This window comes from Amblyraja radiata, chromosome 29 (assembly GCF_010909765.2).
Source record: "Amblyraja radiata isolate CabotCenter1 chromosome 29, sAmbRad1.1.pri, whole genome shotgun sequence".
Lineage (NCBI taxonomy): Eukaryota > Metazoa > Chordata > Chondrichthyes > Rajiformes > Rajidae > Amblyraja > Amblyraja radiata.
The window spans coordinates 19,595,056-19,736,247 of NC_045984.1; the positions used below are offsets into that span (position 1 = coordinate 19,595,056).

At 49.5% G+C, this 141,192-nt stretch overlaps 7 protein-coding genes across 13 annotated transcripts; 4 read left to right on the forward strand and 3 right to left on the reverse strand.

The window, feature by feature from the left end:
* The first annotated feature begins 13,525 nt into the window (after window positions 1-13,525).
* On the forward strand, window positions 13,526-19,530 carry LOC116989419 (nuclear receptor 2C2 associated protein). Its single transcript, XM_033046783.1, has 5 exons — window positions 13,526-13,590; window positions 14,498-14,588; window positions 15,622-15,727; window positions 16,834-16,901; window positions 19,179-19,530. Exons 1-5 carry the CDS (start codon window positions 13,553-13,555, stop codon window positions 19,356-19,358), a joined length of 483 nt encoding a protein of 160 aa, XP_032902674.1. The 5' UTR covers window positions 13,526-13,552; the 3' UTR covers window positions 19,359-19,530.
* A 1,416-nt stretch (window positions 19,531-20,946) lies between these two features.
* Window positions 20,947-34,411, reverse strand: rfxank (regulatory factor X associated ankyrin containing protein). Of its 2 annotated transcripts, none has more exons than XM_033046787.1 (9): window positions 33,882-34,411; window positions 31,656-31,985; window positions 30,596-30,718; window positions 29,724-29,789; window positions 27,351-27,451; window positions 25,088-25,213; window positions 23,822-23,888; window positions 22,790-22,870; window positions 20,947-21,316 (listed from the first exon to the last, which is right to left on the reverse strand). In XM_033046787.1, the coding sequence occupies exons 2-9, from the start codon at window positions 31,960-31,962 to the stop codon at window positions 21,261-21,263; spliced, it is 927 nt and encodes a 308-aa protein (XP_032902678.1). In that variant the 5' UTR covers window positions 31,963-31,985; window positions 33,882-34,411; the 3' UTR covers window positions 20,947-21,260. The 2 variants fall into 2 exon arrangements, with proteins under 2 accessions (XP_032902678.1, XP_032902677.1); XM_033046786.1 differs by having other exon boundaries at window positions 31,656-31,977; window positions 33,874-34,410.
* An 82-nt stretch (window positions 34,412-34,493) lies between these two features.
* On the forward strand, window positions 34,494-50,198 carry ankle1 (ankyrin repeat and LEM domain containing 1). 2 transcript variants are annotated; one of them, XM_033046785.1, is made up of 10 exons: window positions 34,495-34,851; window positions 36,748-36,897; window positions 37,780-37,885; window positions 39,152-39,278; window positions 40,596-41,678; window positions 41,733-44,060; window positions 44,996-45,158; window positions 46,597-46,756; window positions 48,898-49,027; window positions 49,553-50,198. In XM_033046785.1, exons 1-10 carry the CDS (start codon window positions 34,793-34,795, stop codon window positions 49,711-49,713), a joined length of 4,467 nt encoding a protein of 1,488 aa, XP_032902676.1. In that variant the 5' UTR covers window positions 34,495-34,792; the 3' UTR covers window positions 49,714-50,198. The 2 variants fall into 2 exon arrangements, with proteins under 2 accessions (XP_032902675.1, XP_032902676.1); XM_033046784.1 differs by having other exon boundaries at window positions 34,494-34,851; window positions 40,596-44,060.
* Window positions 50,199-51,678: 1,480 nt separating this feature from the next.
* On the reverse strand, window positions 51,679-62,181 carry abhd8 (abhydrolase domain containing 8). Its single transcript, XM_033046788.1, has 5 exons — window positions 61,864-62,181; window positions 57,334-58,248; window positions 56,587-56,757; window positions 54,151-54,367; window positions 51,679-53,134 (listed from the first exon to the last, which is right to left on the reverse strand). Exons 1-5 carry the CDS (start codon window positions 61,866-61,868, stop codon window positions 52,967-52,969), a joined length of 1,476 nt encoding a protein of 491 aa, XP_032902679.1. The 5' UTR covers window positions 61,869-62,181; the 3' UTR covers window positions 51,679-52,966.
* Window positions 62,182-63,740: 1,559 nt separating this feature from the next.
* On the forward strand, window positions 63,741-66,599 carry mrpl34 (mitochondrial ribosomal protein L34). The gene is made up of 2 exons (XM_033046789.1): window positions 63,741-63,839; window positions 66,209-66,599. The coding sequence occupies exons 1-2, from the start codon at window positions 63,805-63,807 to the stop codon at window positions 66,528-66,530; spliced, it is 357 nt and encodes a 118-aa protein (XP_032902680.1). The 5' UTR covers window positions 63,741-63,804; the 3' UTR covers window positions 66,531-66,599.
* Window positions 66,600-76,916: 10,317 nt separating this feature from the next.
* On the forward strand, window positions 76,917-91,104 carry borcs8 (BLOC-1 related complex subunit 8). Of its 5 annotated transcripts, XR_004416240.1 has the most exons (7): window positions 76,917-77,061; window positions 77,917-78,029; window positions 79,347-79,411; window positions 80,510-80,617; window positions 82,518-82,545; window positions 84,369-84,445; window positions 90,484-91,104. XR_004416240.1 is itself a non-coding variant. In XM_033046792.1 (6 exons), the coding sequence occupies exons 1-5, from the start codon at window positions 76,971-76,973 to the stop codon at window positions 82,509-82,511; spliced, it is 429 nt and encodes a 142-aa protein (XP_032902683.1). In that variant the 5' UTR covers window positions 76,917-76,970; the 3' UTR covers window positions 82,512-82,545; window positions 90,484-91,104. The 5 variants fall into 5 exon arrangements, 4 of the variants coding, with proteins under 4 accessions (XP_032902683.1, XP_032902682.1, XP_032902684.1 ...); XM_033046792.1 differs by lacking the exon at window positions 84,369-84,445 and having other exon boundaries at window positions 82,460-82,545; XM_033046791.1 differs by lacking the exon at window positions 84,369-84,445.
* Window positions 85,661-96,110, reverse strand: tmem221 (transmembrane protein 221). Its single transcript, XM_033046790.1, has 3 exons — window positions 95,665-96,110; window positions 92,145-92,230; window positions 85,661-86,565 (listed from the first exon to the last, which is right to left on the reverse strand). Exons 1-3 carry the CDS (start codon window positions 95,961-95,963, stop codon window positions 86,081-86,083), a joined length of 870 nt encoding a protein of 289 aa, XP_032902681.1. The 5' UTR covers window positions 95,964-96,110; the 3' UTR covers window positions 85,661-86,080.
* Between the last annotated feature and the right edge of the window lie 45,082 nt (window positions 96,111-141,192).

Consider the following 141,192-nt stretch of genomic DNA (forward strand, 5'->3'; position numbering starts at 1 on the left):
TTGAAGACCGTTTCTCTCGCACATTTCAGTGAAGGTGTCAAAGGTGCATTTGAGTTCCCCTCCAAAGAGGCATAGTGGCGAAGTTGGTAGCGCTGCAGCCTTAGCGCAAGAGACCCAGGTACGATCCCGACCTTGGGTGCTGCCTGCGTGGAGTTTGCACGTTTTCATGTGATTGCGTGCGTTTCTACCAGGTGATCCGGTGTCCGCCCACATCCCAAAGTTGCGCGGGTTTGTGAGTTAATTGGCCTCTGCAAATTGCCGCGGGTGTGTAGGGAGTGTATGAGAACGTGGGATAACACAGAATCAGTGTGAATGGGTGATCGATCGATCATTGGCATAGTGGGCTGAAGAGCCTGGCCCCATGCTGTATCTCTAAACTAAGGCTAGGATTTAGGTCATCTTGGTTCTGGAGAGGCGATGAAGGTTGAACAGTTTCCAGTTCAGTCCGACAACACACAGCACTGTCAAAAATTCAATTGTAATCTCTTCTCACCAACTTGTGAGCCTGGAATTGTTTTCACAAAGTGTAAATTAAAAGATGAAACATAATTAGTGTTGCGTCGCCAATATTGAAGAAGTGTTCAGTGTAATGAATGAGCTTCTCGTGAAAGGGCAGCGCCGTTTCCCAGATCAATTTGATATGCTCAAATCTAGTTTAAAATCAGTGGTTTTAAATCAAGCCTTGGTTTGCTGTGGCCCGTGGCTGTTTGATTTACATTTCCTTCCTCGCTCATTCAGCTCAGTAACATTAATCAGATCAGAGGAAGAGATGAGAATACAAACTCACTCCCCTGAATATCTAACACGCCAGGATTTAGTGAGGGGAAATCAACTTGCTTATTGCTCTGCACGGCAGAAGCTCCCGCCGGGCTGCTGCCATAAGCTGGCGGCAGCCCCGGCTCACCCGCCGTGGAACGGGAGCTGCCTGAAGAGGGAAGTCACCGAATCCAGCCCTTGCTCGTCGTTGAGGGCCGGAAAACCGGAGAGGAGGATGGAGATAGTCATCGATGGCGGCGTACACTAGCACAAAGGGCCGGTATAAAAGAAGAACCTTCCGTGCCCCCACAAGATCGGCTGCAGGAGGCACCCGCAAGGCACGAAGTTGGCTGGGCGAGGAGTGGGACTACGGTTCGGTGGATGATCCGGATGGAGGGGGTGGTTGCAATGGGCTTTTATGGTGAAAACAGTGCCGAAACCAGGTTACTCTTGCATATGGACTCAGTGGGCTGTTTCCATACATCCCGTACTTAATTTGGGATTGTAATTACGCATGTGGTAATAATGTGACTGAACTGCATGCAAAATAAGTATTACACTGTGTATACTGTACATGTGCTAATAAAGAACTATTGAACCATTGAAATGGCAGGTACCCAGGCAAGACTACAGGGGGACAATGGTCAGAGACATGTGCGTGGAGGTAGAGGGGTGAAGGCACAGCTCTATCCGACCATCCACTGACACACAACCAGGTTCCTGTTGGGGAGAATAAATTGTCTGCTCCCAGACTTGATCTCGGCAGTCCTGGCTGCAGATTTGGCTGCAGAACCACCCAGGCCTGGTCATTGGGGAGCACTGCAATTGTCCCCATGCTGGAAGGTGACCCGTGTCAAGACTGGTGTGTTCACCGCCACGGATGCTGCCCTTGTGGTAAAACATTCGCTTTTAATCAAAACCAATCTAGAACAAGGTCTCGAACTGAAACACCACCTATTCCTTTTTCCAGAGATGCTGAGTTACTCCAGTTTTTTTGCATTTATTTAAATTAGAACGACGCAGACAATACTGGAAACCCTCAGGAGGTCAGGCCACATCTGCGGAAAGGGAGACAGTCAACGTTCCAGTTCCTCAAGAGTCAAGTCAAGCGTGTTTAATTGTCATATGTACCTGCAACGGAACAATGACAGTCTTACTTGCTGCAGCTTAAAAGGCCCAGAAACCCAATAACACACATATAAATATATAATAATCAACAAGATAATACATTAATAATCAGTAATACTGGGTGACCAGAGAAAATAGGCAAGACCAAAGTCTGTGGTGCAACGAAAGACACAATGCACGGAGGGTCATGGTCGCTGAAGTAGTGCTGAGGGCAAGAGCTGGCATGATGGGTGGATCCAGGTGGAGCGACTAATTGGCAGCAGAGTGGGGGGGAGGGGGGGGGGGGGGGAGGAGGAGGGGGAGGAGGGGGGGGGAGTGAAGACAGTTATCAGAGGGTGGGATGGTGGGTAGAAGGGAACCACAGGGGGGTGGATTGGGGGACAAGGAGAAATGGGGGATCCGGAGTAGGGTGGTTGTATTGTATTGTATTGTATTCAAATTTATTGTCATTGTCTCAGTTAGAGACAACGAAATGAATTTCCCTTACAGGCAGTATCATAAAAATAAAAATAAATAAATAATAATAAATAATAAAACATATTAAAAATAAAATAGAATTTTTTTTTTTTAAAGCACAAACACTGAAAGTCCACGACATAACATAACACAGTGGCACCAAGGTGAGGAAGGCACCATAGTCCAGCCAGCCTCTCCTCTGTTCTTCCCAGATGCTCACTCGTGGTCGAGGCCTTCCTAGCACCCGCAGTCGCCGCCCCGGGTGGATGGAGAAGGTGGAAGAGGGAAAAGGGATTGAATTCTGACGTGGTCATTGAAAGAGGAGTGTGCTTGGGTTGCGGGGCGGGAGGGGGAGGTTTACTGCGTTTGGAGAATTCATCGTTCATACGAACCCCAGGATAGAGAGGTCAGTGTGGGAATGGGAAGAGGAGTTGGAATGGTCCACAACCGGGAGATTCAGTAGGCCTTGGCAGATGAGTGCAAGTGTTCATTGAAACAATCGCTGAGTCTATGTGTAATCTCGCTGATGAGGAGGCCACTTCGGGAGCATCAAATCCATTGGTCCCTTCCCTCCACAGAGAATGGGGTTAAGAGCGGAAAATAGATCATCCATGATGAATCGCAGAGCAGACTCAATAGACTGAATAGCCTACTTGTGCTCCTATGTCTTATGGCGTTATGTGTCTTGTTCCTAGGGCTCAGCGATGGACTATGCAGAGCTGCCATCTGCTGGTCAGCTCCATATCCGCGGCTCCAGTTGGGTCAGGAGCGGCCAGCACCCCCACAATCATGTTCCAGCGATACCCTGCACTCTTGCACCACCTGCCCCTCTGCCACAGTGAATAGAGCGGTCACACCACCTCCTCTACCTGCCTGTCCTCTCTCACCCCCTCTCTCCCTGGACTGAACAAGGATGGGGTTCCAGATGTTAAACATAGAAACATAGAAAATAGGTGCAGGAGTTGGTCATTTGGCCTATGGAGCCAGCACCGCCATTGAATATGATCATGGCTGATCATCCAAAATCAGTACCCCGTTCCCCCGTATCCCTTGATTCCTACCCCCCTAAGAGCTAAAACTAACTCTCTCTTGAAAACATTCCGTGAATTGGCCTCCATTGCCTTCTGTGGTAGAGAATTCCACAGGTTCACAACTTTTTGGGTGGAAAGGTTTTTCCTCATCTCTGACGTAAATGGCCTATCCTTTATCTTAAACTGTGACCCGTGGTTCTGGACTCCCCCAACATCGGGAACATTTTTCCTGCATCTAGCCTGTCCAATCCTTTAAGAATTTTATATGTTTCTATAAGATCTCCTCTCATCCTTCAATTCCAGTGAATACAAGCCCAGTCGACCCATTCTTTCATCATATGTCAGTCTTCCCATCCTGGGAATTAACCTGGTGCACCTTTGTTGCACTTCCTCAATATCCATAATGCACTTCCTCAAATTAGGAGACCAAAATTGCACAATATACTCCAGGTGTGATCTCACCAGGGCTCTGTACAACTGCAGTAGGACCTCCTTGCTCCTAAACTCAAACCCTCTCTCAATGAAGGCCAACATGCCATTAGCTTTCTTCACTGCCTGGTGTACCTGCATGCTTACTTTCAGTGACTGATGTACAAGCACACCAAGGTCTCATTGCACCTCCCCTTCTCCTAATCTGACACAATTCAGATAATAATCTGCCTTCCTGTTCTTGCCACCAAAGTGGATAACCTCACATGTATCCACATTATACTGCATTTGCCATGCATCTGCCCACTCACCCAACCTATCTAAGTCACCCTGCAGCCTCATAGCATCCTCCTCGCAGTTCACACTGCCACCCAGCGTTGTCTCATCCGCAAACTTGGAAATGTTACATTTAATTCCCTCATCTAAATCGTTAACATATATTGTAAATAATTGGGGTACCTGCACTGAGTCTTGCGGCACTCTATTAGTCACTGCTAGTTGCAAACATTCCAACTCCTCTTCCCATTCCCAAACTGACCTCTCTATCCTGGGCTTAGTATGAACGACGAATTCACCAGTTACTCCAGCACTTTGTCCTTCAGTGTATTGCGTTCACAGTGCGACTCCTGAACACTGAGGAACTAAACTCAGATCAGCAGATCGCTTGTCGACCACGCTCAGCCCACCAGTCAGACCCTGAGCTTCCTGTTACGGTCATTTTAATTCCCCACCCACCCCCACTCCATCCTCACTGTCTGTGGTTCCCGGCACACTGTGGAGTTTGCATGTCTCCCTGTGACTGCATGGGTTCCTCCGGGTGCTCAGGTTTCCTCCCACATCCCAAAAGATGTGTTGGTTTGTAGGTTAATTGGTCTGTAAATTGCCCTTAGTGTGTAGGAAGTGGATGCAGAAGTGGGAGAACAGAACCGTTGTGAATGGGTGCTCAATGGTCAGTGTGGACTTGTTGGGCCGAAAGGTCTGTTTCCATGATGTATCTCTTAACTAAAGCGAGAGAGAAAGTAAGGGGATAATGTACAGTTAATGGCAAGACCCTTAATAACATTAAGAGGATAGCAGAGGATTCATTGAGTTCAAGCTCATAGCTTATTGATGGTGGCTGCACAAATACATAGGGTAGTAAAGAAGGAATATGCTTGCCTTCATTGCTGGGGGAATTGATTATAAGAGACAGGAACTCATCTGGCAGTTCTATAGGTCTTTGGTTGTGCTGCATTTGGAGTATGGCGAGCAGTTCATGCCCAGAGTAGGTGAATCGAGGGCCAGAGGACATATGTTTAATGTGAAGAGGGAAATATTTATTAGGAATCTAAGGGGTATCTTTTTCACACAAAGGGTGGTGGGTGTATGGAACAAGCTGCCAGAGGAGGTAGTTGAGGCAGGAAACATCCCAACGTTTAAGAAACAGTTAGACAGGTACATGGATAGGACAGGTTTGGAGGGATATGGGCCAAACGCGGGCAGGTGGGACTAGTGTAGCTGGGGCATGTTGGTTGGTGTGGGCAAGTTGGGCCGAATGGCCTGATTCCATGCTGTATCACTCTATGATTCTATTCATGGTTGCCTTATTACAGGAAAGATGTGGAGACTGAGCAGAGAGTGCAGAGGTGATTTCCCAGAATGCTGCCTGGATTAGAGGGTTTCAGCTACAGGTATACGTTGGATAGACTTGGATTGTTTTCCCCACAACGTCGGAGATTGAGTGGAGACTTGAAAGAAAGAAATAAAATTCATAGATAGGGTAGACAGTCAGAACCTTTTTCCCCAAAGTAGCAATGTCCAACACTAAAGGGAATAACTATAAAGTGATAGGGGGGAGTTTTTTACACAGAGTGGTGGGGACCTGGTACGCATTGCTAGGGGTGGTGGTGGAGGCAGATATGATAGTGCCGTTTAAGAAGCTTTTAAATATGCACGTGGAAGTGCAGGGAATGGAAGGATATGGATCATGTAGGATTGTAGTGGAATCAAGAACCAGAGGACATAGGTTTAAGGTGAGGGGGGGGAAGATTTGGTAGGAAGCTGAGGGGCAACCTTTTTATACAAAGGATGGTGGGTATATGGAACTAGCTGCCAGAGGAGGTAGTTGAGGCACTATCACAATGTTTAAAAAACATTTGGACAGGTCCATGGATAGGATAGATTTAGAAGAGTATGGGCCAAATGCAGGCTGGTGGTAGTAGTGCAGGTGGGGCATGCTGGTTGACATGGACAAGTTGGGCCGAGGGGCCTATTTCCACGCTGTATGACTTCCTGAGGAGGCGCTGTCCTGTACGGCTGCCTGTCCTGCAGCTGTCCGTTTTTTTCACTTCTTTTTTATTATTTTTAGTACGTTAAAGTGTGTAGTCAGGGGGTCTAATCTTTTTATGTGTGGGGGGTGGTGGGGGGGAAGGGGGAAACTGCTTTTTCAAGTCCCTACCTGGTCGGAGAGGCTGCTTTCCTCCGAGCAGCACCTTCGACCTGTCCTCGTGGCCTACCAGCGGGTCCTGGAGCGACGTTTCCTGAGGGGACCTGGCCAGAACCTCGGCTTTGGCGGCGGCACAGCGCTGGAGCGCTATTGCGGAGCGGGCGATGCCTTTCCTGGGTCGCCGTGCTGGAACTCCAGTATGCTGGGACCGCCGATGAAAACATTGTGGAGCCGCGGTTCTGTGGAGCGGCCACCTGCGGCGCTGAACTTTACATCCCGGAGCCTGGGATCTCTCGCCGAGATCGCCAGTGTGTGGAGCTCCGTCAAACGCGGTCTGTTGGCTTGGAAGCCGCGGTCTCCGGTAAGAAGGCGGCCGTTCCTGGCACCCCAAGCCGCTGAGGGTTCTCCCGACGCCGGAGCACCATCACCCGGCGAGAACATCGTGCGCCGTGGCGGCGACTGTGGAGGCCTCAATAGGCCCGACTCTGGGTGGACAAGAGGATGCGGACTGGACTTTGTGCCTTCCCCCACAGTGGTTCCCACTGTGGGGGGATGTTTTTGTGTTTTGGTGTTGGACTTCTTGAATGCTATGTTGTATTTTTATTAGTGTGCTGCAAGGACATCTGAATTTCCCCTGAATAAGGGGATTAATAAAGTAAATCTAATCTGTGTACAGGCAGATGAGATCAAGTTAACTTGGTGTCATGTTCGGCACAGATAATGTGGACCAAATGTCTGTTCCTGTGCTGTACTGTTTTATGTTCTATGTTTTTACTAAAGGTTAATCTATGGAGCCGTTAGCAGAGAGAGTGTTTTGAAGGATGGCAGAATAATGCTGACTGAGCGACGTGAGAAGATGAAACAGCTCAAACATCCAGACTGAGGATTTCTTTCCACAGACTTTGCCATCCTTAAAATCCAATCACTTAGCTCTGGGAAAGGTGAGCTGTGATCACAGCTCGTGAAACGACGAGCGAGAGAGATGGATTGGGACATGTTCTGAAGAGGACGTATTGATCGGCAGGGGCAAGGTGACTCTAAGTCAGAACTCCTACAAGAGCACAAGATTCTGCAAGGCTGTTATAAATTTAATTTTTTTTTCATATGTCCTTGCGTTTTTTGGAACACTCCTTTATTGATCTGCAGATTCAGCTATTAACTGGACTATATTGGCAGTTCGTCACTGTCACCTAGTGTGATCCCTGGGGCTCCCTCTCCAGCAACAGGAGTGTGCAGCAGTTCAGGACGATGGTTCGCTCGCACCTTCACAAGGGCAATAAGCTGTGGCAATAAATGCTGCCCTTGGCATTAATGTCCGGATCATAAATTCTGAATAAAGAAGGAAAGGTGAAGCGATTCAGTACTCGCCGGCAGAGAGACATTAACAAGAGTTCTGACGCAGTCAGTGAAAAAGTTTGAGGACCATGTCTGGTGGCTTAAGAGAGAGATACAGCATGGAAACAGGCCCTTCCGCCCATCGAGTCCATGCCAACCAGCAATCACCTGTACGCTGGTTCTAACCTACACACTAGGGACAATTTACAGAAGCCAATTAACCTACAAACCTGAGAAAGCCCACTTGGTCAGGTGGAGAACGTGCCAACTCCATACAGACAGCACCTGTAGTGGGCCGTAGGGCCCGTTCCTGTGCTGCACTATTCTATGTTCACCTTACTCTCTCTTCTCGCCATATCTGAACAGAAACCCTCATCCCATGGAGAAGATGTATAACAATTAGCCTAAACCCCACCCCCACTAGCGCAAAGGTACAGCATTAGCCACCCTCCTGTCTTCCGATACCTCAGCAGTGGCTACGAAAATTGAAAAATCTTTGAAAAATCTCTGCCCCAGCAATCATCCCCTTAGCTTTCCACAACATCATAAGGCACCAGGTCAGTCACTGAGGATTTATCCACATCTATAAATTGGATGACTCCCAACACCTTCTCCATTGTAATGTTGACATGCTCCAGGATATCCGTGATCCCTCCTCTCAACTCACTGGTTTCCATGCCCTACTCTGAAATCTCTACAGGGCTGCCCAGGAAGTGTAAGGTGCCACTTAATGGCCAAATCCCGACCGGATGCGGCTAATTACTCCGGCCACTCCGAGCTGACTGGTCTTCCCATCTGCATGTTACCAGGGAACGGGTTGATGCGAAACACTTGCATTGCCTAGAATTGATTTTTTTTCTTTGCTGATTGTGTTTTGTTGCATTTCTATTGATTTCACCTCTGTTAAAAAAGCCAGGTTGAAATAAATCTATTTAAAAAAAAATCACTTGTCATTTATGATAAAGCTTTTCAAAGTGTATCTTATAGTTAACACAAAACATTTATATAGTGCCTCCCATTACCTTGTACATTATAATGTCCCTCACAGTCACTCAAAGCATTTAGTGAACTGTAGCTACTGGTACAGTGCAGCCATTGGCACATAGCACCATCGCCCACCCTCCTCTGAGCAGAAGCAGCTCATGGCTCTGAGTTGTCACCTGACCATGTGTACATCAGTGCAGAGCGATGGAGAGAGGTGGGACTGGAAGCTCCAGTACATGGGCCATTGGCACTGGGGCTGATGCAGGGAGGAGCTGAACGGATGGAACCACCAGAGGCCAGCATCCATGCCAAGCACTCAGGTCATTCAATGGGAGGGGAGAGGAGAGAAAATTAAACCACAAATAAACAGAATGCAACATAGAAAGAACATAAAGAATCAGCATGTTTAGTTTAGTTTAGTTTATTATTGTTATGTGTAACAGGATACATGGAAAAGCTTTTTGTTGAGTGGTGGTGGATTACATTTAAAGTTCGGAACTGTGATTTAGTTTAGTTTGTCATGTGCACCGAGGTACAGTGAAAAACCTTTGTTACGTGCTAACCAGTCAGCGGAAAAACTACACATGATTACGATTATGCCATCCACAGTGTGCAGATACAGGGTAAAGGGAATAATGTTTACTGAAAGGTAAAGTCCAATTAACCTGTTCAATGCCACCCCCGAGTGTACTCGGGTCATGGCCAATAGTGGGGGAAAAAAACTTGGCAGTGAGCAGGTTAAAGGCGGTCCAAGGGTCTCCAGTGAGGTAGATAGTGGACAAGGGGAGTGAGAAGAGGCTAAATAAAGCAGAGGGTTAAAGGGTACCAGAACGCAGGGCTGTGTGTGCATGTTGTTGAAAGTGGTCAAAAAGCAAACCTGGGTTGTAGAGACAAGGAACTAGGTACAAAATCAATAGGTGACACTGAACATTTGTAAAACAATCGCTGGCCACGGTTGCTGCACTGTGTCCAGGTCTGGCAGTCACACATTTGAAAGCCCTTTAGAGAAGGAAGTTCTCTGGGCAGACTGTAGACAGGGCTGCCAACTCTCACGCTTTGAGCGTGAGAATCACGCCCTCAAGCAAACTCTCACGCCCTCACGCTGATCAGAAATTTCTCACGCTTTGCGGTGAGAAATTTTGTGATCAACAAAAAATTCAAAACTCGGATAAACTGCATGGTCCGCGGGTGTTGGAGAGCCGGGGCTGAGGGAGGGATGGAAGCAGCGGGCGGATACAGATGCGGGGAGCCGGGACCGGTGAGTTTGCGAGGCTGATGAGTATTTGCGCGGCTAGCGAGTCGCTCGCTGCAGCTTCGGCCATGGAGCACTCCGGACAGTGCGAGTGTCCTGGGCCGGTGGAAGCGTCGGAAGCGCCGCTGCCGCGAGAGTCTCTGTGCCGAAGGGACAGACTCTCAAAGGGAGGTGGAGAGAGAGAGGGGGGAGGGAGACAGTGGTGAGAGAGAGAGGGGGCTGAGAGGAGAGAGAGGGGAGACAGAGGGGGGGGGGGTGGGGTGAATGGAGAGAGAGAAGAGGGAGAGGGGGAAAGAGGTAGGGGAGAGAGAGGGGGGAGAGTGAGGTAGGAGAGGGGGGGAAGAGAGAGAGAGAGGCGAGAGGGAAGAAATAGGGAAGAGAGAGAGGGTATGAAGAGGGATGAGAGGGTAGGAGAGAATGGGAGAGATGGGGGGAAGAGAGAGGGGTGGTAAAAGAGAGAGGGGGAGGAGGGGGAGAGGGGAAAGAGAGAAACGGGGAAAGAGAGAGAGATGGGGGCAAAGAGAAAGAGGAGAGAGACAGAGGAGAAAGAGAGAGGGGAGAGAGAGCAAGGGGGAGTGAGGTGGGAGGGAGATATGGGGGAGAGAGGGAGAGAGAGGAGGAGAGAGGAGGAAAGGGAGATGAGAGAGAGAGAGGGGGAAGAGAGAGAGGTGAGAGGAGAGACAGAGAGAGAGGGGAGAGAGAGAGGGGAGAGTGTGTGGAGAGGGAGAGGGGGAGATAGAGAGGGAGGGAGAAAGAGAGAGAGAGGGGGAAGCGAGGGGGAGAGAGAGGAGGGGAGGGAGAGACGGGGTGGAGAGAGAGAAGATAGAGAGGGGTGAAAGAGAAGGGAGAGAGAGTTAGGGGAAAGAGAGGGGAGAGAGAGTTGGGGAAAGAGAGGGGAGAGAGAGGGAGAGTGGGGAGGGGGGGAGAGAAAGGAGAGAGGGGACGGGAGAGAGGGGGGAGAGTGAGGTGGGACGGAGAGGGGGGAGAGAGAGGGGAAGAGATGAGAGAGAGGGGGGGGGAGAGGGGGAGAGAGAAGAGAGAGGGAAGGGGAGAGAGTGAGAGGGGGAGACAGGGGAGAGAGAGGGGTGAGAGGAGAGACAGAGAGGAAGAGAGAGAGAGAGACAGGGAAAGAGAGATGAAGGGGAGAGATAGAGGGGGAGAGAGAGAGGAAGGTTGAGAGGAGAGAGGGTGCATCCTGGAGGACAACCAGTGGCTGCTGGAAGTAAGTACCAAGCACTGGGTAGAAACGGTGGAAGATAGTGGACTTCAAATGGGGGTGGTTGGAGAAAGCATCCTGCTTGCCTGCTAGATTTTCACTTACTGTAACTGCAGGAAAAATGTTCCCGATGTTGGGGGCGTTCAGAACCATGGGTCATAGTTTTAGAATAAAGGGGGGGCCAATAAGGACTGAGATGGAGGACAAACTTTCTTCACGCAGAGAGTTGTGAATCTGTGGAATTCTCTGCCACAGAAGGCAGTGCAGGCCAATTCACTGGATGTTTTCAAGAGAGAGAGATTTAGTTCTTGGGGCTATCAAGGGATATGGGGAAAAAACAGGAAAGGTACTGATTTTAGATGAATAGCCATGATCATATTGAATGGCAGCCACCCACCACCCCCCCCCCCCCCCCCCCCCCCCCCCCCCCGGTCGCTATGCTCCCTCGAGCTTGGTCTCTTGCAATTTCTCACTCCCAACTCTCACCCAATGTTGGCAGCCCTGCTGTAGAGGTTTGAATGTTCTCAATGATTCGATGGTACTTTATCGTCACATGTACCAAGTTACAGTGAAATTATCTTTGTGCACACGATTCAGTACAAGTAAGTTTATTGGCCAAGTATTCACATACAAAGAATTTGCCTTGGTGCTCCGCCCACAAGTAACAACATGACATACAGTGAGTTACGAACGACTCAGAAAACACTAAACCTTAATAATAATAAAACATTAATGATAAAACACCATTGATCAAGGGGGGAGCTGGAAGGGAGACACCGCGGGTTGTTCGGCTCAGTGACGCAATGTAGGGCGTTGTGCCGGAGGCAGGTCTCACCCTACCCTGAATACGTATCGGAAAGGTAACATTTTGCAGAGTTTAAAGCGAGGGAGGGAGAGTGGAACAAGCTGGGCTGCTCTCATGTAGATGGGCGGAATGGCCTTGCACTTCGCTGTAACCATTCCATGATTCTGGAAAGCATCAAAGTGCAGATTCCCCGCATTTCTGCGAGGGGGCGATGCCGGCGCTCCTCGCAATCAACAACCCGCACCGCAGCCATGGTTTTGGAAGACGAGTAGCCCCATCTTGTGGCGTGCTCTGTAATGGACGGTCACCGCGACAGCTGCATGTCGCAGTTTGTGAGTGAGATGCTGCAGTAAACTAACTCCAGGTGTGCAAAGTGTGTGCATGCCTCATGATCATCTCCGCTCTCCAGGTTTCCATCGCTCGCATCCACAGACGCTGCCCGACCCGCTGAGTTCTTCCAGCACCTTTTGAGTTTTGTTTTGCTCCAGATTTCTGAAGTTCTGGTATTCTCTCACTAAACCCCTCCACGCTGCTCACTCCTTTGAAATGTAATTACGACTTTAATTATTGTGTCGAAAGGAACTGCAGATGCTGGTCATAATTAAACTAGTGAATAGACACAGAGTGTTGGATTAACTCAGCGGGTTAGGCTCCAGCTCCGGAGAAAAAGGATGGGTGGTAATAAACTTTTCCTATCTCCAGTTCCATCCCCGCTACTTCCACTGTGAAGAAGGGTCAAGACCTGAAAGGTCGCCCACCCTTTTTTCTCCAGAGATGCTGCCTGACCCGCTTAGTTACTCCAGCACTCTGTGCCTATTCACTATTTTAATTATGACGGAGACACGAGGAACTACAGATGCTGGAATCTTGAGCAAAAGTCAAAGTACTGGAGGAACTAAGCGGGTCAGACAACATATGTGGAGGGAATAGACAGACGATGTTTCGGATCAGGGCCCTTTTTCAGACTGGGTTAGGCCGGGGTAATGGTGCCGGGTGTTCTGAGCGGTAGGAGTCGCTTTGTCTGTTTGGATAAGTTTGCCCAGTGAACGCCACCGAGCTGGTTACATTGATGGAGCGCCGGGCGGTTCTGCCCCCGCCGTCTCCTCTTGCCTCTCAACCAACACCACTTCAAACATGAACCTCCTTTATTGGGCTTGTGGCTGGCTGCAAAGCGGTTAACATTTTCCACAATTGCAAACAAAAAAGCGTTAGGATATCCAGGGATGCCATTCTACTTGCAAGCAATTTATCTTGAGGTAACTTCACAGCTCTTAACCGCTGAAGAACAAAATGTTATAAACGAAAAATATACATGCAAGAAATTGAACCTGGTACAGACAAATGCAAATATATTTCTGAGATTGCAGACTCCAGCATTTTGTGTCTATCTTCGGTGTAAACCAGCATCTGTAGTCTGAAGAAGGGTCTCGACCCGAAACGTCACCTCGTTCCTTCTCTCTAGAGACGCTGCCTGTCCCGCTGAGTTACTCCAGCTTTTTGTGTCTATTTTCGGTTTAAACCAGCATCTGCAGTTCCTTCTTACACACCTGTAGTTGCTGTTGCTACACAGAGACACTGCCTGAGCCGCTGACTTACTCCAGCATTTTGTGACTGTTGCAGTGATTGACAGCTTCCCGGGAGCGACAATCTGCTTTGCGGCGGTTGCCAGATGTGTCGCGAAACGGAGGCCCCAGTTGTCGCAAAGCGGAGGGCGGTCGGTGTTTACGGCTGCGGGATGGCAGCGTCGGTGCTGTGTCAGGCGACGGGGAGCAGGTCAGATGGCGCGCTCCCGCGGGTAGAGAATGGAGCGCGCTCCCGCGGGTAGAGAATGGAGCGCGCTCCCGCGGGTAGAGAATGGGGCGCGCTCCCGCGGGTAGAGAATGGGGCGCGCTCCCGCGGGTAGAGAATGGAGCGCGCTCCCGCGGGTAGAGAATGGAGCGCGCTCCCGCGGGTAGAGAATGGGGCGCGCTCCCGCGGGTAGAGAATGGGGCGCGCTCCCGCGGGTAGAGAATGGAGCGCGCTCCCGCGGGTAGAGAATGGGGCGCGCTCCCGCGGGTAGAGAATGGAGCGCGCTCCCGCGGGTAGAGAATGGAGCGCGCTCCCGCGGGTAGAGAATGGAGCGCGCTCCCGCGGGTAGAGAATGGAGCGCGCGCCCGCGGGCAGGGGGAGGATTGGGGCGCGCTCCCGAGGGCAGGGTGGTGAGGCAGTGTGTTCCTTATGGGGTGATGGGTGGGCACATTCTCACCCGTATGGAGAGGGGTTGGGGTGGGTGAGAAGGGTGCACTCCTGTGGGTGGGTAAAAGGTGGGGTGAGCACACTGCCGGGGTGGGGAAGGGTGTGGAGGGAGTGGATGTGAGGTGCAGGCATTGAGAGTTGGCAGTGGGTGGCAATTTGCAGTGGATGTCTCTCCCTGTACAGAATCTGGAAGGAACCTGGTGACTATACTGGGGAAAGTCCTTCCTCGGACCTGCTGTATGTGGGGATATCCTGAGGTCGGACAGATACTCCAGAAATATAGACACAAAGTACTGGAGTAACCCCGCAAGACAGGCAGCATCTCTAGAGAGAAGGAATAGGTGAAGTTTTGGCTCGAGACCCTTCTACAAACTCCAGAAATAAGATCTTTATCAAACATTTTCGCATTGTTCTCAAACCACCCACATTCTGATTTGGTCCACAGAGTGAGTTCTGTCCTTAACCGTGATGTGAAGCAGTTTGGAAAAAAATTCTTGTTTGACCGAAATGAGGAAACCTGTTGGAATTCCGACCAGGTGAGTGGGTTGGATCCTTGACACCTTGCTTGCTGATCCCTGCAGGAGAAAGCGTGGTTTGTAGTCAATGGTGCTTTATTGACACATGTACAAACACGCAGTGACATTTCTTTTTTGCATACAGTTCAGTAAAGTAATGCCATACTTAAGCAATGGGTATGGCAATACTTTACTGAATTAGCAAAGTGGAAAGAAATAGACCATGAGACTGGGTACTTGAATGAACAGGTCCTAGAGGGGTGTGGTGCAGTATGGATAGATACAATGGGCGGCATGGACACAGTGGCCGAAGGGCCTGTTTCTATGGTGTACAACTTTGTGATCCAAATAAAAGATAGCATTCATGAATAAATAACAGAAGGGCTCTCCCTCGTGTTTCTCCCCGTGCACCAATCTATCATTGAACCAAAATAGACCCAGTCACATTGTTGCTGTGTGATGCTGCCGTGCAGACTGACAGCTGCATTTCCAACATTATTTAATGAATATGATTTGATTCATTGACGGAACATGATGGCCCTGTGGCACCGTTGGCCAGTCAAAAGTGTCCACACTTTAGAAAATTAATTGGTGTGAAGTTTTAGTATTTTAGCTTGAGACACAGCATGGAAACAGGCCTTTTGGCCCACCGAGTCTGCGCCAACCAGCGATCACCCACACACTAGTTCGCTCAAACATACTAGGGGCAATTTACAGAAGCCAATTAACCTACAAACCTGCACGTCTTTGGAATGTGGGAGGAAACCGGAGCACCTGGAGAAAACCGAGAGAGACTGTACAAACTCTACACAGATATACTACCCGTAGTCAGGATCGAACCCAGGTCCCTGGCGCTGTAAGGCAGCAACTGTACCACTGTGGTACTGTGGTTTTGGATTTCCCAAGGCAATGACGAGCGCTGAGGAATGGTGTTTCTGATTTGCTTTCTATCACTTCTGAACCATAGTAACTTGTTCTTTAGCACCTGCTGTGCGTTTTGAAATGTGATTGCCCGTTTTTCTCTGCATTGACTGTGATCCTTCCTGCTTGCCAGGGCCCTGCCCAGTGGGTGTTGCTCGAGTTCCCTCAGTCCGTGAAGGTGACTGAATTGCAGCTACAGTTCCAAGGCGGGTTCACTGGCAGAACGTGCAGGCTCCAAGGTAAACAGACATCGTGATGCCGGTTAGTGGCCAGACGGCATGAACAGGAGTGCCGGAATGTATGAAACCTACCCACCTGACACAGTGATGAAAGGAACCATATCTGGGTGCTGGCCACACCAGTGTTTGATGCCCATCCCTAATTGCCTGGAGAATGGACCATTGACGACAGATTAGGACAGATGGGTCAACTACATTGTTGCAGGTTTAGAAACTGGGTAAAGACAGCAGCGTTCTTGTCCAAGGAGATGCTGAATCCGATCTGACTGTATAGAGTCTGTAGTTCCATGGATCCTTCCTGATGCCAACATTTAACTCCAGATTCATTAAATGAATTCAGCTTAAAATTCCCAGCTTCCCATGTGGGATGTGAAATGTGGTCCCAGGACCATTAGTCCAGTAATGTGTATTACTGTATATACTATATAACCCCAGCCATTGTTTGTTTATTGTGCATCATGATGTCTCGCTGCATCTCGGGTCTAAGCCCTGCCATGATGATACTGCATGAATAGCTGTTCATTTGGAAGATGTGAGCTGGCTAGACTCTGGGCCAGAGGAATTGGTCTTAGTTGACCGTATGTGGGCTGAAAATGCACACATCTTGCCTTTTCTAGATTTTTAGTTTTAGAGATACAGCATGGATATTGGCCCTTCGGCCCACTGAGTCCTCGCCCACTCGTTCCCACCAGTTCTATGTTATCCCATTCTCATCCACTCCCTACACACTAGGGACAATTTACAGAGGCCAATTAACCTAGAAACCCGCACGTCTTTGGGATGAAGGAGGAAACCGGAGCACTCTGACAGTCACAGGGAGAACGTGCACAGAACTCCACACATTCAGCTTCCGAGGTCAAGATTGAAACTGGGTCTTTGGCGCTAGCTCCACCTGCTGCACCACTGTGCTACCCTCAGTAAAATGGAACTCAGCAGTTACAAATAACTGAGATTAATATAAGATGAATGGGGATGGGTTTTGATGGTTCGTTGAGACGTGATGGTCTATTTCCCTGCTGTATCTCTGACTCTGATTATTGTGTTTTTATCGCCTTACTCATTTTCAAACCAGCAACCTGATTAAAGTTATTTATCTTGTCTTGTAGGTAGCAGAGGAGGAGCCAATTTCATGAAAATAACCAATTTCTATCCCGAAGACACCAACTGCCTACAAATATCCTACAATGTTTGACTTGGCCATGCGTGGCTTTGTGGTTTTACTAAAGCTTTGAATCGGTGTGTGAGCTGCCGGAACAGCACAGGCAGTGAGTGAGCTCACCCTCTCTCCATGCAGCCACACAGTGGGGAGCACTGTGGAACCCACTCTGGAGCAGACACGTGCAACTTCATCTTCCTCCTACCGTACCGCACCAGTGGGGAAACATCTGCCCCTCACAGTCTGCAGCAGCTTCTAGTTGGGAAGGCAGGGTGTGGGTCTGAGCCCATGGTGCAGATGCCAGTCGTGAACTGAAGTTAAACCTGGAAACGTAATGCTTTAAAGGTTGTGGATTTTTAAAACGGGGAAGCAAAATTGTGCAGTGCAAATTGTGCAGTGCAAGATGTGCGATTAGTAATAGAACAGTATAGCACAAGAATGGGCTCTTCAGGCCACAGTATCTGTGCCGAACATGATGCCAGGTTAAACTGATCTCATCTGCCTGTACATGATCCATATCCCTCTATTTCCTGCACTTCCACGTGCCTATCTAAAAGCATCTTAAATCTCATCTCCCTCCACCCACCACCGTGGTAATGCATTGCAGGCCCCCACTGCTCTCTATGTGTTTTTAAAAAAATGTCGCGCATATCTCCATTAAACTCTCCTCCAATGACCTTATAACAATGGCCTCTAGTGTTGGACATTTCCACCCTGGGGGGGGGGAAAGGTTCTGACTAAATCTTTTACTATAAACTGTGATTAGAAGATCCAGCCTTGATTTTAACAGAAGGAACAGAGGGAGGTAGACACTGGAATTGGTAGTCTATAGCACCTTTTTACAACTCAACAACTTACTAAAGTACTTTAAAAGGTGGAAGTATTTTCCAAATAGAGTCACTATTGCAATGTAGGAAAGTTGGCAGTCACTTTGTTCACAGTAAGCTCACAGATAGCAAAGTGACCAAAGTGACCAAATCAATTATTTCCATTGCGCCGGCTGAAGGAAACATTTTGTCTCAAGGTACTTACCATAGAGAATCCTCTAATTTTCCAAACGGCCAAGAGGCCAGAAAGGATCTCATTTCAACTTCCCATCTGAGAGGTGCGATATAAGGCTGTGGAAGCCATCAATGGATATTTTTAAGGCAGAGATAGATAGATTCTTGATTAGTACAGGCATCAGGGGGTTTATGGGGGAGAATGGGGTTGGTAGGGAGAGCTAGATCAGCCATGATTGAATGGTGGAGTAGACTTGATGGGCCAAATGACCTAATTCTGCTCCTATCACTTATGAACTTATGGCACCTCCAATGCCCTCTGTTGAACTAAATGACCAGTCTACATTTTCCTACTGCACTATCGGTGTGACCCTATAGCCCTCTGACCAGAGGCACCAAGACATTAATACTTTGGGAGCATGGGGTGAACAAGATGGCAATATTCAGGTAACCTGTGATCAGAATGGTGCCTCTGGGGTTATACTTGTGGATCTTGGATCAAACTCAACACCAGCGGCACAGCACGGTGGCACTGCAGTAGAGTTGCTGCCTTACAGCTCTGGAGACCTGGGTTCGATCCTGACTATGGGTGCTGTCTGTGCAGTGTTTGTACATTCTCCCTGTGACTGCATGGGTTTTCTCCAGGTGCTCAGGTTTCATCCCACACACCAAAGATGTACAGGTTTGTAGATTCATTTGGCTTTGATGAAAAAAAATCGTAACTTGTCCCGAGTGTGTGGGATAGCGCAGTGTACAGAGATCGCTGATCCGTGCAGACTTGATGGGCCGAAGGGCCTGTTTCACTGCTGTACCTCTAAACAATAGTCATCAGCCAAGTGGTTGGATAGAGAAATGGTGGGCACTTCTGCAAAGTTGTCAAGTCAAAATATCAGGGTTGTGGGCTGGAATCTCATCCATTTGATTTTAAGAAATGCAGCAGGCAAATTGCAGATTGGATCGTTGTCAGATCTTTGATCATCCCTGTCGAACTCCATCCCCAGCCAAGATCGGCAGGTGTAGATTTAACATGCACATAAGATAGACACAAAATGCTGGAGTAACTCAGCGGGACAGGCAGCATCTCTGGAGAGAAGGAATGGGTGACATTTCGGGTCGAGACCCTTCTTCAGACATGTTGCCGACCTGAGAGCAAATTGGGAATTTTGTGGACTGCACCAGCATCTTTCTCACTCTTGTTCACTGTGTCCACCACTGCTTTATAACAAATCCTTACATTTACAGATATCTTTTACACCAAATAAGTCGCCATCTTCTTCCTTAACCCGCAACTCACAGATTCTCCCTCAGCGAGGAATCCATTGTTGATAAACTAAAAGTTATATTTGAAGAAAGCTCTGATTTCTTTGGGAGAATTATCCTCTATCACCTCGATGTTCTTGGTGAGAAACCGCAGGAACCCAGTGGATCTCACTCGCCAACAGCAGAACAAGGGAATGAGCAGAGACCAGCCTGAACTCGTGTTCCAGAGGCAGAGTGCCGGACATACATAAACAATGCCAGGAGTATGTGGCCAGTTGCACCTGGAACTCACCTTGGAGTCGTGATCAGAAAGGAACAATGAAGTTTAAAAAAAAATGGTGAATTATTAGTGTTTCAAAATAAAGCAGCAGAGTTTTATATTTTCATGCCGTGAGTGTTCACACTTGATATACGTTTGGAGTGGCAGGGCCCTGAAAACAGCCATAAAGTGGATTATCTAATAGCTGGAGGAAGATTCTGCCTTCTCTCATTCTGGCCACATAGCTCATTTGGTGTTCAATCTGCTGGTATGTAGTTAGCACTTTCACTTCCCATTCAGATCAACGTGCAAATTGCTTTCCAAGTCTAGACAATGTTGAAATGTAGGAAACAGCCAATGTATGTGCTCGAGCTCCCATACACAGCAGCTGCCGTGGCCCAGAGAATGCAGTATTGACACGGAGTGTCACATTGGCCAAGATCCCAGTAACAGCAATATGAACCTGACCAACCAATGGTCCTGAGGACATTCCCATTGCCTTTAAAATAATGTGTAATTAGATCTTTTATTTAATGGTGCTGGCTCGAAGGGCCGAATGGCCTCCTCTTGCACCTATTTTCTATGTTTCTATAAGCATGCAAGATAGCAGACAGGACATACATTTCTGCCAGTGCACACGCTCTTGGGAGGGAGGGGGGGGGGGGGGGGGCGGGGATAAGATCTGTTAGATGCATTTGAGTACCTTCTTCATCCCTTTGAGACTGCCAATGTTTTATCTTTAAATCACATTTTATTGGCAGTCATATGATTCAGACCTGCAACTCTTACAGGAGGTTTCAAGGGGCAAGAGGTAGTTGTTGAGACTCACTGCGGGTCCACCACTGAGTGGTGGTGAATGAGGATGGGCATCAAACACTGGTTTACCAGGAACACCGTCATCCTAGAAATGGGGCAGAGAGGTTTTGGAACGCTTGAGAACATGGTGGGTGTTGTGGAAAGTGCCTATTTTCTCTCTCCTTTACATTCCCAGGTGCATACGAGTGGCCAGTCTTCAAAGCCAACCAGTGAACAGTGATCTTCAGTGTTGAAGGAATGTATCACTGGAATAAGCGGGTGCGGCAGCATCTATGGAGCGAAGGAAATAGGCAACGTTTCGTCCCGAAACGTTGCCTATTTCCTTTGCTCCATAGATACTGCCGCACCCACTGAGATTCTCCAGCACTTTTGTCTACCTTTGATTTTCCAGCATCTGCAGTTCCTTCTTGAACATTATCACTGGAATCAGATGGGCAAGAGTTCAAGGGACTCTGCAGAACGGACCCACGATGTAGAATGCAACTTCAATGCGGTACTGGTTCAGATGCGGTTTGGGGATGGGACACATCACACGTGCTGTCCCAGAACGGATACCTGCTCTGCCTTACCCACTCATCCAAACCTGGTCAGTCAGGATCATATTCCTCTTGCTCGGATCTTGCCTGTACCATCTGAAACAACTTTAAAATAAATGAGTTGCCTGCTCATGTGAAACCACCTATAATTCCGTGTGGAAACATAAAGGCCTCAAGGCAACTGGAGAAAACACATTTAAAAAAAATAAACTTTAATGTCTTGTTTACATGTTAGAAATTTGCAGGTAGCCTTCTCACAGACCCGTGCAAAGATGGATGCTGGCCACCCTTTAACGGTACAACTGATCTGATATCCAGGAGGCATTAGTGTGATCTAGTTGGCTCTGGGCTGGTCGATTCTGATTCAAGCTGCAGTCCACGACAACCCCCATCATCTGCCCAGGCAGACGAGGGATGCAGGTGGGCTACAGGGCGAGAGGAGGGTGGGAGGGTATTTTGTCAGTGCCACCGGGGGTATTGGCCGGTTCCCTTGTGTGCTCCGCGATCACTCTCTGTTGTTCTGCATCAGCTTCAGTACATGGTTTTCAATGACTTGTTGAACTGAAAAACAATTAGCCACGTGTAAACGATTAAGAGCGCCGCCCATAACCTCGCCCTGGTCCAACACCGGCTGAGTCCATCAATAGATCTCACGTCTCGTTAAGTCGAGCATTGTTAGGTGCAGGAAGCCATTCACCTGTTGAGTCAGTGTGTGCTCCTTGTGAAGTGCTTCCATTAGACCCATTTCCTGCTCTTTGCCCACCGCCCTGCAAGTGTATGTGTCTCCAATGCCCATCCAGTTCCCTCTGAAACCCCCGTTCTACAGACTGCATCACAGCCCACCCCACTGCAAGCAACACTTTCCATCAAGAGTGTTTTACTGTCATATGCATTGAAAATTGAGATTCTTACTTGCTATAGCTCAACAGGTTTGTTAAAAATGTACTCAATAATAACTCAATCAATAGGATCGCCTCACATTCCGCTTGTATCTTGCCCAAAACTTTAATTTAATTTCACACCAAGTAATTAGGAATATTGCTGAGAACAGAGTGGTGGACCTGGTTTACATGGAATTTATTAAAGCTTTTGACAAGGCCACTGCTGCCAGTGTGCCGAGTGGGGGTGGTGCAGCAACAGAGTGGGGTAGTGGGATGCTGCATGAGTGGGCTGCAATGGTGCCCAGCTCTTATCCTGGTCGTGTTGTTTCCCACTGGAACAGGCAGTGGACAGCAAGTCCCCCAAGCTACCATTCAGTTTGTTACAGACCCACTGACCTCACCCTCACACCCAAATCCCTTACCTGACAAAAAAATCCCACTTTCCCACTGGCTGCTGCTCGATGGCTTGGGGAGGGTACTGATGAGACTAGTAATGGGCTGCCTCATTACTTCTGTCTCATTAGCACCAGCCACAGCAACAAGCCCAGGAATTTATATAATCCACAACCACCTTGCCTTAACAAATCCCGTTCCCCACCCACCCTCGCCCCATGTACCAATAGAAGCTCTGATGATGACCTTCCCTTACCCTCTACATCCTTGCAGGTACACAGTACAGGATAATTGAATTGACCAACATGTTTTGCCCATCCCCCAGGACCATGCGTGGGTGGTACAGTTGAGATGGTGAAGTCTGTGTACCATGACCATTTAACCTCAACCAAGGGCTGGACAAGTGGTGACTTTGGACCACCTGTGGAGAGCCGGGGCTGGCACAGCGGCAGAGACCTGGGTTTGATCCTGATCACGGGTGCTGTCTGTACTTCTCACCGTGACCTGCATGGGTTTTCTCCCGGTGCTCCGGTTTCTTCCCACACTCTAAAGACGTGGAGGTTTGAAGGTTAATAAGATTTGGGTAAATTGTAATTTCTCCCTAGTGGGTGTTATATAGTGTTAGTGTGTGGGGATCGCTGGTCTGTTTCCTGGTCTAGCCCGTTTCCACACTGCATCGCTAAATTAAACATTTTTAAAACAGCCCCCAGGAATGAGGTGAGGTATCTGAAGACTGACAAAAGGGATGTTGAGGACTTGCCTTTTTTGAATCCCAGGGCTACAGCCAAGTCCATGGGACTGTAACCAGAGTCTGCCTCCATCGTCAGATCAGCACCACTGGCTGTTGAGAGAGCAAGAAAACAACAATTAAATCTAAAAGCTAAATAAACCTCAGTGGGTCAGACAGCATCTCTGGAGAAAAGGAATAGATGATTTTTTGGGGTTGAGACCCTTCTTCAGTATGAGAGCAGTATGAATATTGATTTATCTAACTTCAAGTCACCCTTGCGTTCTCTCTCTCCATCCCTCCCCCACCTAAGTCGTACTAGCTTCAGTCGTCTTTAATGTCTGTAATTCGTTTTCACCTAACCCACAGCAAATAATGGCCTATTTCCTTTCATTGTTACTTTTTTTGCATAGTTCATTCATTTGTTCTATATCTATCCATACCACCATCTTTTGTTTCCCTTTCCCCTTTCTCAGTCTGAAGAAGGATCTTGACCCGAAACGTCCCCTATTCTTTGTCTCAAGAGACGCTGTCTGACCCGCTGAGTTACTCCAGATTTTTGTGTCTATCTTTGGTTTAAACCAGCATCTGCAGTTTCTTCCTAAACAGCTAAATAAACCTGTAGGTTTGCTACAAGGTTCCTCAGGAACCCTGCTTCCTTTGACTAGCATGGAATGTCATGGAAATGTGACTGAATAGTGCACAAACAGAAGGCTTTTCACTGTACCTTGGTAAACGTGACATTGATAAACTAAACTAAAGGTATATTCAACAGTTTCAGGTTATGCAGAGAACTGACATGAGGAGAGATTGACCATTCAAAGAGCAAGTTAAAAGTAGTGAAGTTGGATTTTTTTTTCCATAAGGGGTACAATATAGCTGTGGAATTATTTACCAGAAAACTCTGAAGAAATGGGGAAGAGTAAAAAGAAAATTGAATTTCTGGGGTAACAAACTGGGGGGAGTTCAGCATTTTTCTTGTGCTTAGCTTTTTCTTCAGAGATGCCGCCTGACCCGCTGAGTTACTCCAGCGTTATGTGTCTATCTCCAATCATTCAGACTTACCCAGTAAAGCTTCCACACAGCGTACGTGATTCCCATGCACTGCATACAGCAGTGGAGTGCCACCATTCTGCGGGAGAGAATGGCTTGTGTTTGAAAAAGCTTATATGTCCCTTTGAGAATCGCAAGGCATTTACCAGTCAGGATGCACCTTTGTGGCATTGTGGCAAATGTATTTGTTCAGGAGATGTGTACATTACTGGCAGCTCATGAAGAAATACATTCTAATCTCCAATTAGCACAGGCATTTCCATCTCCAATGATCACAGCAAGATTTCACAAGGCAGAATGTGAGAAAGATCCAATGAACAGTCTGTGACACTGATACAACTAGGAGCCAGGGTACTGGGAGAACTCCCCTGCCCTTCAGAACAACAGCGTGAGACGTTATAAGGAGCAAAGATAGATCTTTGATAGGAGGCCCTGGCTTTGGATACTTTGTAACTTTGTCGGTGCCATTTATGTGACGACTCTGCATACCTCGGGTTTGCAAAACTAAGAATTTGACGGTGACTCGTAACAGAATTATTTCATTCACATCCAGCTGACTGCAGACATCTCATCCGGCCAACCTTCCCTCAACCTTCTCAATCTGAGCACATGTATTAAGTGGCATATCAATTTAGGACCAGCTTGGTGCAGCAGAATCTGGAGACATGATAGTTGTCTCAAGGGAGAAGTTGTTACAATCATGGCCTAATAGGCAGTATTTAAACAGAGGTCAGATAAATAAATCAGGCGAGAGGAACTGTAAACTGGGCTGGTAGGGAACGGTACGTGAGGGGTGAAGGATGGGGCCGAATGGCCTGATTGCTGTGTATTCCAAGCACGACACCTGACCACATCTGTACACAGGTGCATGGTGCTCACCCTATCTGAGTAACAGTAAATTAGGTCATGAACTCACAGATCCAGAGTTAATATTCCACTCCTACTCTATGGAGTTGGGACTCTGTTTTTACAAGACAAGACACCGCGGTTCCCGGAGGTTGCAGGTGGTTGCCGGAGATTGCAGGTAGTGGAAGCAGGTAAGGAGACTGACAAAAACCTCCGGGAACCGCACGGAAACCTTGGGTGGGGCGCAAAGTCTCCAGAGGTTTCCGTTCAAGTTTCCTAAGTGGGACAGGGGCATTTCCACTGTACAAAACCCATAGGACAAATAAGAACCGAGATGTGGGGAGATGGGCTTCACAGTGTGACCCGCTCAGCTCTGCCCCGGCACAAGAGCAAGGGGTACATGGCGGCTGATCTGCTGGAGCTTCACCCTACCCAGTCGTAGATGTTGACGTCCACTCCGTGCTCAAGGAACAGCAGGACGATGTCTGTGTATCCCTGGATACTGGCCAGAGACAGCGTGCTCTCCCGCTCCTTCGCCAGGATACATGGGTCAGCTCCCTGCAACGACAAGGGGTGGAATCACATCTACCCTAACGCTGCCTGGGCCACCCTAACGCTGCCCATCACCCTCTCCCCCCCCCCCCCCCCCCCTGGGCTGCTAGTCTGTGTCTGAATGGGTTCCGACGCAAAACATCGCCCATTCTAAAGGTACGTCCTTTTATTCTGAGCCTCTGGTCCCAGACTCTCACACTAGTCAAAACCACATCCCCACATCCACTCTATCCAGGCCAAGTGGGAACGCTTTGACACCGAGCAATCAGTTAATCAAACATATGATGATTTGGCATTGTTTCCTGATGGATTTTTCTGCAGTAATGACTTGTGCTGGGTTTATGATGCTCTTTTGCACGGCATTGGATCACTGAGCAGCCGCGCTGCTCATCACCACGATAGGAACAGTGGCTCCGATAAGAGCGGGGGACTACACATAAATAACAGCTGGTGCACAGATGTTAAGGCCATTGATGACCACTGCTCTCCGGACCTGGAATATTTATCCATAAAATGTCGCCAAGGGAATTCACAATATGCCAAGGGAATTCACGGTTGTCATAATCACAGCTGTATATATACCGCCAGATGCCAATACCACCACTGCTTTGGACTATCTGCTTACTGCCATTAGCAAAAACTGTTGGGCAAATTAACACCCATCCTGACGGGATCTTTATAATAGCAGGAGATTTCAACCAAGCGAGACTAAAGACTGTCCTCCCTAAATTCTATCAACATGTGCAATGCCCCACAAGAGGTAAAAACATACTGGACCATGACTATAGCAACATCAAACGGGGGTACAAAGCATCACTTCTCCCCCATCTGGCCATCAAAGCATCACTTCTCCCTCACCTAGGTACAATGAGACTCTTCTGCATTGGTGGAGGCAGGGAACTGCAGATGCTGGTTAATACACAGAAGGACGCAAAGTGATGGAGAAACTCAGCAGGTCAGGCAGCACCTTTGGGTAGGAGTCCGTGATGTCCAGAAATGCTGCCTGACCTGCTGAGTTACTCCAGCACTTGTGCCCTTTTTTACATAACTGTCTTTCCACACAGTTAATGGCAAGGGCTAAGAATAGTCCTGGATCAGGGCAGGGCCGATTCCAATGAAGCGGACTCGGCTGAGTTTGTCCATGCGTGGGTGAAGTTGCCTAGTGTGAGCAGTGCAAGCCCCGCTGCTGTTCCACGGTCACTCAGGGGCGGAAATCGTTGTAAAACATGGGGGGGGGGCACAAATTCTTGGTGGCCACGCGCGAGGCTTCGGAGGCTTTGGCTGTGGGCCCTGTGGACGGTAACATTGGGTGCTGACCTGGTTGGTGACCAACTCCGAACTCCAGCAACAGCAGCATTGTCCACCCGTATCGTGGGGCTTGAATCGGCCTGTTCGCGGGGCCTTTCATCGCCCAGCGCGGCTTAAAATCGGCCGGCGGGGCTTCAACATCTCGACGCAGCAGATTGATTTGAAGCCACACCAGGCGATGAAAGGCCCCGCGAACGGGCCAATTCAGCCCTTAGAAAGCGTCTGATACCCGCTGGATCTTTCAAAAGCTACAATGGATCACAATGTGATAAATAGCACTTAAACAAATAAAACTGATGCAAATAAAGGCAAACAGAAGAACCAACCTTGGAGGGGGGGAAAGAGAGATGGGAAAAATATACTAAGTAACGTGAGTGATCATGAATAAGGGACTGACCTGATCCATTTAAATCCGATACCCGTTTAAATCTTTCCCATCCACCAATACATCAAATGGTAATACTTGAAGGTCAAAACACAATTGGTGACACATCGTGTTAATACGATGTTAATAGAGACAATTAACAAGCGCTTAACAGTGACACCCCAACTGTCTCGCGAAAGCGGAGATTTTAATAGTTTTGTCTGAAGCTTGTCTAATAGTAATTAGTCTGAAGAAGGGTCTCGACCCCAAAACATTGCCTATTTCCTTTGCTCCGTAGCTGCTGCCTCTCCCACTGAGTTTCTCCAGCATTTTTGTCTACCTTCAGAGATTTTACTAGTTTTTTTCGCCAAATTTCAAAATCCGGATTACAAAAGATGGGGGGGATTGTCCCCCATCTCTCAAAACATGGGAGGGACGTACCCCTCCCCATCTGCCTGTACATGTTCTCACCGTCTCCAGCAGAAACCGCACCACGGCAATCTCTCCGAACGCTGCCGCCCACATCAGTGGTGTGAACCCCTGCTCGTCCGGCACATTCAGGAGCGAATCCCCTGAAAGACAGAGAGATCTCTAGTTCGCAGCAGCATTTTACAAGACTTTAGACATACAGCCAGCCCATAGCGTCCGCATCAGCCAGCGATCACCCCCATGCACTAACACTATCCTACACACTGGGGACAATTTACAATTTTACAGAAGCCAATTGACCTACAAACCTGTACATCTTTGGAGTGTGGGAGGAAACCGGAGCACGCGGTCACAGAGAGAACGTACAAGCTCTGTGTAGTCAGCACCCAAAGTGAGGATCAATCGCGGGTCTCTGGCGCTGGAGGCAACTCTACTGCTGTGCCACTGTGCCTCCATTGCCAAACACCGCTAACCACTACTTACTAGTGTCAGGCTCAGCCCATCTGAGGAGACCTCACAGGTGAAGACAACTGGAACGCTGGTCAATGAGATCGCTCTATGATGTCATCGTAGTGAGAGTGAGAGGAAGAAACAAGTAACAAATGTCCACAGTCCCAGACCATCCTGTCACTCTGACCCTTCCTACTATTCAACTGGTCAGGTTGAAGTCCAATTTACTCTCTAAGGAGATGCTGCTTGTCCCACTGAGTTGTTCCAGAATGTTGTGTCTCTCCCCAATTAATAGTCTTCCCAATCAGAAATGCAGCACTATAAGTGATGAATGTCTCACTTAATACTATAGCATGGAAACCATACAACCATATAACAATTACAGCACGGAAACAGGCCATCTCGGCCCTTCTAGTCCGTGCCGAACACTTACTCTCACCTAGTCCCATCTACCTGCACTCAGACAATAACCCTCCATTCCTTTCCCGTCCATATACTTATCCAATTTATTTTTGATAAAATCGAACCTGTCTCCACCACTTCCACGGGAAGCTCATTCCACACAGCTACCACTCTCTGAGTAAAGAAGTTCCCCCTCCTGTTACCCCTAAACTTCTGTCCCTTAATTCTCAAATCATGTCCTCTAGTTTGAATCTTCCTTACTCTCAATGGAAAAAGATTATCCACGTCAACTCTGTCCACACAAACAGGCCATTTGGCCCGAGTAATCCTTCTGCCTTAACCCCATGCTCCAGCACCTGTGCCAGAGCCCTCTATAGCTAAGCGATTCAAGTGCTTATCTTGACTCTCCTCTAAGGTGTGTTCTTGGTGTCACCCTGGCACTCTTAGATTATGAGTTGTGCCACAAGTTGGTAGATCTATCTCACTCAGTTCTTCAAGATCCCCAAACTTTAATCTCTCATCCCTGCGAAAAGCAAGTCCAGAGAGCACCTGAAGTCAAAGACCATCCCCTGATTCACAGGAAACAGATCTTGGACAAAATTCAGGCAGACCATTCATCCCTTCAAGCCTATTCTACCGTTCACTAAGATTGTGACTGATCATCGGGAACCATGGTCACTGTCTCAAGATGAAGCCAGATGGTTTAGGACCGAGGTCATGAGATGCTCCTTCACCCAGAGAGTGGTGATTCCAAGGATGTTGCCGGAATGAAGGCCTGAGCTATAGGAAGAGGTTGGGCAGGCTAGGACTTTATTCCTTGGAGTCCAGGAGGATGAGGGGTGATTTTATCGAGGTGTATAAAATCATGAAGGGAACAGAGAAGGTGTATGCACAATCTTTTACCCAGAGTAGGTGAATCAAGATCCAGAGGACACAGGTTTAAGGTGAGAGGGGATATTGGAACATTTATAGACAATAGGTGCAGGAGCAGGCTATTTGGCCCTTCGAACCAGCACCACCATTCAATGTGATCATGGCTGATCATCCCCAATCAGCACCCCGTTCCTGCCTTCTCCCCATATCCCCTGACTCCGCTATTTTTAAGAGCCCTATCTAGCTCTCTCTTGAAAGCATCCAGAGAACCTGCCTCCACCGCCCTCTGAGGCAGAGAATTCCACAGACTCACCACTCTCTGTGAGAAAAAGTGTTTCCTCGTCTCCGTTCTAAATGGCTTACTCCTTATTCTTATTTAGGGCAACTTTTTTGCTCAGAGGGTAGTGGGTATCTGGAACAAGCTGCCAGAGGAGGTAGTTGAGGCAGGTACTCTAACAACTTTAAAAGACATTTGGACAGATAAATGGATAGGAAAGGGATATGGGCCAAATGTCGGTATGTGGAACTAGCTAAGATGATGTATGACTCTATGACAGCTTCCTATGGAAGCCTTAGGTACAGTTCAGTAAGTTGCAGCAGCAACACCACAGGGCCACGCTCATTGCAAGACTGCGTGGGGAGAGGTGAGATCACCCCAGCAGACGGGCTCAGCGACCCACCGTTACTCACCTGGCTGAAGGCACGATGCGAGCTGGCACAGATCTCCCTGGGCAGCCAGCTGATGAACCGACAGAGCTGTGAAGGAGAGAATACAGTCACGCCCAGCAGGTCTCAGTCTCACTCCCCCCGTGTTTGCAAATGAATTCCCTGATCCCAGTCTGATCCCCACCTTGTTTGACACAGAGCAGGTGACTGGCTACTCACACCTTTCCATCACCGATAGAAGGTCTAACACCACATTCCCATCTTCCCCACGGCCGGAGTCCCGAGCCCGTGTCGCCAGTAGGTGGTGTCACACCGAGCCGCAGGGCCACGCACAGAGAGAGCTTTAGTTACCAAGGCAGTGTTCGGTCAGTGAGTTTGATCTCTATGTTGTGTACAATAAGACCTTTAGTGACCAGGGCGGTGCCGGTTAGTGTGTTTGAGTGCTGGGTCATGTACAGTAAGGCCTCTAATGACCAGAGCAGTGTGTCTGAGCTGTGGCATCGTGTGATGAACCCTGGGCTTGTGTGCAGCATGCATTCCACCGATGGTCAGAACCCTGCACCATGCCCAGGGCTGTAACCTTCAGGCCACGTGTGGCAGGCTTTGTGCTGGGCCCAGGGTTTGTGTACAACAAGTCCTACGCTCAATGCTGTGTATGCATATCAGGGGGCCTGGGCCATCAGCTGGAATGCACATGGGCCTGATGTGAAAGATCTCTGTCTAGGTGCAGGGCATTTCTGAGCTCTAGCGTTCTGGGCTCTGGCATTCCTAGATCTCTGGCGTTCCCAGCCTCACGTTCCTGACATTCCCAGGCCAAGGCAATCCCAGCCCAGGCGTACCTGGCCCCGGCGATCCCACGCGCACCGTTCCCAGGCCCAACGTTCCCGGATACTCACTGTCAAGGTTTGCCGGGATGGATGAAAGCTCATTGCCCCTCTGCCGGTTGGTGAGCGTGGTGGCGTACTTGTGCGCGGCACCGGATTTCTCCACGGGTGAGGACAGCGGAGTGTCGGGACCATCTGGCGACAGAGCAGAGGTGGGCGAGTTAGGGCAGGGCCGTGAGCTCGGGACGGGGTCAGCACCATGCCACCACCCAGTCCCCGTGCAGCTGGGACTGAAGGCTCTGGAGTTGTGAGGGGTCACGCTGTTGGCACCCACCCCCCATGCAGCAGCATCTGCTGCTCCATTGCAGCAGGCATCACAGTTGGCCCGTCCATCCCCGCCGCAACTCTGGGCAAAGGCAGCCTCCATACTGACTGATCACTGACACCGACTATTGACTGACCAACTGACTACTGAATGGCCACTGACTGACAACCCAATGGTATGAAGATTTAATTCTCTAATATCAGGTAACGAGCAATCCCCCTATCCCAATTCTTCCCCCACCCCGCACCCCCAAACCTCATCCTCCTTCCCCTGTACCCCACCTGGATTCACAGTTATTCTCCCTCCCCCTCCCCTTTCTTACCATCTATTTCCCTTCCTCTGGCTTCACAATTCACACTGTTCAATCCTCATCTCACACCTTTTGGCTTTTCATCTCTGGCCTTTGTCCAACCATCTGCCTGTCAACCACCCTCCCCTCACCTGCATCCGCCTTCCACTAGCCAGGCTTAGTCCTGCTTCTCTCTTCCAGCTTCCCCCCTCCCTCCTCTCTACACAATCAGTCTGAAGAAGGGTGCTGACCTGAAACATCACCTATACATGTTCTCCAGAGATGCTGCCTGACCCAATGAGTCATTCCAACACTTTGTGTTTTTTGTAAACCAGTATCTGCGCTTCCTTGTTTTTACATGGACTGCAATATCGAGATGTGAAAGGGCGTCTCCTGAACTTCCCATTCCCAGAGTAGGGTTCCCAGCCTGCTTAGACTCTCCGGATGTTGGAATCAGCACCATTGCTCCTGTTACCCACACTCTGACCCTGGAGATCATTCCCACGGCCCCAAGATACCTCGCTCAGATATCTCCTCTGATGTATCATTCCCCAGGAAAGGAGCCTCTCCCAGGTCAGAAGAGAGTGCTTTGGGCTCCAGGCTGAGTGTTTTGATCTGCTCTGCATTTTCGTTGACCTGGATGAAGTTGCCCGGGGCAGCCACCGCTCGAGGCTCCTTCTTGGCAGGGTGTGTTGAGGAGGCTCTCTTGCTGTGACGGCGGTCGCCATTCCTGCCCAATGCTGTCTGTTCCTTCCTGGGACCACTTCCCACGGTCCCTGGACTCCTCTCCCCACTTAGGGGCAACCTGCCTTCCTCTTCATCCATGGCACAGAATTTCCCCTGTAATGGAACAAGAATATATCTTAAGAATTGTTCCTAATACATGTCTGTATCCAGCCAGCATTTGAATTGAATTGAAAGATACAGTATGAAAACAGGCCCTTTAACCCATTGAGTCCACACCGACCTTCGATAACCCGATCACACTAGTTCTATGCTATCCCACTTTCATATCTACTCCCTCCAAAGTAGTGGCAATTTACCGTGGCCAATTAACCTATAAACCCGCAAGTCCATGCTGACCAAGATGTCTGAGTTACCTCCATATGCCTACGTTCGGCCAATATCCCTCTAAACTCCATACAGACAGCACCCATAGTCAGGATCAAACCGGGGTCTTTGGAGCTATAAGGCAGAAACTCTACTGCTGCGCCACCATTCCACCCTAAGTTTCTGTCATCTGCAAAGCAAGGGTTGGCCATTGAGATGGAAATCATTTTATTCACCCAGAGACAAGGAGTCTTTTGAATTTTCCAAACGAGAGGCTGAGGAGCAGCATTACAGGCACACAAACACAGTCGTACACAAAACATAAATTATATATCAATTACACATAAATTGTGCCAAACAGTAAAATGATAAAGACGACAATACAGGACTGTTGTGCATAACACAATCAGAAATCAAGGCCTTGGTAGTGGAAGAGGTGATCCATAGAGGAACAGTCTAAATAATGGTCCTAACCTGAAATGTCACCTCTCCACATTCTCCAGAGATGCTACCTGACCCACTGACTTACTCGAGCACTTTATGGCTTTTTAAGATGAGCCCTGGTGTTCTGTTGCCAAGGTAGGATTAGGGTTCTGCAGATCAGTTCAAGAACCTGATGGTTGTGGGAAAGTAATTGTTCCTGAACCTGGTGGTGTTGGACCTCGGCTTCACGATAGCAGTGAAAAGAGGGCATGAGTCTGATGGTGGGGATCCTTGATGATAGATGCCGCCTTCTCAGGACACCTCCACATGTAGATGCTTTCGATGGTGGCGAGGTCTGTGTCTGTGATGGACTTTGCTGAACCCAGCACTCTCTGCAGCATCTTGCGTTCCCCTATGTTGGAAGGTGAGGGTAGGGAGCAGAGAGGGAGGTGTGAGGGGCGGGGTGATGAGAGGGAGGGAGGGGTGATGGTGGAGGTAGGAGGGATTTAAACCCACAGTTTAAATTACTGATAGACACAAAATGCTGGAGTAACTCAGCGGGACAGGCAGCATCTCTGGAGAGAAAGAATGGGTGACGTTTCGGGTCGAGACCCTTCTTTAAATTACTCACAGCTTTCATAGAAACATAGAAAATAGGTGCAGGAGTAGGCCATTCGGCCCTTCGAGCCTGCACCGCCATTCAATATGATCATGGCTGATCATCCAACTCAGTATCCCATCCCTGCCTTCTCTCCATACCCCCTGATCCCTTTAGCCACAAGGGCCACATCTAACTCCCTCTTAAATATAGCCAATGAACTGGCCTCAACTACCTTCTGTGGCAGAGAATTCCACAGATTCACCACTCTCTGTGTAAAAAATGTTGTTCTCATCTCGGTCCAAAAAGGCTTCCCTCTTATCGTTAAACATGTACTTCGAGGTACTTACAGTTCTTGAAATGTCATAATCGTTTGCTCTGCTCTAATCGTTGCCTCTATGTCTGACAAACCTGCCAAGGCCTAATCACCACATTTCAAAAGCTGCAAAATGTGGAAATCGTGGGCAGAATGATCCTGATGTAAATATGTCACATTCATAACTGTGTTGAAATTATTTAAAATCAGCTGCAGCTACAAAATCTACAATCCATCTCTGGTCAAAAGCTGTCATAGTAACACCGCACATATAAAATGTATTTAGCCTTCGCAACACTGCTCCAGTTTCAGTGCTTTCAATATATATTTTCAAGTGCATGCACCATACCTGTGACGTAAAGGGGCGTTTGCAATCAGTTTCACAAGGTTCAGCCCGCTCGCGTCTTCACAGTAAACACTTCCCCTTCCAAAAGTGAAAGTAAGTGGGGGTATATCCCACAATACAGAGGAGCAAATATAATGCATGTATTTTGTTGCAATATTTATGATTTGTACAACTTGTGATTTATTTCACAAATGCAGGGAACGTGCCTGCAGCCGCCGAACATCCCCGGGGCCCAGTCTACCCACCGGCCCAGGATCCGGAGCATGAATGGCAGTCGCCGGTGCCAATCGGCGTCAGTATTGCACGCAGCAGCCAATCGATACAAACGGGAGGCGGGATTTAGTGGAAAAGTCAGCTGCAAAGATACTGGAGGTTCAGATGTATTTTCTCTCTGAAGCTTTTAAAGGACGTTTACCGACGGCGGACTTTGTTGGCACAACAGCGGGAGAGTGCCTGCGAGCAGCCGCGAGGATCCGGGCCCGGGACCACCGCCTGTCAATCAGACGATGCCACCACCAACCACCACCAAAGGCTCCTCTAGTATCTTTGGTAGGAAGAGAAGGAGCGACAGAGAAAGGAGCCAGTAGGAAGGGTAAAGGGGTGGCCATTATCGCCGAGAGACAGGACAAGCAGCCAATAGAAATGGAAAGAGGCAAGATCGTCTCCGAGTTACAGGCAGGCAGCCAGTAGATGGAAAGGGACGGACAGCGCTTCTGAGTGACGGTGCAATTAGTTGTAGGAAGGGGTGGGGACCCTCTCCAAGTGACGGTTGAATTAGCCAGTGCGAAAGCTCCGCTATAGGATCTTTGGCGTGAAGGGCATGGGGCGGGACGGTGCTGTGCCAGTGTTGGTTGGATGAGGCTGTTTGGACCAAAGATCTCAAAGCGTCTGCTCGAAGATCTTTGGTTTGGACGCGGCGACGATGAGCGGGGACCGCGCGGTTCGGTTCCTGCACCGGGCGCTCCGGCATCACGATGCACGGTAAGCAAAGCAATTGGGGAAAGGGTTGTGTAGCCGAGTGGAGTCCCGCACTACGCATTTTGCACCAGTTGGTGGTTGTTTTATCGCTATTTCTGCTCTGCACGGCATGTCAAACAACATTACCCGCCGGGGCAGCCCGCAAAGTTCACCGTTTCTCGGTGAACGGGACAATCATAAACCAACATCCATAAGTGCGGTAGATAGTGCCAAGGAGAAAAGAATGCAGTGTTGCAGTTGCAAAAAACAAACTGCAGATGAAAAAGTGTAAGGTTGGTAGTTTGGTTCAACGATACCACTGTCCAACACCGGTTGCTCTGGCCTTTATGTAGCAATTACAACATATTGAGATTTTAAAAATCAAGTCTACAATTTATCCCATCAGATAAAGCATAAAAAGAAGTTTAATTTGGCACCAAATTCACTTTCATATCTTCAGTATTAAAAAAGTTATGGCCATTTTCAAACTCGGAAATTAGCACCTTGTTACCTATTGCTTTTGCATTGACTTAACACAAAAGCTGTGATCGAGGACAGTCTAAAGCCCATAACATTCTTAAAAATGAAGAGAACTGAATGAGATTTTCAGTTATTATAGATTGAAGCATTCTGAAACAAATATAAAACATCTTACTTGGATGACCTGACATTAAAGCATAGAATTAGTTAATTACCTAATTGTAGTTAATTGCAAAATTGACTGTTGTGACGGAAATAGTAATAAACACCCAGACTGCCTTGAAAATTCAAAAATGTGATATTCTCAAGATCAGAACTTTAATATTATTGTATTATATGCTGTAAGTCCATAACAGACAGGTAAATAAATTACAATTTCTCGCAATAGACCAAGTCTTTATGGAGAAGATCAGTTGCTAGCTGGTACATTGGCATATCATAATCAGTAGCATCATCATACTCCTCAGATTGTAACCAATAAGCAACTCTGTACATCTTGTTTTTCCTCAACTTTTCAATTTTGGCATTGTAAACTACAAGTTTTTGCTCTTCAAACCACGCATGACATGCCTTTCTGCCCACTACTTACCCATTAAGAATGTCCTGTAGATTTCATTTCTTAAGAAAATGATATATTTTTTAAATAGCCTAAGTATCCAAATAACAAACTAATCCCATTCGCACAAGAATTCACAATATAACATTATTTTTAAATCTCACTGTCATGAATTCATGTGTCTGATGGAAGGAATTTGATGTTTAATAAATTAATCTAGAAACATCCATTCAATATAATTTAAATTATTTTTTTTTTGCACAATACATGGGACTAAAACTGATATTTAGTATAAAAATATTGACTATGGGTAGACAATAACACAAAATATAAACGATTCAGATGCTCTTATGATATGATTGTCCAAAAAAAAAGCATTTAAATAATTTTGCGAGTGGGTTTTTCTGGAAGGCGATCGATTGGAAAGTTGCATTTGCGGTGAATTTGAACCCCATATCTGCAGGAAAGACACTGCCAGTTAGTATGGAGCCCAAATCACATTTTCGCAACGTAAAATTTGATTAAAGCCATCCCAAGAAGCAAGTTTATATGTAAAATACACGACTTACATTTTGTTTTGTCCCATTCTTGAGATCCGTCACGTTGTAGGCGTTGAGGGCGTTAGAACTTTTTATTTTAATCAAATTATTAAATTGTCTCGCGATTTAAAAAAAAAAAATCGGGTACGGAAGTCGGATCGATTATTCTTCAGCAGCTAGCAGCCCGAGGAAGTCCGCCTTCTAGCTTTCTTCTCCCCCTACAATCAGTCTTAAGATGGGCGTGGTGGGCAGGTGTGAGGGCTGGGTGGTGCAGGGGGAAGCCCACCTCTGAACGCGGGCCAGTGGCAACAATCCAACCATGCTGATTTTTCTAATCCCTCCTAGATCCTTGGAGAAGTGGTTGAAGCGAGAAGACCCCAACCTGGTCTTGCCGGATGGGACAGCAGTCTTGCACCTCGCCTGTGGGCAGGATACGGAGGCTGCACTCTGGTGTGTGAAGCTGCTCCTGCAGCAGGGCGCAGACCCCAACGTCAGGTGAGGCTGGCAGAGCGGGGTGGAGAGAGACACCAGGGTGCACCGCAGTGCAGGGGATTCACAGACAACCACCTTATCTAGTGGTTGGGTAGGCTGGGTCTCTATTCCTTGGAGCGAAGGAGGATGAGGGGTGATCTTATAGAGGTGTACAAAATCATGAGAGGAATAGATCGGGTAGATGCATGGAGTCTCTTGCCCAGAGTAGGGGAATCGAGGACCAGAGGACATAGGTGCAAGGTAAAGGGGAAAACATTTATTAGGAATCCGAGGGATAACCTTTTCACACAAAATATGGTGGATGTATGGAACAAGCTGCCAGAGGAGGTAGTTGAAGCTGGGACCATCCCATCATTGAAGAAACAGTTCGGAAGGTGCATGGATAGGACAATTAGGAGGGATATGGACAAAGCGAAGGAAGGTGGGACTAGTGTAGCTGGGACATGTTGGCCTGTGTGGGCAAGTTGGGCCGAAGGGCTTGTTTCCACACTGTATCACTCTATGACTCTATCTCAAATTCTACCACGCCACAGTGTGATACAGTGACAGACCGTCCCCACCAGTAATGTACCCCAGTGTTATACAGTGTACATTATTATTATACAGTGACATACCCATCCCCACCAGTACTATACCCCAGTGTTATACAGTGACAGACCTGTCCCCACCAGTACTGTTCCAGATGTTATACAGTGACAGGCCCATCCCCACCAGTACTGTACCACATCTACCCCAGTGTTGTACAGTGACAGATCCCTTCCAACCAGTCTTATGCAGTAAATGTATTCATGTACAGTGCGGTAATGGACCTGCTGTGTGTTGGAACAAGATTATCTGCTGAGACCCAGCGCCATTGATGTCTGATCTTACACAATCCTCATGTAGATCGTCTGAGGATCTCACTCCGCTACATGTCGCTGCCTCCTGGGGGTGCATCAAATGCGTGAAACTGTTGCTTAAAAACGGAGCAGACCCGACGCTCGTGGACCAGGTGAGTGTGTGCGGAGACAGCTCTCCCCTGTGACTATGTAGGTGCTGGCTCCATGTGATCTGACTGCCGTTGCTGCGACCTGGGGAACATAGTCTGAAGTGCAGGGTGCAGAGGGAAGGGTTTGGGATATCTGGCTGTTGCATTGGCAAACCTCTCCCTAATCTTGGCTCTTGTGGTAGCAGCCCAGGGAGTCTATGAGGAGGTGTGGGAGGGCGATTATGGGCAGAGTGTAGGGATCTAGGACAGGCTATCATGCGTGGTGGGTGGAAGCTGATGTGTAGTGATGAGGGGAGGGGGGAGAGAGGGACAGTCCGGTGGGGGTGAGCTGCAGGCAGTTGGCGACAGAAAAGCGATCGGAAGGGGTGAGCCTGGGGCCAGTGGACTGAATGGTCACCTCCCACCTGTACGGTTCTGACAGGTCACCCAGTCTCTCTGCACTTGGGTACCAGTTACTTATATGTAATAGAGAAACAAGGAAGTGTAGATGCTGGTTTACAAAAAGAGACACAAAGTGCTGGAGTGGGGCAATCTGAAGAAGGGCCCACATCCGAAACGACCCAATGCTGCCTGAAACGCTGAGTTAGGACAGGACATCAGTGAAGCGGCACAGAAGCGCAGCGGTAGAGTTGCTGCCTTACAGGACCAGACACCCAGGATCGATCCTGACTACGGGTGCTGTCTGTACGGAGTTTGTACGTTCTCCTTGTGACCGTGTAGGTTTTCTCCGGGTGCTCCAGTTTCCTGTCACACTCCAAAGGCATACAAGTTTGTAAGTTAATTGGTTTCTGTAAATTGTCCCAAGTGTGTAAGATGCTGCTAGTGTACAAGAATGATCACTGGCCAGCATGGACTCGGTGGGCCAATAGGCCTATTTCCATGCTGTATCTCTAAAGTAAAGTCTAAAGGCTAAACTCCCAACTCTTCCTCGGAAAAGCCACGTGGGATTGTTTATCCACCCAGCAGGACAGTGATATAGTACCCGTTGTGAATGGTGAGATGCCTTGTCTCAAATTTCCTTCCACTCGGTGGAGTCACTGTCACAAACTTGTACACTCCTGGAGCGGTAGCCGTGAGCATAATCTGCGCAGGGACCAAGGTCGGGCGGCGGGTGGGTGGGGGATCTGCGTCACCAGTCCCCATCCCCGCCGGACTGATACCAGTGAGGGGTTGGCCAGTGGCTGCTGCAAGCCCTTAGAGCTAACCTGGGGCAGGCTGCCAGGTCGATCTGCCTTCTGCAGCGTGACTCTCTCTTCATTCCCCACCCAGGACGGGCAGAGCGCCGTTGACTTGGCCCGGGAACACGGACACGTGAGGTGCTGCCAGCTTCTGCTGCAGTACCGAGACTACACTGTGCTGGAGGACTCGTGGGAAAATGGTCCCGTCTTGCAATACGGTCAGTGTCTACCTTCTGACATTATTTTCACTGGTCATGGAGGCTCTCTGGGGCGAGGGCGGGTGGGTGATCGAGTGGGCAGACGGGTTGGTAATTGGGTGAATGGTGAGTTGGTAAGGTGAATGGACGAGCAGGTAGGTTGGAAGGTGAGCGAGCAGGTAGGTGGGTGAATGGATAGGTAGGGAAGGGGGTGGGCGGGTAGGTTTGTGAGTAGGTGAGCGGGCAGTGGGTGAAGGGGCAGATGAGCGGGTGGGTGAGCGAGGCAGATGGGTGGGTGGATGTGTTGGCAGGTGGGTGGGTGGTTATCAGACAGATGGGTGAGTAGGTGCAAGCGTGAGCGAGCAGGTAGACTTTTGGATGAGGTTGTGGATGGGTGAGCAAGTGGCTTTTGTGGGTGAGAAGGTGTGGTATTGAGCTCTGGACCAGCTCCCATCTGGATCTTGTTACCCTCTCTGGGCAAACCTCAATTGGGGGTTTGGGGGCACTGGCAGATGGATTGGCCTTACGATCCCTGTGAAGCAACTGATATTGGCTGATGGTGGTGATATGTGATCCTTGTTTAAACAGCACGAACAGTATCCAGTACCCGGTGTTCAACCCCTTGTCAAACCTGTCACTCCACACGGGATGTGATGCTGACATTCTCCCTTTGATGCCATTAAGGTGGAAAGAGAGCAGAGAAGATTTGCAAGGATGTTAGCTGGACACGAGGGCCTGAGCTAAAGGGAGAGGTTGGACAATCTAAAAATGTGTTCCTTGGAGTGCAGGAGACTGAGAGGAGACCTTAATCTGTATAAAATCATGAGGGGAATAGATTGGGTGAATACACAGAGCCTTTTACCCAGGGTAGGAGAATCAAGAACCAGGGGGGCATAAGTTTAAGGTGAGAAGGGAAAGATTTAATAGGAACCTGAGGGATAGTCTTTTCACACAGGGTGGGTACATGAAGCAAGCTGCCAGCTGTTGTCGGGTACTCTGACAACATTTAAAAGACATTTGGACAGGTACATGGATAGGAAAGGTTTATGAGGGATATGGAGCCAAATGCAGGTAGGTGGGGAGTAGCTTAGATGGGGCATCTTGGTCAGCATGGACAAGTTGGGCCGAAGGGCCTGTCTGTGTGCTGTACGACTTTATGACAAACGTTTCTCCAACAGGGGACACAGTGCTTTGGCAGCTCTCCTCTCTCAGCTGAGAGGACAGGGTGAGGGAGACCACAGCCGTTCCATGTTGCCCATCCTCGCACAAGGATGGGGTTGATGTTGAGCGGATCTACGGGCAGGATACTGACTTAGATTTGTTCCTTGTTTTTTACAGTGGGCTTCTGGAGAGTGAGTAGCGGTCTGCACTCCTTTGCTGTTGGTGCCCAGAGTCGTGTCACCGACGCCCACAGGACCACCGGCCTCCCCAGAGTACGAGAGGAATCTCCCACAGCCAGAGGAACGCGGCACTCCCTGGCCGGCAGTGAGTGGGAGGTGGTGCCCAGCTCCCCTGGACGCGGGCAGGGAGCGAGGAGCAGCTCGGTGGGTGACCCGTTGGGAGAGGTTACGTCAGTCTGGGCCCGGGGTGTATCGGCAGCAGCAGAGTCACAGAGTTTGTGCAACCCCGCCGACATTCCTGCGGGTGGGGACGAAGACAGATGTGTCGGTGAAGCCAGCGAACCTCTGCCAGAGAGCTGCGTGTTGTCCAGTACACGCCTCTCCAACGCCGGGCGCTGTGTAGAGCAGACTTTGAACGGATTGGACTCAACAGCTGACAGAGCGGGAGACCCGACCCCATCCAACCACGACCTTGCTGCATCTCCCCAGCTCCCTCTGGCTTTGAGCCCCGGACCAGACACTTCAACTGATGACGAGAGCTTTCTGCCTCCATCTGCAGCAGGAGCCCCTCACCCTGTGTGCCAGGGGTCCCATACCTCCATCTCCCCTCAGTCTGCGATCAATGGGTCTGATACCACCATCTGCCCTCACCACGACACCCAGCCGCTCCCAGACAAATGTTTTGGTGACCAGTGCTCTCCGCCCGTGCAGCGCGCTGACCAGTCTAGCTGCGTTGAGTGGCTCTCCGAGTTGGACTGTACCTGTGCTCCGTCTGTGAGATCCCAAGCCAGCCAGTTACCCTGGAATCCCCGGCGCATGGGATTGTCCGACTCCGAGCATCGAGCGAGGTCGCCCAGGGGTGATGGCACCGACGGGACCTCCCCAGACTATACCCGTGGGCGTTTCTTACTCGACCAGGACAAAGCTAACGAGGCTGGTTTGGGCTGTGCTAATGCCCCAGATAATGACAACTCGTCCCTCGGCCTCCAGGAGGGGGCTGGTTACTCGGGGAGCTCTGATCTCACCTACTGCAGCTGTGACAGTGGGTGCGAGGTGTTTGCCAGCGCGATGGTAAGCTTCAGCTACCGGCCGCAGCCGGACCAGGAACATCCGGCGATGCCGCCGGACCCGGGCTGCCCCTCAGCACCAGCCGCTCACTGCGACGCATCCGTCTTGCGGTGCCCACGTCGAACAGTATCGGACTGGCCCCATACCCAGCCTGGCCGTGAAACTCCGCAGGATTGCATGGACTCCGAGCAGATTCCTCGATTCGGGGAAGGCGGGGCGATTGGGGAGAGGTCCGGAGACATCCCTTGGACAGAAGGTCTCACACAACCCGTGTGCGGTCTGAGGCCCCCGGCATGGCCTGGCATTGCCGGACTCTTGCCTGGCGCCCAGTCCGACCATGGCAGGAGTAGTCAAGCCGGGGGACCCGCCCTCAACCACGGCGGTCCGTGCCGGGATAGGTCAATGTCGGTCGGGGAACTCCCATTGACGCTCGACGGTGAAGGTGGATGGGACTCAGTAATGGCAGCCAAGAGCACCGAGGACCAGGGTCCCAAACAGGAGGATGGTTCAGTGGCAGGTCAGGTGGAAGACCAAGCTTGTCCACGATCCTCGATACATCCCAACCGGTCATCTCCTGGGGAAGGTGCAGGTGGTGACCCTGGTTCTGAGAGGAGGTCCAAGGAGGTCAGGTCTCTGGAGGGAGGGTCGTCACTGGGGGACGAGGGGCGGCTGTCTCCTTTTGTCACTCTCCGCAGCAAGAGACGCTTGGCCAACCGGGGGCGGCAGACCCCCGAGTTCTCCCTCTTCGACCAGAGTGTTCCCATGGCGACCCGGACTAGGAGGATCCGCACCCGGCCCGAGAGGGGGGGTGGGGGTCTGTCCGGCTACTCCAGCCCCCAGCGCGACACGTCGTGGACCGGCGGAGATGGCGAACGTTCACCCCCACTCACCCGCTCCTCCTCCGGAGAGGACGCGGACTTCGACACCGTCCCGTTTCTCCGGGGTGAGGGGGCAGCGAGGGGCAGGGGGTCGGCTAGTTTTGACACCGTCCCGTTTGTCTGGGGCAGGGGTGAGGGGTTAGCTGGTCCTGCCCAAGGTCAGAAGGCAGAGTTGAGCCGGAACACGAGGTCGACTAGTGCTGTCGGGGGTCCCAGCGGTGCGATGGACTGGGGCGGGGGGTTAGCTGACCCTGTCCAGGGTCAGAGGGCAGAGTTGGGCCAGGGCGGTGGGGTATCCGGTTTTGTCCAGGGTCAAAGTGAGGGGTCAGAGATGAGCCGGGACGCGGGGTGGACTGGACCTGTCAGGCGTTACGGTCAAGGGGAAGGGTTGGGCAGGGATGAGGAGTTAGCAGCCCTGGGGCAAGGGGTGGGGTTGGGCCGGGGCAGTGGGGTAGCTGGTTCTGCCCAGGGCCAGATTCAGGGGGTGGAGTCCTACCAGTTTGTGGCATCAACTGGTTCTGCCACAGTCCCGCCCGGTGAGGTGGGTCCCGTGGAGAGGGGATTTGGAGCCTTGCCGCCATCGTACACTGAGAGTGCCGGCGGTAATGGCCGGGCGGGGACGCCGGTGCTCTCTAACCCCGGGAAACCCGATGGGTGTCTGAGGGTGCCAGCGTTCCCCAGGCCGCTCGGCGATCCGACCCAGGGTGGCAGCAAGGCCAGCGGCTCTGGGCCGAAGGGGTTCGAGACCCAGTCGGAGGGTGGGACTGAGGGTTACCGCCCCCGGTCATGCAGCCCTTCCCCACGGCCGCTCGCGAGCCGTGTCCTGAGTGGGGGGCTGGAATGGCAGAGACCGCAGGGACCCCCGAGGCAGCCTCCTGTCCCTGTGTCGCTCAGCGGCGATGTGAGCGAGGCGGTGGAGTACCTATATACGGACACGGAGGGCAGCCACGGCCTGATTGAGTGCTGCTACCCCAGCGGAGAGCCTAGCCTCTGCCACCCCGATACCCTTGAACCCAGCCTCTGCCACCCTTCTACCCCCGAGACCAGCCAATCCCGCCACCCTGCCTCCGACTCCGAAACCACCCTGGTCTATGACTGGAGGAGCTACCGGAGCAGCCGGGGTGGTCCCGGGGGCAAGGAGAACGTCCAGCCCAGTGATCTGCTTCCAAGCCAGACCAGTCCAAACGACCGGCATCCGAGACGGACCAGTCCGAGCGGCGTCTGTTCAAGTGACCCCAGTCCAGGGAGCCCGTGTCAGAGCGACCCCTGTCCGAATGGCGTGAGTCGGAGCCAGTCGAGTCCAAGTGCCCAGCCTCCAAGCAACACCAAACCGAGCGGCCCGCGTCCAGCCCTGGCCGAGGTGTCGCCGCGGTTGCTGCTCCTCTCCAACAGCCAGATCCTACAGCAGTTACGGGAATGCGGCCATGATCCCGGGCCCGTCACCGACCACACCAGGACCGTCTACTTGCTGCGTCTGCACCGGGCACGGAGGGAACCCCGGCGACTGCCGGCACCAGGTGAGTACAGGCGTGTGGCATATAACACGGTGTGTGTGTGTTACCCATTCCCCCGCGGTATGTATGTTGCCCATGGTGCTGCCTGGCTTCTCCCTCACTCCGCGCAGGGTCAGGACTGGGCCTCGGCAGTAGGCATCTGGACCAGGCCCACTGTGGGCACGGAGCACACGTGCTATCGGCTGTGCCCGCTGACAGAGCGATCCCAGGTGCGGAAGTCCCCTCGCCATTCGGTCGATCGGCACGCCCTCAAAGAGAAGTGGGTCTTCGCGGATGCCAGCGTTTTCCCCCAATGCCCAACCGTACCCGACCGTCTGGTCGATGGGTGACGTGTTACTGCTGTGTTCCCCTAATTGACGTGAACAGTTTTGATCCATGGAGGTAGACAAAAGTGCTGGAGAAACTCAGTGGGTGCAGCAGCATCTATGGAGCGAAGGAAATAGGCAACGTTTCGGGCCGAATCCCTTCTTCAGACTGATGTAGGGTGGGGAGAAGAAAGGAAAAAGGAAGAGGAGGTGCCCGAGGGCTGAGGGAGAGCTGAGAGGGGGAGGAGACAGCAAGGGCTACCGGAAAATTGGAGAATTCTATGTTTATGCTGCTAGGGTGCAGACTGCCCAAGCGGAATATGAGGTGCTGCTCCTCCAATTTCCGGTGGTGCTCACTCTGGCCATGGAGGAGGCCCAGGACAGAGAGGTCGGATTCGGAATGGGAGGGGGAGTTGAAGTGCTGAGCCACCGGGAGATCAGGTTGGTTATGGAGGATGTTTACAGGCCGTTGTGTGGACGGGCGGGGTTGCAGAGCGAAACACGCTGGGCCGTGGAGAGGGCTCGGTGTACTGGGGGTCAGCCAGGGCCAGTGTTCCCCTGTCCCTGGCCATTCCGAGACAGCGAGGGCGCTGTGACTTCCGTATTGCCTGCCTGACCACTCTCTGTTTACAGGCTACAGTCCTGAGCTGGCTCGGAGTTTGGACAAGTACCAGTTCCCGGACTGCAGTCAGGATGAAATGGCTTTAGTGCAGCAATTCGACCAGCCCGATCCAAGTCGCAAGTGGCGGGAGGGTCTGGTCAAGTCCAGCTTCAACTACCTTCTGCTGGACCCCAGGTAAACATGTGTCCCTCTCCAAAGACAAATGAGAGATGGCTGGTTCAGAGGTGGAATCTTGCAGCCTCACTCTCATCCAAATCATTGATAAATCTGTTGAAAACCTCTTCTGCCCTCTTTCCAAAACCTGCACATACACATGTTGCCACTTTCAGGGAACTATGCACTTGATCCAAATCTGATGAAAACAGATCCAAAGGTTTTGCCCTCGTATCGTGTTCAATGGTGCTTTATGTTTACATGTGCCAACGTACAATGAAATACTTTTTTTGCACACAGTTCAGTAAAATTATTGCCAAACATAATTACAATCCTAGATTAAATACAGAATATATATGTAGAAACACCTACTGATTCCATATGCAAGAGTCGGCAGGGGTAGGCACCATTTTCAAAGTCCCTACTGTAGATGGCCATAAATACCCTTTGCAACCGTCGCCTCCATCCGGATCGTCCGTCTCCTCGTCCGGCCACCTTCGGCCTTCGTGCCCCAGAGAAGCCTCCCGCAACCGACCTTGGTAGAGTGAAAGGTAAGACCCCTGGTTCTTACCCACACTTTATACAGCGTCTGCTGCCAGCTTCCGTTCCCTGATGATGGATGGGTAAACATAGGTCTCTCTGCTCCTGAACTACTTGTCATGCTCTGCCCTTAGACTGCCAATGAGCATCGCTTCCCACGTCAGAATCACATTTCATCTGCCAAGTGCGTGGTGTTCTTTCACTTTGTGAGGTCGAATCTAACAGGTTTTTCTGGGGGCTACTGGATGTAAGTGTAGTCAGTTAATGGATCTCAAGAGCATTGTTATACAGTGGGATCTTGGAGTTCAAGCCCATAACTCGCTGAAAGTGGCAACACAAGTTGATATAGTGGTAAATAAGGTGAGAGCGGAAAGGTTTAATAGGAATCTGATAGGTACTTTTGCAAACACAAGATGGCGGGTATATGGAATGAGCTACCAGAGGAGGATGTTGAGATGAGTACTATAACAACATTGAAAATATTTTTGAATTGGTACATGGATAGGGGTTGAGAGGGATATGGGCAAATGGGACTAGCATGGATGGAGCATCTTGGTTTGCGTGGATGCATTAGGTTGAAGAGCCTGTTTCAGTGTTCTTGATAGTATGGTGCGGGGGTCTGGGTCTCAGTCGGAGCAGCAAGTTACATGCAGCATTTCAGGAGTGAAATTGAGAGAGAGAGAGAGAGATCATGACAAAAGACTGCAGATGTTGGGATGCAGTCTGGAATACAGCCTGCTGGAGGACTCAGTAGGTCGGGCAACATCTGTGGAGGTAGAGGGCTGCTAAATGTTTCGGGTCGGGACCCTGAGTCTGGATAGAGATCCCTGCGTCCGCGGGGTGGGACGAGCGGGTACTTCTCCCCCTTTTCCGTGTGTGGCTGCAGTAACCAGTGTGTTTTGTTGCTCGCTCCCCCCAGGGTAACGAGGAACCTGCCCATCCGCTGTCACTCGCTGGGCTCCGCCGAGTGTTTCCGCACGTTTGTCAGCGCCATCTTTTACGTGGGCAAAGGCAAGCGGGCACGGCCATACTGCCACCTGTATGAAGCACTGACTCACTTCAAACATGACAGTCGGAAGGTGAGTGGGAAAGTCTGATTTAAAATGGTTCTGATTTTGCTTTTGAAACTCCCGTAAACACGAGGGGACGAGCATGATCATTGTTCCACTTGGCTCCCCATCCCCCATGTGGGTTTTCTCGGGTTTCCTCCCACATTCCAAGGACATACAGGTTTGCAGGTTAATTGGCTTGGTATAATTGTAAATAATCGAGTTTGGTATTCCGAAAACCGCAAGGAATCATGAAATTTGTCAAAGGTCATTCGCCAGAAATAAAAAGTGGCTATAAACTGTGTATACATTTTAATCTTTATTCATAATTTATGTGTAAAACCATATTTAATCTGAGGAACGGGGGTGCCAGGTAGCAGAGAAGCTGGGTGTACAGCAAGAGAGAGAGAAGGTGCAGATGTGAGCGGGTTCAGGGGAGAGACTGGAACTGCTGTGCGCACACAGACCCATGCCTCATCCGCAGCCAGGATCGACCCCGGATCCCGCAAGTTATGCCGAACTGCCACTGGACCACCCCGCCCCCGAGTGTCCCATCCCCGCCCAGAGGGCAGCCGGAGATGTCCGGGGCGACACCGGTGGCCCCAGGCCCACAGCCAGTGCGGAGAAGAAGCGCCAATCCCAGCTCAACTCCGCCTGCCCTGCTGGGCCAACTGAGATGCCATTGGCGGGACTGTCATATGCTGAGAGAATGGAGCGGCTGGGCTTGTATACTCTGGAATTCAGAAGGACGAGAGCAGATCTTATTGAAACATATAAGATTATAAAGGGTTTGGACACGCTAGATACAGGAAACATGTTCCCAATGTTGGGGGAGTCCAGAACCAGGGACCACAGTTTAAGAATAAGGGTAAGCCATTTAGAACGGAGATGAGGAAACACTTTTTCACACAGAAAGTTGTGAGTGTGGAATTCTCTGCCTCAGAGGGCGGTGGAGGCAGGTTCTCTGGATACTTTCAAGAGAGAGTTAGATAGGGCTCTTAAAGATAGTGGAGTCGGGGGATATGGGGAGAAGGCAGGAATGGGGTACTGATTGCATTGAATGTCGGTGCTGGCTCAAAGGGCCGAATGGCCTATTCCTGCACCTATTGTCTATTGACAGCCCCGGATCGAAGGAACACTGACCTCCCATGGCCCACAGTTAGCTAGCAGAAGCGCCAATTCCAGCCCAACCCCGCTCCAACTCCCGAGGACCCTGCTGCCCGACGAGCTGGAGACTGCCAGCCGCACCCCCTGCCCCACCCAGCGGCAGCCGGACAACTCCCCAGCGCCAGTGAAAGCCGAGCATCAACCATCAACGGGATACACACAAAGTGCTGCAACAAAGCAGCTGGACAGGCAGTATCCCCGGAGAAAAGGAATGGGTAACGTTTCAGGTCGAGTCCCTTCTCCAGAGATGTTTCCTGACCCGCCGAGCCACCGCAGCACCTCGTGTGCATCCCTGCCAACGACCGGCCCCAGCTGGCACCGAGGGGACCAACCAACAGTCACTGGACAAGGAAAGAGGCCGAGCCAGAGCCGAACGCCCCCGCTCCACGCCGGCTGCAAGTCTGGGGCCCGCTGGCACCTCACCAGCCCAGGGCCACCCCGGACACCTCTGGTCGCCCCTGGACAGGGACGGGACACCTGGAAGGGGATGAGGCCGACCCAGCAGCAGCTCAACAGCACCGGAGACCCGGGCCCAACCCCGACCAGGTCTGCACCCACGCAGCAGCACGATCTCGCTCACTCACCGAAACATAAAGCAATAAAAATTATAAAATCATCGTAGCTTTATACAAAGGAACAATAAATACAACAATTTCATAGTTTGAAAGTATTTACTTACCTAGAAGAATCAAAGCTGGAAAATACGGATGAAACGAAGGTCTGTATGTTCACAAGCTGCTCCGCTACCAACAATGTTTATGGCGAGTGACCTATGACCTGGGCATGCGCTGTCGGAATACCGAACTCGCTTATTGTCCCTCGTGTGTAGGATAGTGTTAATGTGCGGGGATCGCTGGTCGGCGCGGACTTGGTGGGCCTGATACCCGACACATCTTTAGCCGAGCTCCTCCACATTGCCCGCGGCCCATGCCCTCTCCCCCATTGCCGGTACCCCTCGTTGCCAGGTACTACCCCCTCCCCCTGACATGCGGATGCTCTTACAGATGAACAGCCGGCTGCAGCACATCGTGGAGATCTGGGGCTCGGGCTGCGGCGTCATCTCTCTCCACTGTTTCCAGGGTGTGATCCCGGCCGAGGCCTACACCCGTGAGGCGTGCATGGTGGATGCGCTGGGTGAGTGCGGGGACTTGGGGAGAGTAGAGGCAGGGGACGAGGAGTGTCGGGGATGAGGAGTGGGTCTGGGGAGAGTCGAAGAGACAGCACTCGGAAGTATCGGGGGATTGTCGAGGGGAGCGGGGTATGATGAATATTGGGGAGGAGGTTGCGGTATGGGGTGTCGGGGGGGGGGGGGGAATATTGGGGTGGGGTTGTGGGTACAGTTGTCATTGTGGGGCATGTCGGGGGTGGGGTGGTTAATGGGGTGTCGGGTTGGTGTACCGGTCAGTGCTGTTATCCCGACCGTCTCCCGATCAGGCAACCAATGTCAGGGTGCCAGTGTGGGGAGTGGCAATGGGGGGGGGGGGGGGGGGGGGGGGTTGCGGTGTGTCAGTGTGGGGTCAGTACGGTGTGTCAGTGTGGGGGGGGGGTGCAGTGTGTCAGTGTGGGGTGGGGTGTGTCAGTGAGGGGTCAGTACGTGTGCCGGGTTGGGGTGCGGTGGGATACTGGTCAGTGCCGCTAACCCTGCCTTCTCGCCGCCAGGCCTGGAGATGCTGACCAACAGGAAGCGGGGCAACTACTACGGCGTGGCCACCACCTGGTCACAGCGGCGCCGGCGGCAGCTCGGGGTGCTCATGCTGCGGAGAGCCATGGACATCTTCCTGGCCGAGGGCGAGAGGCAGCTCCGGCCCGCCGACGTCTAGACCTGGACAGGGAAGAGGGGGGGGGTGTCGGCGGGCTGGAGCTGCCTCTCGCTGCGGCCCGGCCCCTTTCACCAGGGCTCTGTGTGACTAGGGGCAGAGGGACAGCGCTCCTGCATTTCCTGCCGATTTCCATCACTAGTGCCCATTCTTCCCGGGCCTGCGGATTCCGAGACCCCGTCCCACCGTGCGTGTGGAAGTTTTAACGTTTTTATAGTTTTATATTGTTTTTAAACACTCACCCTATTTACTCCCTGGAGGGGTAGGTGGGTCTGGTGCTGATGGAGGCGGCCTGGGTAGAACAACAACACACATCCCCCAGACCGGGCGTACCCAATGCAGTGGCGCCATCGCCGTGACTTCTCCTGTTTCTCCGCCTTCCTCTACCTCACAGCGCCAGAGACCCAGGTTCAATCCTGACCTCGGCTGCTATCTGTGTGGATGGGCTTCCTCCCATATCCCAAAGAAATGCAGGTTTGTAGGTTAATTGGCTGATGTAAAATTTTCCCTCGTGTGTAGGAAATGGATGAGAAAGTGGAATAAAATTGAACTAATGGTGATCGATGGTTGGCATGGACTTGGTGGGCCGAAGGTCCTGTTTCTATGGATGACGAGTGATGGAGCTGTGCTCACTCCAGGCCATGTTAAAGTTTGTGAACGGCACTGTTAAACTAAAGTTATGATTTATTTTTCAAATGTGTTGTCATTTTGAGAAAGCAACAGACTGCGGTGTTAACGTCGGTGTCTGCCCATGTAAGCTGTTGGCCGTGAGTTTCTGGGCAGGTGGCGTGCAGTGGGTAGTGCTGCTGCTTCACTCCCGGTCCGAATACTGTCTGATATTTGACTGTTCTTCCCGTGGTGGGGTATCTCAAGTCGATAGATATTTTTAAGGTGGATATTGACAGATTCGTGATTTGTAAGGATGTCAGGGGTTACGGTATGAAGGCAGGAGAATCGGGTTGAGAAGGAAAGATAGATCAGCCATGATTGAATGGCGGGATAGACTTGATGGGCAGAATGGCCTCATTCTGCTCCTAGAACTTATGAACGTTCACAGAATATTGTGTTTTGGCTGCAGTTTGTCCAGCACACGTGATATTTGTTCCGTTGTCCGATCCTGTTCACCTTCCAGTCAAACACGTGTCTCAAACCGACTGCAGAACATGTTTCCCGCTTCACTGCACGCTCACTGCACAATTACCTGCAGTTCTATAAAACAATGCAATGGAAATGGTGGAATTTAGGTCTGAACCCCAATCCAAGCGTTGCAACCTATCACACTCGGATCTAGCCAGGACCCTCTCCCTGAAATCTGAGAAGGCTCTTTCAGTTTTTACGCAGTTCAGGCTGTTTGTCCGGCAGTGATAACCATGTGTGATTAATTAAGGTCCGTGTAAATGGCAGTGGTTTCATACCTCCATCTTTTACCTGCTTTAGACTAATAGTAAAACTATTCAAAGTATGAGAATTGAGATGTTCAGGGGGTTTATACATATCCTGATAGATACCTTGGAGTGAGTTACATGCTGGCATTTAATTGAGGATATCCAGGACGAGAGTTTGGGATATAGGATGTGTGGAAAACAACACCGGTTGCTGGTTTATACCAAAGATAGACACAGTGCTGGAGTAACTCAGCAGGCAGGCAGTATCCCTGGAGAAAGCCTCTCCAGAGAAACTGCCTGACCCGCTGAGTTACTCCCGCTCTGTGACTATCTTAGGGATATAGGATAGCAGGTTCCTGGGTGAATTAGACGCAAATGTAATTTGAAATGGTGTAAATATAGAGTGAATTATAGCCCTGAATACGGAGTGTGTTTCCCATTGGAACTTTGCCACGAGATGCCAGTGATGTAAACTGCAAAGATAGCAACTAATTGAAACTAATATTTGAAAGTCCAAATCGATAGTTCCCTTGGCAGTCTTCCAAGCATCCATAATTTAAGTAAAATAATAGACACCAAGAGATTAATTGAGTTCAATATATTCCATGTTATAATACATACCATATAATATAAAGATTACACAATAGCACTCACTGGGAAGATACTGGAGATAACTGACATTCTGTATATTGTATAACAGCACATTGCATTAGGTACTGGAGACAATAGCAAAGTAGGGCCAGCACTGCCTCCCTCAGAACACTGCTCAGACTATCTGCTCGAGATGGGCGCAGTCGGGGACCCTGCTGGTGATGGCTGTGGACTGGCAGCGCAGAGCCTAGCAAAGACCTCCTGGCTTGTGGCAGTGGAATGGTTCAGTGTAACCTCCTCACTGGACACTGAACTCCAGCCCGAGGGAAGGTGACAATCAGCTAGAGCAAATTCCACTCTTCCAACTCCTTGCCCAACAATCAACGATCGCAACAAGATTAGACTTGAGCTACAAATCCTGTGCGTGTGGATGGTCATATTGGCAGTGTTCGTACCTTATAGTGCAGTGTCTATACATTGACCACTATCCCTGTCTATACACTGACTGTCACCTCGGTCTGTGGAGTATCCATACACTGGCCACCACTACAGTCAGTGCAGTGCCTGTAGACTGACCACCACCTTGATCGGTCCATGCAGTGACCATGCACTGACTGAGATGTTGGTCAGTGTAGTGTCCAGATATTGACCGACACCTCAGCTGGAGCTCTTGGCTTCTCTGGTCTGGTTGGGTATATTCCAGAACTCGTCACATCCCAGCCCACACCCACCACCTTTGACTGCCTGTCCAGTCTGTGCACAACTCAAGCCCATCTGTTACCTGGTAGTGTGACTCCTGAAAGCCATCCACCTATTGTCCCCACCTCCATCTGCAATACTTCTGATAATCAATCAAAGTGTTTTAAAAAATACATTGTTTATTTAATGATGTCCATTCCTCACCATCGTCCTGGAGATTCCAAATAGTCCTGTTTGTTGTAACTCTGGTAACACAAGAAATCTCCGCTCTTTCGAATAATTGAGTTTCACATTACCTGGTGAGTTTTTCTGTTTTAAAAAAAAATACACAGCTGATGATAAACCGCACACACATAGCTGCCGTTTCTCGAAGTATACATTGTACAGGGTTAACTCTGACCAACTCCCAATGCCCAGGTTGAAGCCTGAATACAGGCCGAATTCCCTCGGTCCATAGCTCCTCGCCGCATGTCACAAACAGCCTTAAGCTGCGACCATCCCGACAGCTCCACACAATCGGCCTGTCAACAATAGCGTTTCCACCAAAATTGCTGGATGATTAGTTGCCCCGTTGACCTTCTTTATTTGGTGCTCTCCTCCCTCTGGCCATTCTCGGCTGTCTCGCCCGCACTGACCTCCGGCTCCCACAGCAGGAACTCGTGAAGCAGTGTATTCACCGTCTCCGGGCACTCCATCATCACCATGTGGCTGCCCTCGTCGATGATCTTCAGGAAAGCAATCAGCAGGATCTGTGGGGTGAACACATCGGTTATTAACTCAGCCCTGCATTGATGTGGCCACAGACTCATCCCCAGCTGGGTCCAAGCCTCTCGTGAGCATCAGCTCTGAAGGAGCCTCATACAGTCCACTGTGCTGCCTCTCCAGTGATGCATTAAACTAGAGCCTCTCTGCAGACCCAAAGCTGTGGCAGATCTCCTTATGTACCTCGCCCTTAATCAGTGCCACCAACGTAAATGCTGTAACACCCCCGCAGGACAATAGACGATTGATGCAGGAATCTTTGAGCCAGCACCGCCATTCAATGTGATCATGGCTGATCATCCACAATCAGTACCCCGTTCCTGCCTTCTCCCCATATCCCCTGACTCTGCTATCTTTAAGAGCCCTATCTAGCTCTCTCTTGAAAGTATCCAGAGAACAGGCCTCCACCGCCCTCTGAGGCAGAGAATTCCACACTCACAAATCTGTGTGAAAAAGTGTTTCCTCATCTCTGTTTTAAATGGCTTACCCCTTATTCTTAAACTGTGGTCCCTGGTTCTGGACTCCCCCAACATCGGGAACATGTGTCCAGCCTCTAGCGTGTCCAAACCCTTAATAATCTTATATGTTTCAATAAGATCTGCTCTCATCCTTCTAAATTCCAGAGTGTACAAGCCCAGCTGCTCCATTCTCTCTGCATATGACAGTCCCGCCATCCCGGGAATTAACCTTGACATTCACTGGGTCTCAGGGTTCACAGATGGGGAGGGGTGTAGGGGTTGGAAGGGGTGTCCAAGAAGATGAGAGGAATAGAGAGGGGGGGGGGGCACAGATGGAGGGATAGTGGGCTGGTAGCGGGGAGGAGTGATTAGGAGGGGAAGGTAGAGGGGGTGATGGGGCATGGTGTGATGATGGTGGAGGGTGTGAGGGGAGGGGTTAGGATGCAAGAGTTGGGAGGGCGATGAGAATGGGTCGGGATGGGAGGGATGAGCTGGTGGGAGGGGGTGAGGATAGGGTTTGGGAGGGTCCCGTGCCCCACTCTCACCTCGGCCATGCGCTGGTCCTCCTCGATGGGCACGAACCTGTCGTGCAGCCCATGAAGCAGCAGCACGGGCACGGTCAGCTCGGCGTGGTACACCTCGTCACCCTCCGGCCAGTACTGGCCGCTCATCATGGCCCGCAGCACGAAAGAGGTCACCTTAAAGGCATTGCCGTCTCGCAGCAGCTGCTTCTCCTTGGCCCCCTGTCGGGCAAACGCCGCCCTGGAACAGAGAGACCGTCGGCTGAGAGCGCATTGCTGTATCGCGCCTTGGGAAACAACAGTCGCACCGCGGCGGGACACTGACCGGTCAAATGTTCAACTACAGGCGCGGGGATCGTCCGACTGTTCACTGCTGACCATTCCACTACAGGACGAGGACAACTACATACCCCTCCGCGCTTCCCAGTGGGACCGACCCCGTGCGCCTCAACGCGACCACGAGGTCGCGTAATTTGCGTGCAAAGGACACGTAAGTGGGACAGGCCCTTTAAACTACAGGTACGAGGATTAGCCGACTTTGCAACTGCAGGCGCGGGGGACCTGCAGACTGTTAAGACTTTAAACTTTAGAAAGTTGTTTACAGCGTGGAAACAGGCCCTTCGGCCCACCAAGTTCGTGCCGACCAGTGATGTCCCCGCAGACTAGCACTATCCTACACACTGGAGCCCATTATTTTACAGAAGCTCATTAACTTACAAACCTGCACGTCTTTGCAATGTGGATGGAAAGCTGAAACCCCACGTGGTCACGGGGAGAACGTGCAAACTCCACCCGCAGTCAGGATCGAACCCGTATCTCCAGTGCTATAAGGCAACAAGTCTACCGCTGCGACACCGTGCCGATCTGTTTAACTACAGGCACAGGGGTCGGCTGTGTGGAAAACTTGCCTCGGGATAATTTTGGATTGTTTTCTCTGGAATGCCAGAGGTTTAGCTGAGACCTGATACAAGTATATGCGATCATGAGAGGCACAGATAGGGTGGACATATCAAATACTAGCTTTAGGATGAAAGGGGCAACGTTTAAAAGAGAATTGCGGGGCAGGTTTCTTACAAAGGAAGTCATGGGACTTGCTACTGGTGTTGCTGGTTGAGGCAGATAGTCCCATGGATATGCAGAGAATGGAGGGATGTGACTGTTGTACCGGCAGAGATTAGTCTAAATCGGCATCGTGTTCAGCAGAGACATTGTGGGGCAAAGGGCCTGATCTTGTGCTGTATTAGTCAATGATCTATGAATCTTTGGAGACTCTGGCTCCAAAATCAATCGAATATCACGGGAAAAAACAAAACATTAAATGCTGGGGGCACTCAGCTTGACACAGGAAGTATCTGCGGAGAGAGAGGTTTATAGGACAGCAGTTTTCAGCAAAATATATTTTTTGCTTTTCAATAATTTACGGGGACGTTTTTCAAAATTTGCTTTCATCGTTTGTTGATTTCCAAAATATCTGAGACAACAAGGCGGCAGCCGAACAAGGGGCGTTGATGAGGGTGATTCCATTCTTTGAGCTGGACCCACGATCCCAAGGAGAGATGCTGGAATCTGTATCTGCAGATGTTGGAATTTTGCACAGAAAACAAAAAGCTGGAGTAACTCAGTGGGTCAGATGGACCTCTGGAGATAGGGGATGTTTTCGGTCGGGACCCTTCTTCAGACGAAGGGTCGCAGGGAGAACATAGAACAGTACAGCACAGGAACAGCCCGCAATGTTTGTGCCGAACTTGAGGCATATTTAAACTGATCTCAACTACCTGGACATGATCCATACCCCTCCATTCCGTGCACCCCCATGTGCCTCAATAAAAGCCTCTTAAACACCACCATTGTATCTCCATCCACCACCACCGCCCCTGGCAATGCGTTCCAGGCCCCCGCCACTCTGTGTAAAAAAAATACTTGCCCCACACACCTCCATTAATTTTTCCCCTTGCACCTTATAGCGATGCCTCTAGTGCCAGACATTTCCATTCTGGAGAAAGGGGGTTCTGACTGTCTACCCTATCCGTGAGTCTCATAATTTTATATATTCCTATCAAGTCTCCCAGCACCTCCGATGTTCCAGAGAAAACAATCCAAGTCTGTCCAACCTCTCCTTGCAGCTGAAAACCTCTAACCAGGCAGCATTGTGATAAACCTCTGCACCCTCGTCAAAGCCTCCACACCCTGCCTTGTGATGGGGGCAAATCCAACTGCATGCAACACTCCAAATGTTGCATATCCAAAGTCTGAAGGAGCTGCATCATGACTTCCTGACTTATGTTCAATGTGCCTAACAATGAAGGCAAGCGTACCATACTCCTTCAGCGAGTTAAAGATGGTCCCTCTACATATCAACGCTGTTAAGTGCCTTGCCAACTGCAAAGTCCCATAGATAGTATGGGAGCCTGCAGTGCGCCCAGTCGCCCCAACATTCGCCCCTCGCTGGTCCTTACTTACTTGAGGAAGCTCCAGAGCAGGCAGGGCGAGAGGCAGTGCAGCACGCAGGAGGGCAGGTTGAAGATGGAGCAAAGGCTGGGCTCCAGGGCTGTCGGGCCGCCGCCGTTGATCATCACCACCTTGTGTACCTGGTCAGGGTACTCGTGAGCCAGGAACGTGCAGAACGAGACGCTGTGGGAGAGATATCTCAGGTGAGCGCTGAACAAACAAGCCCCAACCACCCCTTCCATGCCACAGAGGGAGCCTTCCTCAGCACTCTCCTCTCACCTGCCTCGAGTGGACCCAGTTCAAGTCCAAGTTCCACACACTTCCTCCGCTCCTCTCCTCCTCTACCCATACCTCCTCTCCACTCCACTCCCGCTTCCTTCTACTCACCCCTCCTCTCCCCACCTTTCCTCTCTCCGCTCCCCACTACTCCCACCTCTCCTCTCCCCATTACCATCCTCTCCCCTCTCCCCTCCCCTCCCCTCCGAGCAGCCGGGCACAAGCATTGGCAGAACATCAGACGGTGAGCTGGTGGGGACCACAGCCTGGCCCGGTCCCCAGTAACGCCTGTGTGATCACCAGTGGCCGTGCCAGGTGCCATAAGCAATGTGAGTTTGCCCCTCAGCTGCCCCCTGTTCTCCTCACGGGTGGCGGCAGTCGTCAGCGATGGAGACCGTGTGCGGCACAGTAGCTGGTTTTCCCCGGCCGGCCCAGCCTGGGGGAGTGTAGGGGATGGGAAGGGAGAGGCTGGGTGCCACCTACCCGTAGGAGTGCCCGATCAGGATGTTCCGCTTCTTGGCGTAGCGTTTGAAGATGGCCCTCATGTCCTCGCGGAGGGCGTAGAAGGTGTAGGCAGCGCCCACCTTGGGAGCGGTGCTGGCCCCGTGGCCCGCTAAGTCCAGGGCTACCACCTCGTAGCCCAGCTTGCCGAAGAAGTCCAACTGCTCCTTCCAGATGTCCAGCGAGCCGCCCACCCCGTGGATGAAGAACAGCACCACGTCCGAGTGCGTGCCCTTGCAGCTGGTGATGTGCTTCTTGCAATCGATCGTCACCGTCCGCTTCGGCCTGCGCCTGCGACGCTTGGCTTCACTGGGCTGCGCGGTGGTGGCACTGGGCTGCATTGGAGCTGTACTGGACTGCATGGGTGCTGCATTGGGCTGCACGGTGGCGGCACTGCTATGCACGGGCGCTGCGCTGATCGGCGCGGTTCCAGCGCGTGGCTGCACGTGTGCTGCGCCGGGCTGCACGACTGCTGTACTTGGCTGCACGGGAGCCGCACTCTCGGCGGGGGCGCCAGGCTGCGCCGCTGCATGGGTGTCGGAGAGCTCGATCTCCAGCGTGCTGCCGGTGTCGCCGCTGCCGTTGCGACAGTGCAGGATCTCGGAGCGCACGGCGTCGCCCAAGTTCTCGATCACCACCTGGCCGCCGCGGTAGATGCAGATGCGGCGCCTGCAGTGGACCACACCGCGGCCCGGCCGCCCCTCGCACCCCTCCGCCAGCTGCTCCCCCGTCCGCACCGGCATCACGTGCTTGACCCGCAGCACCCGGCCCGGCTTCACCTCCACGTACTCATAGCCGTCCGCAGACTCCACGCTGTCGATGGCCCCCACCACGTTCAGCGGCCGGCCCGTGATACAGCACAGGATGCCCTCCGTGATGCTGGTCAGCATGTTGGTCCTGGAGGGTGGGGGGAGGGGGGGGAGGGGAGAGGGGAGGGAGACACGCAGTGAGACGGGGCAGCCCTCCCCCTACCACATCCACCCCACACACTGCGACCACCCACCACCCTCGCACACTGCCTGTACAGACCGACTCCCCACCCTCTCCAACTGTCCAAACAGTCTACACACTCCAACCACACACCACCCCCCATACTGAACCGCCTCAAAGCTCCCCGTACCCATCAGCACCCCACCCACCGACCACCCACCTCCTCACCTTCCCCCATCCACCACCCCACCCTCCCCCACCCATCACCACTCCACCCTCCGACATTCCACCAACCCACATACACCAACCACAGACCACCCCACACACTCCTCCGCCCTGACACTCCCTGTACCCAATCTCCACCACACCCTCCGACCATCCACCACCCAACCTCTCCTACTTACCACCCCACCAGCCAATACCCTACCCTCTTTAACCCATCAATACCCCACCCTTTCTGACCGTCCATCACCCAATCCTCCGAACATCCACCAGCCCACACACACCACCACCACATATACTCCAGCCACCACCATCCTACACACTCTGCCCATTACCACTCAACACACACCGGCCACACACCATCACACACACCGGCCACACACCATCACACACACACACACACACACCACCACCTCCATGCACACTCCAACCATTACCACCACGCAATGCACTCCACTCCACCCACCACCACCCCACACACTCCAACACCCCACACACGGGCCAACCCCACCACCGCTAATTCTTAACCTCCTCTGCTCCAGGGAGAACAGACTCAGCCTCTGTTTTACGTTTCACTGCCCACAACATCTGTCCCACCAGCTGTTATCTCAGATCCTGCATGTGGACACCTTCCTCCATGGGCACCCTGCACCTTGCCCCACAGACAGAGCCGTCCTTCTCCAGGGCTCAGGCAACAGGTAATGTCTAGAATATTTCTCTACCCTTCCATCCATACCTCTTCCTCACTTCTCTACGTTCTTTATCTGACACCCTTTTGTTCCCTTTCCACCCCCAGCCTTTGTCACTTACTTCACCCATCTGCCAATCACTCCACGCTCCCCTCCCCTCTTCCTATCACGTGTATGAAGGAACTGCAGATGCCGGTTTTCACCGAAGATAGACACAAAATGCTGGAGTAACTCAGCAGGTCAGCCAGCATCTCTGGAGGAAAGGAATAGCTCATCCCACTTACTATTTTTCTCTAGAGATGCTGCCTGACTCGCTGAGTTACTCCAGCATGTTGTGTCTATCTTCCACCGAGAACTTGCTTTGTCCTGCCCCCAACTCTCTTTTACAGCTCTCTTCCTCCTACTCCATCATTTGAAGACGGGTCCCACGAAACGCTGTCTACCCATTCCCTCCACAGATGCTGTCTGACCCGCTGAGTTCCTTCAACACTTTGTATTTTGCTGGAGGTTCCAGCATCTGCAGGCACTTGTGTCTCCGTCTAACATTTGGGCTGTACGGCTGTGGAAGTACTGCAGCTGAACTTATCGATGGTCAGCAGAACCCACCCGACCTCACTCTGTAGAGGATCCATAATTCACTGACAAACATAATGAGTAAGATTATTTCACCGACTCTCTCCCCCCCCTTGTGATATTCTTACAATGAGCCCTCCTCTGTGTCCATCGGGTGTGGAGACAAACTCTGATGATCAACGAGCAGCTTCAGCTGAGGTTCACGTATCTTCCCCAACACCAGAGACCCTTATAGGTAGCCTCCCGCTGACCATCAGGCCAAAATTCTGCACAGTCCACCCTCACTGAGCTGAACACATCAGAGGAAGCTTCACATGATAATATTCAATCAGAAACCACATTTTACCCAAAATGATAAAAAACGATATTGAGATGGCAGTTTGTTTAACCTACACAATTTACCCACGTCTGTATACTGTCCCATCACACCCTTGTTGCCCCATCACACATTCCTGGAGTCAGACACACAGTGAAGTTTCCTCTACGCCACCCAGACAACCGAACGGCCCTCTCACCAGCTAGTGGGCAGTCCTGACCTCCTATCTCATTGGGGACCTCTGAACTACCTTTAATCGGACTTCAATGTTATATCTTGCACTAAATGTTATACGATTTATCCTTTATCTGTGCATTGAGGACGGCCTGCATTGCAATGTCCAGCTCCTCGAGTCTTGGCAACATCCTCGTAAATCTTCTTTCCCCTCCTTTCTAACTCTCCCATCAGACACTCCAAGGATCAGACTCCGAGTGAAGCTTCATCTACACCGTCCGATCACACTCCCTGGGTCAGACACAGAGTGAAGCTGCCCATACACTGTCCCATCGCACAATCCCAGCGTCAGACACGGGATAAAGCTCATCCTACACAGTCCCAGCACACACTGCCAGGGTCAGATACAGGGCGAAGCTCCGTCTGCATCGTCCTGCCACACACACACCCGGGACCAGACAGCCTCCACGCCGCTCGATCACAGTCCTTGTGCAGGGGCAACACGGGTCAGACAGGGTTAATTCTCCTCTGCACGGGGTCGCCGTGAGCCCGGCCCCATCACTGTGTTCGACAGTTGCAGCCATTTCAAACGCTGACGGTCTCAATGAGGGGGTCTGTCAATTTGATATTCGGCGCAATCTGTCTTTTGGTTTCTGTACGTGGTCATGCTACACATAGATGGTTCTACAGATGTTCGGCGAGGGTCACGTCCCACACGCTATGTCAAGCTGATGATGGCCGGAACGGTGGGGAGGTTTGCACAGACTCGGGGCATCTGTCCCGGCACGGCCCGGGGGCGGCCGATCGGTGGGGAGGTTTACCCGGTCTTGGGGGACCTGTCCCTGCATTGCCCGGGAGTTTTGCACATCTGTGGAGCGCGACTGCTCTGCGATTTTCTCCCGATTTCCGGCATGCGACGACCTGCCACACACGCACAACCCTTTCCCGGGGCATCCTTGCCAACCCTGTCTGACCATCTCTGACAGATTTCATTTTTCGTCGAACGGCTCTTGGTAAAATATCAAGCGGTTCGGTTCCAGGCCGATTCGCCCCGTTCCTGATTTTCACATTGCAGCTACCTGCCTAATCCCGAGAGATTAACTCGATGGCGTTTGTTTCCGAACGCCAGAAACAGGCGACGCTGCATAACCCACAAATATATATAAAATCTCAAAATAAATCCACAATTTGTATTTATTATGTAAACTGCAATAGCTTCACACTTTGCACAAAGGTATAAAATCCCCTGTGGTTGTGTGTGCAGATAGAAATACGCATGCATTCTGGAATTATAACATTCGTTGTTTTTTTTTAACAATGCACACGAAGGGTATATTGAAGAAAGGTACACAAAATTGCTGGAGAAACTCAGCGGGTGCAGCAGTATCTATGGAGCGAAGGAAATAGGCGACGTTTCGGGCCGAAACCCTTCTTCAGACTATTGAAGATCTGCGTTATTGGTAAAAAAAAATAGCAACGATCGATGCAGGACGACGCACCACGGTTCCCGAGGTTGGAGACGGCCATGAACCGATTGTAAATTTGAGAAATGCAATCAATGAATAGAATGGCGTTGAAATAAACTGCAACATATAACATTGCTCTCACCTCATTCATAAAAGCAAACTCCACGGGATGTGCATGAAATTGCAATCACCGCACGGATTCCAGTGGACGAGATTAATTATTGCAAACGTTGAATGGAGCCGAGGTTACGGGCAAGGTGGTAGCTCGATGATTTTCCGCTCCTGGTTTACATTGCGCCGGTTGGGCTTGCAATCCTCGCTACAGGTATGAAACGAAAACTGCTGCCCGTGTCTCCGCGCTCCCGTGCCTCCGCGCCCCGTGTTTGCGCGCTCTCGCGTCTCCGCGCTCCCGCGACTCCGGATCATCTCTCCCTTCGTCCTTGGCCGCTGCAGAGGCAGCAGCCAATTCGCACCTCACGTAGGTGACTGGCGTCGCTGCTGGCCAATAATCTCACAGACCCCGGGACAATCCTGTCAACAAGAGGAATGTGGCCAATTAGCACCCCCCCCCACCCCCACCTCCCCCCCCCCCCCCGGCGGCGGGCGATGGAAATGCGGCAATTGCGCGGACACTTCGCACCTCTTGCTCCAGATTCTTTGCTTCGCACCTCTTGCTCCAGTATCTTTGCTTCGCATCGTCCGCTGGCCAGCTCTGCTCGCCTGAACCTAACCGCACCTCCGGCCGGTTCTGCTCACATTCCCACTCCGGCCTTCCCCTCCTCTCCAGCCGGCTCTGATCGGTCTCGCACCCCGACCCAGCCCGGCCCACCCCTCCGGCCAGCCACTCACCAATCTTCAGGGACACTGGCACCGGGCAAACTGTTCCTTTAACACATATATGGTGGTGGGTGTATGGAACGAGCTGCCATAGGAGGTAGTTGAGGCACGTACTACAGCAACATTAAAAAAAACAGTTGGACGGGTACATGGGCCAAACGCAGGCAGGTGGGACTAGTGTAGATGGGGCATCTTGGTCAGCATGGACGAGTTCGGCCGAAGCGTCGGTTTCTGTGCTGTATGATATAGACTCTATGACTAGAGAAGGGTCTCGACCCGAAACGTCGCCTATTTCATTCGCTTCATAGAATCTGCCTCACCCGCTGAGTTTCTCCAGCATTTTTGTCTACCTTCAATTTTCCAGCATCTGCAGTTCCTTCTTAAACACTATGACTAGCCAGGACTGTTTAGATAATCAGCAACTCAATTTTTTCCAGATTTCCAGCATTGTACTGTGCTGCACTTTTTTTAATGTCTTTGCCCAGGGTCTGCAATCCACGCTCGGACCTGCACTTACTTCACAGCTTCACATGTCCCATGGGTTGTTCCTCTCCAACTGGCCTCATTATGTACCAACAAAACAGCTGCTATACGCTGGAATCACCTCAGCAACCCTGGCTTACTCTACCCGAGATGTTCCTTCATCCTATCCACCTCCGGCCCACCCCAACCCTCTCTGCAACTTCAAACTGGCTTGTCTTCCCACTTGTAGACACAAATATCTGCAGATGCTGATTAATACCAAAGATAGACACGTAGCGCTGGAGTAACGCAGGGGGTCAGGCAGCATCTCCGAAGAAAAAGGATGGGTGACTTTTCGGTTGAGACCTTGAAAAAGGGTCGCGACCGAAAAGTCATTTTTCTCCAGAGATGCTGCCTGACCCACTGAGTTACTCCAGCACTTTGTCTGTCATCCACCTATGGCTTGCCTGGCTTTGTCCCGCCCCCTCTCTTCCAGCTTCCTTCCATTCAGTCTGAAGCAGGGTCCAGATCCGAAACGTGGTCTATCCATGCTCTCCAGAGATGCTGCCTGGCCCACTGAGGTACTCCAGCAGTCTTTGTCATTAATTCTTCGGCATGTTCTGAGTTTGGAGGATGCAACGAACTACAACTACCGGGATGCTCAGCGACACGCGCGCCATTGGAGCTGCGCCCGGTGCGAGGCGACCAATGAGGCTGCGGGATGTTGGAGGGTGGATGTTGAGGCCATCTTGCACCGAGTGAGGCCTGAGGCCTGAGGCTGGCCATGAGCTTTCTGTGGGCGCTGGCGGGGAGATGCAGGTAGGCGGGCGCTTGGTCCATCGCCATCGCCATCTACGCGGGGCCTGGTCCCGGTCCCGGTCCCGGTCCCTGGGGCCGCGACTCGAGCAGCGCTCCGGGCGGGGAACATAAAGTTCCAGCCGAGGGACATTTAGCTCCGGCCGCGGAGTGCCGCACTGCCGCGAGTCATAAAGTCATACAGCACGGGAACTGGCCCTTCGGCCCAACTTGCCCGTGCTGACCAAGATGCCCCATCTACACTCGTCACACCTGGCTGGGTTTGGCCCATATCCTTCTAAGCCTTTCCAATCCACGTACCTGTCCAAGTGTCTTTTAAAAGTTGTTATTGTACCTGCCTCAATTAGCCCGGGCGGACGATGAGATGCTCTTCATGGAGCTTGCACTGGGCCCTGCTTTGACATGCACGAAGCCCCATAGAGGTCTTGAAGTAGTGGGATGGGTATAAGATGACGGGTGATTGGAAAGTCACTGTGGACTGAGCATGGTAGTCACCCCACCTGTGTTTAATTTCCCCAGTGTGGAGAAGACCACACGGTGACTACTGAATGCAGTACTTTAGAGTGTACGAAGTGCAAGTGAATTGCTGCTTCACTGGAAGGACAGACAGTCTGCTTTCCTGGGTGGTGGGTGGGAAGATATAAAAGGACATGGTTGTGCTGGCATCGACGGGTTGGGCTGAAGGGCCTGATTCCCTGCTGTATGACAAGTTTCGCACCTCATGCAACCATGCATGAGAAAGGGTAGGTGAAGATGGAACCATGCGCAGGGAGATGTGAAGGGAACAGTTCCTTCAGAATAGGGATCAGTAAGGGGAGGATGTGTGTGGTGGTGGACTGGTACTGATGCTGGTGGAAATTGTTGAATGTTCAGGCTGCTTAGTGAATGGAACGGCGGCTGTTCAGAAGGGGTAGGTTACAGTGAATGGACAGTTCTGTCAGTGGCATCCAGCAGTTGTGCAGCAAGGCCCAGTGTAGGCTGAAGGTCAGCATAGTTGTAAGGGTACGTAGATTACAATCTGATTACTTCATTATCATGTACACAAGGGTGCAATGAATTTCATATTTCACATTAAGCTTACTGGGTAAACAGAGGTTTCCATCTACACTTCACGCCTCAGAAGAGCAGCCAGCATAATGAATGATTTATCCCATCCCGGTCATTCCTTCTCTCCGCTTCTGTCAGTCAAAAGGTACAGAAGCTTGAAAGCACATACCACTGGATTCAAGAACACTGGAACAACATCTACTCCCCCAGTTATCGAGCTTCTGAATAGTCGTTCAATAAACTATGGTACTTTACAATTCACCACCACCCCATTCCAGACATTGGACTTTGTCTAAAACTGTTGCACTACAATGCTAAGAACTATATTCTGCACACTTCCCCTTTGCTCTACCTATAGTACTTGAGATTGGCTTGATTGTACTAATGAGTATATAGTATTATCTGATCTGATTGGATAGCATACAAAACAAAGCTTTTCATCGTACCTCCGTACACATGACAATAATAAATCTAAACTTAGATGAGCTTATTTGGTATGATTGTATTGAAGGCGGAGCTGTAGTCAATGAATAGTATCATGACATTGTTAATCTAATTGCAAAGATGATATGGTGTGAATGTCATGCAAGAGGGATGGCCTCCTCCAGAGACCTTTTTTTCCTGTATACAAATTAGGGCAGCACAGTGGCACAATGGTAGAGCTCACAGCACCGGAGACGCGGGTTCGACCTGACGATGGATGCTGTATGTGTGGAGTTTGTACATTCTCCCTGTGGTTTTTTTCTGGGTGTTCTAGTTTCCTCTCACATTCCAAAGACATGCAGTTTTGTAGGTTAATTGGCGTCTGTAAATTGCCCTTGGTGTGTCGGATGTGGAAGTGGGATGACATAGAACTAGTGGTGATTGATGGTTAACGATGACTCGGTGGACCGAGGATCAGTTTCCATGCAGTAATCGCTAAACTAAACATATTGCAATCGATCTAGACTGCTCAAAGACTCATGCTAATGTAGCCTGTTAACAATCGTTCAAATCTCTTCATTTCGGTTGATGTTAGGAGCTACAGGGGACTCTGTGAAAGTTGTATTAGAAAAACTCAGGCCCTGGAACTCAGGCATTTGATAGCAGAATTGGACGGGGGTAAGCATCAGTGGACGCTGCCTGAAGTGGTGAGGCAACAGATACTTGTCCCATTTAAAAGTATCTGGATGAGGACAGGAAGCAGTGTAACCCACAGGGCCATGTCGAGTCCTGACAAGTTCCCAATAGTGCCTTTTTGCTGATCGTGGACGCGATGGGCTGAGTGTTGTGCCTGGAGCAGGTGCTTGTTGCTGATGTGGTGCTGTCTTTGTTGCTCTCTGCAGATGGCAGCCAGCACAGTGCTTGGTTCCCACCATTTCACCGAACCCCAGCCATCGGACAGTGTGTAGCTCCGCTCTGTGCCAGCCATCTGGCCTCCTGTACCCTCCTGCAGGGCAACGAGCGGACACGGCTGGTGGCTTTGCCCCCTGGATCTTCCCCTGGAGCCGGCAGCAGGTCCGCACGAAGAAGCGGGGCACCGAGTACCAGCCGAAGTTCATCAAGCGACTGCGGACACACGGCTGGCAGAGGCGCATCAGCACCCGTGCCGGCATCGAGCTGATCTTGCGCAGGATGCTGAAGGGTCGGAAATCGCTGACCCACTGACCACAGACGGCCTGTGACCTGCTGCTCTCTGTCTGCCTTGTATATATTGTATAAAATTCTTGGCCTGAATTGTGAGCCTGTTGATTTCGCCGGGAGGGGAGGGGGCAGGGGCACTTGCGCTGTTGCTACATGCATTTCCTGCACACAGGAGGACAAGAGGGCATCTGGGAACCAGGTAAAGAGCAGGATAGCTGAAGAATGGGAGAAGAGCAGCAGTGGGAGCAGGGATGGTCCAGTCTCATCAGTGCAGAAAAAGAGGGAAGATTGGATTAAGAGCAAAATGGGAGAAGTGAAAAGGAAGACTTCTACATATTCTACACATGTGGAAGAATTTAACTCTTGCAGGGTTGTGTCCCAGCAGTAGAAACTATTCCCCGTCTAATTCACAGAAATTGGTCAACAAATGGTAACAAGTGATGGGGGGTTGAGGGCACGATGTTTATTATGGTGAGGACTCACCTGCTTGTTCTGGAGGTTCAATGGTAGTTTATTGTCACGAACAACTAAGTACAGTGAAATTCTGTTTTTGCATACAGCTGGGTGACAATCCTACATTACATTAGGCACAATCATTCTAAGAACAAGAGTGTAAGACAGTAGACCCCACTAAGTGAGTAGTCAAGAGTCACCACGTTTAAGACACCATCTTGTACCCTTCAGGTCCAATTTTTTTAAAATGTCTCAACATGGCCATAGAGGACCGTTGTCCTGGTGGCGGCGCTGGTTTGGAGTTGTAGGGGTTGTATTGGCCAGGCAATGTGTCCATGTCCTTTACTGCGGCTCCGTCGCTCCATGCTTTTGCAAGCTGGAGGTCCAGATGGGGCACAGGGAAGAAAGTGGGTGTGGTGTTTTGGTAAGTTACCTAAAACTAGAGAATTCAAAATTCATACTGTTGGGTTGTAAACTACCCAAGCAGAATATGAGGTGCTGTTCCTCCAGTCTGCATGTGGCCTCACTCTGGCAATGGAGGGGGACTAGGTCAGTACGGGCATGGGAAGAGTAGTTAAAATGGTTAGTAACCAGGAGCTTGGAGGACTGAGTGCAAGTATTCAGCATGTTTAAAAATTCTATAGTTTGGAATTCCATAGGTTCGCATGGGTAATAGAGATGAATGTGGATTGTGGAGAGCTTTTTCAATGCTTGCTTTTAAATTGTCATTTGAGCTGATCAGAACACGTCAGTTCAATGCTGTTGAGCGAGCCAGACACATGTTTTAGGGACTGCCTCAGTAATGGTTGTCCCAAGCAACTAATTTACATCCAGTAAACAATGCTGACTTCTTGAGCAGGGTGAGCTTCTCTGGGCTGGAGAGTGAGAGGATCCACAGAGCAGGTGGCCTGATATTAGTGGGTGGTAATGGCCAGAGTGTGCAAGGAGAGCAACCGAACCATCCTCCATCGGTGAGATGCTGCAGCAGATCAGTCAAACGTGCTTTGGGTTTTGTAAACCCATGCTGACTGTGATCATTCCTGCCCTTAGTGTCTACATGCTCCCACAGTTTAATTTTCATCATACATTTGTATCTTCTCCTCTACTAATGTTAGGCAACAAGATGAAAAGGTTCCCCTCTGCTCTTAACTAGTGGGGGACTCATTTGCTGCCCTCCACACCACAGGAATCAGTCCCAAATCCAGAACTTTGGAAAATGATGACACATGCACTCACTCTGAAGCATTAGCTTTCAGGTCTCTGGCACGAAGACCATCAGGTCTTTGGGATTTATTGACTCTCAGGCTCACCAGTTCTCAGTTAGTATTTTTTGACACATACATTCCCTTCATTTCTTCATTGTCACCCGACCCTTGGTTCTCTAACATCTCTGGCAGGATTTTTATGTGTTCCTTGAGGCAAGATGCAAATTAATTGTTTAATTCCTCTGCCATCTTATTTGCCATTTACCATCCACTGTCCTGGTAAGGGATCACTGTCTGCCCCACTGCTTCGTTCCTTTCTATCTACCAGTGGAGCTCCCGAGTGGGACAGATCTTACGTTGAACGGTTGTCCCCACTGAGACCTGGTGACCCAGCAACATAGCAACAACACTAAGGCTCACCTGGTATCGTACAGCACCTCTCTCAATCATCCCACAGCAATTTATGGGGTAGTTTAGTCATTGTAGTCTGGTGGATAAAGGATGTGTCGGCAATCATTTTACACACAGCAAGCCTGCACTCACAGCACTGACTTCTTTTAACTTTGGACAAAGAAAAAATGTCAACCACACTGCATGTGAACAACAACTCTCAATCAAATGGTACCCTGGGATGGGACTCCAACCTCCACTCACTCTGACACAAAGAGCACTCACACTGAAGTACCACACAATACAGTGTTGATCGAGCCAGGAGAATAGACTGGGCTGTGAGTGAGAAAGATTCCCATTTTGCTTTTGTTTTGGAAAACATTTTATTAATCACCTGGACCAATACACCAATGCAAACTGCACACACATGCCTCTCTCCATGGCGCTGACATAGTATATTTACTATCTGTTCATATTGCTATATTATGATATGCTACAATGCTGAACATTATATTCTGCACTCTGTATTTTCCACTTTGCTCTATTATATTTGAGTTTGATCATTGTGTTTAGAGTCACAGTCCACAGAAGGATGTGGAGGGACCTTCTCTGCGTGTCTGCAGTTAACAGGCCAACAGAAATTAATTTCCATGTAGAGTAATAGTCATAGAGTGATAGAGCGATAAAGTGTGGAAACAGGCCCTTCAGCCCAACTTGCCCACACCGGCCAACATGTCCCAGCTACACTAGTCCCAGCTGCCGGCGTTTGGTCCATATCCCTCCAAACCTGTCCTATCCATGTACCTGTCTAACTGTTTCTTAAATGTTGGAACAATCCCTGCCTCAGCCATGTTTTCTGGCAGCTTATTATGTACACCCACCACCCTTTGTGTGGAAAAGCTACCCCTCAGGTTCCTATTAAATCTTTTCCCCTTCACCTTAAACCGATGTCCTCTGGTCCTTGATTCACTTACTCTGGACAAGAGACTATCCGATCTATTCCTCTCATGATTTTATGCATGATTTATGTATGGTATATCCTAGTTGTTCTGATAGCATGCAAAACGAAGCTTTTCACTGTACCTCAGCCCACATGACAATAATACTAAACCTAATTCTAACCTAATAACACTGACCTAAACCTAATACCAGGAGCAGAATGTTTATGAAGGGGCTTTAATGGCTCGTGCGAAGGTTTTCTGTGGACAAAGTGTTTTCACATTGAAACAGCAGCCAGCATTCTGGGTTGCAATGGATCTACAGGCTTGATGGGCTGGTGCTGCGGTGACGCTGGGTGTTGGATGGAGTCCAGCTCCTGAGTGACTCCTTGGCAGACAGTGCAGTAAACCTGGCGACAGCAGCTTGGCAATGGAGCCCTCGGTCAAGCTGCAAGTGGAGAGAGAACTGTATCTCTCTGCTCTCTGTTTTCATGAATCCCTCAGTGCATGTGGGCGGCACAGTAGCGCAGCGGTAGAGTTGCTGCCTTACAGCAACCGAGAATAGGGTTCGGGTGACTACGGGTGCTGAGCTTCATGTGAAATAGAAATTTCAGTGCACCCTTGTGTATATGCCTGTTAGCACGTTCTCTCTGTTACCACGTAGGTTTTCTCTGGGTGCTCCAGTTTCCTCCCACACTCCAAAGATGTACAGGTTTGTAGGTTAATTGGCTTTGGTATGGTCAAAGGTTAGCGTTGAATAGACAGTTTCTGACATAATTTTATAAACTATCAGATTTCCCCTCAACCTCCATCATTCTAGAGAAAACAGGTGGAACATAGCTGATGATCTTACAATGGTGGATTGAAATCTACAGCATAGAAACAGGCCCTTCAGCCCAGGGAGTCTAACCTACCCTTGATCACCCGTTCACACTAGTTCTATGTTATTGCACTTTCTCATTCACTCCCTATACACTAGGGGCAATTTACTGAGGGCAATTTACTACGTCTTAACTGCACGTCTTTGGGATGTTGGAGGAAACCCGCGACGCCACATCGAGAACGTGCAAACCCCACACAGGCAGAACTTCATGTCATGATCAAAGCCAGGTCTCTGGCGTGTGTGGCAGCAGATCTACTAGCTTCACCACTGTGCCGCCCTGTAATAATAAGTCATTTTGAAATGTTGTGAAAAGACCTAAAATGGAATTTTATTATCTCTCGCACTTTAGAAAAACCCAACCCAATTTGAGCATAATTTTTGAGTTGCATCTTTGTCTGCCCTTGTAAGACAAAGATCCATATATTGGAATAAAACGAAGAGCTTAATGATTATGCCTCTTTTAAATCAATCCGAACTAGATAATGTTATTTTGGATGTCAGAACAGATTGCATAGATTCAACAAAAGCACAAGGGCTTGGCAAATGGAACTGCTTCAGAAAGGTCTGTGAGAAACATAGAGACAGCATGCAAGCTGACCTAGTTCTGAAGTTGTTTTTCAAGCCAGCAGTGCCTCAGGGTTGCGATGATTATGCAATGTGTGTGAGTGTCCTTTGCTGGGTCGGAGAGGCAGAGAGAAGGAGCCGCAGTTATTAAATCCCCGTTGCCTTTAATTTGCTTTCACATTGCCATTGATACCAGAGGTCAGGCTAGGACATTTATTTCATAATGAAGGAACTGTGATCTGGAAGGTTCTGCCTGAAAAGCTGGAAGTAGATTTATTGAGATTATTTAGAAGGGAATGTGGCGATTGAATCATTTGCAGCCTCGGGGCCACTCATTCATCGGCTGAATAAAGTGGCACTGGAATTAATCCCACTTCCCGTGGTCTGTAGCCTGTGGAGTACGGCTCTTCCAGGTCTCATCCACCTGCCTTTGAAACGTTGCAAGCATTTCTGTCTCCATCACCCTCTCAGGCAGAGACAGTCCTGGCTGAATGCAAAAAAAAACATCGCTCTGCCTTATAATCCTGTGACAGTCACAGATTCAGATTCAGATTAGTTGATTCTCACATACACCAGGGTGCAATGAAATTCCTTGTTCACACGAAGCTCACAGAGCAAACAATGCACATGGTAATGATGAATGCAACAATACATACAATGATAAATGCAAATCAGCAGAATGGTGCAAAGACTGGAGTCACAAGAAACCACAGATGCTGGAAATCTGCTCAAAACCCAAAGTACGGGAGAGACTCAGCGGGTCAGGTCAGAAGGGACCTGACCCAAAACCTCGTCTATCCATTCCCTCCACAGATGCTGCCTGACCCACTGAGTTACTCCAGCATTGTGTGTATTTGCTGCAATGCCAGCATGTGGAGATGGGGGCTCCGCCAGAGCCCAGTCTGTGAATGCGGAGCAGAACAACAGATGTCATTTCTGGGTGCCCGCTCTGCCACCCACCAAATGGAGCTCAGGGCCTGGCAGACATTGACGCAGAGACAACAACCTGGCTGCTCAACACCCGGCTTGAGATCTAACTATTCCTTTGGTTTATGTTTCATTTGCAAGAAGAAGAAGCTGCAAAGTGCTTGCGCCATCCGAAGTACAGCAAAAGTATATTGAAGTACAATAACAGACTAACCAAACGAGATAGAGTTAAAAGAAAGAGTGCGTAATGTCACCTCCAGAAAGGGGGTGGGCGAGAGGTCATTGGTTCAGGAGGCTGATCGCAGCGGTATCAAATAACTATCCCCTGTATCAAACAAAGAACTGCAGAACAAAAGATAGACAAAAGAAAGTGCTGGAGTAACTCAGCTGGTCAGACAGCATCACTGGAGAAAAAAGAAAGGTAATGTCAGGACCCTTCTTCTCTTTCGACCCAAAATGTCACCTATCCTTTCATCTAACCATGAACACACACACACACAGTGTCAGTCTGGCACTGTGCACACTTATACCATGGCAGGCTGACATCGTGTACGGATACACCATGGCATGCTGGCACCTTGCTCACACACACCATGTCAGGCTGGCATCATGCTTACACACACCACAGCAGGACGGCACCATGCCCACACACACCGTGGAAGGCTGACACTGAGCGTGCATACACCGTGACAGGCTGGCATCGTGCCATCAGTATTCAGCTGGCGACTGTTTCAGAGAGCAGGCCACTCCAGCACAGGGCTCACTCATTCCACTGCACTCTGGGAGCTGCATTAGTAAAACAAGCCATCAATTCACCAGACATTTTAAGGTCACAGTTTGTGGTTGGGGTGTGGAGAATGGATCATCCCATTTATTTCAGTACCTCCATCCTCCTGCTTTAGTCATGGAGTCACACGGTACAGAAACATCCCTTCTGCCCATCTCCTCTGTGCTGACCAAGATGCCCCATCTCAACTAGTCCTATTTGCCCGGGATTGGCCCATTTCCCTATGAACCTTTCCTGTCCATGTACCAAGTGTCTGTAAAGCATCTGCCCCTGATGAAGGTGCTGGTTCCCCCTGATCGACAGACCACCGCTGGTGCAGCAATTCCTGACTCGGTGGCGCCGTGAGTGATCTGTCTGCAGTGTCAGGTCAGTAATGACAAAGGTGCTGGAGGATCGTGAACCCCACCTCAACACTGACAGTGCGCTGCCTCACTGAGGTCATCAGCTGCGCACCCCACCTCAAAGTTGGAAGACAGGAACACTGGCAGCAACACTGAACTTTTCAGCTCAATGGCATCTCACAGCAAGTGCACATTTGTAACAATGTTGCCATCATGGGGAGGGTCAATTGGTATTGCAATTGGGAAGATGCTATTGGGATTTTTTATTCCAACTCCAGTGCTGGGGGAGGCTCACGAGCTATGATCTTTGTTGAGGAATGCTCGAATCTTACCTTTGGCAACGGGTTGAGTTGGAGGACCATGGGGGCTACGGGTAGGGGACGGATGCGTTGGGGGAGCAGACCCAACAAGTCTGCACTTGGTCTAGTCTCCTTTATACTTTGCCTTTCTTGCCTTATGTTAACACTATGCCCTCTAGTGTTTGATATTTCCTTCCTGGGTAAAAGGTTATGACTATCTACCCTATGCCTTTCATAATTTTATATACCTCTATCAGGTCCACTCGCAACCTCCGACATTCCAGAGAAAACAACCTGTCTGAAATGTGACCAACATGATTATCATGCCTTTGCTTCACAATCCTCGATACTCAAACCCAAAAAACCCCAGTCCACCCCAACTGCACAGTTTATTTCCAGATCTGGTTATTCCTTTTTTCTGATATCACTCCTCAGATTCTGATTAGATTATTGTCACCTACACCGAGAAGCAATTACATTTCTTGTTCACACAAAGGCTCACAAAATAAACAGTGTACATACTGTAATGATAAATAGTCAAGATTCAAGAGTGTTTTATTGTCATATGTCCCAGTTAGAAGAACAAAATTCTTACTTGCAGCAGCACAACAGAATATGTATACATTGTACACTGTAAACAGTACAATAATGAGGAAAAAAAGTTCAGTGTGTGTATATATAGGCTTAGTTTAGTTTATTATTATTGCCACGTAGTTTATTGTTGTCAAGCATTTTGTTGCGTGCGATCCAGTCAGTGAAGAGACTATACATGTTTACAATCAAGTCATCTCCTGAAGAAGGGTCTCGACCCAAAACATCACCCTTTCCTTCTCTCCAGATATGCTGCCTGTATCGCTGAGTTACTCCAGCATTTTGTGTTTATCTTCGGTTTAAACCAGCATCTGCAGTTCCTTCCTGCACATCCACAATGTAGATACAGGATAAAGGATATAACATTTAGTGCAAGATAAAGTCCAATAAAATCCAATTTAAAATAGTTCAAAGGTCTCCAATGAGGTAGATGGGAAGTCAGGACTGCTCTCCAGCTGGTGAGAGGATGGTTCAGTTGCCTGTTCTAATTAAACATTGTTCCTCTTTTTCTTGCCTTTCTATAAATCCCACCACCTTCGTTGTCACGACATGTGATCAGTCCCATCATGCCATCTGCCTGTGACACCACATTCAAGGAACTATGTACCTGCACTCCTAGATCCCTCTCCACCACACTCTCCAGGTCCCTGCCATCACTGTGAACATTTTATGCACTTATCTGCATTTCACTCCATTCACCCTTCCTCAACGCACTTGCCTCAAGATCCGGCTGTAATTTTTCATAATCATCTTCACTGTCTACAAAATGTCCTACTTTAGTGTGGCTTTAAAATTTGGTTCGCAAGTAAGCAGCTGACACTAAAAACGTGATAGTATATAAAATTATGAAAGGCTTAGGTAGGCTAGACAATCAGAACCCTTTCCCCAGGGTGGAAATGTCAAAGTCTAGAGAGCATTCATACAAGATGAGAGGGGTAAAGTTTAAAGGATTTGTGCAAGGCAACTTTCTTCTCACAGAGGCTGGAAAGCGCTGCTATGGGTGGTGGTGGAGGCAGATGCGATAGTGGTGTTACAAGAGGGTTTTTGATAGGTACATGGAAGTGCAGGGAATGGAGGGATATAGGTAGGTTATGTTTAAGAAAGAACTGTAGATGCTGGTAAAATCGAAGGTAGACAAAAATGCTGGAGAAACTCAGCAGGTGAGGCAGTGTCTATGGAGCGAAGGAATAGGTGACTTTTCGGGTCGAGACCCTTCTTCAGACTGATGTGTGGGGGGGGGGGGTGGGGTGGGAAGGAGAAAGGAAGAGGCGGAGACAGTAGGCTGTGGGAGAGCTGGGAAGGAGGGAGAAATCAAGGACTATCTGAAATTGGAGAAGTCAATGTTCATACCACTAAGGTGAAAACTATCCAAGCGAAATATGAGGTGTCGCTCCTCCAATTTCCGGTGGGACTCACTCTGGCCATGGAAGAGGCCCAGGCCAGAAAGGTCGGATTCGAAATGGGAGGGGGAGTTGAAGTGCTGAGCCACCAGGAGATCAGTTTGGATAATGCAAACTGAGTGGAGGTGTTGGGCGAAGCTATCGCAAGCCTGTGCTTGGTCTCACCGATGTAGAGCAGTTGACACCATGAACAGCAGATGCAATAGATGAGGTTGGGACTCCCGTGAATTTTATTCAAAGGAGCGCGGCGTCATTAATACTTAGTAGGAACACAATTACATTTTCTGAGGAATGTGGATCGATGTATTGATGACACATTGTATAACCACATGTTAACTACTGGCTGTTAACAAGTGCTAACAGTGGTAGTTAACAAATCGTTTTCATCTCATGGCCAGTGCAGCGGGTGACTCTTAACGATTATCCATGGTTGTTTTTTTAAAACTTCGTATTTAACAACACAATGTTTTAAAAAGAAAATCCGTATTTAACAACGCTAATTCGTATTTCCGTATTCGTATTGCATTTCCGTATGAAATACGGAAAATTAGCGCGGGGCCCAATTGGGAGCAATTGGTCCAATTAGCTTAAGGCCGGCCCTGACCTCTGCCTCATCTGGAAAGACTGCTGGGTCCTTGGACTGAGTCGAAGGGGAAGGTAATGCAACAAGTGTCGCATTTCCTGCGGTTGCAAGGGAAAGTACCAGGGGAGGGGATGGTTTGGGTGGGAAGGGACAAATTGACCCGGGAGTTTCCGCGGAAAGCCGAAAGTGGAGAAGATGGGAAGATGTGGCCAGTGGTGGGATCCCGTTGGAGGAGGCGAAAATGTTGGAGGATTATTTGTTGTATGTGACGGCTGGTGGGTGGAAGGTGAGGACAAGGGGGACTCTGTCCTTGTTGCGAGTGGGGGGATGGGGAGTGAGAGCGGAGCTACGGAATATAGAGGAGACCCTGGTGAGAGCCTCATCTATAGTCGAAGAGGGGAACCTCCGTTCCCTTCTTCTTCTTCTTCTTTGGAGTTTTACGGCAGCCGGCATCCACAATGTTGCATTGCTGCCACCTTCTGGCTTCACTCCACAGTCCTCATGTCTTTACATTATATCCCTTTTATAAGGCCAGAGGCCCTCAAGAAATTAAACAACACCTTTACTCCTTTTCCTTCCCCTCCACACTCTAGAATGTTCTTTTCTGATATATCTGTCATTCCAATTTTCTTCATTTCACTGATCAAAACTCTTCTTTCTGTTTCATATCTTCTACATGCTGAACTGTTTCCGGCTGATGGCATTCCTCACACATCCCAGTAGGGTGTTTTCCCAACATTTTTAATGTGCTGTTCAGGTGAGTGTGTCCTATCCTCAATCTTGCTAATACTACCTGTTCTCTCCTGTTTCCCCCAAACATCCGTTCCCTAAAGAATAGGTAGGTTATGTGTAGACAGATAATAGTTGACATTATGTGCGGCACAGACATTGTGGGCTGAAGCTCTGCTGCACAGTTCTGTGTTCTCGCCGTTGCTGCCGGATCAGGGGCTTCGGAGGCTGCACACCCGCCCGGCGACACTTGGCAACGGCCCGGAGTACTGGTGCCGCCCACATCCCACCAAACACCCTTATTTGCATCCCACCTTCCGACTGCGGCGGAAGCAAAGCTCGGAACCCGCATCTCGGCTCCGTGACTTCGGGGGATGCGGAGCGGTGGACACTTCCGGCGGCGGCGACCAAAGATCTTTGTTGGCGACATGGAGGAGCCGGAGCTGCAGCTGCGAGTTCGTCGGGGTGAGGGGAGGGGAGAGGAGGGGAGGGTGAGGGGAGGGTGAGGGGAGGGGAGGGGTGAGGGTGAGGGGAGGGGAGGGGTGAGGGTGAGGGGAGGGGTGAGGGGAGGGGAGAGGGGGGGAGAGGTGAGGGGTGAGGGGAGGGGAGTGGTGGGGAGGGTGAGGGGAGGGGTGAGGAGTGAGGGGAGGGGAGGGGAGTGGTGGCGAGGGTGAGGGGAGGGGTGAGGGGAGGGGAGGGGAGGGGAGGGTGAGAGGAGGGGAGGGGTGAGGGGTGAGGGGAGGGGAGTGGTGGGGAGGGTGAGGGGAGGGGTGAGGAGTGAGGGGAGGGGAGGGGAGTGGTGGCGAGGGTGAGGGGAGGGGAGGGTGAGGGGAGGGGAGTGGTGGGGAGGGTGAGAGGAGGGGAGGGTGAGGGGAGGGGAGGTGAGGGGAGGGGGGAGGGGAGGGGAGGGTGAGAGGAGGGGAGGGTGAGGGGAGGGGAGGGTGAGGGGATGGGGGAGGGGTGGGGAGGGGAGGGGGTGAGGAGGGGAGGGGAGGGTGAGGAGGGGAGGGGAGGGGGAGAGGAGGGGTGAGGAAGTGAGGGGAGGGTGAGGGGTGAGGAGGGGAGGGTGAGGGGAGGGGAGGGTGAGGGGAGAGGTGAGGAGGGGAGGGAGGGTGAGGAGGGGAGGGTGAGGGGAGGGGAGGGTGAGGGGAGGGTGAGGAGGGGAGGGGGGGGCCGGGCCTAGGAAACAGGAGAACCCCCCGTCTTCGTCTCTCCCCCCCCCGCCGAGGCCTCCCAATCCCGGCCCTCCTCTTCCCACCGCTGTCATTCTCCCCACCCACCCCCCGAACCACCCCGGGTCTAAATCCCTGTTATCATCAGTTACAGATAAGTTCACGGAGAGCATGTACTTTCTGGCCAACGAACCATCGGTGGCTCTTTACCGTCTCCAGGAGCACGTCCGGCGATCCCTCCCCGAGCTGGTGCAGCACAAGGTGAGGGGACTGAGCGCTGCCGAATCCTTGGCTTCAGTGTAACCTTACTTTTGCCAATCCTGTCAGAAACGACCACACCTGCTCCTCTCCACCCTTCCTTGCCAATGCCACCCCCCCACCCACCTCACTCCTGACTACCTCTATTTCTCGTCTTCATTTCTCTTCCTCATTACCACTTCCTCGTTCCAGATCTACACAGGCCTTCAACTATTTATACACCCACTGTGGAGGATAAACCCAAACCAAACCTGGCAGGCTGGGCAAGTGGGCTGAGGGATGGCAAATGCAGTTTAATTTAAATGTCTGAGGTCATTTTGGGAAGTCAAATGAGGTCAGGACCTCGCACCGAATGGCAGGGCCCTGAGGAGCGTTGTGGAGCAGAGGGATCTTGGGGAACAAGCATATAGCTCCCTGAAAATGCCACCTCAGATTGACAGGGTAGTGAAGGAGGCCTTTGGCATACTGGTATTATCATTAAGGGGATTAAGTATAAACTTTAGGGCGTCATGTCACATTTGTACAACACGCTAGTGAGGTCATGCTTGGAATATTGTGTACAGTTCTGGGCAACAAAAATATGTCATATTGTTAGAAGAAAATGTGCAGGGAGGATTTACAAGCATGTTGCCAGGACTCGTGGGCCTGAACTACAGGAAGAGGTTGGTCAGACTAACTTTTTATTCCTTGGAGCATCGGAGACCTCGGGGTATTCTTAGAGACATGTATAAACTCATGAGGGACAAAGGTAAGTTGAATGCAGTCTTCTTCCAGGGAAGGGATATCAAAAAAGACATGTCATAGGTTTGTGATTGGAGAATGATTTAAAAGGAACCTGGGGCAACTTATTTGCACAGAGGGTGGTGGGTATATGTATTGAGCTGCCAGAGGAAGTAGTTGAGGCAAGTACATTAACTACATTTAAAATGTATTTGGAAATGTGGAGTGAGGTATGAGCTTAAAATGAACAAATGGGACAAGCTGAGATAGGCATCTTGGTCAGCATGGATAACTTGAGCCAAAGGGCCTGTCTCCCATCTGTGACATTATGACTAATTGCCTGCAACCAAATGAACACATTGACTTGCTTGCATGCACACTGGGGTGTGTCCATGCAAGCAAGAGTGTGTGCATGGACACACCCCAGTGTGCATGCATGCATGTACAGGCATACACAAAGAAGAAGGACCTGATTTATGGGCATGAGGAACCTCAGTCCGTTACTGACCAGTCAGACCAAAGGAAGGATTTCTTGGCCCTGAAGTGAAAGCTGTCCAGTTAATCAGTGGTGTGCGACCTTGTATTTTGTTTCCTCTGCAGACAGACATGCAAGGCGTGGAAGAACAATGCCAAGGAGCGATATATACTGTGGAGTATGCCTGCAGGTGAGGCCTGGAGGGAGGGCGGGTATACGGTATTGTAAACATGCTGTATGCCAGGCACCCTCTGGAGCAAGGTCTGTGTGCATCACATAAATGAATGCAGGAGGTGCGTTTGGAAGGGAAGATATAATCTTGGCTCCTTCTCGAAAGACAAGAGAAACGAGGAATGGTTGGAAGTACTGGGTCGCCATCTGTTGGGAGTTTAGAATGAGAGGTTGTTTGAAACAAAAAATCTTGAGGGATTTTGATCGAGAGTGGTCACTGCTTAAAAATAACAGATTGCCCATTCAAGGTAAATCTTTGTGAAGGGCACACAATGAGGGTTCAAACGGGTGCAGATCCATTATCTCAGATCTGGCAAATGGAGTATTTAATGAAAGAATGTGAAATTGTTCATTCTAGCAGGAAATATAGATTAACAAAAGCATTATTTCCAAATGGTGAGACGGCAGAGTTTGAATATGTAGAGGGATGTGGGACTCCTTGACTTGCAGAAGGCTGGTAGACTGACGTGGCATGTATTTAGCAAGTCCAACGACATGTTAATGTTTATTGTCAGGTGAATATAATGGGAAGATAGTGAGATAATGCTCCAGTGATACAAGATAAAGTGAGGTTTGGAGTGTTGCTTACCGTCTTGGTTTCCTCATTTAAGAAAAGATGCTGGATGTATACTCTACATACAACAAAGAAGGAAGGCATACAATGATCAGGCCTCAGGATGAATGCCCAAAGCAAATGGGGTTGGATATTGAGCCAAGCCCTACATTGCCCCATCCACACTCCCTGGAGTGGGCGCCACTAGTTAGACGCACGGTTAAACCCTCAATGCATGTTACAAAATTGGCAACAGACTAGTGTGTCACAATTCCATGTTGCCACCAGCTGTACGGGGTTCCATGTCACCCTGTCTATTTGTCAGCGATAATCGATGCTGTGTGTTGTGCTTCCTGTCCCTGTAACGGCCTCCACGTTTTACATTCTTTTATGTGGAGGACAGGAGACTTGCCTCAGTCACTGTTGCTTGTGCTGGATATTCTTCCTTGCGATGTGATCTTAACTTTTACCCTTAACTTGTAATCCTTTCGCCTCCTCGTGCAGTGCGGTGAAGAGCATGTCTAACAGTGCAGCCTACTTCAAAAACATTGAGGGGTTGCTCCGACAAGCCATCAGCATCAAGGACCAGATGAGCTCTTTGCAGAGCCGCAGGTACTGCGAGGGCCTTAGGTTCTGCTTGGTGTGCCCACCCTCCCTTCCCCGCCCCGCCTCACCCCATTCCTGTGGTTTGAGTTCACTCATTGTGTTCGGGTGATGTTGGGGGAGCCATTAAAAACAGCACATCAGGCCTGCCCCGTCCTTGCAGGGAGGTTAGACTTGCCATGGAAATGCCCGCCTGTGAACATGACCACTTTGTCTCAGAAATTCAGTTCATGGTGCTAGCTGGTCTTATTGCAACTTAACGGTGGGAATAGGAAAATCGAATGGATACGTTCACTGCAATTCATTTGGTTCTGTTGTGGCCAAAGTCCTTTGTGAGACTGGGCGCGTGGTCTGGATGGGTGGTTGATGCTGGATGGAGAGCGTATGGCCCCCATAAGTCCTCCCACACTCAGCGCCTCCTGCTGCTGCTTCCTCGCCATGAGTGGTCGCAGGATGGCATTCCCACCCATCTGTCGGGCTGCTACATTTTTCCCAAACGCAATGGGAAGGGTGTTGCCGTGGCGATTTGCTCTAGCTGCGCCTTCCTATCAATATCGACTAAAAATGAGTGAGTACCAGACGTGAATGTACTTCACAGGAGGGGTGGAGAATTCATTTGATTTTCAATGAGGGATAAAGAAATGCCAGATTCAAATATAGTGAATGGTGATGTGCTGATTTAATGAAACCCCCGGGGGGAGTGTTTAGTTTGATATTTGAATTTTGGTATTTTTCTTGTACCTGTGTCCTAGTTCTGTTGAGTACTGAGTGTCCATTGCAACAGAATTTGGCAGCCTTTTCATGTGTGTGTTGACATCTGCATTCTCCATGACATCATCTTCCTCTACCCCATATCCACACACCTGCTTGAGCACAGTCATGCAGCACGGAAACAGGCCGTTCAGCCCATTACACCCATGCTGACCATCGTACCCAACCACACTAATCCCATTGACTAGCATTTGATCTGCAGCCTCTCATGTCTTGGTGACCTCAGCACTACCTACCTCCATCAAGAATCAAAAGAGTGAAGAGTATTTTATCGTCATATGAACCAAAAGGGAACAAGAAATTCTTAATTGCAACAGCAAACTAGGTTTGTTAACGCAGTACTGATAATATAATAAACAAACATAAAAAAAGTTCAAGAAAACAAAACAAGCTATTCAAGCTATATAGCTACGCTGGGACACTGAATAAATGAAGCTAGGGCTCAGGCGGAAGTGCATGAAGTTAAGGGCCAGCTGTCAGTCGGGGCACCAGCTGAAAGCTCACTCTTAAAGAGACGAGACTGCAGAGGCTGGAGGAACTCAGCAGGTCAGGTAGCATCTGTAGAGAAAATGACTAGGTGATATTTTGTGTGGGGTCCTTCCTTCAGGCTGATCTGAAGAAGGTTCATGACCTGAAATATCATCTGTCCATTCCCTCCACAGATACTGCCTGACCCACTGACTTTCTCCAGTACATTGTTTTTTTTTGCTGAAAGCCTTCCCATTCTGTGCATGATGGAAACAACTCCTCTGTTTGGCAGCTCTGAGAAACTCTTCCCCAAAGCCACATTTACATGTTGAAAACCACACATGCCATATGTTAGGTCTTGCACAACTGGTACACTGGATCTCGAGTGGTGGGATCCAAGGGAAATTATTCAATGCCAATGGTTATGGTCTTGCTGCATGTCCATTGCCTGTTCTCAGGCCGAATCGTTGGACACATGTTGCAGAGTCAATCCCTTGCTCCACTGTTGTAATGAACCCTCAGTACTCCACAGTTTACGTTGCATTTTTCCATCTTATATTTTTCTTCACCCATCGCTGCATGCAGCTTTAGTGATGTGCGTGTCTGTTACAGTTCCGTTGTTACACAGGCAGTTCCTGAACTTCCCTCCTTCTCTTCTTCCTGAGTGCAGAGCCAAGCGTGCACCCCTCCCTTTCCAGGTTAGTATTGCTGATACCAGGAGCACAAGCTGGCCTGGTGCCAAAGCAGCCTTGATCGCTGCTAAATCATGAATAATACTTTGACCCATGCAGATCTCCCACCTTACCGCCTATCTTGAACAATCTCTTAAATTATTTCAATTACTGTGGGTGCAGGTCATATATTACTTTAATGACATATATCAAATTGAAATGTAAAAATTGTGAATTAGTAGCTTCTGTGAGCCTAAAGCAGCCAGTGAAATTGACCTTGAGATGGGACGGTCTGCATGTGTGCCAAGCAATACATCTTTCTCCTTTTACAGGCCGTTCAGTTGGAGCAGCAAGAGTGTGGGGTTTGGGTGACAAGCAGGTCCTCCGAGCAATGGAGAGGCCAGGTCTCTGCTAATCTCCACTGAAGAGCTATGGCGAAGTGCTGAGAATCTCGGCATGAGAGGGAAGGAAGAGTGAAACATAAAGGCTGTCACAGGGTGTTGTGGGAAACCAGGGACAAATGTGCTGCATCTCTGTAAGAGAAATTTGTGTCATCATGAGCCACAAATGAGGTACTGGGTGGCTAATATTGTGCCTTTATTAAAGAATAGTTGTGAAAAAAGTCAGGGAAGTAAAGGCTGCTGAGCCTAACATAAGTGGTGGACAAGTTCCTTGAAGTGATTCTTAGAGGCAGGATCTATCTTCATTTGGAAAGGCGAGGACAGATTTGGGATAGTCTCCACGGCTTTACATATGGGAAAACATGGCCAAGGGCATTGATGAGGTTTGGGCGATAGACATTGTCTTCACGGACTTTAGCAAGACCTTTGACAAGGATTTGCATGGTAGGCTGGTCTGCAAGGTTGGATCACATGGCATCCAGGATGAGTTACCCAGTTGGATACTAAATTGGTCTTGTGGTAGGAGGCAGAGGGTGGTATTTGTCGGGTTGTATTTCAAATTCGATGCCTGTGACCAGTGGTGTGCTTCAGGGAACAGTGTGCAGTGGTGCTTGTCTACATACAACGGTGGTGTTTGTCATCTAATTTAACGATTTGGATCAGATTGTAGTTGCCCTGTTCAAGTTTGTGGATAATACCACAATTAGTGGTAGTGTACTATGAGGAAGTTTGTCTAAGATTACCGCAACTGAGATCAACTGGGAAAGTGGACCAAGGAATGGCAGATGGAATTTAACCTAGTAGACAAGTGTGAAGTGTTGCATTTTGGGAAATTAAACCAGGGCAGGACTTGCACAGTAAATACAGGCCCCTTGGGTGTGTCATAAAACAGAGAGACTTTGGGATACTGATACATCATTCCCTGAACGTGGTGACACAGGTAGACAGAGTTGTGTTTAATATGCTTTCCTTCATCAACAAGGGCACTGAGACAAAAGTTGGGACATCATGTTACAAGTGCACAAGATGATGCTGAAACCACACTTGGAGTATTGTGTGCAGTTCAGGTCACATCCTTGCCCATTCAGACAGCCTGACATATCTCCCCGAAGCCTTTCTACATCGGTCTCGCCTCCCGCACAAGAGATTATTAAATAACGTTGGATCACACAACACTGTGGGAAATGTGCAGTGTGGAGTTACTTCTGGGTAATGGATAGGAACAGTATCATTAGCATTCTTAAATATATATTACCTGATATCCTTATCCCAAAGCATTTTAATACACATTGGGAGCCATCACCGAATCCCACAGTGCCCACCAGTCCTGTACAGAACAAAGAATAATGGCGGGGAAGTGGGATGCGAGGAGCAGAAAGTTAAATTGTGTATGTGCATAATTTTTTGATCGGGCATTAGTTACCTTGGTGTTTCTTTTGATCACCACAGGAAGTGATGCAAAGAATGTCCTGAGCTTGGGTTGGAGAATAAGTCGCACGAGCATCAGGCTTGTCTTCAAGGGCCAGGTGAGCGAGAGGCGGTATATTGTTCTCCTTCAGTCTCCAAGACCCCTTCCCGTCAGTGAGCAGGGTCGGGGCTTTGTGTCCCTCACTGAATTGCAATGTCCCACTCAGCCGACCATTATCCAATCACTGTCACTGTGGAGAGCATCCCTTACGTAATCCTTCCCCTCATCTACTCTAGGGGTGCCGAGGGTAGACTTCTGTTCAACTAAAGTGTTAAATTCCAACCTCAACTTGACCCAGTGAGAATAATTATATCTTTTTCCATAGGAGCTGTACCCTTTCATACCTCTAGTTTCCCTCTCCCATGACTCTCAGTCTGACGAAAGGGTCTCAACCAAAAATGTCACATATTCCTTTTCTCCAGAGATGCTGCCTGACCCGCTGAGTTACTCCCACATTTTGTGTCTATCTTCGGTGTAAACCAGCATCTGCAATTCTTTCCGACACAAATCGTTTTCCATACCTGACCCAGGATATTTCACAGAAAAGCAGGGAAAAATTGAAAGCATATTGTGGTGATGGAGGATGTGCAGATATTCGATAAAATATTGAGCTCATACCCGAACCACCTCTCAACATGTACACCTATAGGAGTGCCATGATTCATAAGTGATAGGAGCAGAATTAGGCCATTCGGCCCATCAAGTCTGCCATTCAATCATGGCTGATCTATCTTGCCCCCCCCCCAATCCTATTCTCCTACCTTCTCCCCATAACCTCTGACACCCGTACTATTCAAATGATATGTGACTGGGCTGAGGCTGGGCAGCAATGCTTGAACCCAGACAACCACGCAGATAAATATCAACTGAAAGGACCCAATTCCATATTTGTGGCTTTTTCTGTGGAAGTTCCCTCACTAACTGTATCCGAGCAAGAGAGAGAGATAGAGAGAGAGAGAGAGAGAGAGAGAGAGAGAGAGAGAGCAAATGTGTTTAGGATGTTGAGAGAATCAAGGGATACAAAGATATGCCTGGAGGACGGAGTAGCCATGGTCTCATTGAATGACAGAGGAGGCAAGAGGGGCTGAATGGCTTCCTCCTGTGTTTCTTTATATGATGGCTTGCTTGTTGCTTTGACTCCAAACCTATTTTTAGTGAACTGGTGCTGGGGTGTTTGATTGGTCTCAGCAACTGAGGGATGGACTGAGGCCTGGGTGATATCATCCCTGGATCTTCCTCTTAACATTCATTTATTTGTGAATCAAGCTCGCAGTTTAACACAACATTGTAAGTAACTTTTAATGAGAAAGATTGTATTCAAAGGCACACAACCTTTACAGTGCAGTAAAGGTACAATTTAAAACAGAACTCTTTCCTAAAGGTAGAAAATGTTAGAAATGTTGGTTATTTTTTTTTTCTATTTATTTCCTGGCTTCCCGTTGCTGTCTTTGTCTTCCTTCTCCTCCTGATCATGACTGACCCCAATTCATCTCACATCCCTCTTCGCCACTCGCTGTTTCTTCCTCAGTCCTAGGGTAAAGGCGGCTTGTGGTTATGGTCTAGCTTTGATGCAGACAAAATTAATTCTCCCGGTTGAAGTATTGGTGGGCAAGAGGTGAGGAAGCGAGAGTGAGCCTGTGCTGGGGGCAGGATCGGTGTCAATGTTGCTTCCATTGTGTTGACGATATAGGGCTCAGACCAGCGTTGAGTCCCTCCTGCAAACAGTCCCCTTGCGTGCAAGCACCCGCCTCATTTCGTGGGAGACTCCGTCCCAGGATCCGGCGGGGGGCAAGGTGCGGGCAGCGGGCAGAGTGCGGGCAGCACGCTGAGCCCGGGATCGCCCATACCCATTGCGGCTGGCCGAAGTAGCCACGTAGAAGGCCTTTTGCTCCCGGTATCGCTCGTAGGCTGTCTCCTTGTGGAAGGCAGGCATGCGCGATGAGTCCTCTTCCTCTGCCTGGTCCAAACGCTCGGGATCCAGGTACCTGCCTCGAGAGGGGCAGCTGTTCTCGAAGAGGGTGTCAGCATGCTCGGGACCACCCGGCCCGTCCGCTCGGCAAGCCTTCACCAGCGCGTGCACCACAATGGTGGCTGCTGCCAGCGCTCCAGCACCAAGGACACTGGCACTTGCTATCGCACTCTCCTTCTCAAACTCCAGCAGCACGTGGATGCAGAGAGCTGACGGGGGAAGCAAACAATCTCCACATGTAGTGCACAGAGGCAAAGGAAACGCAGCACGACATACTAGCACTGGAGTTGACATTTGACACGTGTTAAACTTTCCCAGGTTCATTCATCAACACTTGAGAATAAACGATCCTGTCCAACACTCCCAATAAAGCTCCCCTTATATTATCCCATCGCACACTCCGAGGTCAGGGACAGAATAGGATGGACACGGAGTAAAGCTCCCTCTGCACTGTCCCATCGCACACTCCTAGGGCAGGGGGACAGTTTGGCTCAATTCTTCTCCAGTATAGGGGACTCTCCAGGGCAAGGAGAGCATGGGTTAGACATAAGAGTAAAGCTTCCTCTAAGTCCCATCACGTCCAGGGCAGGTACACAGTAAAGCTCCCCCACTCTGTCCCATCACATGCTCCCAGGCAAAACACAGGGGTTAGTCGGAGTAAAACTCCTTTTGCATGTCACAGCAATCTCCCTCACGGAAAATGAAGCCCTCTCCATCTGCAACATAATATTCACAAATAATGGGTAAGCTGTGGCGCGTTTGTTGTCAGCGTATATTGTGATGCCAAGCTCCCCCTGAAAAAAACAATTCCTGGAGCTGGTGTTATATTTTGGAGTTGATGTCAAGTCTGAGAATGCCCACAGATGATGGGAAATGCTGGCACTTTGTTGGTGACCCAAGAGCTCTATCTTTGTGGGTAGAAGAGGGGCATTGGGGGTGGGATGCTGTCTGACTCAAGATACGTGGCAGGGCCTACCTGGCGTTCTGTACTGGCCATCCACTTCCCCGATGAGGATGGGTCTTGCAATGCAAGACAGGTCTCTGGTAACAACAATCGAGGGTGGGGTCGTTTTGTGGCAGACGCAATTTAGGGCTGTGCGCCTGGAAGAGAGGGGTTGGAGGTGAGGGGCCGAGTGATGTGTGGGAAGGAGACTCCAGCATGCAATAGGAGCTGGCGGGTTTGTTGCACAACCCTTATGCCCATCAGACCCTTGTTATTTAGCATTATCGGTGTTTTCCGATGAAGGTGGTTGAAGATATTTAATGAGTGGAAAGGCAAACTGCTTGCTCTTTTGAAGGAGGAAGGAGAGGCATCTAGAACAAAGAGGCGAATCGCAGTCATAGAGACATAGTCCCTTGGCCCATCAACCACCCATTTACTCTGATCCTACACATCCCAATGTTTTATTATTAAGGGGGTGATGTCAAGATGTGGAAATATGATATCCTGTGCTATTCCAAGGTGCTGATGAACCTGGAGATCCAAGTAAGATTTCAGCCACGACTGATCAATGTTGGGGGGTGGGATTGAGGATTATGGGAACAACGTGGGTGGCTGAAGTTAAAGTGCAGATCTTGTGTGATCTAACGGTTTAGCAGATCTGGCTTGAAGGACTGAGTGATCTATTCCTGTGCAGATGCCAGGCAGAAGAATCATTGGGCCACACACAGCGTTTTATATCATTTCTCTAGCAAAAGTTACATTGTCTGTGCTTGAAATGGAGGATTTCACTCCTGGATCCATTGAGATGATGTTCAAATAACTCTACAGCTTGGAAACAGGCCACTGATCCAACTTGTGCCCAGTGGCTTGTTGCTGCCTTTCTTAAAATAAGAATATTCGCTACCATCCCAGTACCTCACCTCTGTCTAACAAAGGTACAACAATATCTGCCGGGGTCTCAGCAATCTCCCTGCTTCTCACATCATCCTAGGATATACCTGGTCAGACCTTGGGTTCCATCCACCTTAATGCATTAAAGACTGCCAGCACCTATCCTTCATAATGTCGAAATGCTTCAGGATTCACTGCTCTCTACCCTGAAATCTATAGTGTTGCAGTGGAAGCAATCCACAGATTACAGGCTTTGAGGTCCTGCTGGTAAAAATGGCTACCTGGCTGCCCAAACACATGGTGGAGGGCCTCATGCCTTCCCCTACACATGTCGCTGGTACCACCATGGACCACAACTGCTGACTATTCGCCCTACCCCGTCAAAACATCTTGCAGCCACTCTGAGATATCCTTGACCCCAGCACCAGGGAGGCAATGCACCAAACCAGAGTCTTCTATCTGCCCGCCCTTTGATAGAATCCCAACCACTCTCGTTCTCCCGGTCCTGTTCCCCTTCCCTCCGTACAGCAACACCCACTGCAGTGCCACAAGCTGTGTGTCTGGGAGGGCGGGAGACCACTCCCTTCCCCGTCTCAAACAGTCCCGAACATGGTGTATCTGTTAGGGGACCCAACCAAGCATCTGCACTACTTGCCCTGACAGCCCTTCCTGGTGGACACCGATATCCCCGCTCTCTCTGCATCTGCGGGGTGACCAGCTCACTAAACGTCCCGTCCACTACACTTTCCATATCCCGACTGCTCCACATGCAGTCCATCGGCAGCTCCCATCGCTCCGTGCAATCCATCAAGAGCTGCGTCTGCATACATCCCTCGCCCGGATTATGGACTTGTGTCTTGTAGCTAACAGGCAGCAGAGAGCTGACCCACTGAACTGCAAACTGCAGCTACCTCCCTGACACAAGGGTTCGTTTCCATGGTATATTGTGGTTCAGAGCAGCCTTGCTGTCTGTTACACAGAGTAGGCAGATCATGGTCTCACTACACACTGTGGAGTCTGTGCCTGCCCGGCAAGTGTGGACCGTCGCAATTGATGGATTGGAATTGGATCATGCTGACAATGACCATCAGTCCACGCTCTTCTGGAGCTGATTGTGGACCCAGGCTTTCCATCCGCTCTGTCGTTCAAGCATTTATCCATTCCTTATTGCAAGCTTCCATTCAATCTGCTTCCACTGCCCTCACAGGCAGCGTGTTCCATCGCACACTGGTCTCCCCAACCCCCCTCCGGTTCCTTGGCCAGTGTTTCCATCTTCAGAAGCACTGGAGAGAGAGCTTCCAACTTGTGGAAGCAAGTTTTGATTTGTACATTAATTCCCAACGATCTGAAGAACACAAATTCAAGGTCAGTCCCCTTCCAAAGGAGAATAGACCGGTGCCCTTGTCAAGCCTGCCTTACTCTTGGCATCTGGTTAGATCAACCCAGTCCAATGCACAGTTGGATACTACTGTGACAGGGCTGAGTAAAGGGAGCAGCAATGTTCCAACTTCCTCCTACCTCCCACACCCACTGTGGCCCCTCGTGACGTTAAGTTGGCCAGGCATTGCCCCATCACCAACATTTAGAACGATACCTGCAGCAGAACATTCAGCCATGGGTTCTGAATGGTCTGGTGAAGCTCTCTAATGGTTCCCTAGACATGCTTTTTCCCCAGAGCCGTGCATACTTGCCGAGTCCATCTTCCCCCACCCAGCTCGATGGCATTGAGGCCTCATGTCATAGATACATAGAAAATAGGTGCAGGAGTAGGCCATTCGGCCCTTTGAGCCTGCACCGCCATTCAATATGATCATGGCTGATCATCCAACTCAGTATCCCGTACCTGCCTTCTCTCCATACCCCCTGATCCCTTTAGCCACAAGGGCCACATCTAACTCCCTCTTAAATATAGCCAATGAACTGGCCTCAACTACCTTCTGTGGCAGAGAGTTCCAGAGATTCACCACTCTCTGTGTGAAAAATGTTTTTCTCATCTCGGTCCTAAAGAATTTCCCCTCTATCCTTAAGCTGTGACCCCTTGTCTTGGATTTCCCCAACATCGGGAACAATCTTCCTGCATCTAGCCTGTCCAACCCCTTAAGAATTTTGTAGGTTTCTATAAGATCCCCCCTCAATGTCATGTTGCACCTGTTGGTAGGGAGCAGGAATCAAACCAGGGACCTCTGGCCTTTCGGGGTCAGTGGCTGACCTGGCAGGATGTTGCCTCACTGACGGTGAGTGGGGGCAACACTCTAACCCAGCAAGGCTGACGTCTGCTTTGGTTTCTCCACAGTGTTGGATGGTGTATTCAGTGAACAATGGCCGTCAAGCTCACCCCAGCCCATGCGAACCAACCGCATCAGACACTGCGAGGTTCTGAGGAGATCGGAGAGGTGACAGAGCTGGTTGTGTGTGTGTGTACGCATTTGCATATGTGTACACATGCATTTGTGTACTTGCGTATGCATGTGCGTTCCCACACGGGCACTCGGAGCTGCCTCTGGTAGAACTTGTTTCATCAGCACTTTGTGACAATGCTGAAGAGTTTATTCCACTAAAGCTGTACCACTCCTGCACGCAAGCTGTTCCTTGGTTCTCTATCCAAGACATGTTGCACACTGACGGGGCGAAGGCTCGCCTGCCCGCTGTTATCTGTGATAAAGAAGATTGTGCACAGAGGACATTTGGTCCCAGTTTCCATCAAGACCCTCCTCACGATAGCTGAAAGCACAGTAAAAAAGACTCTAGCCTCGGTGTGTGATCTCACGGCTGCACTGCTCGAAACTCCTCACTCCTGCCTCGAGATGCGGTTTGGGCCATTCTGTGACGAGGGCTCGATCTGGCCAGTGCCCGAGAACTCTGTGTGGTTTTGGTGGGCATGCATTAACTGTGGTAAATAAATGGATAGAAAGTAGTGAGCTGGTTTGGCAAGTTTCACTGCCTTTGCGGGTGACGCATGGTGCATTGGGGATTAAGTAATTTAGTTTTAAATTAAAAATACAGGCCCTTTGGCCCACTGAGTTCGCACCGACCAGTGATCCCTGTACACTTAACACTATCCTTTACACTAGCGAAAATTTACAATTTTTACTTAATCTGATTAGCCTACAAAACCTATACGTCATTGGAGTGTGGGTAGATATTGGAGCACCCGGAGAATGTTCATGGGGAGCATGCACAAATGTGATGGTAATGTTGCCAAACTGGTCCGGTGATCATGGAACAAGTTCAGACCATGGTCAGTGAACCACTTCATCCCAACCCCATCCGTCTGAGCCCATGAACAGTCTGGTTTATCTTCATCTGACCTCTCATGCCCAGTGACCCATTTGGTATCCAGGGCAGTTGGAGGCGTTTCTAACATCAACATCTGTGACACTCACGCCCTACGAGTGAGAGTGACCTGCTGCACACCCCATAATGGTTAACGAGAAGGTCCAGGACAGAAGCACAGCCCAGCTTCTCACTGGGAGTTTAACCTGAGAGCCTCATGCCAGCCTTCCATTGCCAGATGGCAGGCAGACCACACAGCAGCATCCCACACAAAAGGCATAAGGAAAATTTCATTGGATTTGATATTGATTAGCGTCTTGTCAAATTGCACAGAAATAGGCCATTCTGTCTGTTCCAACCAAGTTGCCAAAACAAGCTAGTCCCACTTGCCTGCACCTGGCTCATATCCTTGCAAACCTTTCCTGTCCATCTGCGTGCCCAAATGACTTCTGAATATGTCATTGTACCTGCCTTTACCAATTCTTCTGGCAGGTCATCCCATGTAAGCACCACCCTCTGTGTGGAAAAAGTTAGCCTTCAGGTAACTTTTGAATCTCCTCTCACCTCATATCTAAACACCCCCCACGGATTAGGAGCACAAGCCCGAGTTCCGAGCCATGGCCAACAGTACAGCCAGTGTCTGCAGGAGAAGGAACTGGTGCTCCACATCTCTGCACTTACCTGCCAGGTACACGATGACGCCCAGGCAGAATGCAGTGAGAGCCAGATGTCGAGAGGATCGGCTGTTGAGGAGAAGCCAACCAGCCCTGGAGTGGAGGAGAAAATGGAAACAGTCAAAATCTAAAGACCAACGATGCTGGAGAAGTTGTTGGACCAGGCTCCAGCTGTGGAGAGTCACTGATTTAACTAGAGGGTCGTCAGACCCTGTAAAAAGGGGGAAATCCAGGAACTCCCGAGTTTTCTTCCCATAATCTTTTCTTTTCACATGAGTGAGCTACATAGGTTCCTGACCTTATAACGTCATGCTGTAGCCTCACCCCAATGTCAATGTTGCAATCTCCTCAGCCCTTCAAACCACTTTAACTGATTTGTCCGAGGACACTGGGAAGCAAAAGACATTTTAGGAGCCCTGGCTGAGATTTACTTTTCGTCATTAAATACAGGCGGGTGGCTGGAGGATGGCAAATGTGCCTTTATTGAAGAGGAGCTGCAGGGTAAAGGTTGGGAACTACAGGCCAGTGAACTTAACATCTGTGGTTGGAAAGTTACTAGAGGGATAGGATATACATGCATTTAGATGGACAAGGGCTGATTAGGGATAGTCAGCATGGTTTTGACAGTCGTCTCTCACGAATCTGATTGTTCTTTGATGATGTGGCCAAAAAAGTCGATGAAAGAAGGCAGAGCTGAAGACGTGTATATGGATTTCAGCAAGGCATCCGACAAGGTTCCGCTGCTCTGAAAGTTTAGATCCCATGGGATCCAGGGAAGAGAGCTGAATGGATAGAAACTTGATTTAATGGTCGGTAACCGAGGGTGATGGCGGAAAGTTGTCTTTTGGACTGGAGATCTGTGACTGGTGGTGTGCCTCTCTCTATAACTGTTCTGTCAATGGCAGCGCTGCCGGGCTCCACTTGGAATCCTCTTCCTGAACCTCTCCATCCCTCTGTCTCAAGGAATTCTTCAAGACTTACCTTTGGTCGAAAACAAAAGTAAAGGAAAGTAAAATTATCCTGCAGTTTCTGGAAATCTAAAAACAGCAGAAAAGACTGAACAGATGGGGCAGCATCTGTGGAGAGCTTTGGTGGAGAGAGACCCGGGGTTAATGCTTCAGGTCCAAGACGCTGTCAAAGTTGAGAGACAGAAAATTAGTGAAGGTGAGAGAGAGAGAGATGGCCAGACTGAAGGCAACATCGCGGATAAGACGTGGACCAAATAGGTTTAGTTTAGTTTAGAGACAAAGCGGAAACAGGCCCTTCGGCCCATTGAGTCCACGCCGACCAATGATCCCCGTTCTTTAGCACATTACACACTCGAGGTACGTTACAATTTTACCAAGCCAATTAACCTACAAATCTCTACGTGTGGGAGGAAACCGGAGATCCCGGAGAAAACTCACGCAGTTCACGGGGAGAACGTACAAACTCCGTGCAGAATCAGGGCGGAACCCGGGCTTTTGGCGCTGTAAGGCAGCAACTCTACCGCTGCGCCACTGTGCCTCTCCGTTGGCGGGCGTTATACTTCCCAGTGCTGATGCAGGACCTAACCTATGGCAGGCCATGCACTAAAATTGGGAAGAGAAAAACGGAACCAAAAATCACAAATAGAGGATTGGCAGAAACAGGCGGTTGTGATCCAGACAAAACAAAAGTGAGTTATCTAAAGTTGGATAATTCAATGTGGGCTGTAACCTCCCGAGACAGAAGGCGATTTGCTGTTCCTCCAGCTGTGGTGGGGCGGTGCAAGAAGCCACATACAGAGAGGTGGGGGTGGGGGTGGGATGGCAGAGCAGGAAGAGGCGAGGTGGCTTAGAGGCAGGAAGCAGTGGGTAGTGGATGGGTAGGGGTGCCTGTGACAGGGAGGCTGATCTGTGGAGTTCCACAGTAAACATATGCGAAAGAGCACACACTTCACTGCCCTGAATTCCAGAAAAGAACCCAATCGCAATATCGAGAATGTGGTCGTTCGGAATGGGGTGAGAATAACCCATTCTCTAAATCCTCCCACTGTTGGTCGTCTCGTCTCTTCCAACCATCCTCTATCTATATCCTCCCACTGCCAGCCCTACACCCGGATGTTCACGAACTGGGGATTATTGGGAAGAGTCAACCACATATGCTCCAGATTCCTCCACTCGGGCTCTGTGTCGACGGAGAGGGATTTGAAGAGTTAACCTGTTCTCCTGTTTCTTTTCTATGCCCTTGTTTGCCGATTGCCCTGCGGAGGGCATGACTATGGAGTGTTTATTTGTCCATAGAAGCAGCACCTTGCCAGATAGTCTGCGCTGCGTGCACAATAACCCATTGCATCCATTCTTTACACTGTCCCTTCCGATCCCCGGTAGGAATTCGCCTCCCCTCTCCTCACTCTGCTGATCCAGCGATTCCAATTGAATTCCTTTCTGAACACAAGCCTGCGGGAAGGCAGCCACGGCCGTGAAGGGACCGAGGCAGCAAACTCTCACAGATCGCCGCCACTCTTTTGTGTGAAAGAGCCATTCAGGCGGGTGGCGGCCCCGGCCAGGCAGCTGGGGGTCGACACGTTCACTCCGTGCCGGGGAGGGGTTGAGAGAAGAAACGCTCACACAAAGACGGCAGCTCATTCAATTCCCAACTCACGCAACCGAGAGCTTTCACCCACATCGCGGTGATGATATAATCGTGTCCCCTCTGGAACAGTCACAAAGCGGCGCCTTCCACCACTTGATGCCGGGAGACGAGTAGATCCCCACACTCCCCGCACCCAGGGGCCCTAAAGACAAGCCGGCTGTGGGTGGGAGTGATCATCTGGTCATTATCTCCTTTCTCCTGTGGGATCGCCCTCTGCACACATTCAGCCCTTTCCAACACCCGCAGAACCTACATTGCTCGGGACCAGCCCGAGAGTTCTCTCAAAGGGCTAACATAGATATAATGGGCCGAAGGTCCCCCGGTCCTCCGTACCTTGCTCCCATCATTTACTTGGGCTGCAATCTTATCCCTGCCGTCATTAGACCCGCCCAGCACCCGTGTAGAGGTGCACTGATTCCCTAAGACTTGCATTGCTGTAGCGCCTAATGCAGCGGGATCTCAAGAAACCCCAGGCGCCTCTGAGGCGCGGCCACGGCGGTGGTGAGGGACCGGGGATGCGGGACAGCGGTCGGACAGAGAGTCACCTTGGGGAGGGCGGACCGTGCGCTCCAGTAAAATCCCGCCACAACTGGAACATTAAATCCCCATCCCCCCCCCCCCCCCCCCCCACCCCCACCCCTGCTGCGGAGCCCCCCCGGCACCGCACCTCCCTCCTCGGCATCTCACGGGAGCGCGGCGCTTCCTCGGCACCATCTGCCCCATCACAGCGCTCCCTCGGCACCGCTCCTACCCCCCCCCCCCCCCCCCCCCCCCCCGCCTCGGTGTTCCGCCGGCAGGTGAATCTTGCAGCCTGACCGCGGGAGTGTTACTCCCCCCATCCCGTTTCCCCGTCCATCGCCGGGTGTGGAGAGGGGACCAGTCCAGCCACGGGGCGCCACCGCTGCGTTTACCTGTCGGGGTGTGTGTGGGCGCCGCCGGGCTGCGCCGCCAGGTGCCCGAGGAGGAGAGCGAGTAGCAGGCAGCACAGGTGCAGCGACACGGAGAGTGAGGCGAGCCCGCGGGCCACACAGCGCAGCAGCCGGGCGAGCGCCACGGGCACCGGGGACAAGTGCGGTCCCGGCTCCTGCAGCAGCAGAGCGGCCGGCGGCAGCGTCATGAGAGCAGCCAGGGCGGCCAGCGAGAGCAGCGCGGCCAGGCAGCGGGACGCGGCGCCCCGAGTCCCCGCCGCCCTCCCGCCAGCCCTCTGCATGTCTACGCTGCCAGACGCTCCGCCGACGCTCCAGACTTTGCCCCACTCTCACTTCCGGCGGGCCAATCACTGCCTCTCTCACTCACCTGGGGCACTCGACAAGTCCGAGACAACCCGGGTCAGCCCAGAGATGAGGTTCACGGAGCCGGGGGTTAGACCGTCCCAAATAACCTTCAGTGGGTGGGAGAGCGGAGTGCAGGGACAGGGACTGTCTCCCAGTCCGGCCAACCCCTCCCCGCCCAAGCGCACCTTCGGCGCAGCCCGGCGTTTCCACGCCCTTCCCGGGAGAGTCCCGTTGAACCCGAGCCCACGTTGGCGCAGGTGAGTCGGAGCCCGGCCCGCGGTGGGCATTTGAAGGGGGAGAGAGAGAGGTTCCTGCGCTCCGGCTCCAAAGCCCCGGCGCCCGAGATGGTCTCAAAAACAAGGAGTGATATCGATGTGATGGGGAACGGGGATTCCCGGACAGTTTCTTCCCAGCTGTAATCAGGCACCCGAATCACCCTCCCACAACCAGAGAGCAGGACTGAACTACTGTCTACCTCTTTGATGTCCCCCGGACTACCCTTGATCGGACTCAGCTGGCTTCACCTTGTGCTAAACATCATTCCCTTATCATGTATCTTTTCACTGTAAACGGCTCGATTGTAATCACATATTGTCTTTCTGTTGCCTGGATAGCACGAAACAAAAGCTGTTCACTGTACCTCGGCACACGTGACAATAAACTAAACTGGGTTATGTGTGTGTATGTCGGTGGGGACGGGTTAAAGACAAATGTTCGTATTTCCAATAACGTTGAGAAATCTGTACGGGAAGGGTAGTCGGTCATGGGAGTGATGGGTGGGCGAGCTGGACGAATAACGTGATGGGACTAAGGAGAGAACTGACCCTAAGGCATGTCCCCGTCTGATGGGCCGAATGGCCTTTGGGCTGTGCATAAGGTGCGCACAGAGTCCCTCTTCATTCCATGTTATCCGCATCGTGACTGATGAAGAGAGTGTGCAGAGCGTTTACCTTGGGCTTTACATTTGATTTACCAGCGAGGAACAGTCACTGTGGATAAATAGACACACGGTGCTGGAGTAACAGTGGGCCAGGCAGCATCGCCAGAGAAAATGGAGAGGTGACGTTTCAGATCTGGGCCCTTGCTCAGACGTCGCCCATCCTTTTTCATAAGTTCTAGGAACAGGATTAGACCATTCGGCCCATCGTCTACTCCGTGGCTGACCTGTCTTTCCCTCTCAACCCATTTCTCCTGCATTCCCCCCCACAACCCGACACCCCTACTAATTAAGAATCTATCAATGGCACACAAAAAAAGCTGGAGAAACTCAGCGGGTGCAGCACCCAAGGGTTTCGGCCAGAAACGTTGCCTATTTCCTTCGCTCCATAGATGCTGCTGCTGCACCCGCTGAGTTCCTCCAGCTTTTTTGTGTACCTTCGATTTTCCAGCATCTGCAGTTCCTTCTTAAACACAAGAATCTATCAATCTCCAGTTCTCCAGAGATGCTGCGTGGACCACAGTGGTTCCAGTTAACCCGTGAAATGGTGCCGAAGACCGAAATAACAGTATGCACGGAGTGTTTTGTAATTTCCTAGTTAAAGGTTTGCTGTGTCTACTCGTGATAAGATTACATTTTAAAACACTGCCACTTTATATATAGAGCGCTTGGGAGGCCAGAGACCGGCCGCGGCGCGGGGCTGCGCTGAGCGGTCCGCGATGGTAACGGAGCCAATCTCTCCGATCCACTTTCCATTCTTGCCTCATTTGCATCGTCTCACTTTCCCAGAGTCTCCATGGCGACGTGGAAAGTATCTGCAAATGGTGGGAACTCAGTGTTCAATGATTTGCATGAACTGTAGACGGGGCGCGTTGGGATTCGTGTGCTGACCTCTCAAATACTTCAACTCCCCCAGGGCCCCGGCCTGAGTGCCTCGGCTGCCGGGAGCTGGCAGAGAACCAGCGATAGTGCCAGTGTGTGAGTGTGAGCCCAGCGCTGGGCTCGGGGCCACGCTGGCCCGTTTACCCCTCTCTCTTGCAGCCGTTCTTCACCTAAACTCAGGCAGCGCTTCGCCCGGTGACCCCCGACCAGACACAAATGGCGATGGTGCCATGCCGTAGCCCGAATAACACCGCAGCTCCGAGCAGTGGATCCTACCGCCCAGCGTGTACAGGTGTGATACAGAGCTACGGGGGGAAATCCCAGCTTGGGAATGAGTGGGATAGGTGATCACAGGTCACACATGATTACAGGTTCTCCAGATATAGTCTGAAAAAGGGTCCCGACCCTAAATATCACCCATGCATGTTCTCCAGAGATGCTGCCCAACTCACTGAGTTACATAAGTTCATAGGCCGTAGGAGCAGAATTGGGCCATTCGGCCCATTCAATCGGCCCTGCCATTCAATCATTCAATCATACCATTCTTTCCCTCTCACCACCCTCTGTGTAAAAAAAACTTGCTTCGCACAACTCCCTTTAAACTTTCCCTCTCGCATTAAAGGTATGTCATCTAGGATTTGACATTTCCACCCTGGGCGAAAGGTTCTGACTGTCTATCCTATCTATGCCTCGCATCATTTTATAAACTTCTACCAGATCCCTCCTCAACCTCCGACGCCACAGAGGGGGGGGAAACAACTTTTTTCAACCTCTTCCTGTCGCTAATTCCCTCTGAGGTACACAAAAATGTGGAGAAACTCCGCGGGTGCAGCAGCATCTATGGAGCGAAGGAAATAGGCGACGTTTCGGGCCGAACCCCTTCTTCAGACTCCGTTTCGGGCCGAAACCCTTCTTCAGACTCCGTTTCGGGCCGAAACCCTTCTTCAGACCCTCTAATACCCTCTATTCCGGCTTTATTCAGGGGAACCTCTACTGCGCCCTCTCCCAAAACCTTCACATCCCGGTGATGTAATGGAGCGACTAGAAATGCACACAATATTATTGCAAACGGAGTCGAACCAAAGCCCGATCGAGCTCCGAACAAGACGAGGTGAAGACACAAGTGAGTCTGTTAAATCTCTGGGGGGGGGGGGGGGGGGTGAGGGGGGGGGGGGGGGGGGGGGGGAAACCCTTCAATACACACTGGACTTTCACAGAGGGTAACGTTTGTTGGCTGAGAAATGAACACATTCTGAGCAACTAGTGCTGTGTCCACGAACAAGGCAGATGGAGATTCATCTGGGGATCCGGCTCAGAATCGGCATCCTATCCACATGTGGTACCACTTTCAGGGAACTGGTTAAGAAGGCTTTCGACACATTGGCCTTCATCAGTCAGAGTATTGAGTATAGAAGATGGCAGGCCATTTTACTGTTATATAAGGCGTTGGTGACGCCACATTTAGAGTATTGTGTTCAGTTTTGGTCACAATGTTTTAGGAAAGATGTCGCTTGAAAGACTTCAGAAAAGATTTAGCAGGATCCAAGGAAAGATCAACCCTTCAAGGAAAGGTCAATTCTTCCCTTCCCGCCCGAACCAGCCCCTCCCCGGGCACTTTCCCTTGCAACCGCAGGAGACGCTACACTTGTTGCTTTACCTCCCCCCTCGATATCTCTCCAAGGAAAGATAGCTGAATGGATAGCAAATTGGCTTAACGGAAGGAAGCAGAGGGTGATGGTGGAAGGTTGCTTCTCGGACTGGAAGCCTGTGACTAGTGGTGTGCCTCAGGGTTCGGTGCTGGGCCCGTTACTGTTTGTCATCTACATCAATGATTTGGATGAGAACATACAGGGCAAGATTAGCAAGTTTGCTGATGATACAAAAGTGGGCGGTTTGGCAGATAGTGAAGATGGTTGTGAAAGATTGCAGCAGGATCTTGATCGATTGGCCACGTGGGCTGAGGAATGGTTGATGGAATTTAATACAGAGAAATGCGAGGTGTTGCATTTTGGGACGTCTAACAAGGGTAGGACCTACATAGTAAATGGTAGGCCTCTGGGGAGTGTTGTAGTGCAGAGAAATTTAGGAGTGCAGGTGCATGGTTCCTTGAAGGTTGAGTCACAGGTAGATAAGGTGGTCAAAAAGGTTTTTGGCACATTGGCCTTCATCAGTCAGAGTATTGAGTATAGAAGTTGGGAGGTAGACATAAAATGCTGGAGTAACTCAGTGGGGCGGGCAGCATCTCCAGAGATGCTGCTTGTCCTGTTGAGTTACTCTGGCATTTTGTGTCTACCTTTGATTTAAACCAGCATCTGCAGTTCTTTCCTACGCATAGAAGTTGGGAGGTCATGTTGCAGTTGTATAAGACGTTGGTGAGAATGCATTTAGAGTATTGTGTTCAGTTTTGGGCACGATGTTATACGAAAGATATTGTCAAGCCTGAAAGGGTTCAGAGAAGATTTACGAGGCTGTTGCCAGGACTAGAGGGTCTGAGCTATAGGGAGAGGTTGAGTAGGCTGGGTCTCTATTCCTTGGAGCGCAGGAGGATGAAGGGTGATCTTATAGAGGTGTATAAAATCATGAGAGGAATATATCGGGTAGATGCACAAAATCTCTTGCCCAGAATAGGGGAACCGAGGACCAATATATATCGCATCTAAGTTAGTCATATTTTCCCGTGTCTGGTCCATATTCCCCATCTCGCCCCTCCTCGCCCTAGACAGAACAAGGATAGAGTTCCCCTGGTCTTCACCTTTCACCCCACCAGCCTCACACTCAACACATCATCCTCCGACCGTTCGGTCACCCCAACGGGATCCCACCATGATTCATGGCCTCCCAGCTCCACCCCTTTCTGCCTTCCGCTAAGACCACTCACTTCGCTCACCCCTTCCATTCCAAACCACCTCCTCCCCAGGTACTTTTCACTGCAACCGCAGGAGATGTATCACCTGTCTCTATACTCCTCCCTCACCTCAATCCATGGACCCCAGCAGCCCTTCCACGCGAAGCAGAGGTTCACATGCACCTCCTCCAACCTCATCTAAAATAAGGTGTACAGAGTTGCTTATTGGTTACAATCTGAGGAGTATGATGATGCTACTGATTATGATATGCCAATGTACCAGCTAGCAACTGATCTTCTCCATAAAGACTTGGTCTATTGCTAGAAATTGTAATTTATTTACCTATCTGTTTACGGACTTACAGCATATAATACAATAATATTAAAGTTCTGATCTTGAGAATATCACATTTTTGAATTTTCAAGGCAGTCTGGGTGTTTAATACTATTTCTGTCACAACGGTCAATTTTGTAATTAGCTACAATTAGGTAGTTAACTAATTCTATGCTTTAATTTCAGGTCATCCAAGTAAGATGTTAAATATTTGGTTCAAAATGCTTCAATCTATAATAACTGAAAATTTCATTCAGTTCTCTTAATTTTTAAGAAAATTATGGGCTTTTGACTGTCCTCGATCACAACCTTTGTGTTAAGTCAATGCAAAAGCAACAGGGAACAAGATGCTAATTTCCGAGTATGAAAATGGCCATAACTTTTTTAATACTGAAGATATGAAAGTGAATTAGGTGTCAAATTAAACTTCTTTTTATGCTTTACCTGATGGGATAAATTGCAGACTTGATTTGACTCGTCCATTGCCAGAGTGAGGATGCAAGCAAACCCGTGGCACTGCACCTCATATTCCATCCACAGGTAACCCTACGAAACATTGAATTCTCCAATTTTGGGTAAGCTCTTTCCTCAGACTCTCCCCCCCCCCTCCCCCATCCCCTCTGCCCTCCCCTCCTGTTCTCCCCTGTGCCCCATCTGGACTCCACACCTCCCTTCTCCTCATGCTACTTACCACCCTGGCTCCACAATCCACCCCTCTTCAATCCTGCCTCGCACCTCTGTTCTTATCCATTGCCTCTGTTCCTATTACCTGTACGCTCTCTCCTGTCTCTCCCCTTTTCCAGCTTTGTTCTGCCCCCTACAATCAGTCTCCAGTGATGCTGTTCATGTTCTCCAGATGCTGCCTGAACTGCTGAATTACTCCAACACTTTATGTCCTTTTGTGTATTAAACATCATCTACCGTTCTTTGTTTTTACATTCTTCTTGCACAGATGCTGCCTGACCTGTGCTTCCCTCCACAGAGTTCCCCCAGCTCTCTGTGATCTGCAGCCTCTGTTGTGCCCATATATCTGGGAAGGTTTGGCCGTTGACCGCAGGGTAAAGTTAACCCCAGGTTGTGTTCATTCTGCCCTGGTGTTTGGGGCTCCCTCCTTCTGTTCTGCCGCTGGCAGAATAGTGAATGGGGTGAAATACCAGCGAGCAACACCAGGGGGCATCAGGTCACCAACCAACCAGAGGAGGAGCGCCCACTGTCGCCACCGGGGGTCGGTGTTCCCTTAAAGGGACAAACACCCGGTGATATGAACCCGGTGAGCGGATCCCTGGTGGTCAGATCTGAGGACGCAGCGAGCAACCAATATAGAACACTATGCATCTTCCACATTTAGCCCAATCATTGCACAAGACACCCAGCATTAGAATCATTCAGTTGAGCATTGGCGCGATTAGTTTATTGAATATTTGTTTATTATATGTTATAAGGTCATAAGTGATAGGAGTAGAATTAGGCCATTGGACCCATCAAGTCTACTCCACCATTCAATCATGGCTGATCTATCTCTCCCTCCTAACCCCATTCTCCTGCCTTCTCCCCATAACCTCTGACACCTGTACTAATCAAAAATCTATCCATCTCTGCCTTAGAAATATTCACTGAGTTGACCTCTACAGCCTTTCTGTGGCAAATAATTCCACAACTTCACCACCCTCTGACGAAATACATTTCTCCTCATCTCCTTCCTAAAAGAACGTCCTTTAATTCTGAGGCTATGACCTCTAGTCCTAGACTCTCCCACTAGTGGAAACATCCTCTCCACATCCACTCTATCCAAGCCTTTCTCAATTCTGTATGTTTCAATGAGGTCCCCCTCATTCTTCTAAACTCCAGCGAGTACAGGCCCAGTGCCGACAAGCGCTCATCATAGGTTAACCTACTCATTCCTGGGATTATTCTTGTAAACCTCCTCTGGACCCTCTCCTGAGCCAGCACATCCTTCCTCAGATATGGTGCCCAAAATTGTTCAAAAGATAGATAGATAGATATAATTTATTGCCACACAACCAGGGTTGGTAGAAATTTGGGTTGTCAGCAGCAGTACAATAATAAAGAACACACAATAAAACTGTAACATAAACATCCACCACAGCATTCATCACTGTGGTGGAAGGCACAAAAATGTGGCCAGTCCTCCTCCATTTCCCCCCCGTGTACAGGACCAGAGTCCAAGTCAGTCCAGGATCGGCTCTTCCTCACCGGAGACCGCGGCTTTAGATTGTTGTAGGCCGCAGGCCGGCGGTCGAGATTTAAAGTCCCCGCCGCAGCCAGAAGCACCGTAGACTGCAGGGTCGGCGGTCGAAGCTCCCCTCCAGGGGTGATGGTAAGTCCATGCCGGCCCCGCGGTAGAAGTTGGGAAAATATTCCAAATGTGGCCTTACCAGCGCCTTATAGAGCCTCAGCATTACATTCTTGTTTTTGTATACAAGCTCTCTTGAAATAAATGCTAGCATTGCGTTATCTGCATGTCTTGTGTTTGCATGCCCGTTAAGCTGCTGCAAGTAAGAATTTCATTGTTCCATTTATCAGTGCATAAACACTCTTGTCTTTTGAGATCGCATGAACCCCTGAATATCATCACTGCCCCAGTGGTGATCGCACATTCAAAATGATTTAATCTCCATCTCCCCTTCATTAACATCACCCTGACTCTTGTACAAGTGTGAGGTGTTGCAATTAGGGGCTCAAATGCAAGGGAAAGAATATTGTAAGGGAAAAGTATGTAGTTAATGGAAAGACCCTTAACATCTTTGATGTGCGACTTTCCCTCGGCATTGAGGATACCTTTGATCTTCTGGTACCCGGCCTTCAAGGGACTGGTTCAAATTGACGTTAAGCGCTCCAGGAGCTGTTGCTGTGCTGAATGTATTGTAGAGATGCCATCCATTCTGGGGCTTGGGGTTGCTAATGTTAAACTTAGGGGCTGAGATTAAACCCTTTGACAGTCAGCTGCACACACAGTGGGAACATCACAAGGCAGCTTACGGTCTGTGTTGGTGGACACTTCCCCAATCTTCTCACCTCCCTTCCCTCCCGGACCAGCGAGTGGGAGGGAGGTAAGTTTTGGCCAGGAACACTGTCCCTGGCGACAGCTGCACTCTTCCTGATATAGTAGTGACCAGAGGATCTGGGGTGACGGAGGAACTGAAGGAAATCCACATTAGGCAGGAAATGGTGTTGGATAGACTGATGGAACTGAAGGCTGATAAATCTCCAGGGCCTGATGGTCTGCATCCTAGGGTACTTAAGGAAGTGGCTCTAGAAATCTTCGTTGTAGTAGTGATAATTTTCCAATGTTCTATAGACTCAGGATCAGTTCCTGTTGATTGGAGGGTAGCTAATGTTATCCCACGTTTTAAGAAAGGCGAGAGAGAGAAAACAGGGAATTATAGACCAGTTAGCCTGACATCGGTGGTGGGGAAGATGCTGGAGTCAATTATAAAAGATGAGATAGCCGAACATTTTGGATAGCAGTAGCAGGATCGGTCCGAGTCAGCATGGATTTACGAAGGGGAAATCATGCTTGACTAATCTTCTGGAATTTCTTTGAAGATGTAACTAGGAAAATTGACAAGGGCGAGCCAGTGGAGTGTACCTGGACTTTCAGAAAGCATTTGATAAGGTCTCACATAGGAGATTAGTGGGCAAAATTAGGGCACATGGTATTGGGGGTAGAGTGCTGACATGGATAGAGAAGTGGTTGGCAGACAGGAAACAAAGAGTAGGATTAACGGGTCCTTTTCAGAATGGCAGGCAGTGACTAGGCAGCAAGGCTCGGTGCTGGGATAGCAGCTATTTACAATATACATCAATGATTTGGATCAAGGGATTCAAAGTAATATTAGCAAATTTGCAGATGGCACAAAGCTGGGTGGCAGTGTGAACTGTGAGGAGGATGCTATGAGAATGCAGGGTGACTTGGACAGGTTGGGGGAGTGGGCAGATGCATGGGAGATGAAGTTTAATGCGGTTAAATGTTGGGAAAAGGGGAAGTACAACGGGATCTGGGGTCCTTGTACATCAGTCTATGAAAGTAAGAATGCAGGTACAGCAGGCAGTGGAAAAAGCAAATGGCATGTTGGCCTTTATAACAAGAGGAATCGAATATAGGAGCAAAGAGGTCCTTCTGCAGTTGTACAGAGCCCTAGTGAGACCACACTTGGAGTAATGTGTGCAGTTTTGGCCCACTAATTTGAGGAAGGACATTCCTTCTACTGAGGGAGTGCAGCGTAGGTTTACAAGGTGACTTCCCGGGATGGCTGGACTGTCATATGCAGGGAGAATGGAGCAGCTGGGCTTGTACAATCTGGAGTTTAGAAGGATGAGTTTAGAAATGGTTCAGAAAAGATATATGAGGATTTTACCGGGGCTAGAGTGCGTGAGCTATAGGGAGAGGTTGCATAAGCTAGTTAGGGGAGGGGTGGGGCAGGGTCTGGTTGGGTCCACCCTTCACCCATCGCTCTGCCCCCTGGCGGAGGGAACTCCACCCGCAGTGGCAGGGCTGGCTCAGGATGCTCCTCGCAGTGCTCCCTGTGCCACACGTTCCTCCCCCTCCCCCCCCGGTCTGTACAGTCTCCGTGCACAGCTGCCACCACCACCGGCGGACGGCAGCTGCAACAAGGTCAAAGCCCCGGGCTTCCTGTTGAGGTCTGAGTGTGCACCGAGGCAGAGAGAACTGAGAGATTAGGTGGGTACGGTTATAGAGTCATACAGCGTGGAAACAGGCCCTTCGGCCCAACTTCCCCACATCAACCAACATGGTTCCATACACCCATGTGTAAAAAAAGTTCCTCCTCAGGTTCCTAGTAAATCTTTCCCCCCTCACCTTAAACTTCTGTTCTCTGGTTCTCGATTTCCCTACTCTGGGCAAAGGATTCCGTGCACTTACCCGATCCCTTCCTTTCCTAATTTTGTACACCTCTATAAGATCACCCCTTATCCTCCTGCGCTCCAAGGAATAGAGTCCTAGCCAGGTCAACCTCTCCCTATAGCTGAGACTCTCGAGTCCTGGCACATCCCCGTAAGTCTTCTCTACACCCTTTCCAGCCTGTCAACATCTTTCCTATAACACGGTGACCAAACCTGAACACAATACTCTTAATGTGGCCTCACCAATGTCTTATACAACTGTAACATGACTGACGAAGGCTAATGTACTAAGAGCTATGGTCCGAGAGAGCAATGGGTAATACAAGGTGCAGAGACTGGAGGGAGAGAGGCAAGGGGAAGAGGAGGGAGGGTCTAGAGTGTTTTACCTTCAGATTACCTGAAATGGAACAATGAAATTATCACCTGCAGCACTCCCGCAACACAATATTCCATTACTTACCTGGAGTAGACACCTAGGATCTTTGGTAGACACGAGGCATCGAGGTGATTGTGTGGAGTGCAAATGGAAATCTGAACCCGCCCAGGCCCACTGCGCACGCGCGGTGAGACAGCGTCATTTTGCGTCACCGGCTTCCCCCAACTGAGCAGGCGCGGATGGTCCCCAAAACTTCCAGTGGGCGAGAACCAGAATTTCGGGTAATTTCCACCAAAGTGGAAACGCTGATAGCGCTCCAATTTTTTTTTTCTTGGGAATTTTTTTACTCTGGGGAAAAAAACACCCTAGATTTTGAGGCCCTAGGCTTCAGCCTACGAAGCCTATAGGTAAATCCGGCCCTGCCGAGGCCCCCCTAGATCTCGAGGCCCTAAGCTTAAGCTTGTGAAGCTTATACGTAAGTCCGGCCCTGCCGATGGCAGGGGTTGAAATGAGAGCAGGAGTGCCCATTTCTCTGGGCCGGGGGGAGGGGGGGGGGGGGGGGGGGGGGCCGGCTGCGGTGTCTGTGGCGCGGAGTCAGAGCATCGCTGCGTTGGAGGGAGGGAGAGGGGGAGGGAGGGAGAGGGGGATGGAGGGAGAGAGAGAGGGAAATGTGAGAGGGGGGAGAGAGAGGGAGGGTAGGAGGAGAGAGAGAGAGAGAGCGTGGCCAGGAAGGTGTGGGTCTCTGATGATGCTGGTTGTCTTTTTGAGACAGCGACTTCTGTAGATCCCTTCGATGGTGGAGCGGTCAGTACCCGTGGTGGACTGGGCAGTGTTCAGCACTTTTTGTAAACTCATTTCTTCGCGGGCATTCGAGTTGCCGAACCAGGCTGTGATGTTAAGTCAATATATTCTCCACTGTACACCTATAGAAGTTCGTATTCATCGACATACACGATCTCTTCAATCTTCTTAGGAGGTTGCGGCATTGATGCACTTTGTTTGTGATTGCATTAATGTGCTGGGTCTAGGGCAGATCTTCAGAGATGTGCACACCCAGGTACGTGAAGTTTTTGACTCTCTCCACCCCTGTCCCGTCGATGATACCAGGTTTGTGTATCCTCGGTCTTCCTCATCTAAAGTCAACAATCAGTTCTTTGGTTTACTGATGTTGAGTGCAAGATTGTTCTGGCACCATTGATCAATCTCTCTCCAATACTCTGACTCATCATTATCTGTAATTTGTCCAACAATGGTGGTGTTGTTGGCAAATGTAAACAGGCAGTCCAACTGCACAGTCATGGCTATAGGGTGTTCTGAGCAGGAGGCTGAGCACGTAGCCTTGAGATGCTCAGGTGCTGATGGTTATTGAAGAGGAAGTGTTGTTGCTAATTTGTACTGATTGTGTTCTGTTGATGAGGAAGTCGAGGGTCCAGTTGCATAGGGAGACTCCGTTTCCTCAGCTTGCTAATAAGTTTGAAGGTGTTGAACGGTGAATTGTAGTCTATGAATAACAGTCTGATGTATGTGATTTTATTGTCCAAGTGGACAAGTGCAGAGTGGAGAGCCAGTGAGATCGCATCTCCCGTTGATCTTGTGTGGTAATAAGCAAATGGTAGTGACTCCAGGTTCTTGTTGAGGTAGGAGTTGATATGTGCCATAAACCAGTGGCAGACTGGGTCTAAAAATATTGGTTACCAGGAGACAAAGGGGGCCCACTTCATCAGGGACCCACTTGCCATCAGGCAAGCTGACAGATATCCTCCTGGTCTCAGAGGCGACCAAAAACATCATCTTGTTGGAACTGACAGTGCCGTGGGAGGACCGTCTGGAGGAGGCTCACGAGAGGAAGTTGGCCAAGTATGAAGAGCTGGTCATAGACTGCCGCAACCAGGGCTGGAAGGCAAGGTGTATGCCCATCGAGGTTGGCTGCAGAGGTTTTGCGGGGCAATCGCTCTACAAAGCCTTGAGTGCACTGGGCATCAAAGGAGTGGCGAGGAGAAGGGCCATCAAGAACACCACAGAGGCAGCGGAGAAGGCCTCGAGATGGCTCTGGATCAGGAGAGGAGGTCCATGGGGAGGAGCGAATGCCACCTGAACACAAGGCATGGTTTGATCAACCACAGCTGGGTCGCCTGGGTGAGGGTGTCTGATGTTGAAAGACCCGAAACACCCAATGACCCCAGGTTACATCAGTGATGATGTGTTCAGGAGCATCTATCGATGTATTTGTATCAATCAAACACCCTGGTCAGTCCGCCACTACCATAAACAACCTCACAAAGCACTTCATCATCACAGACATAAGTGCCACTGGTCGGCAGCCATTGAGGCACGTCAACTTACTCTTCTTGGTATTAGTGTACCAGGTGGGAACCTCAGTAAGGATAGGTTGAAGATGTCCACAAAGAGTCTAACCAGTTGGTCTGTGCTGGTTTTGACAACCCGACCAGATACACCATCAGGGTCCAGACACTTTGTGAGTAGATGGAATATTTTGGGCAGGGTTTTGGGGGTCACAGCTCGGTCACATCTGACTGGAGCAAGGCTGGGCAGCTGCCCATTTGTACCGGGCAGGTTGGCTGAGGTTAGATACACTGGGGAGAGAGAGCTGAGCTCCAGTACTTGGCTCCAGTACTTGTCCAACATTCAGTGAGTCTCACCGGCAGAAACCACACAGTTTATTTTTGACTGAGTGGGTTCAGCATTCTGTGCACATCTCTTCCAACCCTCTCCCGCTTACAGAGGCGACACGGTGAAAAAGCAGAAGTGGCTGAGAATCCTGCTGAACCAGAGCCTAGCGCAGATAACTGTGAGCTTGATCCCACACCTCCCGCCCCGCCCTCTCCAACCCGCCTTGACCCAAGTAGGAGCGGCGTTAGCCCCCCTGGTGACCCTCTGCTAGGGTTGGGGAGGTGGGGGTGAGAGGTTCCTTTCTCTGCTGTTATCCAGGCCTGTGCTTGTAAAACCGGGTTCAGGCACATCTGTGGTTTCAAGAGGCAAACGTTGCGGTGCGTCGCGAGCTCTGCAGCTGCTGCAGTTTTGTGGTCTGCGAGATCTTGCAAATCCCTTGTTCCTTTCCTTGTGGAGCGAGTGCTCACACCAAAGACAAGACTCAGCTCCGACTGCACCAACGTTCAGGAGCAATGACTGAGTGGATTAGAGGAAAGGGCACTGCTGGAATCGGGCAACGGAACCGTCCTCTCACCAGCTGGAGAGTGGTCCTGACCCACCTACCTCACTGCAGACCTTTGAACTATCTTTAATCGGACTTTACTCCCTTACAAGGCTTCGTGACTTCGGCATGTCCCTAACAACTCTCACCAACTTCTACAGATGCGCCGCAGGAAGCATTTTATTGGGCTGCATCACAGCATGGTTTGGGAAAAGCTCCATCCAAGGCCGCAAGAAATTGCAGAGAATTGTGGACGCAGCCCAGACCATCACACAAATCAACCTCCCGTCCATTAACTCCATTTAAACCTCACCCTGCCTCGGCAACCCACCAGCATAATCAAGGACGAGTCGCACCCTGGCTCCCTCTTCTCCCCTCTTCCATCAAGCAAAAGGTATAGAAGCGTGAAAACACACACCTCCAGAATCTGGGGCAGTTTCTTCCCCGCTGTAATCAAGCAGCTGAACCATCCTACCAACAACTTGAGAGCAATCCTGAGCTGCTATCTACCTCATTGGAGACCCTTGGACTATGTTTGATTGGACTTTACTGGTCTTTATCTTGCACTATACGTTATTCACGTCATACCCTTTATCATGTATCTGTACAATGTGGATGGCTCAATTGTAACCATGCATTGTCTTTCCGCGAACTGGTTAGCATGCAACAAAAGCTTTTCACTACCACGGCACACGTGAGAATAATGAACTAAACTAAACTAAGCACACGTGCAGGGCCCGATCAGGGAAGAAGGGCAACAGTGTGAGATGCCTGAGGTGTACCACAAGAGGACCATCGCACCATATTTGACCATGAATGCGTCAGGGAGACGTTAGGGGAAGTGAGCTAAGGCTGGTCAAAGAGTTAGGTTTTAAAGGAAGAGAGAGAGGTGAAATGGTTGAGAGAGGATATTCTGAGACTTAGGGTTCGAACCTGACCATGGGTGCTCTCTGAACAGAGTTTGTATGTTCACCCTGTGACAGTGTGGGTTTTCCCACTGTGCTCCAGTTTCCTCCCCACATTCTGAAGGTTTGCATGTTTGTTAGTTTGTAATTGGCTTCTCCAAATTGTCCCTGGATCTGCAGGATCGAACTAGTATACGGTTGATCGCTGGTCGATTCGGTAAGTACAACAACGGATTAACCAAATGAGATAGTTCGGAGTAAGAGTATGTGGCAGCACCTCAGGGAAGGTGTCTAAAAAAGTTTTTTTTTCTTGAGGGGGTGAGGGCCTAGAGAATGTAATGCGCGGAGACGACGGAGAGTGTCTGAGGTGTCTTGAACATAGGTAGGGAGGGGTCTGAAGAAGGGTTTCGGCCCGAAAACGTTGCTAGTCTGAAGAAGGGTTTTGGCCCGAAACGTTGCCTATCTCCTTCGCTCCATAGATGCTGCTGCACCCGCTGAGTTTCTCCAGCATTTTTGTCTACCTCAGGGAAGGTGGTGTGCACGAGGTGGGTTCAGCAGTCATGCCGTGAAGAAGAAGTCTGAATGTCCAAGCTTTCAAGCTCCTGTTTCCTCTCCCAGAAGGTGGAAGAGAAAAAGGAACTGCCAGGGTGGTCGGGCAGCCTTGGCGATACCTCCATCCTTCCTGCGGCACCGCACCGTGAAAATGGACTGGATGGAAGGAAGTGACGAGCCTGTGATGGACTGGGCTGCGTTCACCACTCTCTGCAGGTTCAGGTGGTCAACAGCAGAGCAGTTGCTTCACCAGGCTGCCAAGCATCCCGTCAGAATGTATTCTATAGCACATCTGTAGAACTTTGAGAAAATCTTCAGGGACATGCCAAATCTTCTCAGATGCCCAAGCAAGTAAATACATTGATACACTTTCTTCATTACTGTATCAGTGTGAAGGGACCAGGTTAGTTTGCTGGTGAGATGGGTGCCTGGGAACGTGAAGCTTTCGGCCATCTCTAAAGCAGCTCTGTTAATAGGGATAGGATTCTTTACGCCCCCTCACTTCCTTTGGTCAACAAGCAACTCTTCTGGCGTTAATGGCTAGGTTGTTGTCCTGACAACATGACACAAGGTTCTTGGTTTCTTTCCTGTGTTTTGTCTCATTGTTGTCGTCGACCCGGCCAACAACTGTGCTATCATTGCCAAATTTAAAGCTTGTGTTGGCATTGTACATGGCTACATGGTCATGGGTGTGTAAGGCGCTGAGCAAGGGACTGAGCACACAAAGCTGAGGGGCACCAACATTGGGAGTGGGGTGGTGCCAGTTGAAGACAGAGACCCAAAGGCCAAGTTCAAGGAGATTAGGGATGATCTTATTTAGTATAATGGTGTTGAAGGCTGAGCTGTTGCCAGTGAATAGCATCCTGACATTGGTGTGCTTTTGAAAAGGTGATCCAGGGCTGAATATAGCGTAAGAGAGATGGGGTCCTCCATTGATCTATTTTCCTTGTTTGCAAATTGCAAGGGGTTAGATTATCTCGGAGGATGAGGGGGTGACCATATGGAGGTTTATAAAATCTTAAGGTGGATGGTCACAATCTTTTTCCACGGTTTGGGGGGGGGGGTTTAAAACTAGAGAGCATAGATTTACGATGAGAGGGATGAGATTTAAAAGCCAAGTTTTTCCACACAGAGGGTGGTGGGTTTGTGGAACGAGCTACCAGAGGAAATGGTCAAGGCAAATACAATTGCAATGGTTTAAAAGACACTTGGACAGGTACATGGATAAGAATAGTTTAGCTGACTATGGGCTATATACAAGCAAATGGAACTAGTTCATGAAGGCTCCTTGGTTGGTGTGGACGATTTGGACCAAAGGACTTGATGCCGTGAGTCTGTGACTCTATATCCTAACCCTTTCCGCTATTCAGCATCTATCTGTACTCACTCCAATGCAACATCCCTTGTTACTTAATGCTAACCAAACACCATCATTCAAAGGGACAGATATGCAGAAACATTGACAATAACATGTTTCTAGAGAGAGATATAGAGAGAGAGAGGAACAGTAACAGGCCCCGTGAAACAGAATCAGAGAAACACAGGCTTTCGCAGAATAAGTGAGAAATGTACATTCTGAGAAACAGAGAGAGAGAGAGTGAGGTGCATGTAATCTAAGAGTGACACACACAGATAACAAAAGACGCATTCTCTGATCGAGGGCGTGAGAGACACAAAGAGAAGGAGAGAAACAGGGCGATAACAGCATCTTGATGACCAGGAGCAGCCACCAAGACAGCAAGCTGCCATTAGCAGGGACATTAAACCACTGCATACAGCCTTGTGGTAAAACTGGAAGCTAGCTTGAACCAGTCAGTGACAGCACAAGCAGTCTGAACAACAGCAAATCTCTGCTTTTTCTCATTCTACTGAAATATATATAGAATAACGAGTTTACATGAGCCTGTGTTCAGACTGCTTTTCCCATGACCTCCAGATGAGATAATAATTATACGGGTCGGCTCAGAAAGATTTACCCTGTGCTGACTGACTGACCATTGGTACCAGCATAGTGATGGCCCATTGTAAATATAGTGTGTGCCCCCCTCCAGCCTCTACACCCGTTCCTGGCTCTGTAACCCCCCCCCCCCCCCCCCCACCCCCCCCCCCCCCCCAGCACTAACACCCCTACCTGTCTCTGTAATCCCCTCCAGCATCTACACTCCTTCCTCTCTGTAATCCCCTCAAAACATTTTACAATGTTCTCTCTACTCTGGATCAGTTCCTGTGGACTGGAGGGTAGCCAATGTAACTCCACTTTTTAAGAAAGGAGAGAGAAAACAGGGAATGATAGACCAGTTTGCCTTACATCGGTAGTGGGGAAGATGCTGGAGTTGATTATTGAAGATGTTATAGCAGCGCATTTGGAAAGCAGCGACGGGATTGGACAAAGTCAGCCTGGATTTATGTTGGGGAAATCATGCTTGACAAATCTTTTGGAATTTTTTGAGGATGTAACAAGTAGAATGGATAAGGGAGAGCCAGTGGATGTGGTGTATCTGGACTTTCAAAAAGCCTTTGACAAAGTCCCACACAAGAGATTAGTGTGCAAAATTAGAGCACATGGTATTGGGGGTAGGGTATTGACATGGATAGAGAACGGTTTGGCAGACAGGAAGCAAAGAGTAGGAATTAACGGGTCCTTTTCAGAATGGCAGGCAGTGACTAGTGGGGTGCTGCAAGCCTCGGTGCTGGGACCCCAGTTGTTTACAATATATTAATTAGATGAGGGAATTAAATGTAACATCTCTTAAGTTTGCTGATGACACAAAGCTGGGTGGCAATGTAGGCTGCGAGGAGGATACTATGAGGCTGCAGGGTGACTTCGATAGGTTGGGTGAGTGGGCAGACGCATGGCAGATGCAGTATAATGTGGATAAATGTGAGGTATCCACTTTGGTGGCAAGAACAGGAAGGCAGATTATTATCTGAATGTGTCAGATTAGGAGAAGGGGAGGTGCAATGAGACCTGGGTGTGCTTGTACATCAGTCACTGAAATTAAGCATGCAGGTACAGCAGGCAGTGAAGAAAGTTAATGGCATGTTGGCCTTCATTACGAGAGGATTTGAGTTTAGGAGCAAGGGGGCACTACTGCAGTCGTACAGGACTGGTGAGACCGCACCTGGAGCATTGTGTGCAATTTTACTCTCCTAATTTGAGGAAGGACATTATTGCTATTGAGGGAGTGCAGCGTAGGTTCACCAGGTTAATTCCCGGGATGGTGAGACTGACATATGATGAAAGAATGGGTCGACTGGGCTTGTATTTGCTGGAATTTAGAAGAATGAGAGGGGATCATATAGAAACATATAAGATTCTTAGAGGATTGGACAGGATAGATGCAGGAAAAATGTTCCTGATGTTGAGGAAGTCCAGAACCAGAGGTCACAGTTTAAGAATAAGGGGTAGGCCATTTGGGACTGAGATGAGGAAAAAAATTTTCACCCAGAGAGTTGTGAATCTGTGGAATTCTCTGACACAGAAGGCAGTGGAGGCGAATTCACTGGATGTTTTCAAGAGAGAGTTGGATTTAGCACTTAGGACCAAGGGAATCAAGGGATATGGGGAAAAAGCCGGAACGGGGTACTGATTTTGGATGATCTGCCATGATCCTATTAAATGGCAGTGCTGACTCGAAGGGTCGAATGGCCTACTCCTGCACCTATTTTCGATGTTTCTATTTTCTAACCTCCACACTCATCTATCTCTGTAATCCCCTCCAGCACCTGCACCCCTCCCTGTCTATGTAAAACCCTCCCACCCCTGTTATGTATGCTATACAAACAGGTCAGAAATACATAAATTCAATCAAATCAATCTAAATTACAATAGGGAGAGCAAATATAGGGAGTGCAGAATATAGTTCTCACCATTGTAGAACAACAGTTCCAGAGACAAAGTCCAATGTCTGCAATGGGGTCGAGGAGAATCAGACAGTATCCTATCTTAAGGGAGGGTCATTTAGAGGCCTGGTAACAATGGGGCACAAGCTGTTCCTGAGTCTGGTGGTGCGCGCTTACAAGCTTCTGTACCTTCAGTCGGACGGGAGTAGGGAGAAGAAGGAATGTCTGAGGTGGGCTGTCTTTAATTGAAAAGGACACAAAGTGCTGGAGAAACCCAGCGGGTCATTCAGAATCTCCGGAGAATATGGTCTGGATCCTTCTGGTGATCTTTCGGGTCGGCACCCTGTGGTGACATTCCGAGTCGAGACCTTTTGCCTGACCCGTTGAGTTACTCCAGCACTTTGTGTCCTTTTGTGTGAACCAGCACCTGCAATTCATAACTTCTAACTCTTTGATTGTGTTGGTTGTTTTCCCGAGGCAGCGTGAAGGGCAGATGCAATCATCGCTGGGATGTCTGTGGCAGGGCACACAGACATTTCCCCTTTGCTAATTCCGACCTACCTACTTCTGCCAACCTTGCAAGCAGTGGGGTCCACATCCGAGCAACTCGCTGTGTTAGGACTAATTTCTCAGGTCTCCTTTGATCCCTTTGCCAATTATCTTCAATCCATGTCCTCTGTCACTGAACCTCCTGCCACTTCAACACACCCTTCTTCATTGAAACACCCATAGTGTTGGACTCAGCAGTAAAATAACTGCTTTAACTGCCTCTGTTCCACGGTGAGCCATTTCTTCAGGAGAGATCACTCCACATCGCTGAGGTCATTTGGTCCCTTGGTTCGAAGCTACAGAAGACATTACCAGGCCTCTGGCAGAGATATTTGTAACATCGATAGCCATGAGTGAGATGCTACAAGACTTGATGATGTCTAACATTCCAGCTCTGTTTAAGAAAGACTGAAAGGAAAAGCCTGGGAAATACGTACAAGTCGGTGAGCCTGACATTAGTTTGTGGGTCAATTATTGGAAGAGTTTCTGAGGGGTTGGATCTAGGTACATTTGGAAAGGTACGGACTGATTAAGGATATATGAGGAAAGTCAGCATGGCTTAGTGCATGGGAAATTGTGTCTCAACTATTTGACTGAGTTGGCCACAAAAAGCTGGAGTAACTCAGTGGGAAGGCAGCATCTCTAGAGACCCTTCTTCAGACTGAGGGGCTCCAACACCACCCATGGCAGCACTTTCCAGACACCCTCCACCCTCTGTGCAAAAAAACCTGCCCCGCACATCTCCTTTAAACTTTGCCCCTCGTACTCTTAATGCTATGCCCTCCGGACTTTGACAGTTCCACTCTGTGAAAAAGCTTCTGACTGTCGACTCTATCTGTGCCTTACAGTATATCAGACTACAGGGACTTAGTAAGGTTCCACATTGTACGCTGGTCTGGAAGGTTAGATCACATGTCTAGTCTTTTACCTAGAGTAGCGGAATCAAAAACCAGAAGATATCGGTTTAACGTGAGAGGGGAAAGATTTAACAGGAACCTGAGGGGCAACCTCTTTGCACAAACAGTGGTAGGTGCATGGAATGAACATGTAGTTGAGGCAGGTACTATAACGACATTTAAAATACATTTGGATAGGAAAGGTTCAGAGGGGCACAAAAATGCTGGAGAAACTCAGCGGGTGCAGCAGCATCTATGGAGCGAAGGAAATAGGCAACGTTGCGGGCCAAAACGTTGCCTATTTCCTTCGCTCCATAGATGCTGCTGCACCCGCTGAGTTTCTCCAGCATATTTGTGTACCTTCGATTTTCCAACATCTGCAGTTCCTTCTTAAACACAAGGTTCAGAGGGATATGGGCCAAACACAGGCACGTGGAACTAATGTAGATGGGACATCTTGGTCAGCATGGGCAAGTGGGCCAATGGGCCTGTTCCCGTGCTGTATGAATGCATGACTATTATTCTATCATATGGGATTCGGGGTGAGCTAATCAATTGGATACAAAGTGGGCTTGAATGCAGGAACCAGAGGGTTTGTGGTCGTGAATTGTTTTTCAGACTGGAGGCCTGTAGCACGTGGTGCACCACAGAGATCGTTGCTGGGTCCACCGTTGTTCACTATTTATATTAACAATTTGGAAGTAGGTTTGTGGATGGCTCCATAATTGGTGGTAAAGGGAACAGTGAAGGAGTTTATCTTGGATCACATGGGATGTTGATCAGATTGCCAGGCCTCCACCCTGATTGAGAGGATTTACTGCGTACAAATTGGCAGCGCCTACGTTACATGGACTGTGGTTCATTGCTTGTAGAATCAGCGACAATTTAAACAAAGGGAAAGGCTCTTCACCTAAAGCTCCATTCCAGTTGAGAGTTGAGAGACTCTCAGCCCATTCCCACTACCCCATACGCGGTCTTTGGTCCTCAGGTTTATCCAGGTACCGTGTGAAGATGTGCAAGTCTCTGCCTCTCCCACCATGCAGGACAGTGAGTTCCAGACCCCACCACCCTCTGGGGAAAGGTTTCCCTCAGTCCCTCACCCCATCCAACCCCACCCCACTCCTCCAAGCTTATTGATACTATTGGGAAAGGGGTCTTAACGCTCTCTGTTTTGTTCTGTGTTCTGGTTTGGTCATCCTGTTATAGGAAATATGTTGTTAAGTTGGAAAGGGTGCGGGGAAGATATGATGCCAGGAATCAAGGGCCTGAGCTTTGGGGAGAGGTTGAGCAGACTAGGACTTTATTCCTTGGCGAGCAGGAGGAGTGATCTTATAGAGGTGTATAAGATCATGAGGGGATTAGTTAGGAAAACTGCACAGATTGTGACCAGACGTTGATAATGTCATTAAAATGGTCAGATACCCTTGTGAATCTATGGGACACCATGAAGACTAGTGAGATCCACCAATTTCGAGAAGGGAATCTATCAATTGTATGAAACCTTTCTGTGACACCAGTGGATGCAAGACCACTGCCCTGAAGTGACCCAGAGAGACCATCAGTTGTATCACCATCGTCCCCCAGAGCACAGGATGGTTGTCCATTCCCCCCATTCCCCCCATTCCCCAGTGAGTCCATGCGCTGGGGTGGGGCGACGGGTATATCACCCAAAGGTCTTTGAAGACTCTTCAATGATTTATAGACTTGCCTTTGTACTTCAGCATATTATTGCTTTTTGCAGAGTTCAGTCCCTAAGGAGGCCTGAGAAAGGAAATGTTAGAATGTGTGTGTGTGCAAGGTGTCCAGTTGATGATATAAATGTTTGCATCGGAACTCTATTAATAGGAGCTTGCTGCTGCAGTGGCTGAAGATAGATCAGCGCCCTGAGACTGCAATCCGGCACGACTTGTTGCTCAAACGGCCGAATGTGCAGAGAGGTCCGAGTCATCTCGCTCGGGTGGGTTTACCTGTGTCAAGCGATAAGCCCTTTCCTCAAAAGAGATGCGCTGGGGTTCACCGCACCGAGGCCGGGGGTGCTATTTCTGTTGGTTAGCACAGCACCACAATGCCTGCAGACCGGCAGAAAGAAGAAGTTGGAGAGATGTTGGGGGGGGGGGGGGGGGGGGGGAGGACCTCGCTGCCTTGCTCAATCAGGCTAGGGGGAGAGAGGTAGCAGTGTCAAAGTGGTGTGGTTTGGGGGTGTTAATTGCTGCTGTTCGTTGTTGGTCAGTACAACTCCCTGCCCCTCAGGGACACAAGATGAAAGTGGACACGTTGGAATTCTGGAACGCAGCACACACACACACACACCAGTGATACAGCAACCAGTTAAAATTTACTGTGGGGATACCGACAGGGGCATAACTATTGACCGAGACACTCCATACAGTAAGTTCGTAAGTTCTAGGAGCAGAATTAAGCCATTCAGCCCATCTAATTTACTCTGTCATTTAATCATGGTTGACCTATCTTTTCCTCTCAACCCCATTCTCCTGCCTTCTCCCCATAACCCCTGATACTTATACTAATCAAAAATCTGTCAATCTCCACCGTACAAATGTCCATTGATGACCTCCACACCCGTCTGTGGCGATGAATTCCACAGATTCACCACCCTCTGAATGAATTGCCAGGCTTTGTCCTGGCCCCATCTCTTTTACAGCTTTCCTCTCCTGTTACAATCAATCTGAAGAAGGGTAATGACCCAAAATGTTATTTGTCCATTCCCTCCACAGATGCTGCCTGACCCGCTGGGTCCCTCCAGCAGTTTGCATTTTACTCAAGATTCTAGCATCTGCAGTTCCTTGTGTTTCCACTTTGGAGAATCTCTTGACGCTTCTAATAAATAATACTGCTGATCTTTACATTCACTAAACGGGAACCCCCAACAGAGCATTTGTTCCTCAACACCGCACCGGGAACTTCCAGCCAGGAATCCAGTCCGTTTTCTCTAGAATGGGGTTTGGACCCCTAGTGTTGTACGTGTGAGGTGAGTGCTGTCAATGGAACCCAGTAGTGGGGCCTCAGCCTGACCCTCGAATGCTAAGCTTAGCAGCAGCAAGGGAGCCTACAGCCCTTGGTACTGACCTTACTACCCGCTGGTCACCAGTCCAGGCTGGCCTGGTATCTCACTGGCAAAGGCCATTCTGCCCATCTATAACTGCCCTTGAGAAAGTGGGGGTGAGCTGCCTTCTTCAATCCCTGTCCTTCTGGTGCTGTTGGGGTGGCAGTTCAAGGTTGATCTCCATCTCATTCCCTTGTGCACCACCTCACACTCCACCCACCCACACCATCAACCCCCTCCCACTCCTTCCATGGCAGCGTCTGCAGTTCCTCATGGCCTCATCTACCACCTCAGAACAATGAAGCCAGAGTGGAAGCATCACCTTCTATCCCAAGGGACTGCCGAGGAAGAACACACACCGAATGGGACCTTGGCCAGCCCTGAGACCCTGGAGTGTGACCAGGCTCCAGAGATCTCTACTTATTGCTCAAGACTCCATGGCCTGGATGGTGGGAGTTCCAGTTTCCTAGCTGTTTAGCAGTGGACAAGTGACATCATGGTGATCAGTGACAGTATTTGCATGTCCCAAGCATTGTTATTCACTACATCTCTGGCAGTAAATGTGCACTGCTGGGCAGAATTAAGCTTTCAGACTGATGAACTGTCCACTGGTCCTACTGAAGAACCATCAACCTGAAACAGTAACTCGTTCTCAGACACTGATCGACCTGCTGAGCATTTCCAGCTATTGCTGTTTATTTCAGATGTTCAGCACCTGTAGTTTTGGCTTTTTGCCGCATAGCCGAATTAGTTATTGTCATAGTCATACAGCACACAAGCAGCCCAACTCACCCATGTGAACCAAGATGGCCCATTTAAGCTAGTTGTAGTTGCCCGCATTTGGCCCCTATCCCTCTTAACATAGAAACCTTGTGTTGCAGTCTACCTACAATGCTGCTGGGGAGAGATTTTCCACGATCCTGGTTTCTCAGGAACAACAATAAATGTCCAGGTCAAGTTGGTGTGTGGCTTGGATCGCAACTACCTGTTGGCGATGTTCCTGTGCTTTTGTTGCCCTTGCCCTTCTCGCTGGCAGAGGTCATGGCTTTGAATGGTGCTGTCTAAAGAGTTGTGGTGGGTTTCTCTATATATTTATTTTCTCTTTTCATACAGCATGGAAACAGGACTTTCAACCTAACTCATCCATGCTGAACAAGATACCCTATCTACATTATTTCCATTTTTCTGCATTTGACCCATATTCCCCTGAACCTGTCCTGTTCATGTACCTGTCCAATTGTTTTTTAAATGTTGTCCATGTACCTGCCTCAACTACAGTACTTTCTCTGGCATTTTGTTCCATATACCCACCACCTTCTGAGTAAAAAGGCTCATTTTAAACCTTATGCCCTTTAGTTCTTTATTCTCCTGTCCTGGGAAAATGAATGTGCATTTACCCTATCTATTCCATTCATAGAAACATAGAAACATAGAAAATAGGTGCAGGAGTAGGCCATTCGGCCCTTCGAGCCTGCACCGCCATTCAATATGATCATGGCTGATCATCCAACTCAGTATCCTGTACCTGCCTTCTCTCCATACCCCCTGATCCCTTTAGCCACAAGGGCCACATCTAACTCCCTCTTAAATATAGCCAATGAACTAGCCTCAACTACCTTCTGTGGCAGAGAATTCCAGAGATTCACCACTCTCTGTGTGAAAATGTTTTTCTCACCTCGGTCCTAAAAGATTTCCCCCTTATCCTTAAACTGTGACTCCTTGTTCTGGACTTCCCCAACATCGGGAACAATCTTCCTGCATCTAGCCTGTCCAACCTCTTAAGAACCCCTTAAACATTCCTATCCAAGTACCGGTCCAAGTGCCTGTTATAGAATCTGCCTCAATTACCACCTCTGGCAGCTCGTTCCATATACATACCACCCTCTGAATGAAAAACTTTCCCATTAGGTTTGTATTAAATTTTGCCCCCTTCAACTTTGTCCTCCTGTTTTTGATTCTCCTACCACTGGGTAAAAGACTGTGTATTCACCCTATCTATTCCCCTCATGATTTTATACACCTCTCTCAGATCACCCCTCTCAGCCTCCTGCCTTGCAAGGAATAAAGTTGTAGCCTGCCCAACCTCTCCCTAAAGCTTAGCCCCTCGAGTCCTGGCAACACAGCATCGTGTTCAGCACAGATATTGTGGGCCGAAGAGCCTGTTCGTGTGTTGCATTGTTCTATGTTAAAATATCTATTGTGGGGAAGGGGTACTTTGAATTGAATTAAGAAACATCTCCAAACCGGTAAAGAATCCGTTCATCCCCGTGACACAATGGTTGTTGGAATTTTTTTCTCTCTCGAATTAGATTTGATTGAAGCCCCTACACTATGTAATTTGCATATCTAATTTAAGCACTGGCAGTGAGATGTTGAAAGCTACAGCTGACTGTTTGTTATCTCTTCCCTTCTCTTCTCTGCTCTTATCTCCCTGATGATTGAATTTCCTCCTCTCGTGGTTTACCCCCTCTGCTCCTGGAACTACACGCTGCCGGGGGGCAAATATACACCTGTTGCTGTACATCACCCACACCCCACCTTTTCTGCGACTATGATCTTCTAAAGGTAGCCCTTTGAACTGTGAAGGGCATCAGGTCAGCCTTTGTCTGGCCCTGCCTAAAGTGAATGGCTGGGTCAGTCATATACCTGCCATATGACCTTTGTTTGGCCTGTTCCAGCAGAAAACGCAGATTGCCTCCTGTGTCTTCGTTTTAGTTTTAGAGATACTGTGTGGCCCACCATGTCCACACCTACAGTGATCCCTGTACACTAGTTCTATCCGACACACTAGTGACAATTTACAGAGCAATTAAACCTTCAAACCTGCACGCCTTTGCAATGTGGGAGGAAACTGGAGCACCTGGAGAAAACCCACATGGTCACAGACACAATGTACAAACTCGGTACAGAGGGCACTTATAGTCAAGATTGAACCCAGGTCTCGGGCGCTGTAGGGCAGCAACTTTACCCACTGCGCCACTGTCTTGCCCCTTATGCCCCTGTCCCAATTAGGAAACCTGAACGGAAACCTCTGGAGACTTTGTGCCCCACCCAAGATTTCCGTGTGGTTCCCGGAGGTGTTTGTCAGTCTCCCTACCTGCTTCCACTACCTGCAACCTCCAGGCAACCACCTGCAACCTCCGGGAACCGCACGGAAACCTTGGGTGGGGCGCAAAGTCTCTAGAGGTTTCCGTTCAGGTTTCCTAAGTGGGACAGGGGCATAACTCTACTAACTTGAGGTGGTTAATGGGAGCAGCACAGTGGACCAAACGCATGAAGTCAACGGCAATTTATTATCTTCTCGGTAAGTGATCAAGTGCCCACCCACCACAGCGAATGTTTGTCACCACTTGCAAGGGTGTGTCAGGAATGAGGTGGAATATTGCCTGGATTGGTGCAGCTCCGACAACACACAAGAAGGATGACAACACAGGCAGCTGATGGCACCCGAAGGATTGTCCTCCTCGAGTGAGTGCCGCCATGGTTGAAGACAGGATTGATTTCTCTCTCACCTTTGAGAGATTTGCCCAGACCCGAGAAGACCGAGTGTGGACACCGAGATTCCGAGCAGAATTGCCAGGACAGGTGCCGATAGCGGATTCCTCAGGCTGGAGTGTCTGGAACCACAGTTGTCACTGTGTCAGGACCAGCGCTGGGGTGTTCAGGACAGACATGAGCGGAGGATTCTTCACCCAGAGGGTTGCGAATGTTTGGAATTTTCTGTCCTGTAGATCTGAGCACAACAAAGTTTTTCACTTCGTGTCTTGGTACCATGTGACAATGATAAACCAACCATGAGTATATTCAATTCATGTACACAAATTGGAGATAAGAGGACAGATGATGTCAAGATTGGATTTTGATGCTTTTAAGGATTTGAAAAACATGTCACCCCGGTGGAATGCCAGGCAATTGACAGGAGTCCTAGGGTCGCACAGTGGTACAAGGGCAGCAAAGTGATGCAGTAATGCAGTAGAGTTGCTGCATTACAGCACTAGAGACCTGGGTTCGATCCTGACTACAGGTGCTGTCTATACGGAGTTTGCACTTTCTCCCTGTGAATGCGTGGGTTTTCTCCGGGTGCTCCAGTTTTCTACCACACTCCAATGATGTGTAGATTTGAAGGTTTGTAGGTTAATTGGCTTCTGTAAATTGTTGCTAGTGTGTAGTATACAACCAGTGTAAGGGAGATCGCTAGTTGGCAAGGACTCTGTGGGCAGAAGGGCCTGTTCCCATGTTATATCTCCAAACTAAACTAAACTAAATGAATTGGAAAGCGCAAAAGTGGACAAAGTGAGGAACCTTCTCTCTGAACAGCCATGCGATTGGGAGACATTGGAGAAAATAGAAGTCGGTGGTGATGAAGTGGTCAGACAGTGAAGGCCTGTGAAGGCCTCATATATCTCTTCCAGGGATCCATCCCATCCCATCCCATCCCATCCCATCCCATCCCATCCCATCCCATCCCATCCCATCCCATCCCATCCCATCCCATCCCATCCCATCCAACTTGCCCACAATATGAAGAGGGTTAATTTGTTGATCGCATATTAAATCACATTTGGTGTATTGTGTTTAGCTTTGATCAACCTGCTATAGGATGATTGTCATTAAGCCAGAAAGAGAGTAGGGTAGTTACATGAGGATTTTGCCAGGACTTGAGGGGACATTTAAGCTGAGAGGGGAAAGATTTATTAGTTACCTGAGGGGCAACTTTTCCACACAGAGGTGGCGAGTATATGGAATGAGCTGCCAGAGGAGGTAGTTGAGACAGGTACCATGACAACCTTTAAACGACATTTGGGCAGGTACATGGATAGGAATAAATTTGGAGGGATATGGGCCAAACAGGAGCATATGCGGTTAGCGACCCAACCCACGGGGTATCTATAATCAGACATTACTGGACTTCATCTTGCACTAAACATTATTCCCCTTATCCTGTATCTGTACACTGTGGATGGCTTGATTGTAATCATATATGGTCTTTTCACTGACTGGATAGCACACAACAAAAATCTTTTCACTGTACCTCAATAACAGGTTACAATAATAAATTAATCTAAACAAAGCTTAGATGAGGCATTTTGGTCAGCATGAACAAATTGGGCCAAAGTGCCTGTTTCCATGCAGTGTAATCTATGGCGTTATTAGTTTTGTGCAGTGTGATGTAAGTGCCTAATCTGAAAGGAAGTTTGGATACCTGAAGGCGCCTTGTATGCTGAAAGCATATCCTGGGGAGAGATGTTATCTGGGGCGAGATGGGTGGTCCTCTGTCTGCCTAGCCTGTGGGTCAGAAGATTGTGGGTTCAAGTGCAACACTACAGGCAACTGGAACTCTGCGCATCGCACTTCAGTTTAGTTAAATTTAGTCGATTGCCACGTGTACCGAGGTACAGAGAAAAGCTTTTGTAGTGTGCTAACCAGTCAGCGGAAAGACAATACATGATTACAGTTCCCGGTGTACAGATACATGATAAGGGGTATAACATGAATAATGTTTAGTGCAAGATGTAGCCAGTAAAGTCAGATGGAAGGTAGAGATAGTCGGAGGCTTCTCAAAAGATATAGATAGTTATTCAGGACTGCTCTTTACTTGTTGGTAAGATGCTCTACATATCGCACTTTCAGTTGCCCCTGGTTACAGGAGAGGTGTCAGAGGATTGGAAGTCAGCTGACTTTGTACCGTTGCTTGACAAGGGAGAAGGAATAAACGGAGTAACGAGAAGCCAGTTGATTTAATTTCGGTGGCGTGCCAATTACTGGAATCCATTCTCAGGAATAATATACATTTTCATTTGGAAATTCACAGGGACAGGCAGCATGGAATTGTTAGAGGAAAGCTGTGTTCGACTAACACGATTTGAGATTTTGAGTTTACTAGGTGGGCGGATGAGGACGCCAGTTTGATGCGGTGTACGTGGATTTTAGTAAGGTTTCAGCAAAGTCGCACATGTCAGGATAGTCAGAACAGTAACATCCTATGGGATCCAGTGGCAAGTTGGATCCAAAACTGTGGCAGCTACTGGAAGCAAAAAGGGATGGTGAGTGGGCTTTCTGTGAAGGTGGGGTTCCACAGGACTCAGTATATCGACCCATGAATTGAGTGTAATATGTTCATAGATTATAAATTCTAGAAGCAGAATTAGGCCATTCGGCCCATCAAGTCTATGCCGCCATTCAATCATGGCTGATCTATCTTTCCTTCTCAACCCCATTCTCCTGCCTTCAACCAATAACCCCTGGCAACCTAACTAATCAAGAATCTGTCAATCTCCGCCTTAAAAATATCCATTGACTTGGTCTCCACAGCCGTCAGTGGCAACATATTCCACAGATTCACCGCCCTTGGACTAAAGAACATGCTCCTGATTTGGGTTTACAAGTAGGGGGCATGATAAGTAAGCTTGCAGCTGATGTTGATGCAGTGCTACTTTCTCCCAGCGCCAGAGACCTGCCGGAGTTTAGCCCTGACCTCAGGTACGGTGCTGTGTGGAATTTTCACCTTCTTCCTGTGACCGCGTGTGTTTCCTCCGAGCGCTCTGGTTTCCTCCAACATCTCAGAGACAAGCGGGTCTGCTGGTTAAATGGCCGGTGTAAACTAGCCCCTCGTGTAAATGTGGCAGGAGGGTTAGTATGGGAGGGAGTGAATAGACATTTGACAAGAAAAGTGGGATTAATACGGGATGAGTGTAGAAGAGCGCTTGGTGGTTAGCACAGATGTGGCGGGTCAAAAGGCTGTTTCCGTGCTGTGGGATCCTGTGATACAACGTGACTGAGAGTGGGAGGAAGGTGTAAACTGCAGGAGGATGCAGATGGTATTGGTTTGTTGCAGATGGTCAGATCAGTTGAACAGAAAAAGGAGAAGTGGAATTGAATCCAAAGAGATGTGAGATACAAGGGAAGGTACAACGAATCGGGGAATATTGGGATCTGAATATTGGGAGTGTTCATGCCCAGATCCTTATAGGTTACAAGACAATTATGGGTTAAAAAAATAACTTTGTTAGCTGAGGCACAGGATATAACCACAGACAGGTTATATTGGAACTGTGTACACACTAGTTAGACCACAGCTCAAGCACTGCAGACAGTTCTAGTCACACCATTACACGAGAGATGTTTGAGTTTAGTTTATTGTCACGTGTACCGAGGTACAGTGAAAAGCTTTTGTTGCGTGCTAACCAGTCATCTGAAACATCACCCATTCCTTCTCTCCAGAGATGCTGCCTGCCCGCTGAGTTACTCCAGCGTTTTGTGTCTACCATCAGAAAGACAATACATGAGATGTGATTGCTTTGGAAAGGGTGCAGAGGAAGATAACCAGAATGATACCTGGATCAGGGGGTATTACACATCTGCACTTTAGTCTGTTTGAACTGTTTTGACTATTTTACTGTTGTAATGTTCATTTTACAAACCATGTTCTCAGGGTATCTAAATCTAAATTTATTAGTTATTTAAGTTATGACATCGGATGGAAGCTGCATACCAAATCTCGTTGCGCTTATGTGCAATGACAATAAAAGATATTATTATTATTATTATTATTTTTATTAGCTTCTGGTAGAGATTGGACAGAAATGGATTGTTTCCTCCGAAACACAGGAGATTGCGGGGAGACCTGGCAGAAGTATATAAAATAATGAGAGGCATGGATAGAATAGATAGTCGGAACCTTTTTTACCAGGATGGAAATATCAAATACTAAAGGGCATTGCTTTAGGCTGAGAGAGAGGCAAAGTTTAAACAAGATGTGTGTGGCAAGTATTTTACACAGAGGGTGGGGAGTCCCTGGAACGCGCTGCCGGGGGTGGGGGAGGAGACCGATATAATAGTTGCATTGGGATAAGTATATGGACATATGCATATGGAATGGAGGGATATGGATTGTGTGCAGGCAGATATTGTGAGCTGGAGGGCCTGTTTCTGTGCTGCACTGTTCTGTTACACTAGAGAGGATGTGGAGGGGATTTCTGAGTACAGTCTATGATGCGTGAAACTGAGAGAGCACCACGTTCCATCACCCGTTCACACTAGTTCCATGTTATTGAGGGAGTGCAGCGTAGGTTTACAAGGTTAATTCCCGGGATGGCGGGACTGTCATATGCTGAGAGAATGGAGCAGCTGGGCTTGTACTCTCTGGAGTTTAGAAGGATGAGAGGGCATCTCATTGAAACATATAAGATTGTTAAGGGCTTGGACACGCTAGAGGCAGGAAACATGTTCCCAATGTTGGGGCAGTCCAGAACCAGGGGCCACAGTTTAAGAATAAGGAGTAAGCCATTTAGAACGGAGACGAGGAAACACTTTTTCTCACAGAGAGTGGTGAGTCTGTGGAATTCTCTGCCTCAGAGGGCGGTGGAGGCAGGTCCTCTGAATGCTTTCAAGAGAGAGCTAGATAGGGCTCTTAAAAATAGCGGAGTCAGGGGATATGGGGAGAAGGCAGGAACCGGGTACTGATTGTGGATGATCAGCCATGATCACATTGAATGGCGGTGCTGGCTCGAAGGGCCAAATGGCCTACTCCTGCACCTATTGTCTATTGTCTATTGTTATCCTGCTTTCTCATCCATTCCCTGCACGCTCGGGGCAATTTGCAGAGGCCAATAACGTTCAAACCCGCACGTCTTTCGAAAGTGGAAGGAAACCAGGGCGCCTGGAGGAAACCCACACGGTCACAGGGAGAATGTACAATCTGCACACGGACAGCACCCGATGTCAGGATCAAACCCAGGTCTCTGGTGCTGTAAGGCAACAAGCAGCTCTACCAGCTGCGCCATTGTGCCGACCCCGTCACCTTTTCTCCATTACAATGTGACTGTGCTTCAGATGTACTCCAATGTCGTAAAGGACTTCGCTGTTCCTGAGATGTAAGCAGTGCAAGTTGCCCCTCACAACGCCTCTCTACGGTCTGACCTCTGAATCAACAGCTTACAGGTTGCGAGACAGAATAAGGAGCCAATTAACCTTTTTTCCTCAGTGACACAAAACACCTTCGCTGTGTCGTGTCGCGTTTACCGAATTCATGTTCCTCAGGGAAACAATTGAACTGCTAACAAGTCAGATTATGACAATTGTAATCGGCCTCTCTAGAGGGAAGCTTGTGCTCAGTTAGTGCAACACTCACCACAACTTGCTGCACGACTTTGAACCGATCTTCCTGTCTTTGCTCCAGTTTTTCCTGCTCGTGTTGCTGACTCACGGAGGCCCTTCTTTCCCATTCATCATCCCTCTTGGGTCGTTATCATTTTTCAACAGCAGCCGGGAGGGAGGGAAAGGAAGATGGTCAAATCCATCCCACAGACCTGCGTTGGCAGTGGCTCAGTCCACCTGACTGGGTGCGATAATGACCAAACCTTCATGTTTTCATAATGTTAGATGAGGGATAAATGTTAGCCCAGGTCAGAAGGAGAAATCCTCCACTCTCCCATGAAGTAATGACCATGGCATCTTTAAAATTAGGACACTGTAGTTCAGCGGGCCTGGCAACATCCCTGGAGAACATGCAGCCTGAAGAAGTGTCCCGACCCGAAATGTCACATATCCATGTTCTCCAGAGATGCTGCCTGACCTACTGAGTTACTCCAGCACTTTGTGTTCTATTTTGTAAACCAGCATCTGCAGTTTCTCATTTCGACAGGACCTCTGTTTACTGTTCTAGCTGAAAGATGGTATAAACGCCGCGCTCTCTCAGTATCACGCAGAATTCCATGCCCAGATATTTGTATGCGGAGGATTCAAAAGTGAGTCTTCAGCCCACAATGTCCTGGACTTAGAGTAGACTTCACCCCCTGACTCCATCATCCACTCCATCCCAGTGGCCAAGTTTACATGCCTCTGAACAGCGCAATCCTTTCCATCTTGCTACTCATGAAACCTGAGCCCAGGGACCACCAGTGTAGAAGCCTAGGAGCCTGCTACAATGCTGTGATTCCAACAGTGGTTGATCTCCAGAACTTGGGCCACTGCTGGAGAAACATAACGTCTGAAGCCACAACATTTGGGGAACTAAAACCAATTCTACTAAATACACACTGAATTAAAGGTTGATCAGTAATGGTGGGTGGAATGTAAGAGGAAAGTGTACAGTCAATGTCAGGACCGCTACGACCATAAACGTACAGAGGAATGTTGGATTTCATCATTGGCTCCCCGAACTTGACAACACAATCAAACAGAGTGGTGAGAAGGCATATGGGTTTACTTGCCTTCATTGCTTGTACTATTGAATACAAAAATTGAGAAGTCCTGTTACAGCTGTATTAAACTTTGGTTAGGCCACATTTTCACTATTGTGTGCAGTTCTGGTCATCGTATTACAGGAAGGATGTGGAGGCGATGGAGAAGGTTTGCCTGGATTAGAGAGTATTTGCTACGAGAGAAGAATTTGGTCAAAGTTGGACTCGTTTCTCTAGAGTGTCAAAGGCTACGGGGAGACTGATAGAAGTGTATAAAGTTATGACAGGCATAGTTGGGGTAGAGACTTAGGTGTCTCTTTCCCAGTGTGGAAATACGAAATACAAGAGGGCGTCATTTTACAACGAGAGGGAGAAAGTTAAAAAAAGATTTACGAGGCAAGTTTTTTTCCACAGACGTTGATGGGTGCCTGGAACCTGCTGCTAGGGGAGGAGGTGGAAGCAGATATGATGGTGATGTTTATGAGGCATTTGGACAGACACATGAACAGGCACATGATAGAGGGATACAGACCATGTACAGCTAGATGGGATCCGTTTCAATTGATATCATAGTCGGCACATACATTGTGGTCAACAGGGCCTGTTCCTCTACTGTACTGTTCTATGTTCCACAAAGCCATTGAATTCTTTGAAAAACCAACAAAGTTGACGAATGTTTTTTTAGGGAAGGAAATCAATTGAGATTCCCTGGGACTGCAGACCTAGAAGAATGTGACAGGCTCTTAGCATCCCAGATTAAATGTCCCAGCAAGACCAGGGTACGGAGGGCTTACCTTCCCAATGATGCACCCCCCCCCCCCCCCCCCCCCCCATCTTTAGACTTTAGAGATACAGCATGGAAACAGGCCGTTCTGCGCTGACCAGTGATCACCCTGTACACTAGCATTATTATACACGCCAGGGACAATTTACAATTTACAGAAGCCAATTAATCTACAAACCGGTATGTCTTCGGAGCGTGGGAGGAAACTGGAGAACCCGGAGAAAACCCACGCAGTCACAGGGAGAATGTACAAACTCCATGCAGACAGCATCCGTAGTCAAGATCAAACTCTGGCCTCTGCCACTGTAAGGCAGCAACTTTGCATGGCAGCCACTGTGTCATCCTGTGAAAACTCCCCATTGATGTGGCATCAAACTGCGACAAGCCTTACGGGAAGCACCACCTTCACCCGATAAACAAATACTGATCTCGCCAGTGAAGCTCAGAAATCCCTAACCAGTAAAGTAGACCCTGATAATTTCAGCGTGAAAAGCAGGAAGACTACAAAGCCAGTGCTAGTGAGAGTTGTAAGGAGAACATAGAAAGGCATCAGGGGGCTAGAACAGGCCAAGTGCTGGGCATGGCAGGCAGAACACTTTGCGGAAAAACGTGACTCACCCATCTTGATAGAAGATTTCATAACATGAAGTTTAACAGTGAGTGAGTGAAAGGTGTTGGTGTTCAGAGGGACGTGGGTATGGTACGCAGGTACTGGGGGTTCATCTGCAGATATAGCAAGCGAGAGGAAGGCAAGTGGTGCATTACTCTTCATTGCAAGAGGATTTGAATACAAAATGAATGCTGACTTGTCTGAATGATAAAGTGCCCTGGAGAGATTGTGCCTTGAGATTACCCAGTCTGGATTCCCTGTAGCATCGGACCTAGAATAATGTGATGGGCTCCTAGCATCCCAGATTAAATGACTGGGTCTGATCTCCATATCCACGAATGGGTTGCGTACATGAGAGGGAGAGCAGCAATTCAAGGTTGTGACATGGTCAAGCAGGGTAGATGTAACAAATGATTCCCCTGGTGAGGGGTCGGCCAGTTTCGGTCGTAACCCTTCGTCAGAACCTTCTTCTTCAGCTTGAAGAAGGGTTCTGACCCGAAACGTCACCTCTTCCTTTTCTCTAGAGATGCTGCCTGTCCCGCTGAGTTACTCCAGCATTTCGTGTCTGTCTGCCTGCTTTGGATTAAACCCCTCCAGAGTCAATGAAAGGCCAGAGTTCGAGAGGGAATGATGTCAGAGCTTGGTGCTTTGGCCAGGGTAAGTGGGGAACAGCCTGGTTCTGGATGTGGTGCGATGCAGAAAGCATGAGCGGGCTGCAGGGTTGCGTATTTAGACGGTATGGAATGGCCAGCAGCTTAGGTGGCCGCACTGTCTCTGGGGCTTGTTGCACCCATGATCAGAGGGGAAGTGAGTTGACCAGAAGGGCGTCTCAGAAGAAATGTTATTTATTTCCAAGAACTAGTACTGTTGGCCAAAAATAGACCCAGAGAGGGCTCCACTTATCGATAGTCACTGAAGCAGAACCTATGAAGCGGAACCTATAAAGGAGAACGGGTCCCAGGAGAGTGATGGCGGGTGACATTGTGATTCACAAACATGTGAAATAAGTAATTAAAAAAATATCTTGAGAATATGAAGGTCATGCTGCAGCAGCAGCCGCCTGGAATCAACACATATTTATGGCATGTGCAGTGCTCTTTGGCTCATTTGCTCATTTGGTTAAAAGAAGTGCTCAGCCTAAGCCAACTTCCCAGTTCCTGGCCTCTAGCCTAGTGTCCCATCGAGTGAACACCAGACCCCTCTCTCAACTTCCCTCTAATCTTTCTACTTATGCACTTAAACATACGTGGCCTGGCAATTGCCCTCTTAGGATTTGATTTATCTTAAGTAAACCTCTTCTCAACATCTTCCATTACAGAGCAAAGCAACTGCAGCCTCAAAAAAACCTATACAGCATAGCGTTATACAGCATGGATACAGGTCTTTAGGCCCAACTCCTCCATGTCGACCAAGATGCCCATCACATTTGCCCCCGTTTGGCACATAACCCTCTAAACCTTTCCTATCCATGTACCTGTCCAGGTATATTTTAAATGTTGTTATTGGACTGTCTCAACCACTTCTTCTGATGGCTCATTCCATTTGCTCCCCACCCTCTGTGTGAAAAAGTTGCCCTCAGGTTCCCATGAAATCTTTCCACTCTCACTTTAAACCTATGCATAGTTTTTGACTCCCCTTCCCTCAGGAAAAAAAATTGTGTATTCTCCCTATCTATTGCTCATGATTTTGCACAACTCGATAAAATCACCCCTTGGTCTCCCATGCTCAAAGCAGTAAAGTCCTAACCTGGCCAACTTCTCCCCATAACTCAGGCCCTCGAGACCTGGCAACACCACTCTGAATCATTTTTGTACTAGAAACATAGAAACATAGAAAATATGTGCAGGAGGAGGCCATTTGGCCCTTCGAGCCTGCATCACCATTCATTGTGATCATGGCTGATCATTCACAATCAGTAACCCACGCCTGCCTTCTCCCCATATCCCTTGATTCCGCTAGCCCCTCGACTCTATCTAACTCGCCATTACTCTTTCCAGCATGGTAATAGCGCTCCAATAGCAGGTTGACCAAAACTCTAAGCAACACTCGCAGTGCCAAAGTCTTGAACAGAGGAATCTTACAAGTACACAGTTCTCTGAAAGTGGCTTCACAGGTAGATCGGGTGGTGAAGAAGCCTTCTTGTACACTGGTCTTCATCAATCGGGGAAATGTACAGAAGTTGGGATGTTATGTTGCAGGACAAGATATTGGTGAGGCCACATTTGGAGTATTGTGCTCAGATCTTAACTGAGATCTCATCAATAACCTTGCTAAGATCCATACAGCCAAAAGTAAACATGCCACACGCATCAGCTCTCCCAGTTATTTCCTTAGAAGCTTCGCGCCTTTAACAAATCCATGCTGACTATTCTTGATTAATTTGTGCCATGCTGAATCTGATTAATGATGTCCCTCAGAACTGCCCACTCTACTTCCACTTAGCAACGGAGATGCTCAGGCAAAGGTTTTTGTACCTTTCATTCATGTAGCATTGAGCCTTAACAAGAAGCTTGTATCAAAATAATGTCAGAGTCACAGAGTCATACAGCAGGAAAATTAGTCCTTCAGCCCAACTCATCCATACAGTCCAGATTCTATTACCAAGATGTGGCTGCATGTGGCCCATATCTCTTTAAACCTTTCCTATCCATGCACTCTGTTTCAAATGTCACCATTGCGCCCACCTTTACAGCTCCCCCTGCCTGCTATTTCCACAAGAAATTACAGGGAATTGTTGAAGCAGCCCAGACCATCACACAAGCCAACCTCCTTTCCATTGATTCCAGTTATACCCCACGCATCCTCGGTAAGGCCACCAGCATAATCAAGGATGAATCGCACCCTGGCCACTCTCTCTTCTCCCCTCTCCCATTGGGCAAAAGGTATGGAAGTGTGAAAACGCTTCAGCGACAATTTCTTCCCAGCTGTTAACAACAACGTAACCATCCTACCACAATTGCTATCTACTTAATTGGAGACCCTTGGACTATCTTTGATCAGACTTTACTGGTTTTATCTTGTACTGAACATTATCCCCTTTATCATGTGGCTTTACACTGTGGACTGCTCGATTGTAATCATGCCACTGACCGGTTAGCACGCAATAAGAGCTTTTCACTGTACCTCGGTACACGTGACAATAAACTAAACTAAACTCAACCATGTATAACACCACCTTCTACATGAAAAAGATATTCCTCAGATCTCTTGTAAATGTTTCCCCTCTCACCTAAAACCAGGGCCCAATAGTTCTACTACTCTCTACCCTCTGTCTTGGGGAAAAAGACTATGGCCATTCCTCTCACATATGCCTCTCTGATTTTGTGTGCCTCTTGGTGTGAATGAATACTCAAGAGACAGACTCAATGTTGGCAGATGCCCTTGTTGGCAGCAGGACCACCGTACAAATGTAAAGTGGTGAGAAAGGCAGTGAAGGTGCACATTGCTGGGGTTGTAGCTCTCATTGCTGGGGTTGTAGCTCTCAACCAGCCTTTCCTGGGATGTCAGGACTTTCATATGAAGAAAGACTGGATAGACTCGGCTTGTACTCGCTAGAATTTAGAAGATTGAGGGGGGATCTTATTGAAACTTACAAAATTCTTAAGGGGTTGGACAGGCTAGATGCAGGAAGATTGTTCCCGATGTTGGGGAAGTCCAGGACAAGGGGTCACAATTTAAGGATAAAGGGGAAATCCTTTAGGACTGAGATGAGAAAAACATTTTTCACACAGAGAGTGGTGAATCTCTGAAACTCTCTGCCACAGAAGGTAGTTGAGGTCAGTTCATTGGCTATATTTAAGAGGGAGTTAGATGTGGCCCTTGTGGCTAAAGGGATCAGGGGGTATGGAGAGAAGGCAGGTACAGGATACTGAGTTGGATGATCAGCCATGATCATATTGAATGGCGGTGCAGGCTCGAAGGGCCGAATGGCCTATTCCTGCACCTATTTTCTGCGTTTCTATGAGAGGTTTCACTCCACCGTGGCAGCGGATTTTGTATGAACCCACCCGTGAGAAGAGGAAGTGGCCGTGCCTGAAGTGGTTCCACAGTGCCACCTGTAAAGAGCGATCTTCTCGCTGTTCCAGAGATGAATCACACTCTGCTGCTAAATGCGTCTCTGCTTCTGATAGCGTTGGGTTCACGGGATTGATTCCCCAGAAGGCAGAGTCTTTGCTGAGCCATCCTGAACAATACAAGCCTGGCCCCCCACTGCTAACCGTCCTCTCTGGAGAACCTTGTGCCCTGAGCCCCTTTCAGAACCTCCGGATCTCACGAGTGTCCCATGGACGACATAGAACAGAGAACAGTACAGGTGTGGGTCGATCAGAACTGTATACAATACTCCAAAAATGCAAAGTTTATTAGATGCAACATGACTTTCGAACTGTTATAATGAATGTGTTTAAGAAGGAACTGCAGATGCTGGAAAATCGAAGGTGCACAAAAATGCTGGAGAAACTCAGCGGGTGCAGCAGCATCTATGGAGCGAAGGAAATAGGCAACGTTTCGTCCCGAAACGTTGCCTATTTCCTTCGCTCCATAGATGCTGCTGCATCCGCTGAGTTTCTCCAGCATTTTTGTGTACCTTTTATAATGAATGCCCAGACTGATGAAGGCAAGCATACCAAATGTCTTCTTTACCACCCTATCGGGGAGCTTTCAGGGAGCTATGGCCTTGAACCTCAAGATCCTTCATTACACCAATGGCTCTGAGGGTCTTTCCATTTACTTTACAATTTCCTCTTGCATTTGACCTACCAAATGCAACATCTCAGACTGCTTTATATTCATTGATGGCATGATTTAGGCTGAACCAGTGTTTAATTTCCCCATCCCTAACTGCCATTGAGAAGGTGTGGTGAGTTGCGTACTTGAAGCTCGATAATCCTTGTGTTGCAGTCTACCTACAATGCTGCTGGGGAGAGATTTTCCAGATTTTCCAGGATTCTGATTTCTCAGGAACAGCAATAAATGTCCAGGTCAAGATGGTGTGTGGCTTGGATCGCAACTACCTGTTTCTCGAAAGAACCACCCTTCTCGCTGGCAGAGGTCATGGCTTTGAATGGTGCTGTCTAAGAGTTGTGGTGGGTTTCTCTATATATTTATTTTCTCTTTTCATACAGCTCGGAAACAGGCCTTTCGACCTAACTCATCCATGCTGAACAAGATAATAATAATAATAATACATTTTATTTTCGGGCGCCTTTCAAAATCTCAAGGACACCTTACAGAAATTAACAGAAGAGAAAAAACATATAGTCGGAGTAAAATAAATAATAAGGACATCACCAATACACAAATTAAAGACAAAAATCGCTCCAAAGACAAAAAATCAAAAAACACAATGTGAAAGAGAGAGCAGCGGCAGCTAAAGCGCGCCAGCGTCCACTCTCCCTTCCGACAGCCATCTTGGACACAGACTAACATAATAACTTACACACAACCAAATCATCCTGCCACAGTGGATACCACTGTGGGGGAAGGCACAATGTCCAGTCCCCATCCCCAGTTCACCCAAAGTCAGGCCTATTGAGGCCACCACTATTGCCTCTACGGAGGCTCCCGATGTTAAAGTCGGCGCCGCCCGCTCCGCTCCGCAGACCCGCAGCCCGGAGGTGTTGATCTCGGCGGTCACAGCTCACCGGAGCTCCAGCGCATCAATCCAGCGCGGCGACCCAGGCAAGGCATCGACCGCTCCGCTCCGCGATAGCGCTCCAGCGCTGTGCCGCCACCGAAGCCGAGGTGCTGGGCGGTCCCCGCCAGGAAACGGCGCTCCACGCCCGCTGATAGGCCACGAGGACGGGTCGACGGGGCAGCCCGGAGAAAAAGCTGCCTCACCGACCAGGTAGGGACCTAGAAATATAGTTACCCCCTACCCCCACATTAAAAAGTCAGGTTCTCCAACGGACGAAGCACAAGACTTACTAAAAACTAAAAAAAATGTGAATTAAACGGTCGGCTGCTGGTTAGCAGCCGTTCCCCAAGATGGCTCCCCCTATCTACATTATTTCCATGTATCTGCATTTGACCCATATTCCCCTGAACCTGTCCTGTTCATGTACCTGTCCAATTGTTTTTTAAATGTTGTCCATGTACCTGCCTCAACTACAGTACTTTCTCTGGCATTTTGTTCCATATACCCACCACCTTCTGAGTAAAAAGGTTACCTCTCAGGCTCATATTAAAACGTATGCCCTTTAGTTCTTTATTCTCCTGTCCTGGGAAAATGAATGGGCATTTACCCTATCTATTCCATTCATGATATTGTACGCCTATATAAGCTCATCCCTCAGCCTCCTGTGCTCCAAAGAATAAAGTTCTGTACTCTTTCCAGCTTATTGGCAACTTTCCTATAACAGGTTGACCAAGACTGAGTCCAAGCGTTGCCTCACCAACGTCTTGTACAACTATAACATAACGTCTCAATTTCTAGACGCAATGCCCTTGCTGATGAAAGCATGGCTACCTAAAGCCTTCTTGGCCATCCTATCCACCATTTTTGGCCAGACAGGGGCACGATTTACTTTTTCATTAAAGACACGTTATCTCTGACAGCGTAGCACACCCCCTGCCTGCAATGGGAGATGAGGAAGTTAGGGATTGTAAGAGGTGGGTTTGGGCCATGGAAAGAAGAGGTGTGACTAATCGTAACTGAATGCCTGTGGGAATCTGTCCAGAATGGGCCAAGTGTGGTTTTGGCCCCGTTGTCACACCGACACTCTGTGGGTGAACATGTACACTTTGGGTTCAACACAGACCCAAGCCACGTGCAAGAGGAGTTGCACAAAGCAACTGTTTTGGACATTGAAAACTAAACAGACAATGAAGAAGGTTAGTGGTTGCTGAGCTCACAGAGTAACCGTAAGAGAACTATAAACAGCTCCACACTTCCGCAGGCTTAGCACTGTCTCACAGAGGTGGGGAGGGTGGGGTGTTGGGCGTTGGGGAGGGTGGGGAGGGTGGGGGGGGGGGGGGGGTAAGCTTGGGAAATGAATCAAGTTTACACTTCCTCTTGAAGGGAAAATTACAAAGGGTTTCTGAGAGATATTGCATCATGTATGCTCTCCTTGCTCACCCTCCCTCAATGCTGGCTGCAGTATACATATGCATACGATATATATGTATACCTGTATAAGATATGGGCAGTATAAGATGTAAGATGTAAGTATGGACATTTTGGGATTAATGATCCAGAGATCTGGACTGAGGATTCAGAGAAATGATTAAATCAGAGAAATGAGATCAGTCCCCACCACACAAGTCTGGGCATTGAACATTTCCCGAGAACTTCCCCAGGCTGGACAGTCGAGGCCCAAGTGCTGTATTGAGGGTAAGCGTGAGGCATTGGCTCAAGAGGCTGGGTGGAGTGAGGAGGCAGAGCGGAGGGGAACAGGAGGTAAAGGCAGTGCCTGTTTTTTTTCTTTTGTGTGATTGTTGTGCTTTTTGTAACATTTTGATTTTAGTGCAGTAGTGATGGCAGGTAGAATGGTGTGATGCTCCTCCTGCAGGATGTGGGAAGTCTGCTGGTGTCCCTGATGGCTACCCCTATGTGCAGATGCAGCTCATAAGTTCATAAGTGATAGGAACAGAATTAGGCCATTCGGCCCATCAAGTCTCCTCCATCATTCCATTATGGCTGATCTATCGCTCCCTCCTAACCCCATTCTCCTGAATTCCCCCCCCAAACCCCTGACACCTTTCAGCTCATAGAAACATAGACATAGAAACATAGAAAATAGGTGCAGGAGTAGGCTATTCAGCCCTTCGAGCCTGCGCCGCCATTCAATATGATCATGGCTGATCATCCAACTCAGTATCCTGTACCTGCCTTCTCTCCATACCCTCTGATCCCTTTAGCTACAAGGGCCACATTTAACTCCCTCTTAAATATAGCCAATGAACTGGCCTCAACTACCTTCTGTGGCAGAGAGTTCCAGAGATTCACCATTCTCTGTGTGAAAAATGTTTTTCTCATCTCGGTCCTAAAAGACTTCCCCCTTATCCTTAAACTGTGACCCCTTGTTCTGGACTTCCCCAACATCGGGAACAATCTTCCTGCATCTAGCCTGTCCAACCCCTTAAGAATTTTGTAAGTTTCAATAAGATCCCCCCTCAATCTTCTAAATTCTAGCTCCTTAGACACCACATTAGGAACTGGAGCTGTAGCGGGATGACCTCTAGATTGTCTGGGAGAATGAGAGTTTAATCCAGAAGAGTTAAGACGATGTGGTCACGCCTAAAGTACAGGAAATGAGTAGCTTATTGACCATGAGGAAAGGGAGTAATCAGAGAGTTTAGGTGACCCCTATGGCCATTCCCCTTCAAAACAGCTATACCCTTTTGGATAGCGTTGTGGGATGGGGTGCGAGGGGGGGTTGGGGTTGATCCGTCAGGGGTGGGAAGCAGTCGCAGGCAGGGCTGTGGCACTGAGCCTGGATCTGAGGCACAGTGGGGAACAGTAATGTCAGACAGAGCCCCGGGGGAGTCCCCAGGTCGGGGTCTTGTTAATTCGAGGGGCAGACAGGAGATCGCGTGGCAGCAAGCGAGACTCCAGGATGGTCTGTTGCCTCGCTGGTGCCAGGGACCAGGATGTCTCAGAGAGGCTGCATGACATTCTCAAGGGAACGGTGAGCTGCCAAGTCATTGTGCATGTTGGCACATATGACATAGAGAGGAGGAGGTATTAGATCCTGCAAAATTAGTATAGGGAGTAAGGCAAAATGTTTAAGCAGCAGAACCTCCAGGGTCGTGCTATTCAGACTATTCCTAGTGCCATGTGTTAGTGAGGGTAGGAACAGGAAAATAGGATAGATGAACGTGTGGCTGAGGAATTGACTATTTGGGGAGAGTGCTGGGATTCAGATTTTTGGACCATTGAGATCTCTTTTGGGGCAGAGGTGACCTGTACAAGAGGGATGGATAACACCTGAACTGAAAGGGAACCAGGCAAGGGCAGGCACGTTTGCTAGTGCTACACAGGTGGAATTAAACCCGATTGGCAGGGTGACGGGATCTAATGCAGGACCGAGGCAGGTGAGAGGCTGGAGGTCAGAAAAGAAGCTGATGCAAGAAAGTTCAGTGGAATAGGTTGGAGCACGACAGGGAGTAAGGAAGGACTTTTGGAACGAATTGCCCCTATTTTAATGAATGAGGCCTGACAGGTAAGGTGGATGAACCCAGGGCATGGATGGGTGCATGTGACTGGGATGTTGTAGACGCTACAGAAGCCTGACTGAGAGAGGGATAGGACTGGCAGCTTAATGTTTCAGGGTTCAGGTGCTACAGGAGAGATGGGGGTGGGGGCATAAGTTACTGTTTATTGATTAAGGAGAATGCCATGGCAGTAGTCTGAGACAACATTATTGAAGTATCGTCCAGTGACGTTCTATGGGTGGGGATGAGCAAAAAAAAGGGGACGATCACCTCTTTGGGAGTGTACTACAGGTCCCCAAATAGTCAATGGGAATTAGATGAGCAAATATGCCAGGAGACTGCAGGCAGCTGCAAGACTAATAAGGATGTCACAGTGGGAGATTTCAACGTTCCCAATATAGACTGCGGCTGTCATAGTGCCAAGGGCTTAGAGGGGGTGAAATTTGTCGAATGTGTTCAGGAAAGTTTCCTCAGGCAATATGCAGAGGGCACTACACAGGAGAGGGCAAAGCTTGATCTACTCTTTGAAATTTGGGAAGTGCAAGTGACTGAAGTGTCCATGGGTAACTCTTTTATGATCAACGACCACTCTGCTATTAACTTTAAAATAGTTATGGATAAAGAATGGGCGGGCCCACAAGTTAAAAATTCTGAATTGGGGCAAGGCCATCTTTGATGGCATTAGACAGGAACTTGATTGTAGTAGACAAAATGCGTAGGAAAGAACTGCAGATGCTGGCTTATACCAAAGGTAGACCCAAAATGCTGGAATAACTCAGCCGGTCAGGCAGCATTTCTGGAGAAAAGGAATAGGCGACGTTTCAGGTCAGAACCCTTCTTCAGACTGAAAGATAGAGGCGCGGCGGGGGGGCGGGGGGGGGGGACCTGGAAGCGAGAAAAGGCCAGAACAAAACAGGACCGGCCACAGATGATCTCAGGAAGAGTGGAGTCCATAATGGCCCATTGTGGGCTGGGGAACAAGTGCAAACAACAGGGATACAAGGACGTGAACAATGTAGCTAGTAGGATGATAATGAGGGGAGGGGGGTGGTAGGGGGGGGGGGGGCGTGGAGGAATGTAGATGTTACTTGAAATTAGAGAAATCAACGTTTACTCCGCTGGGAGAAGTTTGTTTGTGGGCAAAGAAGCGTCCAGGTAGTGGGATGCTTTTACAAGAGTGTTCAGGGCATGCATATTC

What these genes read in the sequence shown, in the direction of transcription:
- LOC116989419 (XM_033046783.1), top strand. Translation starts at nt 13,553, where the DNA reads ATGGCAGCGTCGGTGCTGTGTCAGGCGACGGGGAGCAG. An exon ending in CCTGTTGGAATTCCGACCAG is followed by an intron (nt 14,589 to 15,621) that starts GTGAGTGGGTTG and finishes CCTGCTTGCCAG; the next exon opens with GGCCCTGCCCAGTGGGTGTT. An exon ending in CAGAACGTGCAGGCTCCAAG is followed by an intron (nt 15,728 to 16,833) that starts GTAAACAGACAT and finishes CTTGTCTTGTAG; the next exon opens with GTAGCAGAGGAGGAGCCAAT.
- rfxank (XM_033046787.1), bottom strand. Translation starts at nt 31,962, where the DNA reads ATGGATGAAGAGGAAGGCAGGTTGCCCCTAAGTGGGGAGAGGAGTCCA. An exon ending in ACGTCAACATCTACGACTGG is followed by an intron (nt 23,889 to 25,087) that starts GTAGGGTGAAGC and finishes TCTCTCCCGCAG; the next exon opens with AATGGTGGCACTCCACTGCT. An exon ending in AGCCCTGGGATTCAAAAAAG is followed by an intron (nt 21,317 to 22,789) that starts GCAAGTCCTCAA and finishes ATTGTTTTTCAG; the next exon opens with TTCAACAAGTCATTGAAAAC.
- ankle1 (XM_033046784.1), top strand. Translation starts at nt 34,793, where the DNA reads ATGAGCGGGGACCGCGCGGTTCGGTTCCTGCACCGGGCGCTCCGGCAT. An exon ending in TGGTCCCGTCTTGCAATACG is followed by an intron (nt 39,279 to 40,595) that starts GTCAGTGTCTAC and finishes TGTTTTTTACAG; the next exon opens with TGGGCTTCTGGAGAGTGAGT. An exon ending in TACCTTCTGCTGGACCCCAG is followed by an intron (nt 45,159 to 46,596) that starts GTAAACATGTGT and finishes CGCTCCCCCCAG; the next exon opens with GGTAACGAGGAACCTGCCCA.
- abhd8 (XM_033046788.1), bottom strand. An exon ending in CTGATCGGGCACTCCTACGG is followed by an intron (nt 56,758 to 57,333) that starts GTAGGTGGCACC and finishes TCTCTCCCACAG; the next exon opens with CGTCTCGTTCTGCACGTTCC. An exon ending in CTGCTCTGGAGCTTCCTCAA is followed by an intron (nt 54,368 to 56,586) that starts GTAAGTAAGGAC and finishes TCTCTGTTCCAG; the next exon opens with GGCGGCGTTTGCCCGACAGG.
- mrpl34 (XM_033046789.1), top strand. Translation starts at nt 63,805, where the DNA reads ATGAGCTTTCTGTGGGCGCTGGCGGGGAGATGCAG. An exon ending in GCGCTGGCGGGGAGATGCAG is followed by an intron (nt 63,840 to 66,208) that starts GTAGGCGGGCGC and finishes TGCTCTCTGCAG; the next exon opens with ATGGCAGCCAGCACAGTGCT.
- borcs8 (XM_033046791.1), top strand. Translation starts at nt 76,971, where the DNA reads ATGCGGAGCGGTGGACACTTCCGGCGGCGGCGACCAAAGATCTTTGTT. An exon ending in ACTGTGGAGTATGCCTGCAG is followed by an intron (nt 79,412 to 80,509) that starts GTGAGGCCTGGA and finishes CTCCTCGTGCAG; the next exon opens with TGCGGTGAAGAGCATGTCTA. An exon ending in GTGCACCCCTCCCTTTCCAG is followed by an intron (nt 82,546 to 90,483) that starts GTTAGTATTGCT and finishes GTTTCTCCACAG; the next exon opens with TGTTGGATGGTGTATTCAGT.
- tmem221 (XM_033046790.1), bottom strand. Translation starts at nt 95,963, where the DNA reads ATGCAGAGGGCTGGCGGGAGGGCGGCGGGGACTCGGGGCGCCGCGTCC. An exon ending in GCCCACACACACCCCGACAG is followed by an intron (nt 92,231 to 95,664) that starts GTAAACGCAGCG and finishes CCTCCACTCCAG; the next exon opens with GGCTGGTTGGCTTCTCCTCA. An exon ending in CGTCATCGTGTACCTGGCAG is followed by an intron (nt 86,566 to 92,144) that starts GTAAGTGCAGAG and finishes TTCCCCCGTCAG; the next exon opens with CTCTCTGCATCCACGTGCTG.